The sequence below is a fragment of the Malania oleifera genome, chromosome 3 (assembly GCF_029873635.1).
Source record: "Malania oleifera isolate guangnan ecotype guangnan chromosome 3, ASM2987363v1, whole genome shotgun sequence".
Taxonomy (NCBI): Eukaryota; Viridiplantae; Streptophyta; class Magnoliopsida; order Santalales; family Ximeniaceae; genus Malania; species Malania oleifera.
In genome coordinates, this window is record NC_080419.1 from 92,730,792 (window position 1) to 92,869,138 (window position 138,347).

Sequence of the window (138,347 nt, forward strand, 5' to 3'; positions counted from 1 at the left end):
TTGCTTCATGCAAAGACAATACATGAGTTATCGCAGAGCGTATTCAACATGCATTTAAGCCTCATTAAGGCAACACTACCTGATAGCGAAACAAGTCTTTTTATAAGGCGAAGACATACATGCGTGAATTGGGTTTTGATTACACTCTAATACATGCGTGTATGTATGATTATGCACTCTTTTATGGTGAACATGAAAATGCGAACAAGTGCCCAAAATATGGTGAACCGAGGTATACAACTAATCAGAAGAAGGGTAAAATGATCCCTAAAAATTTTTTGTGATATTGTCCATTAATCCCATGACTGCAACGATTGTATATGTGCAAAAAGACTGCTACAGATATGAGATGGCATCAAGAGAAACATCTTCAAGATTACACCCTTAGCCATCTAGCGGACTCTAAAGCTTGGGCCGATTTTGATAAAATGCATATGTGGTTTGCTATTGATCCTCGCAACATCAGACATGGCCTTGCGTCAGATAGGTTCAATCTTTTCGGTAATATAAACAACTTGTATAGCATGTGGCCAGTTATGATGATGTCATACAATATGCCACCACGGTGATGTATGAAAGAACCATTCATTTATATGTCTCTGCTCATTCCCGGATTGAGGGCACCTAATAATGATATTGATGTTTACATGCATCCATTAATTGACGAGTTGAAAGAACTATGGGAAAAAGGAGTGGAGACATTTGATGTGAAAACCGGGACAACATTTCGAATGCATGTTGCAGTGTTGTGGACAATTAATGATTTCCCCACTTACAGCAACCTGTCAGGTTATAGCACAAAAGGTTACTTAGCATGCCTAGTATGTAATAAGGATGCTGGGTATTTATCCTTAAAGCATGGCTGCAAGTTATGCTTTATGTGTCATCGTTGTTTTCTATGAACTGGACATCCTTGGAGGACTCATGGCATCGGTAGTTTTAATAGAAAACCTAAACGAAGGTCGCAGCCAAAGCAACTAAGTGGGGAAGAGATATTAAACTAGCTAAGGTTGATCGGAGATGTGAAATTTGGGAAACCACCGACTAGTAGAAAAAGAAAACGCACTGAGTGGGAGTTGAATTGGACAAAGAGAAGCATCTTCTTCGAGTTGTCATACTGAAAAGATCTTCCACTAAGTCACAACTTGGATGTCATGCACATCGAAAAGTACATTTGTGAGAATGTCATTAGTACATTGTTGGATATAAATGGGAAGACAAAGGACAACGCAAATGCTCGCTGGGATATGGAAGATATGGGAATACAGCCTGAGTTGCACTTGTTTCGTGATGGGGACAAAATTCTCATGTCATCAGCTTGTTACACATTTTCGAAAGATGAGAAGAATAAATTCTTCGAATGGTTGAAATCAGTGAAGTTTCCTGATGGATATGCATCGAACATAGCTCGATGCATAAACACAAAGGAAGGGAATATGTTAGGAAGGAAAAGTCATGACTATCACGTCCTTCTATAATGGGTTCTACCTATTTTCCTTCATGGACACTTGACTAAAGATGTTTGCTCGGTGCTGATTGAACTGGGGATCTTTTTTCGACAATTGTGCTTCAAAAAATTGAGCATAAATGTACTTGAACGGTTAGAGGATGACATCATGATCATACTATGCAAGCTGGAGAAAATATTTCCATCGGCATTCTTCGATGTGATGGCCCACCTAGCCGTCCATTTACCAAGGGAGGCCATAATTGGAGGATTGAGTCAATATCGTCGGATGTATTCTATTCAGAGGTAAATTATAAAGTCCTTGTATAATGGCCACGTGATTTCCTTTTTTCTTTTTTCTTTTTTTGTGTCTACAAGTCTATAATGTTATGTCAAATGCATAGGTTCTTGTCCACTTTGAAGGTGTATGTGCACAATAAGGCGCGGCCGGAAGGTTCAATCATTGAGGCATACATTGATAGTGAATGTCTTGCATTTTGCTCAATGTATGTATATGATATTGACAAAGGTTCACTTGTGAGGAGCGAAATGCAGACGTTCATGCTATTAATGCCAAAGATGAAGAACTGAGGAGCTCTATATTTCGAGAAAATGTTCGGCCTTTTGGTGCATAAGTTTACGATTTCATTGATATGGACGACCTACAAAAGGCTCATTTTTATGTCCTCAATAATAGTGATGAAACTATTCCATATATCGAGTACGTGGTTCCAAACTCCTTACTTTGCATTGTATTTACATATGCATACTTATATACTTAGTTGAGATTAACATGTACTATTGTTGCATATAGCAAACATAAAGTTGAAGTTCTTACCCAAAATGAAACGAATGTTGACGAAAGACATAAGAAGGAATTTATCAATTGGTTTGAGAGTCGTGTAAGTAACAAATACTACCTGAGTACAAAGCAATGTACATTTTCACTATTGACGGTTTATTCTTTTAAACTCCTATTTATTAATAGATGAAAGTCATGTATTACAATAAGGAACTAACGGCAAGTAAAGATTTGTAAGCGTTGGCATGTGGCCCCGATCAACGAGTTAACCGCTACAGCGATTGCATTGTCAACAGGTTACGATTTCGTACAAAGTCCCTCGGACTACATAGAAGAACCCAAAATTGTGGGGTTGCGATGCTAGGCACAGAAGGAGATGAAGAAATTGACTACTTTGGTGTGTTGGATGACATTATAGAGCTTAGGTATGGAGCCAACAGACTTGTCTACCTGTTCAAGTGTACCAAGTGGGACATTGGCAATAAAAAGATTGGGATAAACATGGATGCCTACTTTACTAGCGTCAATTTTAGTAAGACATGGTATCAAAATGACCTTTTTGTGCTAGCGACGCTAGAAGAACAAGTGTTTTACCTTAAAGACACAAAATTGAAGGGTGAATAGCATGTGGCCTAAAAGATTCCTCCTCAAAGTTTGTACGCTATTACAGAATTTGCAGATGGGGAGATGAGTGCTAGTAAGGCCGCATCCCAAGAAGATGAGTCATCTGTTAGTGCAGCATCATAATATGCTTTTAATGTTGTCGAAGAAGGACCCGATCTTATACCATTGCATAGGGTTGGTGCCACTACAGAAGCCGTAGAGACTGCTGACATTACAATTGAACCTTTTGTAGACGTTCGCTTCATCGACGATGAGGAAACTAATGGGGAAGATGAAATAGGGGTCAAGTACTGTTGTGCAAAGGAAGACACTTTAGAAAGTGAGGATGATACCGATATTGAGGACGTATAGGGGGTAAGCAATTGAAGGTTGTCGTTATGTATCTGTCATGTGTAAATAACTAAAAATATATTTATTATGTGTCCATCTAATATTCATACTTTTTATATTTACTTGTCTAATATTTTGCAGACATGACACCAGGAGGTCGTCGTGGGCAACTTCCTTCCACACTATCAACTACGTCATCGCATGAGGTTGATTCGGCGACCTTGAGACCAGCAGAGCATGTCAGTGGTGTTGCAGCACCATCATTGTCTGATTCATTTTGACCTCGGCCAGACATGGATACCACAAATGTTGCTAATACGCAGGGTGAGTTGTCGACCATGATGAGCAGTGTTTGTAAGGCTACGATTAATTTATTTACATTTCAACCATTGATACTCACGTGTATAATTATAATGTTGTTTTTAATTTAACTCTACTTTCAGCATCTACATCCACGGTGAGGTCAGGTCGTCGTGCAGCGAAGAATATGTTGCTGAAGAAGCACCTAGAGAGGACTAAGCAGTGGATTCAGATCAACATTCCACCAGGCTACACGGCCCAGCTTAATGATTGGTGCACCTTGTGGACCTAGGAGCTCGACATTATATGTCGACAGTATGCTCTAGTCATGGCCTTCAACTGGCTGCTAGTGACTCGGGAGCAACACATGGTTCTTTACATGCACATGTTGGTAAGTAATCTCAAACCTATCATGTGATGTGTTTGTATTATAATCACTACTTTTTCACATTGATGTCACTAATAAACCGTCATTACATCTTTCATGTAGGCTATATGTGAAACAAATGCTACGAATAGCAGCAAACTCCCTACAACGCATTGCGGTGGGTCGAGGTTATTCGTAAATCATCAACGGGTAATTACTATATATAACACTATTTGACGATTACATGACTTAATATTAATGATGTCTTATATGATAATGTAGCATGATCCCGAGACTAACACAGAGGAGCCGTTGCCAGATCTTTATCAAAGAACACGCCAATGGCGATCGGGGGAGTGGTGCGAGGGTGCGCAGGGCAAACATGTAAGTCAAAGAAAATATTTAGTTTATTACTTGATTCAAAACATCGAAGTTGTATTCTTACTTCTTCCTTTTTATCATTTTTCATGATTGAAATTAGGCACGGATGGTCGAGCTAAGGGATGCACCTGTTTTAGAGGGGAGTCAACAAATGACAAATTTCCAAATAACTGCTCAGGTGCTTAGGGAACGAGCGGGGGGGGGGGGGGGCTGAGTGAAAGGTCTTGGAAGTGGATATATCACCCCAACATCATCATCATCTATGGGTGTGGCAGCTCGTGCAGACATGGAACGAGCGTGTCGAGACGCCGAGTCACATGCGGAAGAGATGGTTCGACGGATGTAGATAATGGAAATGGAGAACTAGGAATCGAAAGACACAGTATCCACCATTGTAGTGGAGAAACAAGAATTGAAATACACGATGTCCACCGTTGTAGTGGAGAACTAGCAATTGAAAGACATGGCATCCACCTTTCAAGCCCAACTGCAAGCCATGATGAATAGGCAAGCGCAGTTTGAACAAATGATGCTCCAATCTCAACTAGATGATGCGGGTGACTCCTTTCATTAGAAGGTATGTTCTACCCATAATTTGAACTACAAGCTGGCAGCTCTCTTGGTTGTTTAATTGTATTCATATGTCGAATTGTGAATTGTTGGGACATACTAGAACTTTATTGATTGTGTTGTCAATTTAATTATTCCCAAGAAACCCCAACTCAATCTATCACATCAACATCACATAATCTAAGTAACAACTTCATGCCCTTTTGTATGATCTTTTGGAATATTTTTTTTCAGTAGAATTTTTTTTAAGGAATATATACCCATTAATTATTTTCCACACAAACAACGTACATGTGCAAGACAATTTTTTTCATCATGTAAATTATTTATCCCGACCCTTTGGAAAACTAATATTGCGTTTGGGAGTATGGATTTCGGATCTTGAATTTAGATTTGAGTGGATTTAAACAAATTTCAATTAAATGAATGGTTGTCAGATAGAGACCTAATAATAATGAGATTATTATTATTTTTTATTTTTTTTGGATCACGCACCAGGTATCCACGTGTCTGTTTTATGGTCTACGTGATTAATCCTACACCCCTTGAAGATGACCCCACAACTCCAAAGGGAGGGTAAATTCAGGAGTCCAGGGGTGGAAACGAACCCGGGAGGGTTTGAACACCTAACCTCATGAGAGGCACTCTCGCAGCCCACACTACCACCTGAACCACATCCTAGGGGTAATAATGAGATCTTCAATGAGTTGCAATTATATTAAATTGGGTTTCCATCTGTTGCCTCTCTTATATGCTCAATGTCTCTACCTCCCATCTTCATGTAACTCATGTTGGTGTATACATAATAATCTCAAATATGTGAGATATGCAACATAGTATAGGTTAACTTCACCTAACGAGATTTTGCATGAATAATGTGCTTGAAGATGTTTTACATAGAGGATTTACATAAAGGATGCTCAGTACTTGAAAACATGCAAAGAGAAGATCATTAATAATCTTGAACATGTGAGATGTGCAATTTTCACCACCTCCCTAAACCTATTGACCATTAAATGACCTGGCAACTCTAAAAAACTAGCAATAGACACCTAGCACACAAATGTTAACATTGCAAGACCCCTGTTGCCACCAACTGCTACGGTCTTTCCATGTGTCCAGTTGTTGCCTTAACCTTTCCAGTCCTACAGAGCAGCCTAAAAACAGAAAAGAACACCACAACCTCTTGTTGAAAAACCTAGTTTTAGAGAGAGAGAGAGAGAGAGAGAGAGAGAGAGAGAGAGAGAGAGAGAGATAACTCTATAGAAAATTCAGTGACAATTAAGACAAAATACAAGAAATTTAGAGGGAGACTTAAACTGAGTTAGAAGAAGCTGAAAAATCAAGTAGGTGTTCTTAATTTTCATTTGTTCACCTAGGGATTTTGGTTATCTAAAGGAAACAATGGTAGAAACTTGCATAAGGTTGAATCCTAATTAGGAAGATTTAAGCTTGTTATCTCTAATTACTTGATATGGTTGCATAATGCATACATGTTTTTCTTTTATTGTTATCATAGTTGTATATCTTGTTTAGTTGGGAAATTTTCATATGATAGGTATTCATCTTGTAAGGATGATAGCTTTACTTACTATGTCAAACCTTGTGTATGTATATGTCAAATTGTTATAGTGTGAAATAGATAACACTAGTTGTCGTGGCTGTGAAATTGTGAAATTTAAGCAAGTATGGATTGTGTCTCCCTTGGGTGAAAGGCCCTAAATCTCCGTAGGGTATTTCTGCATTAAGTAATGGTTGGCCAAGCTAGAATTTGGCACTTGTTTGAGATAAAATGTGCACTTAGTTGGGATAACACCGCTATATTTAGAAAAAAAAAAGTGTAAATGTATGTTATTTGAATGTCATGTGATGGTCACTTTAGATGAATAAATTGCCTAGAATTAAGAGTGTGTTCATGCATATTGTTTTGAATAAAGAGTGTTTTCGTGCACCTTATGATCATGCATACATGTAAGACATCATGTGTTAAGCATTGAAATCCTTGTTTGAATGAGGATGTGTACTGAGCTTATGGTTGCTCACCCTATTCCATACGCCTAGATGAATAACAATACTACACTGAACTCAATACTATCCATTATTCTCTACTATTTATATTCTTTAATGGATAGATTATATATTGTGATTTGTTGATTACTACCTGATTACATGCTAGTCTAGATTGTCTTCTGCATGACGGATGCAGTTGATGTGTATTGCATGCTGGTAGTGGATATAGGTTCTCGTGTGCCTTGAACTGAATTATAAATGGCTTATTTGAACCTATCAGGTACAGGTTTTATGGGAAAATGTCCAATTTACAAACGACATGCTGCCGAAATTTCATTAAAATTTTCCCAAAAAAAAACCATGTAAAAAGATAATTATGATAAAATGAATGTTAAAATATTTTTGAAAGGATGAGTAAAGTTAAACGAAAAGTGATTTCATTAAGCCTTAAATTTGCATCTATTAACATACTTGACAAATCATTTGCTTTTAACTATGGATAAGCATTATCATTTGTCCACCACCAAGGATATTCTGTTTTGAGAAAGAGTTAAAGTGTTTACATGCGTGGTTTGATGCATGCAACTGTTTATACATTTATATGTACGACATTCACATTCATTTCAGTTATTCGTTTAGGATTGAAAATTTTTGTACGATGACTCTCTATATTTTTTTTTCCTGATTATACTAAGCGCTAGCTCTTTATTTGTATACTAATTTTTTTTTTATGATTCTTAACTTTTAGGGTTCGCGACTGTCATAACATCAGCACGATGTCATGCATGCATGCACTACAGTCATCAAATGCAACTTTTGATTATTTCTCAGTAATTTTTATTGTTATTTGAACAAATGGAATTTTTGTATTTTAATTTGAATTTGTACTAGTATTTGTATTTGAATTTTGAATATTTTGAATTTTTTTTATTATTTGAACATATGTTATTTTTTTATTTTAATTGAATTTGTATTTGAATTCGAAATTTTGAATGATTTACAAATTTTGTAGTAATTATAGTTTCAAGTTATGTATGCGAAAATGTGATTATAGATTTTTACAGGAATTGATGATTAAAAAAAATTGTATTAAAGATTTTTAAAATTTTTTAATTATTAGTGAATGATTCAAATTCGTTACTAATAGTAGGGTATTAGTGACGAATTACAAATTCGTCACTAATAATAAAGTATTAGTGAAATATTCAAATTTGTCACTAATAGTGGAGTATTAGTGACGGTTTTTGGATTCGTCACGAAGAGTATGCTACTAGTGAAGAATTCAAATCCTTCACTAATACTGTATTTTTAGTGACAAATCATAAATTCATCACTAATACTCTACTATTAGTGACGAATTTGAATCCTTCACAAATACCCTACTATTAGTGACAAATCTAAAAATCGTCACTAATACTCCACTATTAGTGACGAATTTGAGTAGAGCCAATGTAGAATTTATAATGACGATATTAGAGTTTTAGTGATGATTGTAATTTATCACTAATAGTTAGTAGTAACGGCAAATACAGCAACTAATTTAAAATCGACACTAATACTTATAAATTCGTCACTAATAAATTTGTCACTAATACTATTAGTGACAAATTTATAAGTATTAGTGACAGATTTGATCCTTCACTACTACCCTAATTTTTTGTAGTAGATTATGACAAATATTCAGGTATTTAATGTCTATCAAGTTTATGTGCAGGTTCATATTAGTAAGATCGTATGATAGCGCATGTTATCTTGAAGCAAAAGAAGACCTAGAAGATTCATTTTTATTGTACTTTATATTATGATTAATTCAGGTCTGTAATAGTTAAATAGGAAAGATATGTAATAATCTACATATCATGCATGTAGGAACTACATGCTCAAAAACTTTAGAAATACCTTAGGTCCTTACACTTATACATGCTCAAAAACTTTAGAAATACCTTAGGTCCTTACACTTACACGTAAGATTGTCCCCAATATCACATATATTATCAAGGGAATAAATTGAAGTAAAACAGGACGTAGAGGGATAAATCAGTGAGACTTCGGGCGACCGAACTGCCGTGTTCAAAACACTTTGGGAGACTAAACAATTGACTAATCAAAGTGTTGACTTGGTTTCGGGTGACCGAACCAAAAGGAACGTAGCATCCCCAATCAACTAAACCACAATTCTGACTTTTCCCACCAACTCAGCAGCCCGAACTTCTCGTTCAAAAATACCTCGAGCTACCGAATACATGAGTTCGGTAAACCAAACATAGGACCAGGCGACCAAACCTTAATGGAAATCGCCTTTGGTTAGTAAACTGAACCATGATTTAAGCACTCGAACTTCAAAAATCAACTTTTTCTATTGTGTTTGTTCGGGCGACCAAGCCATGGGTCAAGTGCGCGAAACTCTTAAGTTGTTCAATTTTTTACCGCAATTAAGAGGGGTAAAACATGGTTAATTTTCCTAAACATTTTTTTACAAATTTTATAATACCCTGTGTCCCCAACAGTTATAAAATTGGGCAAGTCTATGTATAGGGGCTCATTTGCCCTAATTAGTAAGTAATTAGCAAATTGATTAGCAACAAATTCTCTGAAAATTTCCAAAGCCCATTTTTTCATACAAAGTCTATATACTCACATACTTCCATTCTTTTGAAAAATCTAACCTTGTGAGAATATTCTTGAGTGGCTATTCATTGTTGGTTGTTGCTAAATACCCTCATTTGTTTATTGCATATTTGATTTTTGGATTGAGGGTTGAGCTTAGTTTTCCCTCTAGATTTAATTTGATAAATCTTTTGTGGGAAAACTTAGAGCTTGTGGGTCTTTGCACTCATATTGCAAGACATCTTAGCTCATATTTTTGTGTGTGCAAAAATCATTCTCACAAGCTCATATTTGAATATCTCTTTGTTCTTTGATATTGAGAAAATATTTTTGGGATATTCATATTACTCTTGGTACAAATCTTTGAAACCCTAAAACTGTGATTGAGATTTTTATCTAAACATAGTTTCAAAGATTAGCTTGTAGATACACTCTTGCGCTTAAATTTAAGATAATCTTTACTTTGAGTGTTGATTGAACATATACACCATTAAGCTTATAGTTCTTACATTATTGGTGTGCATTGATTAAACTGTGCTGAATTGTTGTACAAATCTGCTTGTGTTAGAAGCACTTTTCATTGTACGAAAAAGTATATCTGATTGTATTCCAGGCATGGGCCTGAAGAGGGAGACTTTCCCTGGTAAAAGTCCCAAATTAACTTAGACCCGGTTAGGAAAGTTAGGTGCACCATTCGGGTAAGGTGTAGTTGTAGGTTGAGGTCAACCATGTTAATTGACGTGGTTTAAATGGTGCCGCTCAACCCCTTAAGTGAATTGTAGTGGAATCCTTGTGCTTGTTAGCCAAGGCGAGGACGTAGGCAGTATTGGTCGAACCCTAATAATATATCGTGTGTGCACTTTACATTTCAGCACTTTATATTTACTGCACATGTATATTATTTTTAATTGTCTGTGAATGCTGCGCATGATTTAATTTCCGCACATTATATTTATCTGCACATTTAGAATTGCTTAGAAAGACCCTAGGTTGTGTATATACTGCTGCCAGATAGTTTAACTTAGGAGATAAATCTTTAAATTTCCAATTCATCCCCCCCCCCCCCTCTTGGGAATACACTAAAATCAACAATTGGTATCATAGCCTCGTAGCATTGACTTAAACATTTTTGCTAAAGATCGGGATGTCTCACATTGGTGTATCCCCATTCTGAGAGGGACGATCACCTTCTAGTCCTCCATTGTTTTGTGGTGTTAACTACACCCATTGGAAAATTAGAATGAGCATACTTATAAAATCTATGGATTGGAGGGTCTGGCTTGTGATTGCTAAGAGAAGATGTGCACAAATAAATGAAAATTATTTTAATATGATTAATTGTAATGACATGGATATATTGTACTGCGCTTTAGAGACTAATGTTTTCCATAAGATCATGGCTTGTACAAGTGCACAGGAGATCTGGGTTGAGCTGGATGGGAGATATGGAGAGACTTGGGTAAAAGAGACCGCCACTCTAGAAGCTCCCAGCTCAAATGATTAGGTAGTGGCAAATCATGGGCAAATAGATTTAGCAAATGAAGAGGTATATGATTCTCAAGCTATATTTATGGATGATTCGTATGTTTAAAATTGCTCTGCATCATATGTTGAATCAGCTATTGAATATTGTGATAATACTGCTAATGATGCATGCATTGATTCATATAACTATTATCATAATATATCTTGTGATGAATCATGCAATGAAAATGAAAGCATGCCTTCTTGCAAACAAATAGAAAAGACTTCATTGAAAATACATAAGTTTCCAATTAGGATATCTAAAACCAATTAGGATATCTAAAGGGAAAACAATCTTGGAGAATGTGAGTAAAAGGTGGGCAATGCAATTAGAAAACCTAAGAGAATATCATGCCACCTTAGAAAAGAAAAAGATTGTGAAAGTTTTAAAAATCAATTGCTTACAAAGAAAAACTGAAGACTATTCTAAAATGATTTTCGAACTCTCTTGTGAAAAGAATAATAATGATAAACCCTTGGAAGTTAAAAGGAAAAATATTTTCAAAAAGGGCTTATCTTATAAATCCCATAATCATGCCTCATTGTGGAAACATAAGATTAGTAAGCATAACCTTTTACGAAAATTCAAAACTTGCTTACAACATAAAAGAAAAGGGCACATCAAGTTTAATTGTTTAGCTAGAGGTGCCAAAGACATGGAAAAAGAAATGAAATGGATAATCAGTAAAGCAAATGTAACAACCTGGTTGATTTATCATATAATAAAACATATTTAATAATATGGTCAACCCGAATCCGTGGGTAGCGGGGACACCTGTCTTACACAGTGGAACCTAGGCAGCAATAAATGTAAATCATTATTCTCATAACCATAAAATATAAAATACTAGAATCAACTACAATCCACAGTGTTACTGTATTCATATACAACCTCAAAAATATCCAAAAATACCACAACAGAATCCTCCTAACCCTAGTACAAAACTTACCCTCCTAGCAGGATAACTCAACAGACTCAACGGCGGCCTCGACCTGCCAGTCCTTCTAGGTATCCTGAAAATTATTTAAGTTCAGGGGTGAGATACTTCTCAATAAGGGAAAATAAACTAAACACAGTTATGTGGCAACATGAATATTTAATGCAATTATACATATACAGTACATTTCATATACCTGAAAACATTCATCATATGTAAATAAACATAACTTTCATAATTTCTAATAGTTTATACTGATCATGAAATGTCTGTTATAACTGATAATACTGAAAACTCACCCAGGATGAATAGCTAGCTGATGTCATGTATTACCCCTCATTACGAGTTGTGCAGCCTGAAGGCGAGACCCGACAATGGCTAGCCGACCATTGCCGAGTCAAAAATGTCTATAAGTACGATGGACCCGCCACGCCCTGGTCCGGACTACCAGGTGGACGTCTACAACTCTACACTAAAAGACACATCGACTATCCATCTCCCACCTCCTTGTGGGGTGGTTAGCACAAGTCTGAACATAGATATCTGATTTATATAGCTACGGTACCGTGCTCCTAAAATTGAACTAAACTAACATCCGGGTTCTGATAACATATAATACATGATAATATAGCATTTAACATAAATGGATTGATAGCATTTTCTATAATTTCATAAATACGGCCTTGCGCCAAAATTATACGTAAAACACGATCTTGCGCCAAATATCACATACATATCATTCTGAATAAATAAATCAATTATCATGTATTTCAAAATCATAATGTACTATATTATTTCATAATTCCTAAAAACATGCTTTACTTGTAAAATTTGCCATAACATAATACTTATCATGTAAAATCATATTCATGCCATGCAATGCCGAGTAAAATCATATACTTATTCTAAAATCATATTTCCTGTATAACAGCAATATTTTCCCAAATATGTATTTTCTCAACAATATTCAAATATAATACATGCTTTTCTGAAAATTAATTTGCTAATAAATAATAATAGTTTGCATAGAAAATAACTGCTTTAGTTGATTCCCTTGCATGACACTGGAAAGAAACCCCCTAAAAATTCCACTTGTCCTGCACCTGTTGGGTCCCCCATTCAACACCCTAAATTCAACAATTCTAAGAATTAAACTTCAGTATTTTCACATGAATATCATTTTCAAAAACTATGAAAAGACCAAATTTGGCATAAAAAGTCTTACCTCAACTCATGGATGAATTTCAACTCGCTTCCACCAACGATTTGCTCCGGCAGATTTGAAGAGAACTTTCCCAAGAGCGTCGTGGTGGCCTCAAATCGTCACTCCGGTGAATAACGAAGCCAAAATCGAAGAGAGAGGAGAGAGAAACCATAGGGAGGAGAGAGAGTGAAAATTTTCTAATTTTTCTGCATTTAACTCTAAGTTTTAGGCTATTTATAGAGCCAGAATCGTCGACGAGATGTGTCTCATCGACGAGTCCCTGAAGAGTTTCGTCGACAAACCTTCATCCCTTGTCGACGAAATTCAAAATTGTCAAAACCCTCTTCGGTATTTTCTCGTTGACAAGACATACCCTTTTCGACGAGCCCAATTGGCGCATCGTCGACGAACACAAAGTGTTCGTCGACGAAGACCTGTTGCCCCCTTTTATTTCCTTTCCTCCCTTTTTTATCATTATTTAATTACCATTATTCTTCTGGTCATTACAGCAAACCCTGTAGGACCTAAGGTAAAAGGATCTAAATTAATATTGCATAATTTTTTAATTCATCCTTAGTTCCTAGATTTAGGGGTAGTGATGACCAAAAGGTTAGGAAGTGATCTTTGCTTAAAATGTCAAATCTTAGTATACACATTCATTATACACTAAGATCATAAGAAAATCTAGCCAATACGAAATTTCAAATAAAATGTCCAATCTAAAGTTAAACATACTCTATCCATTGCACAAGTTTGAGTTTTAGGAAATGAATCTTTCTAGTTAAACATCTTGTCCTAAACTCAACTTGAAAACCTAAAATGCTTAATAAATGTTTAGCCATCACTCTAGGCTTGAAGCACTATTGATCATAAATGACTAATATATATTGAGTGCTAATCATAAGACATCCTTTCTACTCACCAACTGTATCCTTGCTTCATATCATAATCATATCTAAAGGATACATCCCTATCTCCAAAGAGCTATAGTCAAAATTCATATACTTTATAATGCTTTTTGCCAAAATGGTGAGGACATAATCTTTAGCTTTAAATAATGTCCTACTTTTCAAAAATACTCTCCTGAACTTAATATAAATTTAATTTTTAAGAGTATTTATTCTTTTTTGCTTCATAAGCTCTAAAACATTAAATCAAATTCATTAGAACTTCATATCCTTTGTGATGAGTTGAATGGCTAAGTCGGTTACAGCAGGTCTCAATTTAGATGAGTGCATAAAATTCAAGTAGACCTATGCACATGTAGGTTAAATTGAAAGTCATTCCATCTTGTGCATCTCACATGTATTAAATTCATAGAAAAAAAAAAAAAAAGGCAAACATAGGCTTATTACCTAAATTGTGACTTTTTGGTCCAATAAGCCTAATGCATCGATCGCCAAGTTTAAACCATTAAAATTTTAAGATCTTTGGCTAAGATATTTAAAGATGAAAAAGGCATAGAATGAATAAGTACATAAATCAAGGGGAGCATTTATCCTTCATATCTATATAAATTAAAATGCTCTCATATTCTTACATCGTTTATGCTTTTATGCCCATATGTGTATAGCATTGCAGCACACTATCCATGATTTGATAAATGGCTAAAAAAAATTTTTTGGATAGTTTTTTTTTTTTTTTTAGCATGAACTACTATTGAGCTATATTGTATATCTTGAGTTTATTATACTATTGGATTGCATGCTTATATTGAATGTCTCCTGCATGGCGGATGCAGTTGATGTGTATTGCATGTTGATAGTAGTTTTAGGTTCTCGTATGCCTTGAATTAAATTATAAATTGGTTGATTGAACCTATTAGATGTAGATTTTATAGGAAAATGTCTGATTTAGAGATGGCATGGTGCCGATTTTTTGAAAAAAAAAATTCCAAAGTAAAACCTTGCCCAAAAATGATTATAATAAAATGAAAGTTAAAATATTTTTGAAAGGATGAGTGAAAGTCAATTAAATAATTAAATTTCATCCTTACATAATCATCAGGTATTTAGAGGAGCTCATCTCCATCCTTAGAGAAAGAGCATAAAAAACTCATATGCATCATGCTTTACTTTTTGAATATTGAGGCTCTTTTAAGAACCCTGAGTATCATATCCCATTTTTTAAAGCTATATTCTTTGATATGGATTGTTCTCGGTTATGTGCTTTATTTCATGCCTTAATATATATTTTCTTATGCATGTGTGACCTATAGGGATAGCTATACTGGTTGCATAAAAGAGTAAATTAATATTTACTAGTATATTTATTTTAAAAGGTTTAAAATGATGGCTTATACTACTAAGTATAATGAAATTAGTCTTTAACTGGTATAAGTAGTTTATTGCATCTAAGCTAGGATTCCAATCGAAAGGGGGAGCATCTAAACATAAAATCCTATTATGTTATGCTCTTCAATATGTTTAGCTTAGATCTTAAATGAATTATGTGTGGTATGTGCTAAAATGTATTGATTTCATTAAAAATCTATAGTTTATATGGTTGCTTTTTGTCTAGTTATATTAAGGATGTGCTTAAATGTTTAACCAAATGAATGCTTGCTTACTTGCATTAAATTAAAGTTTCTTTTTCAGGAAGCACCCCCTGTACTTTTTGCAAATATCAAAGGGGGATATATATTTATTATTATATACATATATTTTTAATTGTATAACTAGTTCGATAACTTCATATGTAAATGCATGCGAACTTGTTAGACTGTGTTTGTGCTTAAATCAACTATTTGTTATCATATGTCGTGTGCTTTAAATTCAAATCTTCCACAGGTCTTATGATATATTTTAATTGCAATGGTTTATGTATATTTATGGTCTAGCCGCGTTATCATAACATTTAAGTCATTTAAATGACCAGTTATATTATTTGTGTGCTTAATTGCTATATTTCATATTTCATGAGGTTATCTTTATCATTCATTTTGCATTGTATGACTATTCAATCTTTTGGATGATTGAAAGCTATACTTCTGTTTATTATTTTGATCCATACTGGAATGTTTGAGTTGATTGTTGTGGATAATTATATACTTGAACTCAATCAGGTCATTGAAATACATATTTTTTTGGGAAATGCTCTATTTTTAAACAACATGCTGCCGAAATTTCTAAAAACCCTTCCCAAACATATCTTATATTCAAATGATTCATACTCAATGCTTATGTCTATGTGCTTTATGTTAATCATAACCCTTTTTGCTATTTCCAAAAGGGGGAGAAGAGGCACAAAACTGGGTACTTTTGAGAAATAGTACTTTTGAAAAATATTTGATCTTGTAAATCTTTAAAAATTCTCATTGTGCATATTGTCAGGGGGAGCCTTTCAAGGCTGTACCCACTTTTGCATGGTGTATTTGTCATCATCAAAAAGGGAGAAAATGTTGACCTAATTGGTTATACCCAGTTTTGATTATGACAAATACTTAGGTATTTAATGTCTATCAAGTTTGTGTGCAGGTTCATATTAGTTAGATCGTATGATAGCACATGTTATCTTAAAGTAAAAGAAGACCCAGAAGATTCACTTTTGTTGTAATTTATATTATAATTAATTCAGGTCTGTAATAATTAAATAGGAAAGGTTTGTAATAATCTGCATATCAGGCATGTAGGAACTACAAGCTCAAAAACCTTAGAAAGACCTTAGGTCCTTGCACTTATACGTAAGATTGTCCCCAATATCACATATATTATCAAGGGAATTAATTGAAGTAAAACAGGACTTAGAGGGATAAATCAGTAAGACTTCGGGAACTGAATTGTCGTGTTCAAAACACTTCGGGCGATCAAAAAATTGACCAGTCAAAGTGTTAACTTGGTTTTGGGCAACCAAACCAAAAGGAAAGTAGCGTCCCCGGTCAACCGAACCACAATTCTAACTTTTCTCACTAACTCGGCAGCTTGAACTTCACGTTCAAAAATGCCTTGGGCTACCGAACTCAAGACTAGGCGACCGAACCTCATACAAAATGGAAATCGCCTTTGGTCAACAAAGTGAACCATGATTCAAGCACCCGAACTTCAAAAATTAACTTTTTTCTGTTGTGTCTGTTCGAGCGACCGAACCATAGGTCAGGCACCCGAAACTCTCGGGTTGTTCAATTTTTTACTGCAATTAAGAGGGGTAAATTAGGGTGAATTTTCCTAAACATTTTTTAACAAATTTAATAATACCCTATGTATCCCCAACAATTATAAAATTGGGCAAGTCTATATATAGGGGCTCATTTGCTCTAATTAAGAGGTAATTAGCAAATTGATTAGCAACGAATTCTCAGAAAATTTGCAAAGCCCATTTTTTCATACAAAGTCTATATACTCACATATTTCCATGCTTTTGAAAAATCTAGCCTTGTGAGAATATTCTTGAGTGGCTATTCATTGTTGGTTGTTGCTAAACACCCTCATTTGTTTATTGCATATTTGGTTTTCAAATTGAGGGTTGAGCTTAGTTGTTCCTCCAGATTTAATTTGATAAATCTTTTGTGTGGGAAAACTTAGAGCTTGTAGGTCTTTATGTAACAACCCAGAAAATTTTAACTATTTGAATTAATAAGGAAGATAATAAAAGGAAAAAGGAAAAAATAGATGAAAAGGGAAAAGAAATTTTAAAGGGTAAAAAGCAGGCGCTCGTCGATGAGTTAGATTTTCTCATCAACGAGCAATCTTCTGAGCCTCGTCATCGAGTATGCATGTCTTGTCGATGAGGATTTACCGAGAGAGGTTGTTACATTTCTAAATTTCATCGATGAGCTCCCAGTCTCATCCCCGAGTGGTGTTCTTGGGCTCGACAACGAGTCTAGATGCCTCGTCAACGAGGCTACGTGGCGAGTTGCTTATAAATAGGGAAAAATCATATTTTAGAGAAATTTTATTTTCTTTTGTTTCTCTCTCTAATCACAATCCTCTGCCTTCTCTCTTCGATTTTGGGTCAAATTCAGTTTGGTTTGACGATCGTAAGCTACCACGAGACTCCTAGAAAGATTCTCTGCAATATAGGCGAAGTGGATTTTTGATTTGAGAAGTTTGGGAAACATCCCAAAACCATAGGAAGTAAGATAATTTAAGGTTTATTATTATTTTGAGGTATTTGGAGCCTAGGAAGTATTTAATAGGTATTTTTTTCCTGAGATTTGAGGAAGTTGGGATTTTTGGAATACAGGGTCTCGTTTTTTTGTTCGGATTTGAGCAGGAATCCCAAGGAGCAGGTAAGGGAAAATAAGTTATAATAGAATTTTATTAATTTTAAACTGTCTAATTTTGGGTATAATTTCTACATATTCAGGTATAATTTTATAAACCATGCTGGTATTGAAAAATTGTGAAAAATATATACTGGTTGGTTGCTGATAATTTTAAATATATAATATATTGGGAAAAATTGTGTGGCATGAAAATAGCTTTGAAAATTGAACGGTTGCGAGTATTGTAGAGTGATAATTTATGGTGATTGTGAATATTGTTTGGCTGTGATTTCTGCTTGGTTGAGTATACTGGTTGGTTGCTGATACCGATGTTTTGTATACTGTGGTAGAACTGTGGATGTGTTGATGATTGGTTTTGTTATTGATTTGTATTGTGATTCATGTAAATTGCGATATAGCATTAGTAGTGGTATGAGGTGGTCATTATATCGTACCTAGTATATCCGTCATATAACGTTGCCAGTAGTATGAGGAGGTCATTATATGAGTGTTTATATTGGGAGGTAAACATTGACAGTGGTATGAGGAGGTTGTTTACCTATTTACCATAAACGGAGTGTTTACCTTGTAACCTGTGTGGTTTGAATAGTCCTATGTGGACCAGTCTTGTGTGGACATGTATGTTGTATGTATGACAGTCTTGTGCGGACCAATCTTGTGGAGACATGTATTTTCTGTATGGATGAGAGTCATGTGTGGACATTGTATTCTATGTGTTTATGGACCCCATGTGGGTATGATTGAAGACTATGTGGATTGATTATGGTATGCATATGCATGTGGAACAATGTGTGGGATGATTGGCATTGGTTGTGAGTAACTTTAATTAAGTATTTATGGTAAATTAGATTACTCCACCCGAGTGCTTACTGAGGAAGGCGAGTACTCTGGTAATTATTTGTGGATACCAGAGTAGAGGGAAGCCACTTGAATGGGTGGGTGACCTTCCCTATTCTTGGAGTCTTTATCTGAATACATAACCTAAGGGCTTACTAAGAAAGGTGAATGCCCTGATATTAGCACTAGAGCAGAGGGAATCTACTTGTATGGGCGGGTAGACTTCCCTATTCTCGGGAATTATCAATTAAAATAATCATGTATGTGGGCATGTGATTAGGTGACAGAGAAGTTGACCATGGTATGTTTTGAACGCGTTATTATGGCTGCTATTGGATTATGAATGCGTTTGTATGGATATTTTAATTATATATTAAACACTTCAGCCACACACTGTTGTAAATTATTTCTTCCTTACGGAGATGTGTCTCACCTCGTTGAATTATCGATCTTTTTAGGTTTTCCAAGTGATCGAGCTTAGATAACTTAAGGGTGGGGTAGTTTTTGTGAGTTGAATATATCTGAATGGATATGTATTTGGTTTTATGTTTAATATATATATAATACACTGGTATTGTAATATGAATAATGGGATTGAATAATATGGATCTTCATATGTAATATATAACTCTTTTTATATTTAGTTTGAGGTTATTTTATTAGTTCCGCTGCGTGAGTGGTATCAGAGACACGTGTTGGTCTCATAACACTCCAGGCCCCACGTGGCAAGTTTGGGGCATTACACTTTGCACTTATATTGCAAGACACCTTAGCAAAATCATTTTCACAAGCTTAGATTTGAATATCTCTTTATGTTTTGATATTGAGAAAATATTTTTGGGATATTCATATTACTCTTGGTACAAATCTTTGAAACCCTAAAACTGTGATTGAGATTTTTATCTAAACATATTTTCAAAGATTAGCTTGTAGATACACTATTGTACTTAAATTTTAGATAATCTTTACTTTGAGTGTTGATTGCACATATATACCATTGAGTTTATAGTTCTTACATTATTGCTGTGCATTGATTATACTATGCTAAATTGTTGTACAAATTTGCTTGTGTTAGAAGTACTTTTCATTGTACGAAAAAGTATATCTGATTGTATTCCAGGCATGGGCCTGAAGAGGGAGACTTGCCCTGGTAAAAGTCTCGGATTAACTTAGACCTGGTTAAAAAAGTTAGGTGCATCATCTTGGTAAGGTGTAGTTGTAAGTTGAGGTCAGCTCCGTTAATTGATCTGGTTGTAAACGGTGCCGCTCTACCCGTTAAGTGAGCCGTAGTGGAATCCTTGTGCTTGTAAGTCAAGGCAGGGACGTAGGCAGTATTAGCCAAACCCCGAAAACATATCGTGTGTGCACTTTACATTTACTGCACATGTATGTTATTCTCAATTGTTTGTGAATGTTGCGTAAGATTTAATTTCCGCACATTATATTTATCTGTGCATTTGGAATTGCATAGACAAACCCTAGGTTGTGTATATACTGCTGCTGGATAGTTTAACCTAGGAGATAAATCTTTAAATTTCCAATTCACCCCCCCCCTCTTGGGAATACACCAAAGTCAACAGTTGATATGACTTCGGGATCATCTTCTACAAGATTTGACTTTGTCAAATTTGATGGAACCGAGAATTTTGGTTTATGGCAGAGGAGAGTGAAGGATATACTTGTGCAAAAAGGAATGGCTAAGGCTCTACTTGGTGTTCAACCGGTTGGAATGGATGAGGCAACATAGGGAGAATTGGAAGCAACAGTCGTTTCTACAGTACGCTTGTGTTTGGCCGATGAAGTTCTCTATCATGTTATGGAGGAGGATTCTCCAGCGGCTGTGTGGCGAAAGCTAGAAAGTCGGTATATGTCTAAATCCTCATCGAATAAACTTTTTCTTAAGCAAAGGTTGTATTGGCTTAGGATGGTTGAGGGTTCAGATTTGAACCAACATATCAACACTTTTAATCAAATTGTGAATGATTTGGCATGTGTTGATGTAAATTTCTAGGAGGAAGACAAAGCATTGATGCTATTAAATTCCCTACCTACGTCTCAAACTTATGAGAATTTGGTTACAACTCTTATATGGGGCAAGGATAGCTTGAATTTGGAAGAAGTGACAAGTGCATTGCTTGGTTTTCATCAAATAAAAATGGTTAGCAATGAAACTTCACATGGTGAAGGACTAGTTGTGAAAAGTAATCAAGAACATGGGAGACATAAGTCCTAAAGCAAATCTCAGTAGTAGGCTGGGAAGAAGAAGAAGGACGTGAAATGTTTTAAGTGCAGTAAAATTGGGCACAAAAGACTAGAACGTCCGAAGTGGAAGGAAGGGAATTCTGAAAATCAGCAAGGTCCATCAGAATCTACAAATGTAGTGGAAAAAGATTCAGAGTGCAGTGATGGGGATGTGTTATATATTTCATTAGGTTCAAAGTGCCTCACAGATGATTCTTGGATCCTAGATACCGGATGCTCTTATCACGTGATAGCAAATAGAAAATGGTTTGACACCTACAGGTCTGTTAATACTAGTTGTATTTTGATGGGAAATAATATTTCATGCAAAATACTTGGTATTGGAAATGTCAAAATCAAAATGCATGATGGTGTTGTAAGAACCATATGTGATGTAAGGCATGTTGAGGGTCTAGGAAAGAATGTTATTTCATTGAGTATTTTAGACTATAATGGATTTTGTTATAATTCTGAAAGTGGAGAAATGAAAATGTGTGAAGGCAACTCGATTGTGATGAAAGGAGAAAAGATAGCGGGAAATGTCTATGTACTGCAGGGTGTTACCATTGTAGGTTGAGCTACAACTGTTGAATTTGAATTAGATACTTTGTGACATATGCAGTTGAAGCATATGGATGACTACATGTATTCAAATGTTTGGAGACCGATGATGATAGCATCAAAGGATAGACATATGTTTTTCGTGAATGTATCATGGAAGGTCTTGGTTTATCTCATATGGCACACGCCTGATGTTGAGGTGGAGTACCAAACTAGGAGAGAAATCCTCATGTCAACCATTGACACTGAGTACGCTGGTTTTGTTCAAGGAGTTTTGTGAGCAGGATAGATCATATGCAAGGCTTGCAGGGTACTTCTTGGTGAAGTCAGTGAGTATGATGCGTTTCTCGTGTGACCGATTGCCAAAGGAATCGCTAGATGGGAAAGTTGCAGGTGAATTATGGGCAAGTTTTGCGATAGACTATTCGGTTGTGATTGGATGTCTATTGGTACACTATTCTAGTGATGGAGGATCTAGGCTTGGTGTTATGTCCGGATAATACATTTTTCTGGGTTATATGAAGGTGGGTGCAAGCTGGGTGATCCTATGGCAAACAAAGGGGTGATCGAGGACATGACATTTGGTGATAGAGCCATGAGGCAGCGTACTCAGGTAAAGGGAGAGAAATAAATGCCAAAAAACTGCTGCAGCAGCAATCATGTTATTCAAGTGGAGTTAGGGACTCAAGGCAGAAATGCGGGGAGTTCTATCTCGGGTCAACAGTATCACAGTATGAATGGGCATGTGATGCAAGTGGAGCAACAGACTCAAGGCAGAGATGATATAGTTCATATTATAGGGAATTTTTAGCTCGGGAGACCAGTAGGATCACAGTGGGCTCATGTGTACTATCAAACCACTACTTAGGTATGTGAGTTGGTGAGACTTCCAGTTTGGAAGAAGGTGATAGGATGTCGTGGAGTGATGTATATGTTGTGTGTGAATAACATGTTATTGGTTGGAAGGGCTTTGACTGAGGCTGATCAGTTGGGAACTTTGTTGAAAGTTTTTGACATGTATGTGTTGGGTACGACCAAGATGGGTCTTGGTTCGCTAATTCACATGGACAGAGCTGCAGGAAGATTGGTGTTATCTCAAGGTGGCTTTGTGGACGGAACTGCAGGGAGACTTTGTTTGCCGTCTCAAGGAGGTACTGTGGAGAATCGTTATGAAATGTCTACCGTTCGGTACCCAAGGATGGGCTATGATGTCTGGGATATGTCAAAGGTCCTCCATGATTGTGTAATGGAGTGTTTCAGCAGGCAACAGAGTGGATTGTCAATTGTTAGTTTTGTTGAAGACTATGCAGGGTGCTTTGGTGATATAAGACTTGCAGTAGTTTTTGTGTTTACTGTTGTGGGAAGGTCTTATTGGAAGCCTAGGGCAAAATCTTCGGGTGTTGAATCTACAACTGTATTGGGGTTGATGGTAAAAGCTGAAGCTACCATTGGGAAGTTCAAGCAGCATTGCTTGGACTTGGTGCATGTCTCTAAGTACTAGAAGGGAGATGGTCCCAAGCGAGCGTTTCAAGTTCAAGATGGAAAAATCATTTATGTTTTCTGATTCTCCTAAGGGGGCGTATAATCATCAAGGTGGAGATTGTTATATTTATGTGTGGCTCTTATACTGATTGTTATATTTATGTGTGGCTCTTATACTTAGTAGGATCACAAACAAAGGAAAGAAAACATGTTAGAGAAGTTTTCTTATGCTGGAAGTAAAGGATTCGTCGATGAGTAAATACCAAGAGCCTAAAAAACTTAGAGTTAAAGACTCATCGATGAAAGGATAGAATCGTCGATGAGTGGGTTTCTTTTACTTATCGACGAATTCCCTGTTCTCGTCGACGAGTGCGTGTGGGCTATGAGAAGAAATTTAAATTTTGAATTTGAACGTTGGGGTGATTGGGTAATTTGGGGGGGGGGGACCTCCAAAGGAAGTCTATTTATCTTTGTCCGAGGGTATTGTGAGATATGAGAGAGTTCTTTGTGAAGTGTATTGTGTATTCTCAAAGTTCTTAGTGAAATTTTTGTGTCGATTGCTTCTGTGGATGTAGGCTTTGCCGAACCATGTAAATCTTATTGTTGTTCTTGTTGTTTATGACTTTCTAAATGTGTTTCATTTACTTGTTATATTTATTCCAATGTGCATCCTACTTATCCGATCATTTATTACAACACCTATCTTTTAGAATTTTTTATTTTTCTTACTATTTTTAGCTCTCATAAATTTTTTTTAAAAAAAATTTGGGTATTTTATTTTGGGCCTCATTTATTTTTTTTGCTTCATTTTGGTAAATAAACTTCTTAATAAATAAATAAAAATAAAAATAAAATATTGGCATGTGGTTGCATGTTGGAAATTGAGAGGTGCATACTCAGATGTGCTTCTAATTGGAGGAAAATGGAGAGGTGTCTACCAATGTGGGTTGCAGACTGTCACATACACAAAAGTGTCATCCACATAAGCATTTGTAATAGATAGGCATTCTATTGGATGGGAAGAGGTACATTGTGACGCTTTGGTAGGTAAGTGACCTTTATGTACCAACAAAGATTAGTGACCTCGATTAATTTTATTCAATAGTTTAGACCACCTGTGCATTTGACTCGAGATTATGCACTTGGAAGTATACTTGCCTAACCCAAACACAACAACATTTATTAATTGATTAAGCACATGCTTAAACGCAAAACAACGAAAACCAACCAAATGACAGGCATTTTACTTTAACAAAGCAAATAAGCACTACATATAATTTCATACAACAAAACCAGAGGATTGCACATTACAAACTTACATTTTACCTACTAAATAACACACGCAGATGCAAAATACACACTTTCTCCTCATATTCTACATCGAACACACCTTCCTTATGATTAGCCTCACCCAAAACCCAACACACTATAACAAGCAACAACATTGAGAACAATAGAATTTCATTGTCTTATTTTGTCTCTCTAATGTCTTAATCTTTGACTATACAATCATTGACAACTCACTTTGCACACGACTATAATGGTAAGTCATAGCATTGAAGTATCCCTATGCACCATGTCACTATTAATATACAAAAACAATAGGTATTTGTAGTAGAAAAGGTCTTTCAACCACTATCATTATTTCTACACCAAAAGAAAATTTCCTGTAGCCACCATAAGAAAAAAGAGTTCTCAGCCATCACTAATCATTATTGGCACAAAATAGAAAACAAAAGTTGTTTCTTAGGCTCTCAGTCATTACTAATCATTATTGGTACAAAATAGAAAACAAAAGTTGTTTCTTAGGCTCTCAACCATTACTAACCATTATTGGTACAAAATAGAAAACAAAAGTTGTTGCTAGTAAAATAAGGCAAAGATGAAAACTTCATCCTTCATATAATCATCTTATATTTCTTGTAGTGAAACTTTTTCTTTCTAGATTTGCCTTAGTCCACAAAGTCCTTGGGACAATAGTTTTCCCATCAAGCTTAGTTTCGCATACAAATATATAAAAATGGAATGGAGTTTTTCCCGATTTATCTTTTTTTTTAAAATACTAAATAATACCTTATTTGGGAAAATAATTCCCAGAATGACTCTGACGTAATCTCGTTACTTGGTCAAGTGAGATTTAAACAAATCTTACTAGACCAAGTAGCGAGATTTGCTTGAGACATGTGGCAAATCTCGCTAGACCATCTAACGAGATTTGCATGGGAATTGGATTTGGACATCAACCGGCGTTTGCATGGAGTTTTTTCCTTTCCCGGTGGAAGCAATGGTTGGGCGCTGACATTGAAATAATATGAGGCTGCATTAATTAGTTCCCGATGGGATTTGAAAAGGAAGAGAGAGAGGTGGTGTGTGATAAGATAGGCAGCAACTGTAGTAGTAGAAGAAGTACAGTTGCTACAATGATGGGCGAGCATAAATTAATAGTCATGTAATATATTGTTTCATTCTTTTCTTCTTAAATTTTTTAATATTTAATATTTTTTCCTATACATAAAATTAATTCAATAATGATGTCTAGTAACAAAAATAAATAAAATTTTAAATCAATTAGTTTCTTTAATAGTATCATAATTAAATGATATTTAATATTTAATATTTTTTCCTATACATAAAATTAAAATTTTTCTTCTCCTTGTTTTTTTTTTTAAATATATTAATTTCTGTACATTAAAATTTTATGGTTATTATTGTGTAATAAAATATAATTTTGGTTGAATACACAATAAAATAAATATTATTTATTACACAATAATAACCAAAATTATATTATATTTTATTTTTTTGTCTATTAATAAATTTAAAACTTTATAAATAAGATAAAATATAGGTAAAAGCAGCATGCGACTAAAAAAATAAAATAAAAATTAGAGAATAGGTTCATCTTCCGATATGCTTATAAGCATAGTCACATTGCAATCATTATTTGTAGGAACTAGATGCAACCTTCATTAAAAGCAAACAACCCATTTAAGCTTAATCTAGAAAAAAATAAAATGACTTGAGTCTGATGTGGTCGAGTTGTCAACCATAAAAAAATGACTCTAGTTTAAATTCTTTTCATAAGTATTAATTTTGTATTTGATGTGTTGAAGTGAAGTGAGTTGAAGAGTCGAATAGAATACAAAATTACACATGGAATGTGTAAAAATTGAATGGTTGATTTCTTTTTGGCTCACTCCACCTTTATGTACCCAACAGTTCAAAGTTCAAAAACTTGGTGCAAAATAGACGCATTAAGGAAAACATTGATAGTCACTCTGCTCTTGCCACGTTAGCTCAAGTATCAAACAATACCCAAATGTGCTTTATCCTATTCCCCATTCTCCAGTCATTGCACGTCCACACGTTTATTGAATAATATATATATATATATATATATATAAAATTTATTTTATCATGGTGGAATAAAGTTTTTATTTTATCATGTGAATAAAAAAATAAAATAAAAAAAAACTTTATAATTAAGATAAAATATTGGTAAAAGCAGCATGCGAATAAAAAAAATAAAAGAAAAACTTTGTCTATCAAGAAGATGAACCTATTCTCTATTTTTTATTTTATTTTTTTATTCACATGCTGCTTTTACCTATGTTTTATCTTATTTATAAAGTTTTAAATTTATTAATAGACAATAAAATAAAATAAAATATAATTTTGGTTATTATTGTGTAATAAATAATATTTATTTTATTGTGTATTTAACCAAAATTATATTTTATTACACAATAATAACCATAAAATTTAAATGTATAGAAATTAATATATATATATTTTTTAAAAAAACAACGAGAAGATAAATTTTAATTTTATGTATAGGAAAAAAATATTAAATATTAAATATCATTTAATTATGATACTGTTAAAGAAACTAACTGATTCAAAATTTTATTTATTTTTGTAACTAGACATCATTATTGAATTAATTTTATGTATAGGAAAAAATATTAAATATTAAAAAATTTAAGAAGAAAAGAATGAAACAACATATTACATGACTATTAATTTATGCTCGCCCATCATAGTAGCAACTGTACTTTTACTACTGCAGTTGCTGCCTATCTTATCACACACCACCTCTCTCTCTTCCTTTTTAGATCCCATGAGGAATTAATTAATGCAGTCTCATATCATTTCAATGTTAGCGCCCCACCATTGCTTTCATCGGGAAAGGAAAAAACTCCATGCAAACGCCGATTGATGTTCGAATCCAATTCCCATGCAAATCTTGCTAGATGGTCTAGCGAGATTTGCCACGTGTCTCAAGCAAATCTTGCTACTTGGTCCAGTGAGGTTTGTTTAAATCTCGTTGAACCAAGTAGCGAGATTACGTCAGAGTAATTTTTGAAATTATTTTCCTAAATAAGGTATTATTTAATACATATTTTTAAAAAAAAGATAAATCGAGAAAAAACTCAAATGGAAAGCCTTAATTGATTTATGTGGGGAGCTTCCAAGCCCACAAGGCAATGTGACAACCACTATGCCTAAATAAGACTAACGAGAATGGTGAACTGAAACAAATTTGAAAGTTTAAGACTGATGTTGTAATAGTTTAAAACTAGGGAATTGATATACAACAAGCACCATAGTTTGGGGACTAGTGGTTTACACATGTTTCCATCCTTATAATTTAGAAAAACACTATCATTTGTTTGTTTTGTTACATACGCAAAATAAGGAACAATTTCTTCACATAAGATTTAAAAACCATCAAACACAAAGTGCAATGACCCAACTCACTAAAATGATGTGGGATTCAAACTAATGGGACCCAACCAACCCATATTTCTTTCTTATACTAATTCAAATGCCAACAATACTTTGTAAGAAAATTTTATGTAATCTTGGAATACAAACTCAATATGCCACATGGCGGTCTTGTTTTACTCAAATGTTGACACATATAACTTTGACTTTTTATTTTTGAGAAGTTATTATTAGATCAGACAATCTAATCAAGTCATGTTTTAAATAATTAATTATATCTTTAAATTTAAAATAAAAAGTAATTTTTTAATTTAAACTTTTATAAAATCATTATTCTATATTTAGAAATATGTAGATAGGATTTAAATTTAAATTAATATAAATTTAAATAAAGTATAATACAAAGTTATATTGATTTCTTTTGAAATCTAAACGTCAAACTATACTTGTAATAATACAATTGTTAGTTACAAATTAAACTATATAATTTAATAAATTCTATGTTCTTGTGAAATCCACTACTCATTTTTTTTTTTTGGCACGTTGAGTTGGTATTATAAGCCTACCAAAAAATTGTTCTTCTTCCTCCGCATTCAGCAGATACTGCTGACGCCACTTTCGTCCATTTCAATTCCATAGTCCTCTCTCTCTCTCTCTCTCTCTCGTCAGTCACCCGTTCTCCATGGCAGCTCTTGCCACTCCCGTACCATGCTTCGTCTCTTGAACTCCTCTCAAATTCTCCATTTCTTCATAGCATGAATCCCTAACCTTCGCATGGATTCTCAGTCTACAATTCCCATTTAACCGATTCTTGCTGTATCGATTTTGTGAAGCCTAGGTTTTTCACGTTCTCGGATCTGGAGCTCACCATTGCTCTTGAGGCCTCTCGCATAAGTCTCCGGTTTCAATCTCCAGTTATTACGAGGTAGGTTACGGAACCTCTGTAAAATTGAGGCTCAAATTCTGCTTCACGACTTTCGACTTGATGTTTTCTGGTTTCAGTTTGTAGGAAGTACAGTTTCAGTTCTGATTGTTATGGGTAATGTTCTTAAAAATTTTGGGGGTGACCCTGTGATTGATTGGTGCATGTGTGTTAGATTTATTTTGTTGAATTTGAAATTATCGACGTCAATGGAACTCGCTTGTGGAACCCTTCCAATAATTAATTTAAATTGCACGAAACAGGGGAGAGTCTGAAGAGTCACATGCACAAGGTTTTGGTTTTGAGATTTCAGATTATGATGATTGGTCTAATCATCAGTTTCATTCTTTGTCATGCGTGATTCTGCCACTCTCTGTTCTGCAACTGGCGTGGGAGTTGCACTTCGTCTTGCAAGTTGGAGAGAGCAGTAGCAAGCGAAGGCGTTGGTAATTCTGTGCGGCAAAAAAAAATGCTTGCTACCAATATCAAGTAGGTAATAATGCATAGAACAAACGTTGAAGGTGTGAGTCACCCCACTGCCAGGAAACTAGGAAAGGAAACTCAGATTGGAGTTTGGCCATGTTCTAGTTGTTTTATAAGCTTCAGAATTCACAAAGCTAAATTAATGAATAATGATACCTTTCATGCAAGGAACTTCAGTTGTGAAGGAGTAGAATGGAGGCTGAAGTTTGAAGCAAATAGATGGCACGAGTTGGAAGCAAATTTTAGGAAAACCTTTATTCTATGTTTGGAGGGGTATTGAATTTGGAGTTATATTGGATTTGGATAAAATATAATATAAAATTGTATTGAAATTTGTCCAAATCTATCCAAATCCAAATCCGAAATTCGTGCTCCCAAATGCAGCATTAATCCCATTTTTGGAAGCTTGGATTTTAGATGTTGGATTTGGATAAAATAAAATAGTATACTAAATTTTTTCCAAATCTGTACAAGTCCAGATCCAAGGTATATAATCCATGCTCCTAAATACAAAATAAATTTACTTTAATTTAACGAGAAATGCTGGAAAGGATTTGAAAAGGGGTTCTTTGGCTAATATTGTTAGTTTTATTTTTTACTTTCTAGTTTTTTTCTCTTTTTCGTTATTTGGTGGACTTTTTGTCCTTGCACGTTGTACCTTCCCTTCTTTTGATGTAATATATCTTCTTTTGTTATAAAAACAAAGAGCATGGCCTATATTCTTGGGTCCAACACAATGGCTTTGATCTTGTATGGATTCATTTAAATAACTTTCCGCTTGGTTAATGAGAAAGTGAACGGAAAATTTTGGCTTCTTGTTTTGCAATTTTTGGTTGGTTAATGAGAAAATGAGAGAAGAAAAGGGCAAAAAATTGTTTAATTCCAGTTCCAATTGGTCATTGTGAAAAGTAAAGGTAAACAAAACTACTTAGTTTTCACTGATTCATAATTTATGTTGATATAAAAATAAATAAGATTTTTTTGGTGTTATAATTATCTATGACATTGATACTTTATTAAGGAGGGTTAAAATGAAGACACACACACATGCACACAAACATATACAATAATAACAAAACAACAACAAGAAAGCCTTAAGTCACACTAGGTGGGGTCGGCTACATGAATCCTTTTCTGCCAATTTACCCGATCGAGAGTGTTTTCCTCTATTAGATTAAGGGCTGTTAAATCCTTCCTCACTACTTCATTCCAAGTTATTTTAGGCCTACCTGTACCTTTTTCATGTTAGAAACAATAACTAACTCACTCCTCCTCACAGGTACTCTATTAGGCCTGTGTTTTCAAATGCCTAAACCATTTAAGCCACCCTCCTTTATCTTGTTTTCAACCGGTGCTATGCCTAAATTAGTGCGTATATGCTTGTTTCTTACTTTATCTTTTAATGTTGTACCACTCATCCACCTTAACATTCGCATTTCAGCAACTTTTACTTTTTGTATATGTTGTTTTTTAGTTGCCCAACATTTTGAATCATAAAACATAGCTGGTTTTATAGCTGTTTTATAAAACTTTTCTTTCAATGAAGGATATTCTACGATCACACAACACATATGACACACTCCTCCATTTTACCTGTTTTAATTGTATGTACTACATCTTCTTCAATTTCCCCTTCAACTTGCATAATAAACCCAAGATATCTAAATCTATTAGTGCTATTAATCTATTGATTATCAAGTTATCTTCTCTCCATTGCTACTCCTTACATTACTAAAATTACATTTCATATATTCTGTCTATTCCTAATCCTACTTATCCTAAATCCTTTAGATTCTAACGTGGCTCTCCAAAATTCTAGCTTAGATTCCACTCCGCTTCTACTATCATCAATCAAGATATCATCTGCAAACAATATACACCAAGAGATCTCATTTTGGGCATTCCTAGTAAGTTCATCAATTACTAAAGTAAAAAAATAAGGACTCAAAGTAGAACATTAATGTATACTTATTGTGATTGGAAAATCTCTAGATTCTCCTCCTACAGTCCTAACGCTAGTCACTACTCTATCTTACATGTCCTTAATGATCTTAGTATATCTACTGCAAACCCCCTCTTCTTTACTAAGACCCACCAAAGAACTTCCCTATGTACTTTATCATATGCTTTCTCCAGGTCAACAAAAACCATATGCAAGTCTCTTCTTTTCCCTAAACTTTTCCATTAAAATTCTTAAAAGATAAATAACTTTTGTTGTTGATCTCCTAGGCATAAACCAAATTGATTTTCAGAAATCTTCATTTCTAGTCTTATTTTATGTTTAATTACCCTTTCCCATAATTTCATCGTATGACTCATAATCTTAATTCCACAATAGCTATTACAGTTTTGATTATCACCTTTGTTTTTGTACAAAGGTACTAACGTACTTTTCCTCCATTTTTTTGATATTTTTTTGGTTTTTATAGTAGTATTAAATAGATTAGTTAACCAAATATTTCCTTTATCCCTTAAACATTTCCAAATTTCAATTGGTATTTTATTTGGTCCTATAGGTTGCCCACTTCTCATTTTTTTTAATGCCATCTTAACTTCAAGGACTCTAATTTTGCGAATAAATCTCATATTTTTACTTCTCCTCATTGTCATTTCCTTGTTCAATATTTCATTTTGGTTTTCATTAAACAACTTTTCAAAAGTATCTTCGCCACCTTTCTTTTATATCTTCTTCTTTAATTAAGACATTACCATTCTCCTCCTTTATACATTTTACATCACCTAAATCGTTGCATTTTCTTTATCTAGCTCTAGCAAGTTTAAAAATGTCTTTTTCTCCTTTTGTATCGATATTAGTTTATAAAGTATCATAAGTCTATGTTTAGCTTCACTAATAGTTCTCTTCTTGCATTTTTTCTTGTTTAAAAATTTTTTTTTTTTTAAGATTTTCTGTATTTTTACAAATTTGCCATATTTTGTACCTATTTCTTTTTGTCTTAAACAAAATTTTGGACTTCTTGATCCCACCACCACCTTTCTTTACTACCTGAGTATCTTCCTTTAGACTCCCCTAAAACCTCATTTGCTATCCTTAAGATATATATAGCCATTTTATTCCAAATAGTATTCACATCTATCTTATCTCCTACTGTCCAATCACACTCTTTGATCATTTTATCTTTGAATTTTACTATATTATCTCCCTTCAAGTTCCACCATCTAGTCTTTGTGTTGATTTATGTTACTCCTTCTCATCCATTTTTGATATGTATATCTAATACTAAGACTTTATGTTGTGTAGCCAAACTTTCACCTGGGATAACTTTACAATCATTACAAGATATAACAAAACAACAACAACAACAAAACCAAGCCTTAGTCCCACTAAGTGGGGTCGGCTATATGAATCATTTTCTGCCAATTTATGCGATCATAGACCATTTCTTTTGATAAATTCAAGGATATTAAATCCTACTCACTATCTCCTCCCAAGTTATTTTTGGTCTACTCCTACCCCTTCTACTGCCCCCCACAGTAACTAAGTCACTTTTCCTCACAGGTGCATTATAAGGCCTACGTTGCAAGTGTCCATACCATCTGAGTCGTCCCTCCCTTACTTGATCTTCTATAAGAGCTACACCTAACTTACCCCGAATATGTTCATTCCTTAATTTATCTTTTAATGTTATATCACTCATCCATCTAAGCATTCTCATCTCGGTAACTTTTACTTTCTGGATATTATGTTTCTTCGTCGTCTAACATTCTGATCCATATAACATAGCTGTCCTATAAAACTTCCCTTTCAATTTTAAGGGTATTCTACGATCACATAGCACACTTGAAGCACTTTCCATTTTACCCAACCTGCTTTAACTCTATGCATTACATCATCTTCAATTTCTCCTTCAGCTTGCATAATAGATCCAAGGTATCGGAAATCTACAAATGCTATTTATTTCTTTATCATCAAGTTTAACTTTGTCTCAAATATTCCTCTTATTATTACTAAAATTACATTTCATATATTCTGTTTTATTTCTACTTATCCTAAAGCCTCTATATTCCAAAGCTTCTCTCAATAATTCTAACTTAGCCTCTACTCGGTCCCTAATTTTGTCAATTAATACAATATTATCTGCAAACAACATACACCATGGAACCTCCTTTTGAATATTCTTAGTCAATTGGTCCATCACTAAAGCAAAAAGATAAGGACTCAAAGCAGATCCTTGATGTACACCTATGGTAATTGGAAATTCTCTAGTTTCTTCATCTATAGTCCTTACACTAGTCATTACTGCATCGTATATATCCTAAATGACATCGGTATACCTACAACATACACCCTTTTTTTCTAAAACCCACCATAGAACTTCTTTAGGTATCCTATCATATGCTTTCTCAAGGTCAATAAATATCATATGCAAGTCCCTCTTCTTTTCCCTAAACTTTTCCATGAATCTTCTTAAAAGATAAATACCTTCTGTTGTAGATCTCCCAGACATAAAACCAAATTGATTTTCTGAGATCTTCGTTTCTAACTTGAATCTTTGTTCAACTACTCTTTCCCATAGTTTCATCGTATGACTCATAAATTTAATTCCACGATAGTTATTACAATTTTGAATATCTCATTTATTTTTGTATATAGGTATTAAAGTGCTTTTCCTCCATTCATCTAACATTTTCTTAGTTTTTACAATTGTAGTAAATAAATTAGTTAACCATATAATTCCGTTATCACCCAAGCATTTTCAAACTTCAATTGGGATGTTATCTGGTCCCATAGCTTTCCCATTTTTCATCTTTTTTAGTGCAAACTTAACTTCGTTAGCTCTAATTTTGCGAATAAATCTTATATTTTTAGTCTTTTTTTCATTTGACAATTCTAAATTTAAGCATTCTATTTGGTTTTCATTAAACAACTTACTAAAGTAATTTCGCCATCTTTATTTAATATCTTCGTCCTTAACCAAGACAATATCATCCTCACGTTTTATACATTTTACATTTCCTAAGTCCTTGCTCTTCCTTTCTCTAGCTTTAGCAAGTTTAAATGTATTGCTTTTCCCTTCTTTTGTACCTAATCTATCATACAAACTATTAAATGATCTATATTTAGCTTCACTAATGACCCTTTTTTGCATCTTTTCTTGCCTCTTTATATTTTTCAAAATTATCTCTGTTTCTACATTTTTGCCACGTTTTATACCAAATTCTTTTTGCCTTTATGATTATTTGTACATCTTTATCCCACCACCAACTTTCTTTGCTATTCGAGAATCCCCTTGATTCACCTAAAATCTCTTTTGCTATCTTTTTAATAAAGCTAGCTAATCTATTCCAAAGAGTATTTGTATCTATCCCATCCTCTAAGGTCCAATCCCCATCTTTGATCATTTTATCTTTAAATTTTATTATATTTTCTCCTTTTAGGTTCCACAATCTAGTTCTCTACACTGGTTTATTTTATCCATTTTCTTCCATTTTTTAATACATATATCTAACACTAAGACTCTATGTTGTGTGGTTAGGCTTTCACCTGGAATAACTTTACAATCCTTGCATGATAAACAATCTACCCTTCTAGTTAAAAAAAAATCTATTTGACTTCTATTTTGTCACTTTTAAAGGTTATTAAGTGTTCTTCTCTCTTATTAAAGCAAGTATTTATTATACTAAAATCATATGACATAGCAAAGTCTAAGATCATCTCCCTAGACTAATTTTTGTCTCCATATCCATATCCTCTGTGTATCCTCTCATAATTTTTATTATCTCTTCCAATGTGTCCATTCAAATCTCCTCCTATAAATATTTTCTCAGTCCTTGGTATGTCGTGTATAATACTATCCATATCTTCCCAAAATTGTCTCTTAAAATTTTATGCTAAGCCAACTTGAGGAGCATAAACACTAATGATATTTATTATCTCTTGTCCTAATACCATCTTGATTTTTATAATTCTATCCCTTACTCTAGTTACATCCACAACGCTATCTTTTAAGTTTTTGTCTATAATAATACTTACTCTATTCTTATGTTTTTCTTTTCTAGTGTACCAAAGTTTAAATTCTGATTTATCGATTTCTCTAGCTTTCTCCCCGACCCACTTAGTTTCTTGAAGGCAAATTATATTAATTCTTTTAATCATTGTATCCACAATTTCCATGCCTTTACCCGTAAGTGTCCCTATATTCCAAGTTGTTAATCTAATCCTAGTTTCCTGAACTAACGTCTTTACCTGCCCACGTCCAGAATGATGCAAGAACCCTCGCATATTTGACATTGTACCCTGGTGCCGACACGGCGCGTTGCTTCGGGGTTACGACCTAGCCCACCCTCGCCCACTTTTCACTACACCCGGATAGTCCAAGTGCAACACGTCGCTCGTAGGGGACGCCCCAGCAAATATTCGGTAAGGATTCATATCATAGTGATCTGACAAATTTTACGCTGGCTATTAGCTACCTAACGCAACCCTTCTCCTTAACCCGGGCTTGAGACCGGCTGTGTGAGAAAAAATTAGGACATATATGGATGTTAAAATAATTCAAATACTAAACATAATGAAACAATTCAAATTCATGTTTAAATGTTGGTTTCTTAAACAGGGTTAAATCCAGTTTATTAATAAGAGTTCCAATCATTGTTTTATTCTTAACTCTTAGTTTTTTCAAAAGACACAAATTTCTTGGGACCTTGAAAGGTTTGGTGCCTGTGCTACCTATGCAGCTCCATGTATTAGGCTTATCTGTCTACTCTTTGGAGTGGAGCTAGTCGCGTGATAGTTACCATTGATTCAAACATATGCACAACATATTTCCCAACAAAATCCCTATCTTGTAGAATGAGAAACATTGTTCCCTTTGTAGAAGGCACAAATCTAAAGAACTTAGCAACTTGTTTCTAGTACTTGATCCTCCCACCAAGTAAAATTCTTTTGTGTATTTGTATCACTTGATATTTCATAAAATCTAGGGTTTCTCTATGCTGTTGCTTCAATCCCTTAAAATGTATGATTGATTGCGATTTCCCCTCTGTTTGGTTCTAAGAAAGCTAAGGAAAAGATAAGTAACTTTCAAAAATGCAGTTATTTTATTTTATATTATGTTTATATGCCCAGTATCACCTGAAAATAGATTTATTTTGTTAACTGTACATGTTTGGCTTCCATAATTATTTTGTATTCCTACCTCTTGTAGACCATAATGTTCAATTGGGGTATCGAAATGATTGTGGGAAAAAAAAACATAAAATAAGAAATCAAATTTTAGCAGTTTTTAGCATTTTCCTTATTTTTCATGTTCTATTCCGGCTTCACAGGGGGCCTTCAGAAGTATTTCAGATGACAAAAAATTTTGTATTGATTTCAGCTTAACTTATTATTATTATTATTTTTATTTATGTTTTGAATCTTTTCAGTTTCTTGTGCTTCAGTTTTGTTGTGCACTTAGCTTATGTTGTATTCTATTTTGGATTTCTTTTAAGGTGAATGATTTGGAGGGATTAATGGGCTTGTCATCCGTTAGCACTGTTAGTGAAGACATTCAACTCTGCATATTTGACCTGCAAAGGGGCCAGCATGAAGGGCAGGAGCTGGACAAGATTTTGTTCTTCTTTCCTGCTGATTTGCCCTTTCCAACGCAACTCTCTGTCATAGGTCTTAGTGAAGGTCTTATCACATTTACAAGGTTAGTGGCTACTTCAGTGACAATTTATAGAAGGCGGTCCTAGCAATAACAGAATTTGCCTTTGTGATAATGGTTTATGAGAATACTGTGTGATTTTCTAGTTTGTAAACTTATTAAAGTGAGTGTATATTTCTTTTGTTCTTTTTGTAATCTACAAGCTTTAAATTTCTGAAGGAAATAGGGTATTAAAATTTATGAGATCGAATTAGATGATCTTTGACTTTACCATTGTTTTGCGATAGAATTGGTTTCTCTGTATCTCTGTGGGCCTTTTCAGCTAGTTGTTTTAAAGGGACTCGCATTTCATATTTCCAGAGAGGCTGGCAGGCACTGTTGATTTTATTTTGTTTTTCACTTTATCTATTCTTTTTTTTCTCTCACTTGCATCCTTTACCATCTTTTGTCCTTTCCTCTCAATTGAAGATGTTGGTTCTACTGTGAGCTATAATTCAAGTAAAGCATACAATTTTGGGAAAGCAAGTAGTCCCAAACATTTTGAATTTGATTTGGTCTTAGGTATAATAAATGGGTGATGGCTAACCTTTAATTGAACTCTAAAGTTTCTATTTAAAAAAAATTGAACTCTGAAGTACTTTATCAGAAATTATTTACTGAACTCGAAGGTTTAAACTCTTGCCTTTGAAATATATGTGAATTGAGAACTTCCTAAGAATGTTATTTGTTGCCAAATATATGCGGCATAACAAGTTTAGTTTTGGCAAGTTTGTATCCTTGTTGCTGCGAAATCCTGATGTTAACCAATAGATTGGGGTTTCGTTACAGTTTGCTTGATGAACTCAAAGGTTAAACCACCCTTGCCTTTGAAATATATGTGAATTGAGAACTTCCTAAGAATGTTATTTAATGCCAAATATATGGTGCATAACAATTTTGGTTGTGGCAAGTGTGTTTTCTTGTTGCTGCGAAATCCTGATGTTAATCAATAGATTGGGGTTTCATTACAGTCTGCTTGATGCTTTGCGGAGTGCCTTTCATTTTTTTTTTTTGGGTGGGGTTTTAAAGGGATTTTATTGCTGCCTGCTAGAAGAGATTTGGGGGTCGTTGGTATTGGGAGGTGCTTGGGTGGTCTGCATGTGGGAAGCTCCTGGAGATGAGTTGGAGTTTTAGGGAAAATGATCATTCTGTCTTTGTGCCTGGGAGGATGGGAATTACCTATGGAGTGATGTTATAGTGGCATTGTAGTTGATTGTTGAACCATTGAAATGGTGTGTTTGTGCACAGATGTTTGGTGTTTCGTCAGAAGAGAATAAGAGATCTCGATGGGACAAGGCGGAAAAAAAGGTGTGTATTGTGGTAGCATGTTGTAGGCACTAGGAAAGAACATGTGGCAGGTGTGTTGGCGTATTGGGTAGGTGGGATTTCCAGGGCCAACGTTGCCTGGAGAAGATGGCCCGTATGGTCCTGGCTGGACACTAAGATATTTTTCGGAGTGCACTGTGTATTTTATTCCTTTTTATCAATTTGGTCCAAGTGCTAAAGCCTTTTATCTAAGCCCATATTTTTTGACAAAAATGCTTGGCAGTTTATTTTAAAAGCTATGCATGTTTCACACTCTGGTGTGACCATGAGTAGTGGGGTGACGAATTTAAGGAGGGGCGAATTATTTCTGGGTAGGCATAGAAATTAGGATTGGAATCAGAAGGGTCATTGCGTCTTGCCAATAGAGCTGCTGCGCTGGTGGAAAAGAGGATCTTTTGTGGCTCAATTTCTTCTTCTCAGTTGGCTGCCATTTCCCCAAAAGGACTTCTTAAAATTCTTTCAGAGGGTTCAAGTGGAGGGGGAGCCCCATTGTCCTTGGGAGGCCAGCAAACTTTCAAGGCCGTCATCTGGTTATTATTCTGCTTTGGGAAACAATTTTGAGTCACAATTTGTGGATGAAAGAGGTTTGCTGTGTGGGGTCCAGAAATCATCTTTCACTGGTTGGTGATTATGGGAATTACTGAAGAATTAGACAAGTTATAATCTTAATTATGAGTTGTGTACTTGAGATGTTGAGGGAACAAATGTAGATGTGGAGTGGCAGTGGAGGGATTTCTTTTGTGAGAAATATTGGTGGAGATAAGTCTCTGGATGCTGGAAAGAAATATGATAGGGCTGAGTCTACTAAAATTTACGTTCGTCGGGTGGTGATTCTGGTGTGGTTTGAAATGACGAATTCTCTTGATGATCATTGAAGTAATTCTGATGTGTGGGTAAATAATTTTTAAAAAGTAATACAAATGGCAGGTTTAGTATTGAGGAAACTTCGAATATTTTGAAGGCATAATCAGGTCAGAAGGTTAATGAGGAAGGTCATCGAAAGAGAAAAAAGAAATGGGGGCAATGAGAGCTTGCAAATGATAATTGAACCCGTCTGCCCATTTGCATGGCTGATAGTAGGCATCCAAATTGCTTCAAATTTGAAAAATGTGGGCTGTATTTTCCCAAGCCCAGAGTTTCAATTTCCTTAAGGACCTTGGGGAGAGTCTATCCTAAGTCTTTCCACTTCTTTGTTTAGTTTAAAACAAAGCTGCTTTGATCCTTTCTCTATAGCCAAAGGCCTGGTAGAACCTCATGACCCTTCCCATGATATAGAGCCCAACAAACTTCTGATTCACGTGAGGAGATTGGACGTGCATAGTACAGCACCCCTTGAGTCCTCTGCAACACAGAAGGTGCACACTTTAACCCTCGCAAGACTGAGATGGGAGTGGCTGGTTCTGATGTTTCATAAAAAAAGGTCTGTCTGACAATCTGGCAAGTTATAAGCTTTTTTTAGAACAACTTTAATCCTAGCTGCCTAGATTCCTACAGGCAGCCTTGGACTACAACGTAGTGGACATGATCACCAACCTTTAGGGAAGTCAGATGCCTTGACAGCAATAGCATCTTTAGGATCATGTTTTAATTGGGTTCTGTGGAATGTTATAATGGTAAGCAAAGCCATTGGAGTTCTGTTTGACAGTGCCATGGGCTGAGCTTGTTTAGGGCACTTGCCTACAAGCTAAAACTGCCTGCCTTGTGCTCATTTGGCTGCTAACAATCATAAATCATTCAAGTTGAGTAATGTATTAGAGAAAAGGGGGAGTGACTTGTTGAGCATAATGATGATTTCTTGTGCTAGAGCAGGACTTGCATTGTAAGTTCTTTAGGGGAGGATGAATGTTCAGCAATCATTGTAAAGCTTACTAACTGTTTTAAACATGTTTAGCCTACTTGCTTCCCTTGCTAACACACTTGGTCTATGGAGGTGTTATAAGATGAATTATGTCGCTTTGTAATTCACTATATGAATCTTGTGTTCGCTTCTGTGTGGTTAGGGCTGACTCTGACGGCTAGTATGTACTTGAGTAGGGACACAAAATTGTGGTGGCATACCAAGTAAAATGATGGAAGGCTTTGTTTCTTTGATTGGACTATCCTGTCTCATTGTATTTTATTCTCTAATCTCTTTTATCTTTGGTGGATATCCTTTCCTTCATTAGTTGTATTCTTCACTCTTTCCTCCATAAAAATCTCTTTTATAAAAAAATCATAGTTACCACAAAGTTATTCCCCTTTCAGATTGACTAAAGATTAAATTCAGTTTTAGCAGTCTATTCTTTCCAAAAAGTAGATTAAATTTTAGCCAACAATTTCACTGCACCCTTGGTTGAAAAAAGGACTGACATACATTCTTGCACATAAAACTGAAATGATTTGTGGCTTATATGATAAAACTAACTTATTGTCCACTTGAATGTGTCATGAATATTGAATGTTACCATTGTGTCTTACATTGGATAATAAATGACTTATGAGTTTGTGGTTTTTCATTAGAGCCTTTCTATTTTAGTTAACATGTGGGATTTTGGGATTTCATGGGATGAATTTGTTTTTGTTTTTTTATTTTTATTTTTAAAAACTTTGGTAAGAGCTGTTTTTGTTGAGATGGCACCTTTTCAATGTTGCTGTTTGCATCAGAGGCTGGGGAAAGAAAAGGAAATTGAGGGGTACAATTTTTACTTTGTGTCCAAGCTTGCCATAGTCAAATTGTTTGCATTTTTTTTTTTTTAACATTGCTTGTCATGTAGAAGCATAACGTTGGGTTTTGTTTTTTTCAGGATTTTCTCTCCAGAAGCTGCTTGTGAGGTCATTGAAGCAGAGAGGCACACTCATGCTTTTTATCAGGCAGAACCAGATATCTGGATGGTGATGGTGCTGTATTTGTTTCAATTTTACTTAAATATCCCACTGATGAGTTTTGGTGCTTAATAATTTGATTCGTTTGCTACTATCTAAATCAAGGTCACTGTTTGAATAGTTATATGTTCGCATAAAAAATGATGGTCACCAGTGTGCAGTTATATGTTCATTGATTTGTCGTTGCCTGCTTCACTTGATTTGAATCTTATGTATTTAGATGGAAGCCTCACCATTTCCTTTGGCATTGTTCCCTTGCACAGGAGCCACATTCATAGTCTTAAAGCTCCATGAAATTGTTGAAATTTCTATAAAAAATTTATGTTTTCCTCCACCCTCAAAATCAAAATGTCAGTCAATTTCTGTCTAACAAAATTTCCATCAAATTTCTGGGATCATCCTAAATTTATTGTAACATCAAAATTTTGGTGAAAATTTTGGAAATTTTGATCAAGAAACAAAATTTGGAACTGAAATTTGAGATTCAAAACCTAAAATGAAATTTCTGTCTTCTTAAATTTTTTACTTTATTGAAAATAATGATTGTTACAAGAAGGATATGAATGCTAGCTTTCAGATTTTTGAAATTTTCAAGAACTGCACCTGGATATTAACAACAGCATTTCTTGTGAAAACATCTATGTTTGTATAATAACTAATATTTAGCTGATTTATGAATTTTATTTGTACTAATTGAATATGTTTAATACAATCATTGTACTGTAGATATTGCACCGTAGACACCGCATAGTTGTCATTGATTTATTTTACAATATTTTAGTTCTAAATCTTGCATTGTTATGTCTATTAAATATCTCTGAAGTTTTGTGAAAAAAATTCCATGCTTTACTTCTAATTTCCATCATTTTCTAAATGGAGATTGAGATGGCATTGGCATCAAAATTTCCGTACTTTTCAAAATATGTATCTGACATCTGGATTCGATGTTCAACTAAATGTGTGTGGCTATTAAATCAAACAGAACCAGACTGTCAAGTGCTTAAATCATCACTTTCCACGCACAAGGGTGCTTTACTTTGTAAGCGTAACGTAAGAATATTCAGGTTGTTGTGTGCTACTAGGATTAAATTGAACCAGACTGTCAAGTGCTTATATCATCATTTTCCCTAAGGTTATTTCTTTATTTTGTAAGCATCTTTGAAATGCCAAATGAAAGATTCTGTTGTATTTCTCTACTGTCAAGGAATTGAGTCACATCATACAATGGGGATTTTTTAATAATTCACTTTGGTGGTTGTCGTAATATAGCTCTATTATACCATGTTAGTAATCTTTGATTCTTTACATTATATCACAGCATTACATAAATATTAATGTAGAAAAATATTTTGGCCAATCTGTGAACTATTGGGCTTTTGAAATTTGAATTTGTTGATGAAAACTGTTTTCTAGTGCCGTAGGTGCTTAGTTGTTATCAGTGCTCTACCTGGTGTAGGTAGTGGAGAAAAGTAAGGGGTCGGAAGCCATTTGGAGGATTGATGCATTACAAAGAGTTCTTAAGGAAGTACACTCTCTTTTTGTTATGTTTCATGGATCTATAAGAGGGTTGCTTGAGAAGGATCCTGGCGGAGGACTTGTTCGTTCCCATTTGTATTCCTTCGTCATGGATTATCTTAGTGGTAACACATTCTTCAGTCAGTCATAAACTAAGATTATGCTAAAATTTATATTTCTATTATATGTAGTTTAAATTATTTCATTTGAAGTCACTAATTGTCAGCATATCAAAAGCGGTCTCCATGGGATTTGTGCTGCTGGGGTAATGCTGAAGTTGCTGTATCAAATGGTCTCCATTGGATTTGTGCTACGGGAAATGCTGAAGTTGCTGTATCTCACACCTTACATATGATTTTTCTTTGAGGCAGATTTTTTTGTCGGGAAGAAACTGCAATTACCATCCTTCCGGGACAGTTTAAAGGAGCGTGGAACTGTACAGATGCTGACTGTGGGGCGTGAGGCTGCTATTGAAGTTCAGGTATGTCTTTAAAAAGCATCTAGAATACTCCAAAATATATGAATTACTTGAGATTCCTTAAATTTTCTCTCATTATACATGATTATTTTTATAAGAGGCTCTTGTAAAACTTCAGGAACATAACTTCTTGAACGTTGGTGAATTTTTATCTTTTTACTTACAGTGGTTTCTTAAAGACTTCTGCTAGGCTTCTTTAAAAGTGCTTCTTTAGCTTGGAATTCTGTGGAATATAGCCAAATTATTTGTTGTGTTCTTTCAAGTTCCCTTCTTTTTTATAAACCAGGAAAACATTGGCATTAGAAGTTGGGGTAGGCCTAAAACAAGCTGAGCTATTAAGAAAGATTTGAAAACAGTTGAACTTTCTGGGAGATATTGCTCTGGGATTTGATTTGGTTGTTGCTATTGTTGTGTAGCCAACCCTGCCAAGAAAGATTCGTCAACATGGGCATGAAACACGAGTACAACCTGATAAGAGCAGCTGTGACTCTAAAGATAATGTCAACAAAGTTAAAGAACACCACAGCATGTCAATTGTCAAGTTGACCATCAAGTGATGAAGATGTGTCTGTATATCACAATGAGTTGTGGCCTTGGTTACAAGTCGTACATTTGATTTAAGCTGCTTTGAGGTCTAGTAATTATTGGGTTTCCTGAGAATGTGGTCTGGGAATCCCAGATATGTTTGATTTTTCCTGGAACCATACTCTTTGGCCATTGATGGTTCCCTGGGAATCCTTATTCCCACCAAATGTAGGCATTCCATATTCCTAGGTCCTTGAGTGACGTTGGATTCATGGATTTGCATGGGAATATGATTGGTTGACAAAAATGTCCAAATTGTTTGAATGAATGAAATGAAATTATGAAATTACCCATACCTCTCATTGTAAAACCAATATTTTATATATTGAAAGGTTAAATATCAATGTCAATTGTAAATAATGAGAAGTGTGGAATACTTGCAGTTTTATGGGGGTTATGGTTGGAGTATAATTTGAGGATATTCAATGGGAAGAAATTAAATTGGGTGCTGACTTGGGATAAAATTCAGTGTTTAGCCTCACTGTGGTGCATTGGTTTGGGTTTTTTCAGAGCAATTGGGTCCCATGAGTTGCGTAGAGATTGGAGGAACCTATTGGCATGTTGATCTTTTATTTTTGGGTATTTATTTATTTTTTTCCCCCTGGATTGTTCCAGGCCTTTTTTGGGAGATGTCTCATTCTCCCTCGCGTGAATTCTATTCCTATTAGTGAAATCTTCTTTTACCATTGTTGAAATGTGGAAAAGAAAACTGAATATTCCACTAACTTATGAAAAAATTACATCCCCCTTAAATAGATGATAATTCTCATCTAATTACTAGGGATATTTACAACCTACTGAAAATAGAATATCCTATTTAAAATGGAAAGCAGTAAAATAGGAAAGAGTATCTACAAAATCGGGTAATATGCTACCCAATAGGATCATGGAACGAAAAATAGCTACCAAATCAACTGATTTGTTAGCTGTAAATCTCCTAAAGATCAGCCTCTAATAAAGGCTGACAGATATCTAATAATTCTACACTCCTCCTCAAGTTGGGCTGTAAATCTTGATTAGGTCCAGCTTGGAACTTAGATCATCAAATTTCTTTCTTGGCAGAGCCTTGGTAAGGATATCAACTGTTTGGAGACATGTAGGCACATACAACATCTTGATTATTCCTTCCTTTATTTTTTCTTTTATGAATTGTCAATCAATCTCCACATGTTTTGTTCTATCATGATGCACTGGGTTCTTTGCAATGCTGATGGTTGACTGATTGTCATAGAACATCTTCATGGGTTCTTCATGTGAAATCTTTAATTCCTTTAGAGGCCTTCTTAGCCATATTCCTTCACAGATGCCGTGTGCCATTGCCCTGAATTCAGCTTCTGCACTGCTTCTTGACACAACTGATTGCTTCTTACTTCGCCATGTAACTATGTTTCCCCACACATATGTGCAGTACCCAGAAGTTGACCTTCCTTGTATTGATCCTGCCCAATCTGCATCACTGAATACTTCAATATCTCTTCTTTGATTCTTCTAAAAAAAGAATCCTTTACTTGGTGTTAGCTTCAGATATAGTAGGATTTTATAAACTGTCTCCATATGTTTTTCATTGGGATTGTTCATGAATTGACTCACCATACTGACAGAGAAGCCAATATCAGGCCGGGTGTGAGACAAATATATAAGTTTTCCAACTAGTCTTTGATATCTGCCTTTATCCACTGGTGCACTGTCTTCCTTGGTTCCTAGTTTGGTTGTTGAATCCATAGGAGTATCTGTTAGCTTGCATTTGAGCATCCCAGTCTCTTTCAAAAGATCTAGAACATATTTCCTTTGGGAGACAAAGATTCCCTTCCTTGACCGTGCCACTTCCATGCCTAGGAAGTATTTGAGATTCCCAAGGTCCTTGATTTCGAATTCTTTAGCTAGAAGACTTTTGAGACTACTCATTTTCTCCTTTTAATCTCCCGTTAGAATGATGTCGTCCTCATATACAATGAGGATAGAAAATTTTCCTTCAGGGGAGTATTTAACAAATAGTGTATGATCTGATTGACATTGAGAATAGCCATACCTCCTGACTACCTTTGTGAATCTCTCGAACCAGGCTCTTGGGTATTGCTTGAGCCCATATAAAGATCTTCTGAGTTTGCAGACTTTGTTGTGTGTAGCTTGTGTCTCGAATCCAGGAGGAATTTCCATGTAGACTTCTTCAGCTAGGTCTCCATTGAGGAAGGAATTCTTGACATCTATTTGGTGAAGCGGCTAGTCTAAATTTGATGCCATTGATAAGAGGACCTGCACTGTATTTAACTTGGCTACAGGCGCAAATGTCTCTTCGTAGTCGATTCCATATGATTGAGTGAATCCCATTGCTACTAGCCAAGCTTTGAATCGGTTAACACTTCCATCTTCATTGTATTTCACAGTGAATATCCATTTGCAACTTACTGGACGTTTTCTAGTTGGTAATTCTGTGATCTCCTATGTTCCCTTTTTTTCTAGTGCACTGATTTCTTTCTAGACAACAGACTTCCATTTAGGTTTACTGAGAGCCTCTTGTATGTTATTAGGATCTGGATTTTGTCGAGGTTGGCAACAAAAGATCTAAAATTCGATGACAGCCCCTGATATGACACAAAAGTGTATATTGGGTGTTTTGTGCATGATCTCTCACCTTTTCTCACAGCAATAGGACAATCACTATCATCATTAGTTAACTCATTATGGGAAGTCTCGGGATTAGAGTTACCTGGTGGATTTTCACTTGATCTAGGGTTTGGATTAGACTCTTGGATTTGCTCAAGGGTTGCTTGTTGTTCTATCTCCTTTTAGTTCCTTCTCTTCTGTGAATAGGTAATCAACTCATCATTTTTTGTTGGTTGAATAGTGTCCAGATGCTGATATTTCACGGGAGATTCTAAGAAGGGATGTGAAGGAGAAATGAAGTCAATAGTTGGAATAGATTTAGAACTTTGTGATAGGTGAGAAGGGCCAAAATCAGAAGAAGGGTGAGATAACTCTTCAATATCCTAGAACTGGAATTCTTGTGTAATCTCCCCCTTAATTTCAGATGTGGGGTAGTATGGTTGTTGTTAAAAAAAGGTGACATCCATGGAGTGATAAGAGATGAGTCAAGTGTTGGGGAAGGATTGAAGTAGAGTTTGACAGGGAGTTTGGAATTTGAGAACATGAGAGGGCATCCTGTTTATGAGGTAGGCTGCAGTGAGAATGGCTTCACCCCAAAAGTGTTTTGGTACATGTGTAGAGAACATGAGGGAGGAGGCAACATCTAGTAGGTGCTGGTTTTTTCTTTCGGCAATTCCATTTTGCTGAGGAGTGTCGACACAGGAACTTTGGTGTATTATACCTTGACTCAAGAGAAAATCATCAAGAATGGATTTGAAATATTCTTTGGCATTATCAGTTTTCACAATCTGTATTTTTGCTTGGAATTGTGTTTGGATCATGGTGTTAAAATTTTTGAAAATCTGACCTGCCTTTGACTTTTCTTTCATGAGGAATATCCCGGTAAGTCTAGTGTGATCATCTATAAAAGATATAAGCCAGCAAGATTTAGTAATATTCTTGATCCTAGATGCCCCTTACATTACTATGAATCATTGAAAAGGGTTGGGATGCTTTGTAGGGTTGGTTGGGATAAGAGTTGCGAACATGTTTTGAAAATTGACACACCTCACGCTGAAAACCATTTGGATTTTTATTATTGAATAATGAAGGAAAGAGTTTCTCGAGATACAAGAAATTTGGATGTCCTAACCTATAGTGCCACAACATAATTGCACTATCATTATTAGAACGAATGACAGCAAAATAACTTTTGACTTCTAGACACTAAAACAATTGTATTTGTGAGTTGTTCCTTGAGGGTGATCATTAACCTCGAGAAGATAAGAGCCCCAAACACATCTTAGCACTGGCAATCGTCTTCCTAAATCCAAGACTTGAAATTCACACATAGTTGGGAAAAAATTTAGTAACACAATTGAGATCCTGAGTGAGTTTACTAATAGACAGTAAATTGCAATCCAAATTTACCAGTAATAGACCTGAGTTGAGTGGTTCGGTTTTTTGAAATTTTAACAAAACCTGTACCAGCCACCTTTGAGAGTGAACCATCTGCTATCTTGACTATTAAATTTTCATAACAAGGACTATATGTAGAAAATTTTTTTCTATCTCCAGTCATATGGTCCGATCCTCTTGAGTCTATAATCCATGGACCTAGCTTCTCCTTTTTGACATTAAGAGCACTTAAAAAATTACCTTTGTGTGCCAAAGGACCGGTACCAACCACAGTAGTAGGGGCTGCTAAAGATTGGCTGAACATTTTCTGCAATAGTTCTAGTTGCTCCTTGCTTGGTTGAGCTGCAACTCCTGAGAGATAATCATCCTTTCCCTTTCTGCATATAAACATCATCATGGAATGGGACCATTGGAGATAGTTATTCCCATTAAGTTTGTGTCCTGTAATGGGCATGAGGTTGCTATCTGAACTGCTGCTGTTGCCTGAGACCGTAGCTTCCTGATTGGCGGTGATGTCTGAGACTGAAGAGGTGGAGTCGCGTCTCCCGGTGGCCATACCATATTTGGTCATATGGGAAGATTAGGGTTCAGAGGATGCTCTGATACCATGTTGAAATGTGGAAAAGAAAATTGAATATTCCACTAACTTTTGAAAAAAATTACATCCCCTTTAAATAGATGATAATTCTCATCTAATTACTAGGGATATTTACAACCTACTGAAAATAGAATACCCTATTTAAAATGAAAAGCAGTAAAATAGGAAAGACTATCTACATAATCAGGTAACATGCTACCCAAATCCCCTAGGATTGTGGAACAAAAAATAACTAACAAATCAATTGATTTGTTAGCCGTAAATCTCCATCAGCCTCTAATAAAGGCTGACAGATATCTAATAATTCTACAACTATCAAAATAACAAATGTAAATTATGAGGAATTTATAAATAAATTTAATAATTTAGTGTATTTTGTTAAATACATAAAACTATATTAATATAGTGCACATGCATGTGTGTTTGTGTAGTTCATAATAATATTAGGTGAGGATGTGCGTGTGTAGTTCATACTACTATTAAGTGAGGAGGCTGCTTCTGTGTCCTCCCTAAAAAAGATCCCTTCCTTAAGCTACTTTCACAGAACTAATCACTGAGTAGGAGTTTAAAGTGGATCGAAACTTAAATTTTTAACTTCAATTGTCACAGCCACGTTTTAGCAGTTCTCATAACGAGAAGTGTGTTGTCATCACAACAAATGAAAATGCGAACATTAGTCATTCCATCAAGCATGGAGAAGAATAGGAATAGAAATTCCCTAGGGGAAAATTGGAGGAATAAGCATCCCTTATCTATTCCACGTTATAGGTAATGAAAACTTTTGCATTATCATTTGCCAGATGTCGAAAACTTTTTCTTTTGTCAGTTACAATTTCCCATACTATGGCCATTCTGTTCCTACTAATTGACATTCCACAAACCAAACATAACCTTAGAGTCTCAACCATCCACACAAGTTCATATCTACTAGGCCTTCTAGGACGATGCATTAGATTATTTTTATTTAGTTGTTCAATTTAAGCTAGTGATTCGTTTCACGTTTAATTCCTAGTTTTACTTGTTCTGTGTCCCAATTGGTTTAACTTGTTCTGTGTTCATTGCTGTTATCCACTCTGTTGTTTTATTCACATGTGCTAGTTCTGAAGCCATAAGAAGCAAATAATATAAATGTGAACTTGCATTCTGTCTTCTCCCTTTTGAGATGCGAATAAAATAAATTTGGACTTGCATTTTCTGCTGAAATGGTGTGGGATTTGTGGTAATTGAGCTTGAAGTTGTGCAAAAGTGTTAACTTGAAGGATAACGTCATGTAAGATGGGAAGCAGGTCATAAGATGGACTACTTTGACCCGATTTGGGTATCAATTTCAAATAATAGGGTCAAGGCATTGTTGGGTCCTAAACACAAATGTGTTTATTTTATTTGTAGTAGGTTCTTTTGTTATTAGTATTTTTTTTTTTTGGGTGGGGGAGGATGGGGGGTGTTTGTAGTAGATGTTTCTTTTTGGGGTTCATTTGTAATTGCATGTATCTTCAGAGGTTTATATGTAATTTCATGTAATTTAGAATTTCTTATAAATAGGGCATTAAAGCCATGCATTTTTTCTTTGGTAGCCATGCAGTAAAGCCATGTAAGAGTTGGTTTTTGTTGAATTGGAATTGAAGTGAATGTGTTCTCCCAACCCCTTCAAAAAAAATATTATCTCCCCCCAAAAAAAATGTCCTCTCTCCTGCCCCCTCCCCCCCTTTTTCTTCCTTCCTCCTTTCCCTCTCCTCTCCTTTATTTCTCTTCCAATTTCTCCAAGCATGAAAGCCACCCCCCCAGCCCCCCCACCCAAATAAAAAAAAATTATACCTCTTATTTCCTCCTTTTTTTCTTCCTTCCTTCTTTTTCTTCCCCTCCCTCCTCTATATTTCTCTTCAAATTTCTCTTTTGGCAGCAATTCTCATGGTGTTCTGTATCATTTGCTCAAATTTTTCTTTGCTGTTAAGCATCATTTGGTATCCGAGCAGGATAACTTCTATTCCACCCATTACACTGCTCTAGCTTCCTCATTTCATGTCATCCCTTGAATCCAACTCCATTTCTATCAAATTCCACAGTCTGTTGATCTGTTCTCTCTTTCTCTACAATCACTATTTCTCTATAATCATTGTTGCATATAAGAAATTACAGTATTACAGCAGATCTCTTCATTTGCAGAATAGTTTGAAATTACAGCCACTACCTGTGTCTTGAACACTGGTTTTCAGGGTATATTTTGCAATACCACTACCATCAGAGACAGAAAATGCTGAACAGTGGATCCCCTAAAATTTCATCTCTATCCAACCACCTGTGTGGCCCTGCCACTAGCAAAAGAAATTCAAGCTGTTGCCACTCTTAATCGCCCGTTTCCTGTACTTTTCTCATGACACCACCATCACAACTGCAATTGCCACACTCTGATCTACCCATGTCTTTAATTTCCGTGAAATTATTGAAATTTCCATCAAAATTTCTGCTTCCCATCACACACAAAATCGAAATGGCAGTCAATTCTGTCTCGCTTAATGTCTGTTGAAATTTCAACAAATCATCTAGAGTTATTCAAAATGTCAAAATTTTACGAAACTTGTTGAAAATTTTTAACTATGGAATGAAATTTCTTTGAAATTCAAATGTGAAATTTAGGTGCAAAGTGAAATTTCTCTCTTAATTATCTTATTTTTTTATTGAAGCAAAAGATTATTATACCAGCTTCTGAAATTATATGAAAAATTATACTTACTACATTTTATTTATGGTCATGTCTAAATTATTTTATTTTTATAATAAATAATAATTAATTGATTTATGAATTTCATTTATATTAACAAAATATGTTTAATACACATTTTTATTACAAATATATTTAATACACATTATATTATGATCATGTATTTTTGAATTTCAGTTATATTAACAAAATATGTTTAATACACATTTATATTACAAATATATTTAATACACATATTATATTATGATCATGTATTTTTGAATTTCATTTATATTAACAAAATATGTTTAATACACATTTATATTATGAATATACTTAATACACATATTATTATGATTATGTTTAATACACATTATATTACAACTATTGTACCTCATACACAACATAGATGAATTTAATTTGTAACATATTGGTCCTAAAACTTACATTATTATGTCTATTAATCATTTTTAAAGTTGCAAAAGAATTTCATGCTTTACTATTAATCTCCATCTTTTTTTTTTTTTTTTCAAATTGAAATCAAAATTGAAAGCAAAATCAGAATTTCCATACTTTTTGGAGCGTCGAAATTTTAGTTGAAATCAAAATTTAAGACTTTGGATCCACCTTTGCTCCAATTTTCATCGTTCGAGAGTTGCTGCTGTCAACACAAATTTTCATCTGTTCTGCAACTTCAAGAGCTGTAAGATATTTGCATCCTGCCACAATATTTGATTTTTCCTGCAAAACTTAAAAGTATTGGAAGTTGTTTGATTAAAAAATTGATTGTTTTCATTTGATACACATTCCGAGGGATCAATAGGTACTGCCAATATCAAAATTTCTTGCTCCAATTCGTTAGTTCTAGAAATTTCTTTTATTACCAAGAGATACTCAAAATAAAAGTGATACAGATTATAGTTCTTGAGGAATGGGAGTTAAGTTTATGGTTTTGCATTAGTAAATTGAGATTTGTGGGCAATTTATGTTTTGGTCCTTAGCGACATATAGTTGCTGTAGTTGTATATTAAAGAAAAAAAGTCAGTAGCATGGTGACTAATGTTGAGTTGTTCAGTACAAAACACGGAGAACTATCGCTAATGCTTTGAATAGGCTGACAAATGAAGTTGTGGCTTTGGGTGGAAGTCCCATTGATTTCCCTACCAAACTAGAAAGTGGCATAGTATAAGTTTCTGTTGCTCATACTTTTGAGTTGTGTGAAGGCTGAAATTGATCACTGTAATGAGAGAACTAGATTGGAAGTTTCAAATTTTAATGGTGATGGTTCTCTCAATGATTTGATGATAGGGTATGTCTTTGGAGTATTATTTCCAATGGTATGAAATAGGTTCTAATGTTGTATTTTGCTGCATTGAAATTGAAAGGACCTGCTTGAATTTGGTGGACTGAACAACATGAGATGTTTATAAGAAGGAAAATTTGGTGAGTAGAACATGAGATGAGCTGAGCTGAGCTGAAGTGAGCCATGTAGGAGCAATTTTTACCTTCTAATTACTAGCTGTGTGTTTGTATGTAACTCTTGATTTGAAGCAAGAAGAAATGACTGTGGCAGATTAAACTACTAGGTTCTTTTATTTGGCCACTTGTGCTGGTGGCATAGAATGGAAAGAAGATGTGATGGTAGCTTTCCACACTAAAGAGTTGAAGCCTTCTATTGCCTTCAAGCTTGCTGCATGTCATCTCATTACAATTGATTGTCAATCAGAATGAGGATATGCAGTGTAATCCTCCTAGAGCTACATATCCTTTGGTTTGAGAAGACTTAGTGGAGTTGTGCATGAGGAGTCAGCTGAGCAGCTACCCTTGGAAGAGACTTGAGCATTTTAGAACAACTTCTAAGGTGCAGCCAGCAATCAAGTACTTCAAATGTCGGGGTTTTGGGCATTGAGCCACACAATGTCTTAATCAGGGCATGGCTATGGCAAAAAAAGGAAGAAGATGATGATGCCGTCCAAGTGATTTGAAGTTGAGATGCAAGACCCAAATGAATCATATGACAATGGCAATGTGAAACGCTATTTAGTACTTTGACCTAATACCTATATTCTCTTCCCACTAAGTTGAAGAAATTGAAGATTGGAGACAAACCAGCATCTTTCAAAATCAGGTGATTTGTCACAAGTGACTTTGATCTTTGGTTGTTGATCTAGGTAATTGAAGTTGCGAAGAAGTTAAAATTGGAGTTTGAACCACATCCTGGTTCACAAAAGTAGCTTGGGTGAACAATACCAGCTTGAAGGTCTATGATTGTTGCTTGCTTACTGTTAGACTACACCTAAAAGCTTAAATTGTTAGTTTATGGGCCAACAATGTATATCATGCTTTAACAATCCCCCATATGTGCAGCCCAATAGCATGTGGAGAGATAAACAAAGGATAAGTAATACCCATTATAGGGAATAAAATAATTTTTAAACATCACACAAGTGACAAGACTAGGACCCATGACCTCTTGGTAATGAGCTTTGGTACCTTGTTAGATTACCTAAAAGCTTAAGCTAGGTTGTGGGCCACCAATGTATATCATGCTTTTAACACTTAGCTTCAAGATTGGTTCAATTGTGGATAGTGGAGCGAGGTATCCTTCCTCAAGATTTGTCATATCCTTTTGGGCCATCCATGGTTGTTTGATAGGAGGGTAAACATGATACTATGAATCGACATGAAGTACAAGTTGATGCCATATCAACTTCTTCCACTCATCAAATTGAAGCGCATTGGTTCCTTTCTTATGAAGCAAGATGATTCTTTTCATGGTGCTGGACTTTGGTCCTTTCCCAACTTGATGGGTCAAGTTTTTCAACGAGGTGGGAGTTGATTTAGCGTGTGGGCGGGTAGTTGGATGGGTTATTTTGACCCAATTTGGAGACCAAATAGGGTCAAGGGATATTTGGGACCTAAACCCAAATTTGTTTAGTTTGTTTTTTTATATATAAAGAAACTTTATTGAAAATAGAAGAAGATACAATTGAGAACAAGTTCTCAAATAAACCTTTTAAAAAGCTTGCACTATAAGTCCAAAGAGAAGCCAAGTATCATATCTTAAATAATTCTACTGACAATCTCTTCCTTGTAAGAATTCTAACATTTTTTTCCCGACCAAATGGCCCACAATCAAGGTCTTAAATTTTGATATTGACTAAAATTTTGAAGCTTCAAAAGTATAGGAATTTCAATTTCAATGTCAATTTCGATTTCAATTTTAAAAAATGATGGAAATTAGTAGTAAAGCATGGAATTCTTTTATGGAACTTTAGAAATGGTCAATAGACATAACAATGCAAGTATTTGAGCTAATACATTATTAATTAAATACCTCAATAATAGCTATGTTTTGTACAAGGTATAGTGGTTGTAATATAATGTTTGTATGAACCATATTTAGTTAATTTATTTAAATTTATAGACTCAATTAAATATTATTTCTTATACAAATAAAGATAATTTATAATTAAATATATAAATAAAATGTTTTTGCTAATATCTAAATTTAATTTTTCATATAATTTCGAAAACCCTTTTAATGACCTTTGGTGTCAATTAAAAGTAAGATAAATTAAGAGAGATTTTCACTCTGTGCTTAAACTTCACATTTGAATTCCAAGGAAATTTCATTATAGTTAAAATTTCGACAAGGTTCATCGAAGTTTGTAATTCTGGGCATTTTTACAAGGTAGCAAATGGGAGGAGGAAGAGCGTATCGAGGAGCTGTTTTTGGACCTAGTTGAGGTGGTGAGAGGTTAATCTCAGATTGAACTTACTAATTTCTACATAGTTCTGTTATTTGACGATATCCCAAACACATTGATGGTGGAAGGCCTTGGTTGGAGTCCCATAAATGAAAACTCTGCTCACTAGTCAAAAAGGCCTTTTGAGGTTGATGAAATTAGAAAAGTGGTCTTCAACATGAGTAAACACAAGGCTCCTGACCTAGATGGCTTTTCGATGGCTTTCTTTCAAGACAATTAGGGAGTGTTGGAAATTGATATCCTAAAAGTTTTTAATGAGTTGCATCATAAAGGCGTGGTGAATGCTAGTTTGAATTCCATATTTATTGCCTTTATTCCCAAAAAGGACAGAGCTAGAAGAGTCAAGGACTTTGATTGATCACCGTTGTTATCGGCCTATGTATAATCCTGCCAAAAGTCTTTGCGAATAGACAATTTTGGACAACGCTGTTACCTTTGTTCAATTTGCTCTTATCCTTGAGAAAAGAATCCTAGATGTGGAATTGGTGCTAATGAGGTGGTAGAGGATGTGTGGAGGAGGGCTAGAAAGGAGGTTCTCTTTTAATTGGATTTCAAGAAAGCCTATGATGGGGTCAACTGAGGTTTCTTAGACAAGGTGTTGGGCGGAAAATGCTTTGGGGATTGGTGGAGAATGTGGATCAAGGTTTGTTTTAGTTCGTTCCATCTATCTGTCCTTGTGAATGGTCAAGCTAGAGAGAGTTTCAGGGCTTCTGGAGCCCTTAGACAAATCCATTCTCCTTGTAAGTAGGTTGCTTCTCCACGCTTAGGTAATATAGGCGATTATAGGTTTGTTTGTGGGGAGGGAGGATGTGGAGATCTCACACCTCCAGTTTGCTGATGATGCCTTTTTTTCTTGGAGGAGAGTTCAGATGAGTTTAAGAAAGCCATTTTTTGCTCAATGTCTTTGAAATCCTAGGCTTAGAAACAAGTGCATCCAAGAGTGGCATAGCTAGTATCAACATGGGGAAGAGAGATCTTTAGAATTTTAAATTGATTGCATTTTGTGACTTTCTTCAATGGCCCTTAACCTATTTCGACCTCCTCTAGGAGGGAAACCAAACTTCAAAACCTTTTGGGATCTTGTTTGAGAAAAGGTGGCTAGGAGATTGGAAGGTTGAAACTTGGAAGAGGGTATATTTCTCTTTTGGGGGTTGAGCCACAATACCTCACTCTTTAACATAGTAGCATCCCTATTTATTACTTTTCCTTGTTTACAATTCCTTCGAAAATCGCCAATTCATTAGAGAGGTTGATTGAGATTTCCTTTTGTTGGGACTTAGGGAGGATAGAAGAGACTATCTAATTAGCTGGGAATTGGTTTGTAGACCTAAGTTTGAGGTGCCTGGGCATTGGGAATAGCAACAACAATATCAAGCCTTAGGTCCCAGTGTCCCACTAGGTGGGGTCCGCTATATGAATCCTCATTTTCCTTTGTCTAGTTTAAGAGCTATTACATCCTTCCTCATGATCTCATTCCATGTTATTTTAATTTTTAGGTCTATCCCTACCTTTTCTATTACTAGTTACAATAACTAGCCTACGCCTCCTCACTAGTGCACCATTTGGCCTGCGTTTCAAATGTCCAGACCATTTAAGCTGCCCATCCCTTACCTTATCTTCTATCGGAGCTATGCCTAACTAATTCTCTTAGTTTATCTTTTAATGTTATACCACTCAAATGACTCAACATTCGTATTTCGGCTACTTTTACTTTTTGGATATGTTGTTTTTTAGTTGTCCAACATTCTGATCCATAGAGCATGATTTGTCTTATTGCCATCTAGTAGAACTTTCGTTTTAATTTTAAGGATATTCTACGATCACACAGAATGCCTAGAGTACTCCTCCATTTTATCCAACTTGCTTTAACACTATGTATTACATCCTTTTCAATTTCTTCTTTTGCTTGCGTAATAGATCCAAAGTAATGAAAACTACTAGTGCTATTAATTTCTTGATTATCAAGTTCAGCTGTCTCCAATATTGCTCTTTACTTGGCTGAAATTACATTTCATATATTATGGGCATTGGTCATTTTTGTGGTATCCAAAAACATCTCCTTTAATGGCAAGTGGCTTTGGAAGTTCCCTCAGGAAGTGAATTCCCCATGGCATAAGGTGATTAAGAGCAAGTATGGGATGAAATGGGATGGGTGAGAGACGAGGTGTAGTAGCATCATCTCTCATCCATGCCCCAAGAAATTTGTGTCTCAGGTTGCTAGTGAGTTCTTTCCCTTAACCGGTTCAAAGTGGGACAGCAGGAAAGTTTGTTTGTGGAAGGATGTGTGGGTGGGGAGTCTTCGTTGGAGCTGAAATTTCATTACTTCATGATGAGCCCATAAGCTCTTTCATTTCTTTAAAGGGGGTTCTTCTTGGGATTTCCATTTCCTTAGGAATCTCATTGAAAGAGAGGTTGATGAGCTCACTATCCTTCTCTCTTTGTTGGACCAGCATAATCCTTTTATTAGTGAGGATGAAAAAGAGTTGAATGGTGATTCTTCGGGTATGTTCACTTTTAAATCTTTTCTCTCTTACTTTTTGAAACCCCTCGTCGTAAAATGTTTTCCTTGAGCTACATCTTTTGGAGGGCAAATTTGCCTTAGAAGCTTTGGGCTTTTGTTTGGACCATGATCTTAGAAAGGATAAATAATGCATGATTTGTTTCTAAGGAGAAGGCCTTATAAGGCTCTCAGCCTGACATGTATGTGCTGTAAAAGCAACAAAGCGAATATCCATCTCGTTGTACATTGCAGAGTGGCATTGATGCTATTGAATGCCCTTTTTTCAGTAGCAGGGAAGGAATGAGTGGCTCTGAGAAAGGTGGGAGAGCTGCTTTTGGTTAACTTCAGGGGTTTTATAAAGAACATATGGTAGAACTCTTTGGTGTGCGGTTTTTTCCCCCATTCTTTGGACCTTGTGGATGGAGAGGAATGCTAGGATCATTGAAGGTTGTCAACCTGTTCACGGCTTTTATGGGATAAAGCATAATGCCTCGTGTCTTTTTGAGTGCGCTTCTTAGGATTCTTTTGGAGTCTATCGCTGTTGGACCTCATAATGAAGGGAAGCATTTTTTGTAATGGCTGCTGTCGCATCTTTTCTATTTTTTTGGTTTTCTTTGCTGTATCATAGTTTCATCCCGCTTTTCTACTTTTCTAGGAAGAGCTTCTTTTCCTCTAAATTCATGTACATTGGTTCTTGGTTTTATATTTAATAGTAGTCTTCTTTTATTAAATTACAAGAATATTCCCCCAAAGAGTCAAAGGACCAAACTCTACAATTGCTCCTATTGGACATATGGCAACCCTTTGTCAAAATGAGTAAAAAAGATAGCTCCTTCACCTCCCTCTAATTTAAATCCCTTTTAAAGGTGAAAATCCTGAGAAAATGGAACCCTCTCAAGAATAAGAAACAAGGAAGTCACATCATTATGATGAGACGAGAGAAGATATAACTAAGCAAAGGAGAAGATAATGCTTTCACCCCTCTGCCGAAACATCTTCCCAAAACCTAATACAACTACTTTTCTCCAAGTGAAATTTTGTCAGAGGAAGAAAAGAAGGATAAGTTGAGAAATAAATCTCCAAGGACTCTCAACAAAGTTTATAACACCCTAATTAACATCTAAGCCACTATTTTGTAGTCCATATTTACTTTTTATTAGTTTTTTGAAATGCATTTTGGAGGCATGCCTCAAGGCGTGCGTTGGTGCATTTTTAGCCTTAAATGCCTTGAGGCATACTCCAAAATGTGAAATTCCCAAGAGGCAAACGCATTTTGGTTGTGTGTTGAGAATGCTCAACTTTCAAGCTTCAAGACCTAAGGCATACACCTTTTAATACTCATATTTTAACTTAATTTAAAAATGTAGAAATATTTTTAAAATATTAGAGAATAAGAATTAGGGCATAGATGTCCCTCTCCATTTGTGGGAGACTGCTCTTTATGTTTGACGAAGTAGCCACTCCTCGGCTAAGCGGTTTCTTTGATTGGGTCATTGATCTTCTCTAGCAATACTTCACAGGTGACATTGCTCCTCTGACTAGACCATCATCTCTCCCTCCCTTTCCCTCTTGTGGGTCTTTGAGAATCACTCTCTTTCTTCTCAAGGCTCACGAAATCTCTTATTGAGGCTCATGACAATCTCTGACTGAACTTTGAAACTTGAAGCAAAACTTTGAAACTTGAAGCAAGGTGAGTCTTGGTCAAATAGGTGATTCTCTTTGAATTTCACTGGAAATGAGATGTGCTCTCTCAGTCCAGCTGCTGCCCCTCTTTGACTTGGATTTTGTAATGTTTATTTGAATGTTTAAACCATGGTTTTTAAAATCGAACCAATGACCAACCCAATAAAGCCATTGGGTTGGTCAGACGGTTGGTCAAACTGGTGATAATATGTGTATAATAATAATCATCATCGTCATTATTATAACAATAAATGAAAATTATAATGATAATGATAATAATAATGATAATTGAGGACACTAGTAGATTTTAGAATACACTAGTAGATTCTATAATTTGGCTACTTGTGCCGATATAGAATGGAAAGAGGATGTGATAATAGCATTATATAGAAAAGGGTCAAAGCCAGCTATTGCCTCCCGACTTCCTGCATGTCGTCTCATTACAGTTGGGGATGCAATACAGGTTGCCACTCAGATTGAAAAGGATATGCAACGTAATCCTCCTAGAGCTACATTAGGCCTTTGATATGAGAAGAATACTAGTGGAGCTGGTACGAGAGAAGATAGTTGAGCAATTGGGTAAAGGAATTCGGACTAATACCCCTTGGAGGACTCCTGAGCTTTTTGAAACAACGTCTAAGAGTCAACAATCACTTAAATGCTTTAAATGTCAAGGTTTTGGGCATCGGGCTGCACAATGCCCAAACCAAGACATGGCTGCTGCGAAAAAGAAGAAGATGATGATAATGATGGCATTCAAATAGTTGAAGCTGAAATAGAAATCCCAAGTGACTTAGATGACGGTGGGAATATGAAAACCTGTTAAGTTCTTCGATATATGCTCTCTTCCCACAAGGTTGATGAAAAAGAAGATTGGAGGCGGACCAACAGCTTTCAAACTCAGGTGATATGCCAAAAGCAGCTTTGTACTTTGGTCATTGATCTTGGCAGTTGCACAAATGTAGTCTTTGAAGAAGCTGTTAAGAATTTAAATTTGGGAGTTGAGCCTCATGTTGAACTATAGAAAATTGCTTGGGTGAATAATACCAACTTGAACGTCCATGTTCATTGCTTACTTGACTTCAAGATTGGTTCCATTGTAGAGATGTGGTATCCTTCCTCTCAAAATCTGTCATATCCTTTTGGGCCGACCATGGTTATTTGATAGGAAGGTGAAGCTTGATGGATATGAGAATTCTTATTCCCTTTCCATTGACAACAAGAAGTATGAGTTGATGCCATCACAAATTCTCTTACTCACCAAGTTGAAGTGTACCATTGGTTCCTTTCTTATAAAACGAGATGATTCTATTCATGGTGATGGGCACCTTAGTACTTTCCCCAACTTGATGGGGATTGAGTTCTTTTTTGGAGGATGGAATGAGAATTCTTATTCCCTCTCCATTGACAACAAGTATAAGTTGATGCCATCATGAATTTTACCACTCACCAAGTTGAATTCTTATGAAATGAGATGATTCTATTCATGGTGATGGACTCCTTGGTAAGTTCCCCAACTTGATGGAGATTGAGTTCGTTTCAGAAGGAGGGAATTGATGTAGGATGAGAAGCAGGTATTTGGATGGATCATTTCGATCCAATTTGGAGGCCTATGTCGAAGAATAGGGTCAATTTTTTATTGTGTCATAAACCCAAATGTTTTTTAATTTGTTTGTTGTTTAAGCATGTGTGTGTAGTTTGCTTCTATTAGGATTATGTATGTTGGGGGATTGTTAATAATATTTGTGTATTCTTGGGGTATGCTTATAATGTAATGTAGTTTTAGGGGTATGTATGTAATTTCTTTGGTTAGAGGCTTTCTTATAAATAGTGTGAAAGCCATGTTATATGCAGTTGATGTTGAATTTGGATTGAAGTGAATGTGAGTTTACCCCTTGTATCTACTCTGTCGTCTCTTCCCCTTACTTCGTCTCTTCAATTTCTTCTAAATTCTCCTATAGCTGCAGATCCTTGATGCTGCCCCTGCATCACATAGGATTTAAGAATTATGTTTTATCTTTTTTCTTTATTGCTCTAATTTTTCTACTATATATAAATTCATTTTATTTAGTAATTAATTAAAAAGTACAGTCCCAAAAAGCTTGCACCTCAAAGCCTTGAGGCTTACGCCTCACCTAGCTTGGGGTAAAACGCCTCGCCTTGCACCTTTGCCTTTTAAAACACTGTTTTTAATTACTATGTGCCAAAGAGAAGTCACCTACAAGGGAAGCCTCCACAACCATTTAGGTAATTGGGAAGCGTTTTCAACACCAAATTACCAAGAATTAACCCCCTTTTTTCTTTAGTGCTACTGACCACCTCTGACCTAACAAATGCTCTCTGCCCTCCCCTACACCTGACCAAAGAAAATCTCTTGTAATCTTCTCTGTTGTATGAGCTACCCTCCCGGAATTCTAAAAAGAGAAAAAATACAGTGGGATAGTAGAATAAGTTGTTCTTAATAATTGAAATTCTACCGCCTAAAGAAAACAAAGCTCTTTTCCATCGATCCAGCCACTCAGCTGCTTTAGACACCACCAGATCCCAAAAGGCTAATGAACGGGGCTTGGCATCAAAAGGAACTCCTAAGTACACCAAAGGCCACTAAAACACCACACCCAGTGAGGGGAGTCAGCTCCAAAACCCTCTCAGGACTAACATTAATCAGGTCAATGCCACTCTTCCCCAAATTAAAATTCTAAGACTGAAGGCTCTTCCAGAAATCTGCAGAATGAGAATGTGCACAGTCAACATGATCATTTGAAAAAATAAAGTTATCTTCAAACTGCAAATTAGACACAACAACCTCCTTGTTGCCCACCTTAATACCTTTGAGAACCCCCCTATCAACAGCCCTATCAATCATTCTGCTCAACACATCCACAACAAGGACAAAAAGAAAAGTGGATAATGCATCCCTCTGCCTAACTCCCCTAGAAGAAGAAAACCAGTATATAGGCTGGTCATTAATAATTACAGAAAAATAAGCTATGGACTGAATGTGTTTTGTTTACCTGTAGCAGGCTTATATGTATTTGGGGGTTTGTCTCTAATATGTGTCTTTTTAGGATTTCATTTTGTAATTTCATGCATCTTTGGAGATTTATGTGTAATTTTTTGTAATTTAGGTTTTCTTATGAATAGGGTGCGAAAGCCATGTAAGAGTTAGTTTTTGTTGAATTTGAACTGAAGTGATGAATGTTTCTTGCCCCACCCCCCTCAACACACACACATACACTCACCAAGAACTGTATCTCCCTTCCCTACTTTCTTCCTCCCTTCTTCTTCCCCTCTACCCCCATCAATTTCTCTTCCAATTTCTCTATGGGCAGTAATTCTTATTGCTGTTCTGCATCATTTTCTCAATTCCGCTTTGCTGTACTAAATGTGCTGAAGAAATATCATTTGTTTGGGTTCAATATTGTTGTTGTGTTGCAGTGTTCGTGTATTTGGACTGACTAGATCTGATTTTTGCAGTCACTTGTCAGAGTATTGGAATCATGTGCTGGGAATACACTATGTCACTCTCTAGTTTTGTTTCAAGACCTGCTCGTGTCAACATCACTTTCTCCTGTATGGCTTGATCTTAAATGCCTAATCATCTTCATTTGTGTTGCAATTTTTAAATTATGCCGTAGTTGATTTTCAGTTTGGTTGAGCACAGGCTCAGGAACCAACTATAATCAGTACTACTATAAAGAGAGATTCCCCTTTTGACACTCTGGTCTCATATTTCAAGTTCCTAAAATACTTTTCACTAACTCAAGTTTTCTATGATTTAAGAGGTATAATACTAAAAATAAAAATTCAATTGTTTTCTAAAAATGAAAAATAGAAAATTTTGGAGCTGTGGAGCGCTCATGTAGTGTTTTCCTGGGGCTAGTTTGTGTTGATATTGTTCTGGTCTGTGATTGCTGCATTAATGAATGATCTTTTGTCAGGTTGACACCATAAACTTATTTACATATGCTGTTTTGAGGTTGTCTCCACACGCTTTATCCCCCGGAGTGAGCTCCTGGTCCTATTTACGTAGAGGAAATTCAGCTTCTCATGTTGCTGCGATATCTGTCTCGGCAAACCCTGGTTCTGTTGCAGAGCAATTTTATGGTTCACGTGATACGTCTCCTGATGGAGGTCAGAATTATTGTATTGCAAGGCCCCTGGTGCATAACAAGTGGTCCAAAGGGAAGGATGGTTTTCTTGTCACTGATATTTGGGGTGCTGAGGTTGGTAGCTCGATTAATGCCACCCCAACAGTTTGGCTTCAGCAGATGGAGGAAAGAATGTATCTCTGTGCTTATCAGCATAAAAACCTTACCTTAATCCTTCTCATTCCTGTAACCTCTGTTCTAAATGGGGAGCAAGGAGTCTCTATGGTGAAGCAGCAAATCCTTGAAAATGTTCGTCTCCTATCTATGTTAGCATTTATAGTGATGTTTGCCATTGAAAAATTTCTACTAAAACTTGTTCTTGTCCATGATATCTTTGGTTTTTTATGCATATCAATGGCCTGTTGGCAGTCTGTTTTGCAATTGTTTTGCCACTATTCTTTGAATTGGTCCACATCTTTGCTGAAGGGTGTTTAATTAATTTTATAAAAGAATATATTGAGTATTTTTCTGTCACTGTATATTCATTAATGCTTCACTGTACTTTCACAGCTATTCACTCTCTACCATTACATCGTTCATTTTCTTGGATAAGACATTTCTTGATACAGTTCTTTTACATGCCACTTGCTAGGAACAATTCGATAATCTCTATTAAACTTGCTTTTCTAATTGGCTAGTGCTATGCTTTTACTCTCTTGACGGTTTTGAGTTTCTTTTCTCAAACAAATAAGTGGATATATAATGTCAACTGCTGTCATTTTGCTTTATTGTTTATATCTCCGGTTTAATGAATAAATAGTAAGAGAGAAAGATGAGAAAATTTCTTTTCCGCATAGAGGACATGACGCTGTATCTGCATCTCTTTGGGCTTTAGTGTAGGCTGTTTAGGGAACTTATAATGACAATGTTAAGCGGGATTGGAAGGCTTTGTTGAGTTTATCGCTTTTTATTTTTGTTTTTCCTTTTTATTGAGAATTTCTTGTCTTGTCTGTTGCGCATTCTTTTTCTTCTTCTAATATATATATATATAATTTTTTTTTTCTATATTAAAAAATTGTTGGTAGAGAATATATTATTTTAGTAATCAGGCAGTTTGACTGGGGTACTCTTGCCCTTCATGTCCTATAATTAATATTTAAGAGGGCAAAACTGGAGCTTCATGGAAGCTCAAACCTCCAGGTACCTGCCAACTGGTCTTCTCCCTCTGATCTCTTCTTCCCTTGTTCTCTTCTCCCTATCTAACCCAATCATGTGCTGTATTTTCTTCATTGAAGCTTCAATTTCGTCAAATTTGCAGCATGCTATTGGAGCACTAAACTTCTCTAAACCTGATTGACTTGGTAGTTTTAGCCACTTATCTCCCTTTCTTTGTTTCTCTCCCTTATTGACTATTAAAATAGAGATCTCTTCTCTGGTTTGAGAGTCATTTAGGGTTGTCTTCACTTCTTAGCCATGACTCATGAGCAACACTTGTGGGTGTTGTGTGGCTGGTGGTAGTTTGCTGATGTAAAGAGAACCACGTGCTGTATATGTGGACATCTGTTTGCTGTTTTGATGCTTCCTGTAATTGGTTGCCTAGTGATGGTGTTGTTTATGTTGTGTGTATGTGATCTCCTGGTCATGGCTGCTTATGCAGCAGCTTTTTTATTGAGTGTCTGCACTGCTGTGTAAGTGTTTGTGGTTCTTAGTTGTGATATGCTCTGTGCTTTGTGATATAAGCCAACTTTGACTGGATTAATTAAACTATATGATTCCTCTTAGGATACCGTAACTTGAGTTTTGTGGTTGTAACTGCCTTGTGAAGTTCTAGATCTTCAAAGTTCTGGAGTGCTGTTTTGTGCTGCTGTGTACTGCTCGATTCAGCATTGTCTCTTTGTTTCTCATTCATGGCATTGATGTGTTTGGATTGTGTTGTATTGAGTGTAGATCTTATAGCTTCTATAGAGAAAGCTTTTGCTGATAGTGTTAATGTGCAAATCATAGCCATCAAAATCAAACTCGTTGGATCCTCCAACTACTTGTTGAGCTCATAGGCTATGCAAGTGTATATTAATGTAAAAGGGAAGTCCAAGTATTTGCCAAGGATTATGAAGATTGGATGAAAGGGAATGATAGCTTGTGTAGTTGTGGAACAGCATGGAGCCATGAATTGATATGAATGAGATGTTTCTTAGAAGAGTTAAGCCTTATGGGATGATCTTTGTGAAAGCTTCTTACAAGATAAAAATCAAACAAGTGTTTTTGATGTAAACAAGTAGTCCTTTCCTCATGCTGATAAATGTGTCTTTTTAGGTACTCAAGAACTCAGAAAGGATATTGATGTTATGATCCACTGATTGATAGGGACTACGTTAGTGCAGATGCCACCTTTTTTCAGGGGACACCTTATTTATCATGTCCTTAGATGAATCTATTTTGAGTCAACAAATTTTAGTCCCCCTCCCCTTCGTCTGTTGATACTCTTGTACTTACCTTATTCCTATGGAGAAAACTTCGACTCCTCTTCCCAGTCCTTTAGTTATGGATCCATAGAAATGGTTGAGGTTTGTGAATGACGGGAAGCACTAAGCAGCTACCTTTTCTGCCTCTCATTGTCTTGACGTTTGGCTCTGGAGATCCATCCCAATGTGACTTTCAGCAGTACTTAGTTTCATATCCTATTATTATGTTTTAATTCTTTGTTGCCGTGTGTTTCTCTTGCCTTATATGTATTCTCTGCTTCTATCCTTTCCTGACGTATTGAAGCGCTTGCTGACCTTCAGCAGAAGGATACAATGGATGAAGAGATGGATGCCTTGATCACTTGAGGGAGGTGTTCCTCCTGGTAAGGAGTTGGTTAGTGTCGTCGGGTTTACCCTATCAACTGTCTTCCTGACAACTCTATTAATTGGCTTGAAGCTTGATTGGACTCCAAGGGGTATACACAACACACGGTATTGATTATTTTGAGGCCTTCTCTCCTTTTTTCTTTGTTTTTGTTTTTTTTTTTTTCCCATCGTAAAAGGAAAAGCTTTACTAAAAAAAGGCAAGGAGAAGAAAATACAAAAAGGAGAACAAGAAGACCTTGAATCATAAGGGGGAAAAGAAAAACCTGTATCATCTTAGCAAAGCCACTGACTCTCAAAACAGCCTGCACCATAAGCCCAAAGAGAAGCCAAATATTGCACTCTCTCTCAAAGAAGATCCTTTGACATTTTTTTTTTTTTGAGAAAAAATTCTGGTATTCCTCTTCAGCCAGATTCCCCATAAAGTAGCATGAAGAGCACATCTTCACAGCCTTTTCTCACCCTTACCTTAACGAACACAAGAAACACCAAAACATTCTTCTGTTGACTTCAATTAAACCCTTTTTTCACCCAAGAACTCCAAAGCGTGGTCCACAATCCCCATCCAAACGAACTGTGTAAAACAAATGTGAGGCTTTCTCAGAACTACTCCCACACATGAGACATATCTGTAGACAAAGCTTTAGAAGGGCTCCTACTCTGCAGCAGATTGTTGGTGTTAACTCTATTAAGGGCCACAAACCAAAATAATGCATTTACCTTATGAGGAACTTTAGTCATATGCCCAAAAAACAGTAAAAAGACACATCAACCTTAATTAGACAAGAAATAAAAGGTTTGCATGAATAATCCCCTGAAGAATCCAAAATCCGAATTCTAGCATCACTCCTATTGGAGATAATGTTGCTCTCCAAGACAATGAACCAATAAGTAAGCTCCTCCTACTCTCTACTGTTCAAATTCCTCCTAAAATGAAATTCCCAAGAAAAAAAATCCCTCTTGAAAATAAGAAAGGAGGAATTCTCATCATTATGGAGAGAAGGAAGATGATACAAACAAGGAATTGAGCAATACAAAGTAACCTTCCTCACCCAAAACTCATTGTAAAAACCGAACACAATTGCCTTTACCCCAGTAAAACTTTATAGTCAAGCAAATAAAGAAAGGTCCCTTTCAAAAAATGGAGGAATATTTGCAAGAGAAAGAGAAGGAAGGCATGTATAAGAGTAATTCTACTCCCTAAAAAGAATAATGCGACTTCCCAGCCATCGACCGCTTAATTGGACACCACTGGATCACAAAAAGCTAAAGAGTGGGGTTTTCCTCCCAAAGGGACTCCTAATTAATTTCTTTTTTTTTAAATAGACAAAGAAGTTTATTGATAGATTAAGAATATACAGCCAGGAGAGTAAGGCTTCTCCTTACCAAAATCTGGGAAAACCAGATAAAAAACAAAGAAGAAAATCCAAATGCAATAAGAACAAAACCAAAAAACCAGTGCACGCTAAGTCACTAACAATCCAGCGTATTACCAATTGTGCTGAATATCCGAAAAGCTCACCCCCTTTGAAGATCCGCCCAACAGAGAAAAGCCATATAAAGAACCTTCTCCCAAACAGCGAAGACAACAAATTCTTCCCTTAAAACATGCCCATTGTGTTCCACCCACAGGCACTAAAATACTACAAAAAAAGCACATTTCCAGAGCATTGCCCTTTTTCTTGCCAAAACCCACAAAAGAAATTGCCTTTGGAGGAATCCAAGATTCTTCAAAAGAACCAAATACCTGCACCTAGCTAGGGAGGTTAATTCTAAAACCCTCTTAGAGGTAAGATTGATTGCCTCAATACAACTCTAAGCCAAGTTAATTCTAAGATCGGAAACCCTTTCAAAATATGCAATAATTGAAGAACTTGCTAGGAATATCCAAAATGAGATCCCTTGGTGTATGTTGTTTGCAGATAATAGTGTGTTGATCGATGATAGTAGGAGCGGAGTGGGATCTAAGTTAGAAATTGGAGAGCCACATTAGAGTCTAAAGGGTTTAGGATAAGTAGGAATGAATCAAAATCTATGAATTGTAATTTTAGTAATGTAAGGAGTAGCAACGGAGAGAAGATTAAACTTGGTAACCAAGAGATTAATAGCACTAATAGATTTACATATCTTGGATATATTATGCAAGTTGAAGGGGAAATTGAAAAGATGTAGTACATAGAATTAAAATAGGTTGGGTAAAATGGAGGAGTGCGTCAGGTTTGTTGTGTGATCATAGAATACCCTTAAAATTAAAAGGAAAGTTCTATAAGACGGCTATAAGGCCAGCTATGCTTTATGGTTCAGAATGTTTGGCAACTAAGAAAAAACCTGTACAAAAGGTAAAAGTTGTTGAAATGCGAATGTTAAGGTGGATGAGTGGTTTAACATTAAAGAATAAAGTAAGAAACGAGCATATACGCAATACTTTAGGCATAGCACCGGTTGAAAACAAGGTAAGGGAGTGGTGGCTTAGATGGTTTGGGCATTTGAAATACAAGTCTAGTAGAGTACTTGTGAGGAGGAGTGAGTTAATTATTATTTTTGGCATGAATATAGGTAGGGATAGGCCTAAAATAAATTGGAATAAGGTAGTGAGGAAGAATTTAATAGCCCTTAATCTAATTGAGGAAAACGCCCTCAATCAGGTGATGGCGGAAAAGGATCCAAGTGGCCCACCCCACCTAGTGGGACTTAAGGCTTGTTGTTGTTGTGGTTGTGTTTATCATTAAATTGCAAATAAGAAACTACCATGTCCTCCTTGCCCACCTTAATGCTCCTCACAACTCCCCTATCTATCATTCTACTCAAAGCATCCACCACAAGGACAAAGATGCCCCCCCCCCCCCCCCCCCAAAAAAAAAAAAGAGGAAGAAAAAGCTCTAAACCACTCTTTGAGCAGCCCATAATAATAAATGAAAAAGAAGCAGTAGTGTTGCTTAGCTAAATTCTGTTCATGCATTGTGCTTGTTGGCAGAAAATTTTGGCTGCCATTAATACTGGTTGGATGTGACGAATGCCTTCTTGTAATGGGGTTTTAGGAAGAGTTGTACATGGAACCATGGTCTTAAGTTTCCATCAAAATTTCCACTTTCCCTCATCGTAAAAATCGAGATGGCAATCGATTTCCATATTACAAAATTTCAATGAATCGTCTGAAATTTATCAAATCCTCAAAATTTTAGTGAAACTTGCGAAAATTTTAACTATAGAATGAAATTTCCTTAGAATTCACATGTAAGATTTAAAAGCAAAATGAAATTTCTCTCTTAATTTATCATATTTTTTTTATTGAAACAAAAGATTATTAGAGGGCTTTTGAAATAATGTGAAAAATGAAACTTCGATTTTTAGTGATAATATTTTATTTAACCATTAATGTCTAAATTATATTTATTTATATAATAAATTTTTTATTTATGAATTTCATTATATTTTAACCAAAATATGTTATATTACAACTATTGCACCTTATACACAACATAAATGTATTTTATTTATAATATATTAGTCCTAAAACTTATATTCTTAACCATTTCTAAAGTTTCATGAAGAATTTTATGCTTTATTGCGAATTTTCGTTGTTTTCTTAAATTGAAATCGAAATTGAAAATTTCCCCCAAATTTATGTACTTTTGGACTTGCAAAACTTGTATCAAAATCGAAATTAAAGACCTTGCATGGAACAACCTCCGGGTATATTGCTCAAGGGAGAGTGGTTACATATAGAGGCTGCATAAGGCCATTTGTGGTCTTAAGAAATTTTCTAAAGCCTGGTTTGACAAATTTAGTATGGTGGTCTCACCATTTGATTTTATTGAGTGCTACAATGATCATTCGATCTTTGTCTGCAAAAAGGAGATGTGTGTGGTACTTCTAGTAGTTTATGTTCATTAATGGCAATGGCTAGTGCAAAGTAGTGGATTTTAGAAAATTTGAATCAAGGTTTTGGGATCTTTGTGGTACTTTCTTGGCATTGAGTTAGTTTGCTCTAAGATGGGGTTAAACCTATCTTACCGAAAACTTACCTTGGAATTGCCAAGTAAGATTATATGTTGGGAGCTAAACCAATTGATACTACTATGGATCTCAATGTGAAATTGCCTTGGGATGTTGGTTCAGACTTTGAAGACAAATGTTTATATGGGTAGTTGTGTTGGCCAGTTGATGTACTTAACTTTCACTAGACATGGCATATCATTTGCTGTAGGGTTGGTGGGTTAGTTTATGAAAGATCCCGAGCAAGCCATATTGCGACGTTATCTATACGATTTATTTGTATCCTAAGAGCTTCCTTTGCTGGCCTTTGATATATAAATGTAATAGAAATTGGGATACTTTAATGCAGATTAGGTTGGCTCTGTTCAAGATTGAAGGATCAAAATTCTAATAATGGATACCATGCGTTTGTTGCTATTAATCTTGTTACATGGCATGACAACAAACAAACTCCTGTACCAAGATCTAGTGCTGAAGCAGAATATTGAGCTATGGCTATTGGCTCACCCTAGTGAGCTTGTGTTGCAAAGTCTTTTATGTTAGAGATGGGATTCTTGGCAATGAAACCCATAGAAATATTATGTGATAATCAAGCTGCTGTCATATTCCTAACAGCCCAGTGTTTCCTGAGAGGACAAAGCACATGGAGATTGACCCTCATTTTGCAAGGGATTCTGTATTGAAAAAGGTTGTGAGGACACTATTTCTGACATTTTCAGTTTTGAGATGTTTTCAAGAAGGCTTTTTTATAGCCACCTTGTCTAATTGTTGTAACAAGCTGGAGTTGTGTGACATCTATGCACCTGTAGCTTGAGGAGGAGTTTTTTAGAAGAGAATATGTTATTTTAATGATTAGTCAGTGTGAATGGGGACACTTTTGTCCTCACATCCTATTATTATTATTATTATTATATAAAGAATGCAGAGCTGGCGCGGTATATAAGGATTGCCAATTAGGTCTTCTCTCCCTAGTATTATGTTCTCTTCTCCTTCTCTCACCCTAAATGGTGTATTTTCTTCATTGAAACTTCAATTTATTTCAACTTTGCAACAAAAAATGACAAGAGAAAAAAGTGAAAGCAATGGAATAGTTGGTATGGAAATTTCTCTCCCTAAGACCAGTTATTTATTGGTTAATAAGTCAAAATTACAAGAATGCCACATAGGGAAGAGATGATAATTGGTAAGTACTAACTAGAAGGAGAACATATGATCGGAAATTGAAAATGGTGCGGGCTTATCTAATAGTGTGCCTTAAGTTGGGCAAAAATTCCAGAAATGTTAGCGATTGCACCGTGATCTCTCATAATTGCGCTCAACTTAATTAGTGTTGGTGAACTAGGTAGTTGTTGCATGTCGGTTCTGAATATTATCCATCTTTAGCTCTCCTCTACTAAGATAACAGCCCACTTTTATATGCTTTGTGCTGTTATGTTGGGAGGGATATGTTGATAGGGTTATGGATTTGCCTTGTCAGCTTTATTCCCATGATATAAGTGGTTTGAATCTTAATTCCTTTAATATTCAATTGTACCTTTAGTCATTTTATTTGTGCGGCATGAAGCAACGCCTGACTGGACTCTAGTTGGCGGCTATGCCATTTTTTTGTCCTCTTTTATGTGATGAGCTAATGGCTTTACTAACAATTCCAAGTACTTATGTTGGAGACAAAGTTCTCATATTGAGTGTGACCCTGAAATACTTTAAATTGTTTAAGTGTTTTAAGTGAATGTATGGACTGATTGGTTAGTTGTAGCATTAGCATGGTGTGGGAAAAAGCATCAATAAATATACAGATTTTTTTTTTCCCTATAGAAAAAGAAGAGATTTTAGTAATAAGAGAAGAATCTACAAAGAGGAGAATAAGACATCTTCTATCCAAATTCTTGAAGAATCCAGAAAAAAAACAACTAAAGAAACAAACAAATACTATTAAATATCAAAGAAAAACATTCCTCCATTCTTGCTGAATTTTCCGAAAATCTTGCTCCCTTAAAGCATCCAAAGCCAACACACCATAAAGAGGCCAAGTTATGAATATTTTCCCAAACCAGCTGCTGATTCAAATTTTCTCCTGAAAAATCCATACATTAGGCTTCAACCATAAACCCCAGAGCGCTGCAAATATACCACATTCCCAAGGAACAGTCTTATCCTTCCTCCTTCCAAAACCTTCAAAAGAAATAGCCAACATTCCTTCCACTGACGTTGGGCAAACTCAAGCTTCTCCCAACATGCCAAATAATTTATTCTAGATGCTCCAAGCAAAATACAATGTAAGAACAAATGAGATGCCGATTCAGAATTCAAATAACAAATTGAACAAACATTTGGAGATAATGCCTTCGAAGGCCTCCTGATTTGCACAACTTATTAGTATTGATTCTATTAAGCACAGCCATCCAAATGAAAGCCTTAATTTTTGTGGGAGCTTTGGTCTTCTGAATACATGAGTATAGAGGAAAACAAGAGTTGGAACTGGTAAAAAAACTCAAAAAAAGATCTACAAGAGTATACCCTCGAATGATCCATAGAAATTTTACTGAGTATCCCTCGTTGAAGAGAGATGAAAATTGTTCGATAATGACAAGAAGGGGGAGAGTTCCAACAACCCTTTATCATGTAAAGGTCCTCTAAAATGAAAGTTCCAAGTAACTAGAGGGCTAACTGATCAACCACAAAGAAAGAAATCATACTATCTTGCCTAGAACTAATCAAAAGAGGCGAGGATGAGATATGGATAGAACATCATTCCCCAACCACAGATCTTTCCAAAATGATACTATCTAGGAAATAGATCTCCATGGACTCTATGAAGAATATCACAAACTAATAATGGTATCCCACTCATTTATACTCTACCATACTTACTTCTAATCACTTTATGCCATATAAAATGATCTTCTAGGGGAAAATGACATAGCTATTTAGCTAGGAGAGCAATGCTTTTAGACACCAAATTTCCAAGACCCCAACTTTCCCTACATTTTAGGCGTGTAGACCTCATCTCACCTAAATCAATATACTAGTTATTGATGGTGATTGCCATTAGTAAGGGTGTATTCAAGTTGAGTCAAGTCGACATTGTGAGATGCTCAAACTTGACTTCACCTGAATATTAAAAAATGTTGACCTCAAGCTTTGAACGCAAACTCAACTTTGCTTCAAGTTCTTAAAAATCATGCTCGACTTGGTTAAGCTTGACTTGATTATAAAATAATGTTAAGTAAATGGATAAAATATATAAATTGTATATAATGTTAAATATATGTACAAAAAATATATATTACAAAATATAAAGGTAATAAAATTACAAAATAAGAACAAAAGCTTGATTAGACTTGCAAGTAGTGTTAGAACGCTCAAATGCAACTTATCAAGCTACTCGAGGAGCTCAAGCATGACTCAAATTTGAGTAAAATGATTCGAATGAAGTTGAGTTGAGTTATAGAGTGAGTTGAGTCTAAATAGCTATGATCTAGCTTGACTCGCTTACACCCTTATGCATTAGTAAGTAGCTATCCTGCATTTTCTAATTGATTTGTTATAGAAGGATTTAGCTAAGTAATTTTATTCTCCCATATGCTAAGCTTAAAGAAAAAAAAATGAAGATTTAAGGTATATTCCTATAGGATTTTATGGTTTGGTTTACATATATATATATATATATATATATATTTTCAACTACCATGAATGTGCGCAAAAGGATTGTGTTACCCTAGTGCGTAAAAAAGATTGTGCAATTAAAGTCAAAATTCTATACCAATTAGCTTACTCACAGATGTCTATAAGATTTTGACTAAAGTGTTATCTAAGAGATTGGCTACAATTCTAGAGGATACTCTCTCTTAGCCAGAGCGCCTTTACATGTGATAGACAAATCCTTGATGTTGCATTGATAGCTATAATGAGGTGGTTGAAAATGCTACCTGTAAGAAAAAGTGGGGTCTTGTGCTGAAATGGGATTTTGAAAAAGCCTAATAGGGTGAATTGGAGTTTCTTGCATAAGTTTATGGATAGAAAAGGTTTTGGTCTGAGGTGGAGGAAATGGATTAGAAAAAGCCTAGGTCTTGGTTTCATGCATCCAGAAGTCTTAGAAAGGGGCAATCCCCTCTTCCCTTTTTTCTATAGTATTGTAGTTTATAGTTTGAGTAGGATCATTGAGAGAGGAGTTGAGAAAAAGCTGGTGGAGGGGATTAAGGTAGGAAATGAGGAGTGTGTCGTTTCGCATCTCCAATTCGCAGATGATGCAGTTCTCTTCCTCACTAATAACGTGGGTTGCTTTTCTAAATTGCTTACTATCCTTTGGGTTTTTGAGAAATCCTTTGGTTTGAAGATTAACTTCTCCAAGAGTGGTCTGGTGGGCCTTGACATTAATGTTGATCCTTTTGTTAGGTTTATAGGTTGTGCAGTTTTGAATTGGCCATTTATCTATTTAGGTGTTCCCTTAGGTGGTCATCCTAATGCCAATTCTTTGTGGGATCCTATTTTTGAGAGAGTTGTTAGGAGACTAGACGGGTGGAAAGGAGCGTTCTTCACCTTAGGGGGTTGGATTACTCTTATCCATGCATGTCTATCGTCCATTCCGTTGTATTCTCTCTGTCTTTTTAAAGTTCTTGTGAGAGTGGTGCGTAGCTTGAGAAATTAATGAGGAATTTCTTGTGGTCAAGTGGGGGAGAGAGTGAAAAAGATCATCTTGTAGGTTGGAAGACTGTGTGTAGGTTTAAAAGGGAGGGAGGTCTAGATCTTGGTAATTTGGTGCCCAAAAGCATTTCTTTGGTGGGGAAATGGTTATGGCGCTTTCCTTTGGAATCTAATTCTCTTTGGAATAAGTTAATTCGCAGTAAATTTGTTCTCTACTAAAGTTGGGGTTAGTATTACTCATGCAAGTCCTTGGAAGTTCATATCTCAGATTTATGATTATTTATTTCCTAAAATCTAGTACATGGTAGGTAGTGGGGAGCAAATTCTTTTCTGAGAGGACCTTTGGACTGGGGAGATGCTGCTGGATTTTGCTTTTCCTTGTCTTTGCCGAGTCTATTCTTCATGATACCCCTATGTGTGATTTTTTTTTTTTTTCTTTTGCTAAAGGATAGTCTTTCTTGAAATTTCCATTTTGGGAGAAATGTCAATGATAGAGAGATTGATGAGTTGGCTCTTTTAACCAATTTGCTTGATTCTTTTCACGTTCATTTTGGGAATGATAAAAGGGCTTGGAGTTTAGATCCTTCTGGGGATTTCTCTTGTAAATCTTTTTTCTCTTATTTGACTCACAACCCTTATGGGGATCCTTTTGGTGTATCTTGCATCTTTGTAGGTATCGGCTAACAACTGTTTTGGTCATGTTTCTCTAGGAGACCAGCAGCGGGACTGGTTGGCCTATACTTCGTTGACTTGGCTTTTAGATTATGATGTTCTCTTGATGTAATTTTTTGTTATTGTTGTAAAGGGAGGATTTCTTATGCTCTCAGTTTTCCTTTATTTTATTTTATTTTATTTTTTTTATACTCGTCTCTTCGAATAAATTTCTTTGTTTATCAAAAAAATATATGCACAAACAAGCCTAGGTCCTTAGACTTAATGCCGTAGTTAACAAGTGTTTTGTAAAGTAGAAAGCCTAGTTATAGCAGTAAGTCTCCTTCTCTGTTTAGAATGTGTGTCATGTACATTACAATGACCGTCATATCCTTATTCCTGACCAACCCATGCTTACTAATACGAAACAATTATGCTAAATAAATGAGACTAAATGACTAACTAGTAACTCCCCCTCAAGTAGTTGCATATATATATAATATGCTCCTAGCTTGTTGCAAATGAATTTAATCAGGCGGTGGGCATAGCTTTAGGGAACAATCAGAAAGCTGGAATCCGAGCTTCACATGAATGGTTGTAAAGAGCTTTTGCACAATTCTTTCTTCCAAACAAATCGACAATCAATTGCGAGTGATCGTAAGGTAGTTTAACTTCCCAATAAGTCTCTGACATTGTCTAGGATTAGCCAACAATTCACACAACATTTGGTAGTAATGTGCTCTTAGTATCCATGGGTGCATCATCATGTTTGGAACCCAACAACCCGATCTTATCTAAGATCTAGAACTTATTTCCTCTGTGACAAGATGATCCCATGCAAGATTTAGACATTGCTATATGGAAGGAGCACGTTGTATTTTAAAAGGAACCAAATTTGAGTATGAAACATTGTTTGGAGGAGCTGCTTTAGATACCAAAATCTTTATTACCAATAATCACATTGTCATCTACATACACAATTGGAAAAATCCAATTGGCATATGGTGATTAACATATAGTGATCTATCACATCATTGAAGGCCAAACTTAAGCACAACTACACTGAATTAACCAAACCATGCCTTGGGAGATTGCTTCGGGCCATGTAAGGATATTTTTGGATGACACACCAGTGATGACTCTCTTTGATCAACGGACATATATGTTAGATCCATGTAGACCTCCTCTTGAAGATCACCGTGTAGGAAGGCATTCTTCACATCTGACTAATGCGAAGGCCTATGATAGGTGCTAGCCAAAAGCCTAAGTTTAGTTGTTAGGTTCTTGACCAACAATATATATCAAGCCTTAAAACTCCCTACACATGCAACCCAATTGCATGTGGAGAGATAACCAAACAATGAATAACCCATTAGTTAAGAGTTTTTCAGAAGTTATAGACAATGTTTTGAAATTTGTAGATAGAAATATGTAAAAAAATTGTTTACATTCACGATGCCTCCCCAAGCCAACACCTTCCTCCAAGCACGAGATAGAGGAGTTGACATAAAGGTCGCAACACCTCTTCAAGCTGTCAGTTTCCTCCAAGATCGCAACCATGGAGGTTTCTCTTTAGGTGTTTCCCTCTCTTTAGAACTTCTCTCTACCTTTCCTCTTCACCTTCTTCTCCTTTCGTCCTCTCCTCTTCTTCACGACGAAAACCCTAATCCTCCTTTTCTTTCATTCTCTCTCTTTGCTTTCCCCTCGTACACCCTTTGTCGCTTCTGAATTTTGCTCTCTATAACTAAAGGGGACGCCTTTCACTTTTCAACCCTCGATTATGGCCAATCTAGTTATTAAAGGTGAGAGAGGCGTTAGGTTATGCTAAAACGATCTGTTCAGACTGAAGGAAAAACCTTTGATCTACATTTAGACAAGGTTGGGAAGGTCTTGTATTTGATTGTGGTTGAGAATAATGCCTCTTGTAACAAGTGTTTTAGGTTTTCAAAACAAGCACTGGTCTGGTTTGCTGTTGTTTTGTCTTCTTTCGGTCAAATGCAAAGAGGATTTCAAACTTTTCAAATGGGATTCACAATGTATTGGATGTTGATTAGGTGGAAGAAGATGGGAAAGTATTTGGAGTTAGGGCTGGTGTGGAAAGAGATTTTTAGTGTTTATTTTTGGAGGCACTAAAGGGGATGATTGACAAAGCTTCATAAGTGATTTTTTTGAGATGGCAAAGGTTTCCCGTGCGAATTTTGTTGATGCTGATAGTTCTACACACCAAAGATCATGAAGTCAAGTGCTGCTGTAAGGAAAACAAAGGGATGGAGAAGGTCGTAGACTCGTAGTAGCCAAGTTAGTTCTGGAAATCAGGGTGTGTTGGCAAGGAAAGATGTGGAGGTATGATGCACTTGAATGAACCTGGGGCCATTGCAAATTGATGAGAGTCAATCAATCACAACGTGAAGGAATCTAGGGTTCTGATGGTGTTACAATCACCTCAAAGGCACTACAGTTGCTTTTAGGTAGGAGGCTACGAAAAGAATTGGACAAATTGTATGTTACTTGTTTTGGACCTGGCCCAAGTTATTGAAAAAGGAGGTATTTATTTTTTGACTAAATTTGACAATCATTTGAACAATCCCAATGTATAGAAAGGTTGATTCTTAGGATCCAAGGGAAGGCTCTCTTCAAATGGGTTTCCAGCAGAAGGGTCAAGGTGGCGTTTAGGCCCATGTGTGAAGTAATGATGACAAGAGTACCTCATTATTGGTTCCAAACAAAGTGCAGGTTCAAAATTTTGCTCCTGGATCTCAGGAAATGAGTATTGGGAAGGAGGACTGTAAACATTCTGCAAATTGAATCCAAATCTAGCATACAGTGTTCTGATATTTGAGTTGGAATGACCAACAAATTCAGAATTCTAGCAGCATATTAGATTCGGGACAAGATCATGGGGTGAAAATCGTGTCAAGTATTGAAGAGGTAGTAGAAGGCGATACGGAGAAAAGTAAAAAAGAAGAAGCTGGCTTTTAGGGGAATCTAACAATCGGATTCTTAGTGTTGATAGATTTGAGGGTAAAAAGGTTTATGCTCGTATTAAGGTAGCTTGTATGGGTGCTGAAATGAAGAATCTTTTTGAAGAAGAGAGGGAAAATTCTGGTGAGTCAATGCCAAAGTTACTAAGGAGAAATTCTGAAGGAGACTTTAGTATCGTGGAAGACCCTAGTTAAAAAAAGAAGGTTGGATGTAGTAACGAGGTTAGTAAAGGAAAGATGGGCAAGAAGTTGGGCAAGTTTTCAGATTCAAAGGCTGATGATATTAGTGACTTTGATTGTGGAGGGTTGTTATTGGACAGGATTTGAGAACAATATGGGTACATTTATGATTCTTGGGATGAAATAGGGGATTTATCATATGTCCATCCACCGGTCCACCCCCATTTGAAGGCTTGGAAGGAGTTTCTATTTTTGATAGCGATGGGTTGGTGAACAAATTACAAAGTAGGGAAGGAATTTTGCCTATGCCCATGTTAGATGTTCCTAAGAAGGATTTAGAAGCTCAAAGTCTTTTGGATAAAATGGATTTAAAGTTGAGTGACATTGGAGTAATGAAGCATGTATGGAGGGTGGTAAAATTCGAAAGATGATTGGACAAAGGGAATTAGTGAATTTGAATAGCTTAGTAAACTATGGTGGAAAGGGTTTGAAAAGGGGATTCCTTGGCCAATTTTTTTAGTTTTATTTTTTTTTATTTTATTTTTTTCTTAGTTTTATTTTTTACTTTATTTGGAGGACTTTTTGTCCCATATGTTGTGCTTTATTTTCTTTTCATCTAATATATATTATTTTGTTATAAGAAAATAACCCATTACTCAGGACATGATAATTTTTTAAGAGATTTACAATAAAAAAGGCAATAAGAATAAAACCCAGGACTTCCTAGTCACGATCTCTAATACCATCTTAAGAGGTGTTTGCACCCGAAAACCTAATCACAGCTATAGGTCTCCATCTGTATTTATAATGTGTCATGTGTGTCTTGTACATTGCAATGAGCATCATACCCTCAAATTTGTGCTTACTAACACAGCAGTAATACATAGCAAAAACTCCATCCATATTGTAAGTTGAGCTGCTGATTTCTTAGGCGCCATCCTTGTAATTCTGTCATTGAAATGCACAATTAGGCCCATTGTACTTCCATGAATATTTTAGAAATGAATGATTTATGTGACCTTACTCGTGACTGGTTCATGAGTAATGTCAGGTGGTTGGATGGGTGGAAAGGAGTTCTTGGGGGTCACATTACCCTTATGAGCTTGTCTGTCTTCTATCCCCCTGTATTACCTTTCCTTCCTCAAAATTCTTGTGAGAGTGCCTGCTAGATTAAAGAAACTGATGAGGGATTTCTAGTGGTTGAGAGTGGGCGAGTGCGATAGAATTATCTTGTTACTTGGATGACTTTGAGTAGGTCCAAAATGGAGGGAGATTTGGGTTTCCATAACTTGCTCTCCAAAAATATTTCCTTGGTGGGAAAGTGGTTGCGTGCTGCCTTTAGGACCTAACTCTCTTTGGCATAGGGTAATCTATGTTAATTTTGGATTTATTCAAGAAGGGTGGGATGCTAAAGTTGGGGTTAATTGTCGATTCAAATTCTTGGAATTTGTGTCCCAGATTCATGGTTTTTTTCCCTTTTTTGTCATGCTTAGTGCAATGTTGGAAATGATAAGAGAATTTGCTTCCGGTAGGATTAGTGTACTAGAGATGCTCCTTTTATTATGACATATCCTCATCTTGATCGATTATCTTTTTTCAATGATTATGCTATCTCTGCTTCTTCCCTTTGCGAGGGAGTGGACATTCTTGGTATTTTCACGTTGGGAGGAACTCTAATGGGAGAGAACAATGAGCTTGCCCTTTTGATCAATGTGCTTCATTTTTAGCTCGGAAGTGAGAAAGAGTTTGGGATTTAGATTCTTTGTTTTTTCTGGTAAATCCTGTTTATTCTTACATTGATTCATGTTCCTAAACTTCTTTTGACCCTTACTCTTTTCGGAAACCTAAGTTCCTTTTAAGGTTAGGCCTTTATGCAGACAGCGATCGTGGAAAAATTTAAAAACAAGACTGGCTTAAGAAACTTTGACCTAACAAGTCTATACCACCTCATGTGTGTGTCGTTGTTTACACTTGTTCTTACATTTCATTTCTATGGATCTTTGGAGTAAGTTGTTTGGTATTTTTGGAGAAAATTGGGTGTTCCCTTCCTCCTTGGGAGGCATTTTGCACTTTGATGTGTAAGGGATTGGGAAAGGGGAAAGAGGGAAAAGATTTTGGCAGTGTTCGATTATGGCTATTTTTTGGTGTTTTTGGTTTGAAAGAAATGCAAAAATTTTTAAGAACTTGAATACTCCTCTTAACTTGCTTTGGAATAGAGTGGTGTTTCTTGCGTCGCTGTAGGTTTTGGCAAATGGTTTTTGTTAGATTACCACTTTACCTAAAAGCTTAAGCTATTAGGTTGTGGGCCAACAATGTATATCAAGCTTTAACACACTCCCGCATGTGTAGCCCGACAACACGTGGATAGATAAACACACGATATATAACACCCATGATAGGGAACACAATAATTTTTTTTTAAACGCCACACAATAAACATGGGCAACAAGGCTAAAACACAGGACCTCCTGATAACCAGCTCTGATACCATGTTAGATTATCACTTTACCTAAAAGCTTAAGCTATTAGGTTGTGAGCTAGTAATGTATATGAAGCCTTAACAGTTTCTTTCAGCATCTACCTCTGGCAGATTTACAGCAGGACTGAATGCCTTTGCTGGATAGAGCTAATTTGTAATCTTTGTTTTTTGGGTTTTTATTTTGCTCTTTTTTGTTTCAGAGGACACCTTATCGTCCCTGTTTCCCTTCTTGTTTTCTTCTTGTACTATTCCTCTCTGTTAAATTTCTTTATTTATTAAAAAATAGTTAATATTGAATAAATTTTTTTTAAATAAAAAATAAATCATGTAGGGAAAATGCTGAGATGGAAAATTTAAATTCCAAATTTGGGAATTGGCATTGTAGATGATTAACGAAAAAGGATCTACTGAGTATGATAAAGGCTTTAAGCTACTTGCCAGAGAAGATACCCAGCTTTTTCTCATGTAGCACATTTTCATGCTTATTCAAGTTCGTCTTCCTTGTTGTCCTTACTGAATAATTGCAATCTATCTTTGTGAAGGGATGTTCGTTCTTGGTCTCTGGATCAATCAGAGGTGTTGATTAGCAAATCATTCTATGGATTCTTGACCTATTCCAACTCCTCTTTTCCTCTCTATCCCATTATTTGGAAGGTTAAAGTTCCTCCAAAAATAAAAGATTTTACTTGGTTGGTTGTGCTTAACAGAATTAATACCAATAACTTGCTGCAAATTAGGTGACCTTTGAAGGCTCTCTCTCTGGATGTTTGCATGCTTTGCTTTTGGAATTCCGAGACAGCATTGCTACTCTTTTTGCATTTTCTTGGAGGATGTGGAGTAAACTGTTTGGTATTATGGAAGAGAGTTGGGTTTGCCCCTATTCAGTAGATTACTTGTCAGTCATCTCATTTACTGTCTTTGGAAGAAGGAAGGATAGGGCAGCTCTGTGGAGGAGGGGTTTATTTTCAGTTGTATGGGGTGTATATAGTTGGAGCATAATGCATGGATATTGTCTGGGAAGAAACTAAATTGGTCTTGATGTGGGAAAAGATTCAGGATGTGGCTTCTTTGTGGTCTGTCGGGTTTGGAATTTTTTGGGGAAGCTAGTTTTCAAGATTTACAAAAGGATTGGAGGACCTGGCTGCTTTGAAGTTTTCTCTTTTTGGTTGTTTTAGTTTATTTTTTTCTGGTTTGAACCAGATTTTCTTTGGGAGATATCTCTTTTTCCCTTGTAAATTCTTTCCCTATTAATGAAACTTCATTTGCTATTCATAAAAAAAAAAAATCATATTAAGAATATTTTTGGAAAGCTACAATGATTTACATTTATTTTAAACTCCATGAAATGAATCCAACTACAATAATTGTTAAATGTAGTATTGAGAGATTTTGAGTCCATAAAATGAACTCAAATAAGAGTTTTTGTTTTTTTTGGGGGCAGGGACGGGTCGTATTGACTTACATAATTTAGCTTAAACTTACACTTCTCATTGAATTCTTGTCTTTGATGCAAAGACTTGTGTATGACTTGGATGTTGATGCTGCAAATCTTGCAAGCGTAAGGGATGAACACAGTTGAATCAGAACTTATTTCGTGCGCTTGTTTATGCATTCAAATGTGCAAACTTATACATGAAAATTGAAAAATTTTAAAATTTGATTACCGCTAAAATCCATGGCTGCAGCTTGTGAGTTTCAATAATTAGTAGTGATACATGTAACACCTATCTGCTCAATAAATATACTGCGATGTGTCCTTGGTTATCCAAAAGAATTCCCAGAATGTGGCCTCTAGAATGTTGGATGTTTATGTTTGGAACCCATGTGAATCTTATGTGACAAGGTATCTTGAATTCTCTAACGAAGTAAAATACCCCAAAACATGGGTGTTCAAAACCCACCTCTCTAAGATAATCTTGGATTCCCATTGGAATCCATGGGACAAAAACATCGTTACCATTCATTGCTTCTGGATGAAATTGCCCCTTCGTATTAACTATTATTATTGTTGTTATTGTTGTTAATTTTTAGTATTATGATTGATTATTTAATATTTATAATTATTTTTGTGATTGCCATCATAAACATATTATTAATTTATTAGATTTATTATCATGATTATTATCATAAAAATATTATGGTTACTTTCTTTTTATTATAAATTTTATTTTCTTTCATTATTACAATTAAATAATTAATTGTAATTACAATTTAATAATTACAATTAAAAAACATTATATTGTTGTATACATATGTACATTATAAGAATATAGGTAATATTATTATCATTAAAGTGTTAGAGATGTTCTAGTATTCTTATTGAAATAACATTAGTATAGACCTGTTATGCCAATAATATAATCTTATTTTCCCAGGCCGTAATGAGCTAATCAAACTAAAATATCCATGTGAGATAGTAATTTTATTTCTAGGAATAAGATGACCTTTAATTATGTAAGGTCATTTAGGATTACCCAAGCAGCCGAGCCATTGCACCCTTAAATATTTACGTGGTTGACATGGTGATGTTCAAAATTGATTGAGGTTAAATTTGGTTTGTAGAATAGTCAAAATATAGTCATTTGATAGCTTACGAAAGAAAAGCGGTCTTCATCATAAAACAAATGGTAATGCAAAATTTTTTACTAGTCCATAACATGGAATAGACAAGGAATAATTATTCTGAATTTCACCATGGGAATGTCTATTCTATGGAAGATTACTCGCGGATATCTTCTTTCTCTTCTTTCCCTTCGCTCTCTCTCTATTTCTGATCTTTTGTACTTGTCCCATATTACTATCCTATCCCATGTTTGATGGTATGACACAAACTTATTTGCTTTCATTTGTTTTATGATGATAACATGTTTTCTTTTGTAAGCTATCAAATCCCCATATATGGACCATCTATTCCTAGGAATGGACATTTCACGAGCCAAATATGACCCAAGGGTTTGGTTAAAAAAAAAAAAAAATTCTGTGCAACTAATAAAAATATCTTGTATGTCTTGATGGGCTACCTCTTAGTTAGTTTAAGGAAGAGAGAACCTCATTGGAATTCCAAAACTGCCTTGAGGGCACACAGACTAAGAAGTCGTTTTGGTATGGAATGAAATGTCAATGGTGGTTGTGTTTCTCAATGGTTTTATAAGTAGTTTCAATTTATGTTTTTAATGTACAAGCTTTATTGAGAATCCTTTACTAGAAGAATCGAGAATGTTGGATTTTCTGGCATCCAGTTTAGTATTCACATGGGTGGATTGGGTGTGGAATTTGTTTCTGGTAGTGTTTTATTGAAAATTGAAATAGATTAAAATTACAGAACTCTCTTTTTGGTTGAATTTGCTTATTTTGAGTAGCTTTATTTCTGTTAAGAGTAAAATCTATTGCCTTTTCAGTTTAATTAGGTGTGTTCTCTTGCTGAAAATCAGCTTACTGGAGTTTTTAGGAGAGCATTTTTCTTTTAACAATTTGAATTCTATTTTGTTTCCATATTGACTAGTCTTTATTTTTATTTTTATTTTTATTTTTTTGCATGCCTAAAACATTTTTAGGTCTTTAAATTGGATATTTTGAGTTAGTGTTTGGAATTTGATTGTTCTTCTTCTTCATTCTTTTTTTAATTCACTGTAGTACCATTCAATTTCCAGTGAGTCCCTTTTTTAACTAGAACTTTACTCTCCAGGCATCTCCTCGCCACCTTCACAGGGTTAGCCCTGAGAGTTATATGATCATTTTCACATCCCTATTTCTGATGTGTTTGCTGACATGATGGTCCTGAAATGTTGCTCCAAACTATATTATTTATATTTATTTCTAGAACAGAAGCATCAATACTTCACCTATTGTATTCAGCAACATTCAGTGCCATATGATACAAGATGCTTCTTTTGAATTGTTTACTTCCTTCTGTATACCACTTTCTAATATTTCTCTTTGCTTCTTGTGCTATAAATTTCCATTATAGAAGCCTTTTTTGGATTTGGATTGATACCTGTTTCCCCACATTCTCATTCATTTGCATCATTGTAGAAGCTGTTTGGTATCTATTCTATTTTCTATTTTTGTTTTCATAGCTGTACAATGAAAAAAGCATGTCACAATAACGTGCTTGCTTATGTTGTCGGAAAAAACTGAAAATTAGATTTTATGGTTTTCTTGTGGGCCTGTAGCAACCTGTTTCTTGAGTTTAATATTCATAAATGAATTTTCTGGATTAAACCATCCATTCAAAATTTTATATTCTTTCAGAGTTTTTATTATTTTAATCATGTTTATAAGTTTTATTTGATTCAAGGACAAAATTTAACATGAGTTCAAGTAGGTTGATAATTTGTTTTAGTTTTGGAAATATTAACCAGGTTGCTAATTTTCAATTTTTATTTTCTGTTTTTGGGTTTCAGTTTTGGTATAATTTTTGGCAGTGATACCAAATGGCCCCTTAGCTATGTTAATGTGAAAAATTTGTTGCATTTCTTTCTTCTTACCTGCTGAATCTTTCAGGCATTCCTCAAGATATTAAAAGTGGAAGAGAAACTATCGAAAGGATGGGGTGGTGAGAATGCTTATCATGTTAGTGGGTATCGTTATTTACTAGTGGATAGGGACAGAAATGTATCTAGGGCTTCTCCATCAGCAAAGGTTACAACCCTAACAAAGGTCAGCATTTTACCATTCTTTCAGCTAATTTGTAAAATTTGGTTTGCTACTTCTGTACATAGCAGGAAGTATCAAGCAGTTATACCTGCAGCTTGCATTTTATTTATCTATTTTCTTAACAAAGACATGGATTCAATATCAAATATGGTGATTATTTGGGCTAGACTATAAAATTAGCACTTTTCTATAGATGCCATTGCCAGGTCATGTTCATTAAATATTTTAAATTATGTGCCCTTCTGTTCCAAATTAAAACAATTCTTTCTTTGTTGCACACCAACAAGGGAATACTGAGCTCTAGTTTCATTGGCATTGAAAATGTGTTTGTCACATGTGATTAGGGCATTCTTTGCTTTTCAAATGATTATTTATATTGTTATAGTAGCTGCAATTTGGAATAATTTATTTGGTGTGATGGGAGAATCTGGAGTCTGTCTGGCTTCGGTTGAGGAATTGTTGTCTATCTCTTTTGAGGGGTTTGGTAGAAGGAAAGAGAGGATGACACTATGGAAATGTGGTATTTTTGCAGTGATATGAGGATTATGGTTGGAGCGTAATGCTCAGATTTTTTCAGGGAGAAAATTGAATTGGCTGCTGGTTTGGGAGAAGATACATTACCTGGCTTCTTTATGGTGTGTTCGTTTCAGTTGCTTTAAGGGAGTTACTAATCAAATATTCAGCAAGATTGGAGGAATCTTCTGCTCTGAATTTTTTTTTTTTCCAGTTTTTGATTTATTAGTTTGTTTTTTTATGAATTTTTCCATATTTTTGACTGGATAAGTCTTTTTCTCCTTTTCATAAATTCTCCTCATGTCAATATTTCTCTTCTTTTGTTATAAAAAAAAAGAGATTATTTTACTAGATGCAGGCAAGAGCGTGCACTTGCTCCCTGTGGTTTTCAGTACTCATGGGCAGCAGCTTTTTGGTAGTCACTGGTAAGAGGGCAAAATGAAAAGGAAAAAATAACATGCACATTTATCTATAAATTTGTCAATTTTAGTAACTTATCTGTCATTTTTAAGTGTCATACTTATGAAGGAAGGACTTTTTTTGGATAATATGGAGAAAAAACACAGGCACTGATTGGAAATTGCTCTAGCACTCTGGCAGGTGCCACTTGGTGTTGTTTCTTGTGTGCACAATCGTATATAGATTTTGATGTGGAAATGTCCATCTTTGGTCAACTTGGTAATTTGATCAAAATTAAAACTTTTTTCATGTTTTAGACCAGAAAACATCCTGTGAGATGAATTTATTTACCGACAAGCACTATTTGATGATTTGGGGTTTTAATTTTTTGAATTAATATCACTGCAGACACTCAACTTTGGGGGATTTTCTATAATGGCCGAGCTTCTGTTCCCAAAAATGATTATTAAATTACGAGGGTCAAAATCGTATTCACTTTTGGAGGATGTTTTGGTGGGGGATTCTGTGCTGTCTTGTTCATTTGCTCATTTGTATCATATTTCTTCTCTTTATAATTATGTGATTTCCACCTTTTTAATTCTGGATAATGACTCCTTTTCTTGGTATTTTCATGTTAAAATGGATTTGAAGTATTTTCATGTTAAAATGGATTTGAAGGATAAGGAGTCAGAGGAGCTTTCTTCTTTGCTTCTTTTGCTATAGAGTAGTCATATCCCTACTTGAATGATGGTAGGAAGTGAGTTTTGGGTTCTTTGGGGGATTATTTGCGCGAGCACTTTCTTCTCACCTTGTTAAGGCTGAGTTTCGTTTCTTCTTCATTGGTGCAAATGGGAGGCTGAAGTCGCTTCTGAGATGAAGGTGCTTGTTTGGCTGGTGGCCCTTAGTAGAATTAACATGAACAATCTACTATAGAGTAGGACAATTAAAGGTGTTATCTCCTAGTGTGCTTTTAGAAATGAGAGTAGCTCGGAGAATGTTCCCCCATTTGTTTTCACATTTTTCATTTTCTTCATGTTTGTGGAATATATTATTTGGAGTTCTCAGTGAAGTTTGTGTGTGCCAGAAGTTGGTGGAGGAGCTTTTGAGTATTTCTTTTAGTTTTGGGAAGGACACGGATGTCGGGAGACTCTGGAAGTGTGCTCTTTTTCTATTTTATGGGGAATTTGGTTGGATCGTAATGCTCAAATATTTTATGGTAAGTGGTTGTCACTAGATTTACTTTTGGGACAGGGTGCGTGTATTTGGCATCTCTTTGGGCTTTTAATGCAGGTTGTTTTAGAGATGTTGCTTTGAGGATTTCAACCATGATTGGGTGGCATTATTGAGCTGATTTTGTTTATTCCTTTTCCTCATTGGCTCCTTGTCCTCATTTTTGTAATATTCTCTCCTTGCTGTTCTAAAGAAGTTTATTTTGTATAAAAAGAAAAAAGGTTTGAGAAACATCTACAACTTGTAAATGAGAAACATCCACCATCTAATACTCTCTATTAACTCTGCAACCCTGAGCATGCATCACCATCCTACGTAGCACATCAACTATCACGAAACCTCCTCCATTTGCTTGTTTCAAACTTGCCACTTTGTGGGTTGCTTTTTTTTTTTTGTTTTTGTTTGAAATCATCACAGTACCGGCATAGGTTAAAAGATTAGTGTATAATAATGGTTGAATTAGCCATTACGTGATGGTATTTGCAATCCTGAAGTTGCAATATGTCAAAGACATCCCAGTTAGCAGGGTACTTACTTTAATGGCTGTTATAGACTGCTATGGAGCACTATAGATCTCCAGTTGCAGCTCTGCTGCTAGATTGTCTGTGCGGTCCTAAAATTAAACTCCATTTTAAATTTATCTGTTTTTTAATTCTTAACTTTTTTTAAAATTTTCAGTTTTAGGTTAATTCACACTATGTTTGATTTGTATATTTTTTTATAACTAGCATCTAAATAATACATTTTATTCTCTCATTGAAATGACATAAATATTTGTATATTGTAAATTCCTTAAAAAAAATTTTAAAATATTTTTCTTACAGTTGATCTTGAGATAAAAATACAGTCTATAGCCATTCATTTACATGGTTGTACGAACCGTGATCATTTTATGTATTGTGTTTCATTATATTCTGATTTCTTAGTTTAAATCAATGTTCTAAAAGGTCTAGGCATAAGGCAATGCGTAAACCTCAGGCCCTCAAGGCATTGACGCATAAGCCTCGTGGGAATGTATTCCCGACCATATTCTTTGTCTAGAATATAAACTAAGGGTGAAATTTTAGTTGAAGTGGAGGATATTAAAAGGGGCCTCAGCAGTTGGGATCTTTATACTGAACTAGTGCCATGGAGACCAGCAGTAGAAGGTCACTTTCAGTATCCCCTTCTACCGTGCAGTGGCTGGAAAGACTCTTTGATGAGGAGAATATCTTCCAGGCCAGCAAGGGGAGTGATGGAGATAAAGCCCTAGGCCCTGATGGTTTTACTTAGGCTTTCTTTGAAGCTGATTAGGGTCTCCTCAAGCAGGATATTATCCACATTTTTAACGACTTTAATGTCACAGGCAGATTTATGAGCAGTCTGCACTCCACTTTTGTTCCCTTGATCCTCAAGAAAATTGGGTTGTACAACATCAAGGATTCCTGCCCTCTTAGTCTGGTGGTAGTATCTATAAGATCCTATCCAAAGTTGTTGCTACGAGGTGTGGAAAAGTAAGTTCAGAGGTCATTGGCCAACAACAACATGCTTTGTAGCAGGAAGGCAGATCATGGATGTTGCCCTTATAGCTAATGAGGTCATGGATGCCTTTGAAAGGACAAGGAAGAATGGGATGGTTTGTAAACTTGACTTGGAAAATTTCTTAGATTACGTGAACCGGGATTTCCTCCATATTCTCACTAAAATGGCTTTTGGGGATTTGTGGTGTGGGTGGATTCATCAATGCATCTCAACTCGACCCTTCTCAGTGCCTGTAATGGCTACCTGTTAGATATTTTTTGTTCTACCAGAGGCTTGAAGCAATGGGATCCCCTCTCCTTCTTATTATTTCTCTTGGATATATAAATTTTAAGCCAAATGTTGAGAGAAGTCTTATAAAGGAGTTCTCCTCAAGGATCTTAGCATTGGAATGAACAGGAGGAAAATGGAAGTCTCCCATCTCTTGTTCGTGGGTGAAACTGTTTTTTTTTTTCTCTTTTGTGTGGAAAAGACCCTCATTAGATCCTCAATCTTATGTGCATCCGCGGTTTTGAAGCAGTCTCCAATTTGAAGCTGAATTTGGGAAAAAATGAGCTTATTATTCACGGGGACATGATAGAGGGGCCAATCCTTGTGGGCTTTTTGGGATGCAAATTGGGGCTCTTCCAATTACATACCTTGGCCTTCTGCTTAGTGCTAAATTCAAAGCCAAAGGTGTTTGTGACGAATCATTGAAAGACTTGAAGGAAAGCTGGCTAGTAGAAGAGGAATTATCTCTCCCAAGGTGGGAGATTTACACTTGTAAAGAGCACTCTATCTGATCTCCTGGTCGTCCATATTTCCTATCCCTTGCTCAATTGTCAAAACTTTGGAGGGAATTTAAAGGATATTTCTTTGGGGGAGCTAGGGGGAGGATTCTAAATACCACCTAGTAGAATGGGAGGTTAAACAACCTCTAAGATATGGAGGTTTAAGGACAAATCCCTATTTAGTTTCAACAAGGATTTGCTTGGAAAATGGCTTTGTAGATTTATGAAGAAGAAAAATAATCGTTGGAGGGAGCTAATTGCTTCAAAGTATGGTTTCAGCATAATGGTTGGACTACTGAAGCCAGGAGAGGCCCTTATGGGGTAGGAGTATGGAAATTCGTAAGGAAAGGTTGGGAGGATTTCTACCCTTATATAAGCATCCGAGTGGCGAACAAGGACAATATTTTCTTTTATGTTTAGTGCGGCTAATCTCCCCTTAGCACCAAATTTCCTTTCATCTTGGGTCTAGCTTATGACAAGGATGACGCCATCAGTAATCTCTCCAAATTTTTTACCAAAGGAATTTTTGGAACACTCCTCTAATTAGGATTGCTTTAGGTTGAGAAATGAAGCAACTTACTAATTTCTTTGATTGTTTATACAAAAGCCACTATGGTAACACCACAAACGATCTCATGTGGACCTTGGACATTAGTAGCATGTTCACGATAAGACCCTTCTATAAGAAATTCACTCCCTCGAGACTTGAGAGATATTTTTTTGACAATTTTCCATTGGAAGCATGTTTGGATGAGGTCTATTTCTTCTTTTGTTGCTTATTCAAGTGGTCCACTTTCGTAGATTGTTAAACAATTGGGAGTTGGTAGAGCTATCCTCTTTGCTAATCTTGTTGAATAACTGTCATTTTTCTTTAGAGGAGGATAAATGGTCTTGGTCTCTAGATCCTTTGGGGGTTTACTCATGCAAATCCTTTTGTGATTTTTTGAATAGGTCTAATTCATCTTTTCCTCTCAATAGTCCCATTTGGAATGCCAAAGTCCCATTTAAAATTAAGGCTTTTATTTGGTTGGTTGCGCTTAATAGAATTAAATAATTAATACCAAATACTTGCTGCAGGTTAGGAGACTTTGAAGGCTATATCTACAGATATTTGTGTTCTCTTCTTTGATTGTGTTCATTCATTGTGGCTATGCTTGGAGGGTTTGGAATAAGTTATTTGGTATTTTAGGCGAATGTTGGGTGAGTTCCAAGACAATAGAGCATTTTCTTGGCTGTCTTTTGCTGGCTTTGGCAGAAAAAGGAAAGGGCAGTGCTCTGGAAATGTGTTTCTTTTTTGCAATTTTTTGGGGGTTGTGAGTGGAGCCTAATGCACACATTTTTCTGGGGAAGAAGTCATCTCAGTGGCTGGTTTGGGAAGAGCTTCGTTATTTGGCTTCTCTTTGGTGCGTGTGACAAGGGAATTTTAAGGGGGTGAGCTTTTCTGATATTCGGTGTGATTGGCGTTATTTGTTGGAGTGTTGGTTTGTGCTGGTTTTTCTCACTCTTATTTTTAAGTCTTTAGGTTGTTTCTTTGTGTTTCTTATCTGGATTTTCCAGACTTTGTTAAGGAGATGTCTTATCCTCCTAGCTGTATATTCTTATTCTATTAATGGAATTCTTCTTTTCTTGTCAAAAAAAAAAAAACAATGGATCATTATTGGATGGCATAATGGTTTGTTCTTAGTTGATTCACGTGCAGTTCTTGTGTTTTGTTTTTAACACCCTGCAGAGTATGTAACAACATGGGTAGCATCCCCTTGATGCCCTTTAATGGAATTTTCCTTTGCTGATCAAATAAATAAATAATAAAATATATATATATAAAGTTTAAAACATAAGAAAAAATTTAGAATAATATTTAAAAAAAAAAAAACATAATTCTTATATAACATGTGGATGTAGGCCATCTTTTTAGCTCACAAACTAGGGCTGTGCCAAGTTTGTTTCAAATGACTTCCGTCTGACCCAACCAAAATTGAAACAGTTTGGTTCAGTTTAAGTTTTTGGAATGAATTTGGCTCAGTTTGGTTCAGTTTTGGTTTTGGTGGTCCAAAAACTGAACCAAATGAATTGCCTTTTTTTTTTTTCACAAAAAACCAATGAAAAATCAATCTAGAAAATATATTAAATTTTAGCACTGATTTGTAACATGTATAGTTTTATTAGTTTTCAAGTTAATATAGGATTCTTGTAGTTGTTACTATTTATAATTGGAAATTTTTAAAAGAAAAAAGGAGAAAAGAAAAAAGCAACATGAATTTTGGTTGATTTGATTTTCGTCATTATCAAACCAACTAGTTTGGTTGGTTTGGTAACCGATTTCTAATGAATTTTGGTTTGGTTCGATTTAGTTCGATTTTACATTGAAAATTTTCTGCTCTCAATAATTTGCCCTCTGAACAACCAAACTGACTGATTGCACACCCCTGTCACAAACTCAAATAAAGCATGTCAAAAGATAAGCATATGCCATAATATTACCAAGTTCGCGCTATTTTTGTGGTTCAAGGTTCAAACTCTTGAAAACAAACAATACACTCTTAATAAACATTAGGGAGAGAGAGAGAGAGAGAGAGAGAGAAGAAACGAGAGCAACACAACATCTTCTTTATCAAAGATTCTACAAATCTAAATTATTAGAATTTTTCAACAACCTTTCACTTGAAATTTTCTCTCTCCCACTTCTTTTTTCTCCCTCAACTTTGGGGCATTTCGATCTCTTGCCTTTTTCTTGAGTGCTTGCATATTCAATCAAGTTATAATTTAGAATCATAAAATGACAGTTCAGCATATTCCAAAACTATTATTGATCTTTTACTTAACTTTTCACTAGAATGATTACTCTTCCTTTTGCAAGAAATTAAGGTACAACTAAACAAGAGCTACTACAAGCTTGAGTTGCTTGACCATTATCTGCTTCATTAGTAATTAAGCTTGATTGCCAAAATATAGAATATTAAGTAGTAATTAACTGATTGTTGTTATCTTTATCTTGGCTTTTCAACATTCTTGAAGTGATGGCAATTCAACTCACAAAGTCCCCCCCTTTCCATTATCTACCAAATCCAATTGGATCTCTGTATCTAGTCTGTCCCCATATTCCAACATTCTATCCATGCAATCAAATAGAATTAGAGACCCAAAGCATGGAAAGGATGGTGAATTTGTGGAGTCCAACCATCATCTACTTTCCTTCAAATGGGTCTATACTTCTTGGTATTTTTAGTAAAATTGGCAGCACTGTTTTCCTTTTCTGAATCGATCAACTCTAGATAAACTGCATAGCGGGTCTTTTCTCAGAATCAACTTGCCATTGTACACAAACAGGAGGGACAACACTCTTGATAGCATAAGTAATATGAGACCAAAAATGTTGATCAATGAAACATTTTAGCGAGCCCTTATACATTTATGCATTTTTTTGCATTAGTCTTGCACCATATCTCTGAAGAGAACATGGCCTAAGGGCCTTGCTTTTGTAGAGGCTTTGGAGTGTCAAAAAAGCAGTTGCAAAGTGTGTTGCTATGGATGAGTTTTTTGTTGGCTTGGAACTTGCTTTGCCTTTAGGATCGTGGTTGTATTGATGTTCAATTTTGCAATGTCTTCCAACGAAAGACGTAAACAATAAGCAGCACATGGATTCAAATGCAGCTTCTCCCTTTTTTCATAAGCTTCTTTCCACTGCTTATGTTCTTCGCGTTATGCGTATCATTCTTCTCACCAACTTCAACCATCTCATCCAGATATGAAAACATTGAAACCATTTTCTATAGAATTAGAATTGTGAATGAGTTTCAAAATCCACGTAGTGGCAGGACTATTTACAAAAATTAACGAGGATCATTGAACATTCATCTTTCTAACCATCAGTCATAATAGAGCTTCTATGGAAGGAGGCTTGAAACCCAGCCCATAATTGGCAATCCCATCCACCATAAAATGCCAATAGACATTATCCATCAAATGAAAAGGAAGAGCATTGTTGAATACACATCCCTGAACTCTCTTAAGCACCTCATTCCTCTCTTTCTTCCAATTTGATTTTAGAGTAGCTTGTTTAGTTTGCCAAGATGCGAAGTTATCTGTTAGGTCTTTAGACTTAGGAAAAGGATTAAAGCTACCTCACTCTTTTGTTGCCCCACATCTGATGGAGAAGATACACTCTCAACCCCTCCTCCTGGACCCAATCCAATCTCTTCAACGAGATTTTTTTTTTTCTCTTTTAGCTTTCTCTTGGAATTTTGCAAGTGCAAGATCCATCTTGCTCTCACATCTTCAGGAATCTTTGGACAAGGTCTCATTCCCTGGTACCAGCCAAATGATGCTTAAATATTGATTCTTGTGACAGTCCCACTACAAGATTGATCAACAAATTTGCATCTAAAATTATTTTTCTCCATCAACTTCTTTTATGCACTTCCAAGCAAAATATTTTTTTCAGTCCCTTCAGTTCACTACCAGACTTGTTTTTTGAATGTTGAGCAGGGTGCATTGGCAGCTGCGGCAGAAAATTTTAAAAATAGTGAGACTTGAGAATTGAAAGTAGTTTCAAATGGCAGGGAAACAGTATTTGTGGCTCCAAAAGCTTCAGTCACTTTAGGAATGAAAATCGGAAAATTAAAACTATGAAACAGCAGCTCAGTGTTCAGAAATTCATCATAGGAAATTGGGGGAAAAAAATGAGAAATAGCAGAGCTCATTACAGTGAAACAGTGTCAAGTTTCAGATTTTCATTATGGAAAATTGGAGGGGGGGAGGGGGGGAACTTAGAGACAGCAGCTCGAAGTTCAGCCTTTCATGAAAACTTGGCACTTGGGGGAGGGGAGGGGAGGGGAGGGGGTGGGATTACTAACCAATGACCACTCATTGCAGGGAAACAGCTGCTTAAAGTTTAATCTTTTATAACTGAAAATTTTGGGGAAAAAAGGGTGGGGACAGCGATTCACCTGTTGGACTGAAAACTGCTCTAGGAGCAAATGTGCAGGGAGTGTTCCTGACTTCCAGTTCGGCCCTGTTGTCCTGTGGAGGACCATTCTTGGTGAAGAAGATCAACTGAGGATGATTGTTGAAGGAAGTAGAGTATTCATTGATAGAGGGTGGGCTGCTTCATTGTAGCTTGCATGAACAAAAAGAACATTTGTCCCCTAATTGGTTATTTTCAAGTTTCTTTAATATTTTTTTTTTATTATAACAATATGTTTTTTATTTTTAAAGTTTTTTTTGGGGATGGGGGTGAGGGAGGTCCAAATCCATATGCCTGTTTTTTGAAGCATGAAATATGAGTTGTTTAGGCTGAGGCATGCGCGGAGCTCCAAAATGCATTTGGCTTTTAGGATTTGGCCCTTTTAAATTACACTACGAGATATTTTAATCTTAAAACACATCAGGGCGTGCCTCAATGTCATAAATGCCTTTTAAATTACAGGTTTTTAAATTGTATTTGTTTAAGCTTGATACACATTGTTGGCCCACAACCTAACAGGTGAAGGTTTTAGGTAAAGTGGTATTCTAACATGGTATCAGAGCCAAGTTGCCAAGAGGTCCTAGGTTCTAGTCTCGTTGCCTGCGTTTATTTTGTGGTGTCAAAAAAATTATTGTATTTCCTAGGATGGGTGTTATTTATCATGTGTTTATCTCTCTGTGTGCTATTAGGCTACACATGCGGGGGAGTGTTAAAGCTTGATACACATTGTTTGCAGAAAACAATGCCTAAGTCAATATATTATTAAAATAGATAATTTACTTCATGTAATTATATTGTTGATAAAAGTATATAAGAACAAAATGAACCTTTTGGTTTGTGCTTTCAAAAATGCTAATTCTAAAAGAGTAGAATATGACAGAGCAAGGGTATTAGAATCACGAGCATTCATTGGTGCTCGTGATGCTAAGGAGCTACAGAAATTTTTTTGACAAACAATACTTTCGTGTGGTTAGAGCTGATTCGAAGGAAGCGAAGTATCCAAGGCCCAAGGGTATGATGTACTTGAGTGGACTGCTCAACTGTGGTGGAGTAATGAGTATATGATGCAATCCAAAACAGCAGGTGTATGGTTGATACTTGGGAAGAATTAAAAAATAGCCCATGGCATTGTTCTTTTTTGAGAATGTTGAGTACATTGCTAAACGCAACCTACAAGATCTTAAGCATACTTGAGCAGTAAGAGAATATATGAAGCGGGTGTTTGCTTCAATGCCTGATATCCATGACGTGTTATTAAAAGACAAATTTTTCTACTTGTTGAAGGTTTGAAATCATGGGCAAGGGACTTCATGCACTAAGAATTCAAGACTTGCATCATGCACAAGCAGCCGCATAATGCTTGAGTGACTCAAATTGAAGCTTGATCAAGATTCAATACGAATGAAGTGGTAAACTCCACAATAGGTGACGCATCCTCTTGTGATGACGGTAGTTTTTTCTTCCCCAGAATGTTGCTACATCTTCTCAAGGTGGATGTCTCTCCTCTGACGAACCAGAAACTGCTTGCAACAATTGGCTGAAGCCATTCTTGCACTGTTTGCCCTTTTTCTACTCTCCCTCTTGTCGCACCCTCTCCTTTCTTCTCTATACTTTCAATTGTTTTTCCAGTTATTGTCTTTAGGGTTTAACATGCGTAATAATACCTAATACCCTTTTAAAGGCTTAGAGCTTGGGGAAAAGCCATTAATTTCTTAGGATTTCTCCAAATATCTCATAGCTCCTCTTTTTGTGAGAATGCCTATGCACTATTCCCTAAATATCTTATTATGAATGCCTGATTTGCTCCTTTCTCCTAATTACAGTCTGTGTCTTAATAAGTCTTTTAAAAAATATTTTTTTTGGAGGGCAAATTTAGGATAATGTGAGTGCTCGGTCCTAGAGCCACACTAACAATGATGAGGATTGTTGTACATGATTTTTTTTTTTTTCCCAATTTTCAATTTCAACACAAATTTGTGAATTTTTGCACAAATCACTATCAGTCAATTGTGTCTATTCAGTTGGTTCAGCCCAAAATTTAATATAATAAAAAATTTTAGTGCACAACAAGGGGATTAGAATAGTATGTGCCAAGTAAGCCTTAATCAACCTGATTGGCTGGTTCCAAAGCTCTCAAAACTAAACCAACCAAACTGTTATCGATCTATTATAAAATTGCTTTTTTTTTTTTTTGGTGTGTTCCAATTTCCAAACCCCTCCCATGTTCCACTGACTACCAAAAATACTAATACTAAATATAAGCAATTGGGTATGAGAAATTCAGAGCACACCAAATTCTAATTGTTCAATTAATACAAAGTGAAACAGAGGGTAGTGAATATTTTTTTGGTTACGACCAATTAAAGACAGCTCTAGGGTTTTGATTTTGCTGTAGCCAACAAACATCATTCATTAGAGGTCGGTAATGCATGACCAATGTTTGAGAACTCAATTTTCAATTTCAATCTCCCTAAAAGCTAATAGACAAGGGCCCTTAGGCTTACAGTGTTGGGAGATAGGGAATATATAATTATAAACCTAAATATGCTAAAATGTTAATTTTCTAAGTTTGTGAACCCCTAGAATCTTAAAGATATTATCGTACTAATAATGCCCTAAATAAAAACAAAAATGCAATAAAAATTAGAAAAATGCTTGCTCGAATGCTGCATCATTCCCCCTCAGAAAGCATCCATGAATTTTAAACCTCCCAAGGATGTAGAATTTGGATCATGACAAGGATTGAAGGCGTGACTAATGTCAGGTAATGATGATGCCAACTTCAAAACAAAGTAGAACTATATGATGGAAGAGTCTGTGGAGGTGTACATGACAAGTTTACTTCGAATGATGAATTCAATCAATTGCGTTTGAGGCTCCCAACCCAAGGGTTCTTCAATCTCAATAGTAGCTTCCTCAACTACCTTTATGTGCTTGGGCTCCCTATGTGGTGGTTGTAAAATCTCAATGGCAGCTTCCTGAACTACCTCTCCTTTAATAGGCAGAAAGGAAGGTCTTTCTTTTAATATGTCACAATTAGGATCGAGGATTGACAATAGGGTCCAAAGCATATAATCAAGCTGCCCATCCTAATAATACCCTAGAAATCTTATATCATCCAGGGTTTTGAAGTCATCAATTGGATTGATGGCTCACAAGGCACAAGTGCTTACCAAAATCTTTGAGGTAGCAGCATAGAAGGAGAAGACCAACAGATCAATGGCAATATGATGGAGCATTGAATTCAGCAACGTGTGTGAGATGAACTAGTTGTCAAATGGAGAGCCTCTGAGTGCCAAGGCTAAGTGATGCAAATTGGTGTAGGAACAGTGGAGAAATTCACAAATAAAAATGAGATTTCAGAATAGTGCTTTAACGACCTTCTTTGAGTAAAATGACAGCTAAAGAAGGAAAGGAAAAGGCGTCCCCAGGCCATAAGGCTCCCCGCTTTGCAAGGGCAAGGGGAGGGCTGCCACGGTGTATGCAGCCTTACTCCTACTTTTATGTAGAAAGCCTGTTTCCTTGCACCCGAACCCATGACCAATCGGTCACAAAGGAGCAACCCTACCGTTGATCCAAGGCCCGCCCTTTGACTCAAATGCAACTGAATTCTCAAAATAATAGAAAGATTCTTTCAGAAAATAGGGAAATTTCCAGGCACAACAGCAACTTTGTCCTTAGATGAATACAAAAATGATAATTTGCAGAGAATTATGAAAACATATCAACAAACATCAAGCCCAAGGCTAAATCAACCTCTATTTGAAGTTATTGGCTCAAACACCTCAAATCCACACTAAATCTGAACAACTACCTAATTTTGGCACTGTAACAGACTGGAAATTGAATAAGAAAGTCAGCTTCTGCTAGCCTTTCACGCCTTTAGCAGCAATGGAGGGACTCCTACGTACTGCAAGGTCGAACCCTCAGAACCCAAGCCTCCAAATCTTCACAAACCTAGCTGGTTTGTGCTTTGTAGAGAAATCTTTTCAAAGACAAAAGCCAAAACTTCTTGAGAAAGTAGCTGAAGGCTCCTACTTACACCAACCCCAAGGCTTCCGAGAGAAGCCAACTCCCATTTTGCACATACCCCCTTCTAAAAGCCACTTTTCTTCTAAAGCCCCACCAAAAATAACTCCCATCACAAAACTACCGTTGAATATTATTAAAAATGTCCCCAAAAGCTAATATTGATCAAAATAAACCCCAAAGTCAGAAATTACAGAAATACCCAGAAACCATAAATTATTATACTTGAAATAAACTTAAAAATACAAAAATCACCAAGGCTTCATTTTGAGTTGAGAAAGGGAGCAGGAGAGTGAAAGAGGGTGTGGTTACTCGGGGTTTCCTATTGAAACTTGGAGGAAATTGGAAAAGAAGTTAAATAATGTTTATATTATTATATGATAGATTTTTTTTAATAAAAAAAATTGTCAATTTTCCAAAAAGAAACACCTATCTCAGAGTGCCAAACTGAAAAAGTAAGAAAATCTAAACTGAACCTAACTGTTTCTTTTGTATAATTGAACTACGTCGACAGTTTAATTCAGTGTAATTAGTTTGACCCAAATTTTGGACATGCCTCATAGAAATCGGCAGTTTCACTTTAATGCGATATCTCAAGATATGCCCTGGCTATACTTGAACTAACGGACAACATACATGTTATGGTAAGTGTAACTAAATAAATCTCTCAGTCTTGGTTGGTGCTAGACAAGGTCTTAAATTTCGATTTGAATCAAATTTTGAAGCTCCAAAAGTACGGAAATTTTGATGGAAGTTTCGATTTCAATTTGAAAAAAAAAAAATAACGGAAATCAGTATTGAAACATTGAATTCTTTGTGAAACTTTAGAAACGGTTAACAAACATAATAATGTAAGTTTTAGGACTAATATATTTCAAGTTAAGTACATCTATGTTGTGCATGAGGTGAAAAAGTTGTAATATAGTATGTGTATCAAACATATTTGTAAGATAATGTACGTTAAACCTATTCAGCTAATATAAATGAAATTCATAATCATTTAAATATTATTTATTATTCAAATAATGATAATTTAGACATGAATGGTTAAATAAAATGCTGTTGTAAGTTTATTTTTTCATATAATTTCAAAAGCATTTGTAATATTCTTTTTGTTTCTATAAAAATGAATGAAATAAATTAAGAGAGAAATTTCACTTCACTCCTAAATCTCTTATTTGAATTCCGAGGAAATTTCTTTGTATAGTTAAAATTTCGACAAGTTTCGCTAACATTTTGAGATTTCCATAAATTTCGAGATGATTCGTTGAGATTGCGACGGAAATTATACAAGATGGAAATCGACTGCCATTTTGATTTCGAGGGTTGCGGTAATCGGAAATTTCGACAATTTCGTGGAAATTTAAGACCATGGTGCTAGTAGTAGACATTCCTATCACGATAGGCGGTAGGGCCACATTCTAGGTAACTCTAGTTGAAGAAGTCCTAAGTCTCAATCCTCCAAATCTTTTAACCGTATGATCTCAAGTGGTAGAATGATCAATATTGGTGCCAAGAGTTGAAGCCAGAGAGGTCATCTATATATGCACAGAATGTAAAATCCTTCTTGCAATCAATGGGGTCTAGCTGAGTCTTCTTGGAAGAAATATTAGACTATGACCAAAATTTGAAGAGAACCCTCCTTGAACTGAAAGCAAGAAGAAATTGTGCTTGGGAGCGCGCCTTCTGAACTGCTCCTCAAAGAACATTTGCAAGAATGTAAAAATTGATATAGGTCACCTCTACAGATCGACCTATAAACTGCTAAACCGTGTCACGGTACAAATGTAACCAATGTTACATGAAACTTAAGTAGAAGTCTCCCAGTGCAAAATGCTTGGCCATTTTCATAGCTATAAGAAAAACCCTTGGGTTGACTTCTTCATTTGGGTACCTTGGGAAGACATAGGGGGAGAGCTAACTGGCTAATCTGACTATAAATTTCAAGCTCACCCCTTGGTCTTAGATTACATGTCCACTTACTTATCTTGCTGTCACATATTGACTGAAATAAAAGAGATCCACTAGACAAATGTTGCCTTAGCAGTAGTAGTTTCAATCCCTGGATTCCTTGATGCATTCCCATACAAGGGCGACAATAAATTTATTCTTCGCATAAAAAACATTATTACTGCCCCAAATTTTTTCAAAGCAGTTCACCCTTACGAGAATGTAGAAAGTGCGAGCCCAAGCTCACCTTATGCTTTGATCAGCATATGTGTGAAAATGCTTCAAGGGATCAGGATATTTTGCCACATGCTTGTATCTTTATCTGCTTGATCTCTAGTCAAGCACCCAAAAAGTACTGCATCCAACATCCTTATCCATATAGATTTCTCATCACAATTGCGACTCTGTGTAATCCAGTGCACCCAATCTCTCTAACTGGTATATGTGATCCCCGACACACTGAAGCATTGCAGTGAACTCTTGTAGAATATTGGAGCACTAGTTAAACCTTTGCTTTAATAGAATCAAGTGTAGTGTTGCCTTGTTGTATCCTCTGTTCTTTTTCACTTTTTCCTGGAAAAATACCTTGGATCATGTGAATTGGAGGAAAAAAAATACCTTGCTTTGTTATTTTATTATTTTAATCATATTTTGTAATTTTTATTTGGTTCAAGGACAAAAATGAGCATTTGTTTAATCAAAATTTTAATTTTAGTTCTAAAAATATTAATAAAACAGCTTGCCGGTTTTCAGCTTTTAGTTTCTGTTTCTGGTTTTCTGTTTTCGTTTTTCATAATTTTTTATAGCGATACCAAACAGCCATTTATGGTTTGATTGTTTCTGAATATGAAAGCAAAAACTGAGAACAATTTTTTTTTTTTTTTTAAAATACTGCGAAATTAAATTAAAAACTTTATATTTGTATTTACCACTATTATCATACAACCTTGAGTAGGCAGAGCCAGACTGCTAGACCCTAATCCCCTTATTTTGGACTGTTCTTTCTCCACATTCAGACCTAATGCACCCGCTCGACTCCACCTTCATGATTGGATTTGATTGGATGAGGTGATGCCTTAATTAAGCTATACCTATCTGTGTGTACTGCTTATTTGCCTTTTCATATAATCTTCTACAACCTAAACAGATCATATTTTAATCAAATTGTTAAGTAATATATAGATCTGCTGTATGTTTTATTTGACTTTCTTTTGGTCAAACCTTTAGCGTAGCTCCAAATGTTTTTACCAATGCCAGGTGCTTGGCAGTCTTCTAATTGGAAGACTAACGAGCCTGGTAGAGCCATGTTAGTACTTTGAAGTGACCTGCGATAACAACTAATGATTTTAACTTTTATAATGGGGTGATATGCTCATTTTTATGCCCATGTAGCAGGAATCTTTGATTGCCCTAAACAACCTTAGAGAAGGGGTTGATTTGGAAAAGAGCAGAGCAATGTGGGATGACCCTGGTCATGAGAAAGATTTGGAAGTGTGTGTTAGAGCAAGAAACAATGCTTGGATTATTGCTCAGATTACAAGAGGGAAAGAGCTCTATATGGTTCTTGAGAAAGCCAATGAAACACTTCTTTATGCATCTGATGCCATTAAGAAGTTCAGCAATAGGTGATTCATTTTACTTGCTGCAGTTATTTTTATGTTGTCTTTACTTTTTTTCCCTTTTGTTTTGAAACTTTTTGTACTTTTATCAGAAGATAGAAAATAATTGAAAAATTGTCTGATTATGATGACCTGTTGGAGTCGGTAAACATCCATCATATTGGTAGATTTCAGTAAATTTTTATTTGACATGACTGCTTACCAGAAATAAGAAATATTAGGGCCCTTTTCACTTGTCAAAAACTGATCTATTTTTCATTTCCAGTTTTTCAAATAATTACAAAAATGCCACCTTATTTTCCAATTTTTCAAATTTGCATAGGAAAGTTGGAAAACATGTTTTATCATTTTCTAGATTTCCTAGATATATCTTGGAAAATTGGAAAACAAGGTGGTTTTCTTTAATTATTTGGAAATTCAAAAATGAAAAATAAAAACTGCTTTTCACAACTAAACAGGCCCCTAGGTGTTTGTTAAAATAGGAGTTTAGAAATAGATCCATATATAGCCCTCTGCTTTATTTAGTTAGAGTTTCAAATCCCTAGATAGGACTATCTTACCAGTTTATAGCCTTGTGAAACATATTTTTACTCTTAAGATTGAAACAGAAGCCTTTTTCTTTCAACTCAAAATTGCAAAAAAAATGAACCACTGGCTATTTCAAAAGATTGAAATGCGTTTTCATCTTATAGAAACATTTTTCTAATTTTAGTGTGCATAACTGAATAATTCACAATTTTTTATGAATACCTTGAATGTTATGCAAGTTATGAAGTATATTTGAAGAACAATGATGATTCCAAATGGTTTTGGGTGAGAACATATGCTTCTCTCATTTTTCAGTTGATATGACTGTTTTTTTCCATTGGTCAAACTTTAATCTGCTACTTCTTCCAGACTTATTTAGGTTATTTTCTCAAATATAATTTCTTCCCATCAGCAAATTATTCCCATAGTTATTATTTTGCCTCTGTGCCTTCTCTTTTTGGAAATTGAATTGCAATGAGAAATTTCCGAGGAAAACTTTATCAGCATGTTCTTGAACCGTGCAGGTATTGCGGTGGAGCTTTTTCTTTGGATTAGGAAAGATGTTCTGGTACATTTTCACAGAATTGAATAGTTATAATTGTAGTTAATGAAGGATTAGCAAACATCGTCCCGGTATTCATTAAAGATGGGGTCATTTTTCACTGTAAATTTTTGCAACAGTAAAGCAAAGAGATAAGAGGAATAAAAGAATCAGCTGTATGTAATGGCTGGTCTGTATTGTAAAAAATAATTATTTGGCTTATGTATAGCTGCTATTTGAGCTTTGCTGTGTAATTCTATGCAAGAACTTCTGCTTCTGCGGTGTAGGACTTTGTCCTAGTGGTTCATATGTTAAAGGCAAAGCCTATAAAGGATGGAAAATTGCATGGTAGAGACATGTCGGTTAAAAATATATATTATTTGCAAGAAATATTAAGTTTTTAACATGATGTCACTACATAGAGAAATCCAATGTTAGTGCATCTGCATCCATTATTTTTTACGCTGCCCATATATATAGAATCTCTTAATATATTAGTCAGTTTCACTTTAAATGTTGACAAATTTATTATGATTTTAGAAAAATTGGGGGTTCTTTCTGAAAGCAAAATTATATTATAGTATTATTATTTTTTCCTAGACCATGGGGGGAAAAAATGCTGAAGGAATGTCAAGAGTGTTTTGGGTGTTGGAAGCATTAGAAATTCTACACGAATTATGGTTTTGCGAATGCATGTCTGGTGGATGATATAAACGACTGCACGAGGGAGGTTCTGCTGCTGTTTACCATTGAGCTGTAGGCTTGTAGCTGGCTCAAGCATGATTCGTAATTAAAGATTAGCATTCAAGGTATGTCATATCACCATAAGCATTAACTACCCAAAATTTGTGAGAATATAATTATGTTAAAATGAAATGAGGTAAGAAAGGAGTGGAGAGCATGAAAAGAAAGTGATGAATTCTATTTCATTTTCTAGGTTCTATTCTGTTCCTATCTACTAAATGTATGACCAGTAGTTTTGTAACAATGTATGGATGGATAATGTTCTAGTTGGATAGAATTATGAAATAATCTTACTAGTAATTGGGAGTTTGAACTTCGAATCTTAAATTCATATTAAAAAAAAATTAGTATAAAATTATATTGAATTTCTTCTAATTCACAGGCATTTTTAAATTTTTTAGACCTGAAATCTACGAGACAAACTTAATAATTTTAAAATTTTGAACCCAAAAAACACATTTCCAAGGCATAAAATGTTTTGCAAGTTTTGGATTGGTAAAAAAAATAAAGTTTTGACTTTTTTATACATATGTATTTCGTGTGTGGAGGGCTTAGATATGCATGTTCAACTCTGTTAAACATATGAGATCAACTCAACTAAAATATATAATAAAGTTTATTTAAGTCTAAGCCCAACAACACTTTACATATATCCATATATACATAAGGCACGTGCATAACTAAGACCAATCAAGCAACTATTAGTGCTAAAGACTTATTGTCACTCCATCTTTGTTGGAGATGTGACTCATATTTGAGTGAAACACATGCATCAAGGAAAGCATAGTGATGCAAAGAACAAGGAGACTAGTTGCAGGATCAAACAGTCAATGGTATGAGAGATAGTTTGCTCTCAGTATCAAACTGTCAAGGGTTTCAGTCTGTAGCAAGAACAACTCTTGACATCAAATTATGGACGTTTCAGTGAAACCGTCCACAGTTTCGTTCGGCGCAAATCATAGATTTTGAATTGGTGATTAGGATATTAGGAGATTTCGGAAGATTTTATTTCGGAGATTGCTACAGAATTGTTTTAGTTTTAGTATAAGTCTTCTATATGCATAGGGTTAGTATTTAATCAATATTTTGTAACACTTGTTTGATAAGCTTGATGTAAGCTTCACATAATATAGTGAAAAACATCTGCTTGCTCCCGTGGATGTGGGTAAATTGTCGAACCACATAAATTCTTGTGTCCTGTATCCTTTTTGCTTTCCATTATTCTCATTGTGATTTGTTTCGTATATTCATTATTGAGTACTTGCATTACTTGTTTTGGATTGTTTTGAGTTTGCAAGGTTTTCCGCTACGCATTCACATCAACAATTGGTATCAGAGCTATTAGTTGCAATGTCTAGGATCGCTTCAATGAAGTTCGATGTTGGTAAGTTCAATGGAATGGGAAAATTTCAGATTTTGGTAGAGGGTTAAAGACTTATTGGTGCAGCAAGGTATGGTGAAGGCACTATACAGAATGAAGCTACAAGGCATAGACAACACAAGTTGGAAGTGAAAGTTGTGTCTACTATTAGGCATTGTCTGACCGATGATGTGATTTATCACGTCATGGATGAGGAATCACTGGCAGTGTTTTGGCTGAAACTGGAGAGCCACTACATGTCCAAATCATTGACGAACAAGTTGTATCTTAAGCAAAAACTATATTGGCTTAATATGTTAAAGGATTCATACCTGACTTAGTACATCAATGTTTTCAATCAGATCATTAGTGATATGAAGCGAGTTGATGTGAAGTTCGAGAAAGAAGACAAAGCGTTGATGCTGCTTAATTCCCTACCTACATTTCCTACGTACGAGAATCTGGTTAGGACTCTAATATGGAGGAAATAAATCTTGGAGTTGGAGGATATCACGAGTGCATTGTTGGGAATCCAGCAAAGGAGGAAGGCCAGGGATAAAAGTTCATAAGGTGAAGGGTTTGTGGCAAAGGGTAATCAAGAGAGTGGGAAAGACAAGTCTTGGAGCAGATTGAGTGGTTATAAAACTTAGTTGCAGTTCAGGAGGAGGAAAGGCATTTGCTATTTTAAGTGCGAGAAAATAGGGCACATAAAACTGGAGTGTTCGGAGTGGAAGAACGAGAATGCAGAAACTCAAGAAGAACGAGAATGCAGAAACTCAAGAGGGTTCGTCAAAATTTGCGAATGTAATGAAAGAAGGAGACTCATAGAGCAGTGATTGTGATATGCTTTCTGTTTCATTGAGTTCATAATGCCTCACGGATTCTTGCATCCTAGACTTGGGATGTAACACCCTAAAAATTCTGCTATATATTTTTTCCACATAATAATAATAATAATAATAATAATAATAATAATAATAATAATAATAATAACTCTGATACCATAAAATATAAACTAAATCAACCTGAACCCCAAAGGAAATCGGGGATATACCTATCCATACATACATGACAACTATGCAGCGGAAACCATGATGTACTTAACCTTATATACAATACCAAAGTTTTACTGTAACCAAAATGCACACATACATCCCAAAAAGAACCATAAATACCCTAAGGCCATATCCCCAAAAATCCATCCAGATTTCAACCTAACTTCTTACCCTTCAGCTAGGGTAGCATTAACAGTCTCCTTTATCTAGGAGCTCACTCCGCTCGTTTGTCTGGGTCAGCCATAATTAAGTCTAACCCTAGACTTAACTAGGTTAAGTCAAACATGACATAACTACGCACGATTGCCCACCCAACTTGGTCTGCTCATCTTACTATCCGCAACACTTCTCGGGTCGGCACACAATGGGTATCCTACTCTCCATAACACTTCGGGGTTAATCGGCCTCTGACCTAACACTTTCTAAATAGTGTGGTTGCATTATTGGCTAACATCAACTTGGTTCGCCTATCGTACTCTCTGCAACATTTCTCAGGTCGACATATAGCGGTTACACTGTCTGATCTGACTAGCTAGTTATGATACCATGCTCATAACATACTCAGTCCATCAGGGTTCTGCTATCATATAGTATATTTCATTAATAAATGTAATAATATTGTTTCATGATTCTTTGTAAAATGTGTCATAATAATAATATTTCTGAATATCAGTTATAAATATATCTAGTCACGACTTCTGTGCCGACTAAGTATCACGACATTTGCGCCAGTTAAATATCACGGCGTTTGTGCTAGCGAAATATCACGGCATTCGCACTGGTTGAATATCATAATATACTGAAAATATAATTTATGTACTGTTTATAGTTTTTCTAAAAATTGTCGTCAAGTCATGCTTGTACTGTGAATTCATAAAATATTCCGACATACCATTATTTACAATAAAATTTTTACTCATGCCATACACAAGTGAGTACTACTCTGTAATAAATTATTTGGTCTGGGAAAACATATTTTGCTGACAAAATAATATTAAAACTGTTTTCAAAGTTTCCTCAGTTCAACATCAGTATTCTCAAAAACTATACTAAATCGTATATAAATTTCTGAATCAAATATTGTATATTCAATAATTAATTCTTTGAAAATAAATGACTTAATCTATCCCCTTGTTTCTTGAGAAGCCTGCTAAAAACCTTAAACCACACTCGCGGCATTCCGAACTCCAAACCCCGAAATCGCATTATCCCCAATTAAATCAACTTAACCCCAATATATTATCTAACACATTTCCTGGGTCCGTATATTCTAAATAATCATTTAAACCCTAAAATAATTTACTTACCCTGATTTTGGAGTGGTGCCCAAGGACACCCCAAATCAACAATCTGCTCCGATCAACTTGAAGAGAATCACCCCTAGATCATCGTGGTGGTTCTTGATATCAATTTGGGCTATAATTGGAGCGAAATCGTAGAGAGAAGGGAGAGGGTGTCGTAGGGTTCAAAGAGAGAGAGAGAGAGAGAGAGAAAGAGATTTGTTTGTTTAAAAAAAATGAAGCTCGCAGCCCCCCTTTAAAATTAGCACTGCAAACAAAACCGTCGACGGTTTTCAGCACCCATCACAAAACCATCGATGATTTGAGTCTTTAACCCTCGTTATTTTACCTTTTTACTTGTAACCAACCCGTAGTAAATACAAAACCTCGACGATTTTTATGGTCTCCCACCAAACCGTCGACGGTTTGGTCTACACCAAACCAAAAACCTTCTTTTCTTTTACTTTCTCATTAATTCAATTTTTGGGGTCTCTACATTCTCCTCTCCTTATAAAAATTTCATCTTCGAAATTTTCTATTTAACTCATATATCAATCTCTAAGGACAAACTCACTGTAATTTTATTAATTACACTTACTTATGGCAGAGGAATACCGTGGTTACATATACAGTTATGGGAGATTAAAATAACTAAACCAAAAGTCTCGCAAAACCAACCAAAATATAAAACTATTACACACAACTGATTAACCTACACAAAAATCTCCTACATACATGATATCTTACCTGAACCATTACCTTTCTTTTCTAACTACTACCGAACCCCCATTGAATAGGTGTGGATACTTCTGACGCATCTCCTCCTCCAATTCCCATGGAGCCTCCTCAACTGTATGATTCCTCTAGAGTACTTTCACTAGTGGGATTTTCTTGGTACATAATTCCTGCTCTTTATAATCTAAGACCTGAACTAGTATTTCTTCGTATGACAAAGTCTCACCAATCTCCAATGCTTTATAACTTATTACGTGAGATGGATCTGGGATGTATTTCCTCAACACGAACACATGAAACACATCGTGAATTCTGTATAGCACTGGGGGTAATGCTAACTTGTAGGCAACTGGGTTAACTCTTTCCAATTTCTCAAACGACCCAATGTACATAGGGTTAAGCTTACCTTTCTTTCCAAATCTCATCACTCCTTTCATCGGAGCATTTATCAAAAACACATGATCTCTTACACCAAATTCTAGCACTCGTCGACGAGGATCTGTATAGCTTTTCTATCGGTTCTGAGCTGTTCTAATTCTTTCCTAAATAAGTTTGACTTTCTCAGAAGCCCAATGTACCATCTCTAACCCCCAATATATGCTTTTCTCCAATTTCATCACAATATAACAGAGATCGACATCTCTAACCATATAATGCCTCATACGGGGCCAGCCCAATACTGGCCTAGTAGTTGTTGTTGTAAGCAAACTCCACTAGTGGCAGATATTGAATCCAACTGCCTCCAAAATCAAGCACACATGCACGCAATATATCCTCCAATATTTGTATAGTCCTCTCTGTCTATCCATTGGTTTGAGGATGAAAGGCCATGCTAAAGGTCAACTGGGATCCCAAAGCTCTCTGTAAGCTTTTCTAAAACTAAAATGTGAAATGTGGATCCTGATCAGAAACGATGGACACAGGCACTCCATGCAATCTGACTATTTCTTGTACATACAGTTCTACCAATCTACCCATGGAGTAGTTAACTCTGATGGGAAGGAAATGGGCAGTCTTCATCAGTCTATCAACGACCACCAAGATGGCGTCCTATCCATACTATGCTAGCGGTAACCCCGATACAAAGTTCATAGAAATATGCTCTCACTTCCATTCAGGAATGTGAAGTGGTTGCAATGGCCCTGCCGGTCTCTGATGCTCAGCCTTCACCTGCTAGCATGTCAAACACTACTCTACATATTCAATAATTTCTCTCTTCATATTGCTCGACCAGAAGGATGACCTCAAATCCCTATACATTTTCAAACTCTCTGGATATCTGTATACAGGGAATGGTGCACCTCTTCCAAAATGGTTTCTTTAATCTCAGGATCTACAAGCACACAAAGTCTGGTACGGAACCTCAAAGCTTCATCATCCGAAATACTAAACTCTGCCTCCTGACCACTTTACACCTTATCCATAATCTTCATCAACTCCACATCTTTCACTTGAGCAGTTTTAATTCTTTCCTGTAATGTGGGATGTACAACCAAATTAGTGATAAACTCCTGATTATTAATCTCTACAAGCTCCACCCCAAGTCTTTCCAAATACATTCTAATATGATGTGCAATTACTATCACTGATATAGATGCACTCCTTAATTTACAACTCAATGCATCAGCTACCACATTTGCTTTTCCTGGGTGGTAACTAATGGTGCAATCATAGTCTTTAATTAACTCCAACCATCTCTTCTGCCTCATATTCAACTATTTCTATGTGAAGAAATATTTCAAACTCTTATGACCTGTAAGGATCTCACATTTCCCACCATACAGATAATGCCTTCAGATCTTTAAGGCGTACACCACTACAATCAACTCTAAATCTTGCGTTGGATAGTTCTTTTCATATTCCTTGAGTTTTCGAGAAGTGTATGCCACCACTTTTCCTTACTACATCAATACACACTGAAATCCTTTCAGGGACGCATCACTTTAGATCACAAAATCTCCATCCCTTGATGGAATGGTCAAAGCTGGTGCGGTGAGTAGTCGTTGTTTCAACTCCTGAAAGCTCTTCTCACAATCATCATTCCATCAAACTTATCATTCTTCTTAATTAGGCGTATCAGAGGCCCTGATAGTCTAGAAAATCCCTTTACAAACCGACGATAATATCCCGCCAGTCCCAAGAAACTTCTGATCTCCTGAACATTCTTTGGTCTCACTCAATTCACCACTGCCTCTATCTTGCTTGGATCTACAGAGATTCCATTCCTGGATATCACATGCCCAGGGAATGCAACTTTCTATAACAAGAATTCACACTTCTTAAATTTGGTATACAATCGCCTTTCTCTCTGAGCATCTAAAGTACCAGCCTTAAGTGCGTCTCACGCTTCTCGAAACTCCTTGAATAGACCAATATATCATAAACCACTACAAATTGGTCCAAGTACTAATGGAAGACTCTGTTCATTAAATCCATAAATATAGTAGGAGCATTTGTCATTCCGAATGGCATGACCAAAAACTCATAGTGGCCATACCAAGCTCGGAACGCTGTCTTGGAGATATCCTCTGCCTTGACCTTCACTTGATGGTACCCAGAGCATAGATCAATCTTTTAATAAACCTGTGTACCCTGGGGCTAATCGAACAAGTCATCTATATGGGGAATGCACGTGCGACCTCACAAATTTGAACTCATGCTCTCCAAGAGGTATGAATATCACCTCTTTCAGATGATAATCGATGCTAGCATAATTTGCATTTAACCAGTCCATTCCCAAAATCATATCAAACCCATGCATATCTAACACTACTAAATCAGCTGGTAATACTCTCCTTTGCAACTAGATAGCCTCCGAGAACCCTCTAACACCCCATTACTGACCCTGTAGTAACCCGAACCTGAAAAATAAAAAGAAATAAATATAAAAAAGAGAAATAAAGGAAAATTAAATGAAAGGAAGGAGTTTGGTTTGGCAGGGCCCAAACCATTGATGGTTTCATAGAGGGTGAGAAAAATAGTCAACGATTTCAGTCAACTGGGCGAGTCAACGGCCAAACCATTGACGATTTTGTCAAGCTTAGAAAAATTGTCAACGATTTTCTTGTAGGAAAACTAAAGAGAGTGATTTAAGAAGGTTTTTGTTTCGAAAATGGCCAAACGGTCAACGATTTCAAGAAACCGTCAACGACTTTCTCCCGAGTCTACTTGCCTATGAATAAAGGAAGGCTCATTTTTTTTTTTTTAGAAAATTCAAACTCCCTCTCTTCTCTCTGCTAGGGTTTTGAATTTTAAGGGTTCTCTCAGGTTTCTCTCTCTCTCCTAAGGCTACGCGGAGTACGTGCATATGCTCCGAGCACAGTTCTTTCATTTCGACTCATAGGAGCTCGTTTTTGGCCGATTCGGGAAAAGCTAGGGTTTCAGTTTTCAAGCCTCTCAGGTTGTTTTTCGGGAAACAAGGGGATTATATTAAGTCAGCTAATCTTATGAGTTCTACCGGATTGAAAATTTAGGATATGTTATATGTATATAGTTACAGCTTTTCTAGGGTTTCTAAGCCCAGGGTTCGGTTAACTGATGTTATTTTCAAAACCAACTGATGAAATTCGATTATGATATTTTTGGATTAAAGTACTGGGTTTGAATGTTTTCACTAGTTGGAATTCGTGATTTCAAACCATAGGCGTGGTTTAATACGAACCAAAGGCAGTAGGGTTGATTGTCTCTGTTTTTCCTTTACTTACCTACGTATCTATATTTTTAGTAAAATAACAACTTGGAGATACTCATGCTCCCGTTTTCAGCACAGTGTCTATTTACTCAAACAGTTATTTTATTTATGATTTACCAAGTGAAAATTGTGTGGCATGAGTACAGCTTTAGTAGGCATGAATAAACAAGCTTTGTGTAATACTAAATTATGATGGCTAAATGCCAAGTTATGATATACCGGTTTTTACCGAGACAGTATACAACAGATATTTTACAGAACTACAAACAGCAATTGTTTTATGTAGTTTCATGAAAATGAATTATGATTTCAGTTTTATATGATGTAAATTGTCATATATGACTGTAGAACCCAATTGATATGATGTTACGTTACGAGCATGGTACCATAGCTATATATATTGTAGGGGGTGCAACAACACGTCTAAGATAGAGTGTGGATATGGGAAAGGTGATTGGTGGCCTAGATAAAGTACTCCCCGATGCAGAAATTTCAGGGCTCCATCTGATGCAGTAATTCTAGATAACTCTAACTTTGGGCATAGGGTAGGCACCATCATAGTACTTTATGTTTGACTTAGCTATAATCGACCGGCTATATGCTAGGTCCAGCCTTCGAGCTGCACAACCCGTTATAAGGGGAAGCATGTCGTATGTTATTATTAGCATGATGATGCTAAGTCAACAGTACAAGTTGTATCTTCTAGGCATATATGGGCATATTTACTATAGAATGGGCTATATTGAGCCAGCAGTATTTTACTCAGAAAGTATGTATTTTCAGATATACAATTTAGTACAGTTTTAAAATGCTTGTTAAATGTATTTAAATTTTATCAATAATATGTTTACACGAAATCTCATGCTAGTCACACACTGATAATAATATGATCCATCTTACTAAGAAATGTCTCACCCTATCATACAAATCATGTTTCAAGTCCTTCGAGGGATCGAATCTAGTGTATCGTCAGGTTGGTGATAGACAGTTGTTAGATATTGTCAGAGCTGGTAAGACATAGGTAGCAATTGTTATGTTTTTTGGGGTTTGTATTATTATGATATGGATTTGGTATGTAGTTGGGAATAGTTAGAAACTCTGGTATGTGTTTGATGTATTAGAAATTTTTTCGCTGTGTATGTATATGATGTTCATGATGGAACACTTGTTTTCCTTTGTTAAGGCGGGTTGTATTGATTTATGGTATCAGAGAAATGTGTTTGTTATGTTTTTGGTAGCACTTTGAACCCAAGTAGAGGGTCGGGGCATTATAGTTGGTATCAAAGAAATGTGTATGTTATGTTTTAGTAGCACTTCGGGCCCGAGTAGAGAGTCGAGGTGTTACAGACCTTGTCGGTGTGGATATTGATAACTCGGTGTCTAATGACTGAGTTTCTACTTTACATAATTTAACGTACCCCATAGACACGAACGAATGCGTGGCCCTTGAGTCAAATAAAACAATAGCTCTAATTGAAAGCATATTAATAGTACTTGTCACCACATCGCCAGCTGCCTCAGCATCTCCTGGTGTCGATGCATAAATCCGCGCCTACGCGGTATTCCTATACTGACCTCCTCGGGGCGCCTGGATATTTCCTTGGAATGGTTTGGGAGTGGAAGCATTACTCTGTTGTGCACGACAGTCTAGTGCCAAGTGACCCGGTCTACCACACTCGTAGCAGACATTCCTTCCAACTTGGCATTCTCCCAAATGTCTTCGATAACATCTTGGACAAGGAGGGCGTGATGGATTACCCTGTTCACCCTGATCTCCCATTCCTTGTCTCTGGCCTCCATGACCCCTATGCCTTCTCCAAGGCCCCTGATTGGTACCTGCTTGAAATCCAGGAGGCGTAGGCCTCTTCCTCTAGTTTAAGTTCATAAACTCCTCCGCCTAGGCATCTCTCATGGAAGAGTGAATGTATCAATCATAGAAAATTTCCTTAAAATGGTTCCATGTTAGGGTTATTGAATCTGGCCTTTGTTCTTCGAGTAGCTTCACTAACATCCACCAACGCTCCCAGTCATTTTAAAAACAACATACAAAACCTTCTGCTCATTTGCACAGAGGAGACTTGCCAACATACCCTCCATCTCTTAGATCCATTCCTTCACAATGATTGCATTGACTCCTCCCATAAAATTCGGGGGATTCTTACACAATTCTAACGCCCCAAAAAATTTGCTATATTTTTATAATAATAATAATAATAATAATAATAATAATAATAATAATAATAATAATAATAATAATAATAATAATAACTCTGATACCATAAAACATAAACTAAATCAACTCGGACCCTAAAGGAAACTGAGGATATACTTGTCCATACATACATGACAACTACACAACGAAAATCATGATGTACTTAACCTTATATACAATACCAGAGTTTTACTGTAACCAAAATACACACATACATCCCAAAAAGAACCATAAATACCCTAAGGTCATATCCCTAAAAATCGATCCTAATTTCAACCCAACTACTTACCCTTTAGCCAGGGTAGCACTAACAGCCTCCTCTATCTCGGAGCTCGCTCTGCTCGTCTATCTAGGTTTCCTAAAATGTTTATATTGTTAGGGTGAGACACATCTTAGTAAGGGAGATAGACTAATATCATTGTGTGGCAACAGGAATATTATTGTGTTATAAACATATACTATTTGTGATAAACTGTATCTGTAAAGAAAATATGTACATAGTTTAACTTCATTTGACAAGTCAGGTAAAACTATTCTGTATAAATCTGAACAAATCATAAACCAACATAACATATTGTATCATACTAAATTTCTGTATACATATAAATCATCTGCTACATCTTTATATTACTGAAATTATACCTTGGATGGAAGGCTAAATCGTGAATTAACCCGCATGATCGGGTTGTGCGGCCTGAGGGCTGGACTTAACCATAACTAGCCTACCAGGTTAAGTCAAAAATGACATAACTACGCACGATTGTCCACCCAACCTTGTCCGCCCATCCTACTCTCCGAAACACTTCGGGGCTAATCGGCCTCCAACCCAACATTTTCTGAATAGTGTGGTTGCACTACTGGCTAACACCAACCTGGTCCGCCCATCCTACTCTCCGCAACACTTCGTGAGTCGGCACACAGGGGTTACACTGTCTAATTTGATTAGCTAGCTATGGTACCATGCTCATAACATACTCAGTCCATCAGAGTTCTGCTATCATATAGTATATTTCATTAATAACTGTAATAATACTGTTTCATAATCCTATGTAAAATCTATCATAATAATAATATTTCTGAATATCTATTATAAATATATCTAGTCACAACATTTGCGCCGGCTGAATATCACGGCATCTACACCGGCTAAATATCATAATATACTAAAAATATAATTTCTGTACTATTTATAGTTTTTCTAAAAACTGTTGTCAAATCATGCTTATACAGTGAATTCATAGAATATTCTGACATACCATTATTTACAATAAAATTTTTACTTATGCTGCACACAAGTGAGTACTACTCTGTAATTAGTTATCTGGCCTGGGAAAACATATTTTACTGACAAAATAATATTAAATCTATTTTCAAAGTTTCCTCAGTTCAACATCAGTATTCTCAAAAATTATACTAAATCATATATAAATTTATGAATCAAATACTTTATATTCAATAATTAATTTTCTAAAAATACCCGACTTAATCTATCCCATTACCTGTTTCATAAGAAGCTTGCTAAAAACCCTAAACCACGCCCGTGGCATTTAGAACTCCAAACCCTGAAATCGTATTATCCTCAGTTCAATCAACTCAACCCCAGTATATTTATCATCTAACACATTTCCTAGGACCTCATATTCCAAATAATCATTTAAACCCTAAAATAATTCACTTACCCTGATTTTGGAGTGGTGCCCAAGGACCCCATATCAATAATACGCTCCGATCAACTTGTAGAGAATCACCCTTAGATCATCGTGGTGGAATCTGATCATCAATTTGGACAATAATCGGAGTGAAATTGTAGAGAGAAGGGAGAGGGTGCTGTAGGGATCAAAGAGAGAGAGAGAGAGAGAGAGAGAGAGAGAGAGAGAGAGAGAGAGAGATATTTGTTTGTTTAAAGCAAATGAAGCTCGCTCTAACGACCTCAAAATTCATACAATTTTTTTTCCAATTATATATATATAAACCGATAATCCTTTTACTCTCATACCCTAATAAAAACCTACTGGAATACACTTATGCAGCGGAAAAACATAAAAATGTACAACCATTATTACAATACCATAATTTTGTATTTTTCCCCAAAATATATGTACATAGATACACAACCTTCAACAACAACAACCAAGACTCCTGAAATCTACCCAAAAATACATCTCCCTGAAAACACTTACCCTACAGATAGGGCAGTGTAAATGACTTCTTTATATCCAAGCCTAATCTGCTCATCTAGTTGGATCACCTGAAAAATGTTAAGTTACTGGGATAAGACAACTCTCAGTAAGAAGAAATATGCTATTACCAGTGTGTGGCATCTAATTTTTCATGAATAATATACTGATAAATAATTGAAATTGAGATAGCATGTAAAATAATATATTGTATAACTCACACCTATGTGACTTAAAATACAACTGTAATATCTAAACTTTCTATTTATTCATAATTCTAGTATTATAATATATATCTGCTCTTTTTCTATAAATTTGTATGCATATAAATAACTATGAAACTTCCTTGGAAAATTGTATGTCATGATTTAACCCCTCATAACAGGGTTGTGTGACCCGTAGGCGAAATTTAACATTGGTTGGCCTACCAGGATAAGTCAACTGAAACTTTATCAATCATCTGATTGGCCACTCTGCAATCCCTCCAAAGGCTCGACAACCGATTTTTCCCTCGTCAAATCGGCCTCCTCAACCTAGATTTCTGGGGAGCTTGCAATCCCTCCAAGGCACGATTCACAGAAATCCATACACTATCTGAGATATGTGGTTGAACTGTGACATGAAATAGCTACGGTACTGTGCTCTACTGACTGAATCTGAACTGAACTGATTCATCAAGGATCTGATACTGTATAATAATATTATATATATATATATATATATATATATATATATATCTTACTATTTTACCATGATTATGATATAACTGAAATAACCATAACATTGTAATATCTGATCTGAATATGTTGTATAATCTAAATAATCTGTAATATCTGAATGTACTGTATAATCTAAATGTTATGGTTTTGAAACTTGTATATCATGGTATTCTGAAAATGCGATTAAATATATGTTTCTGTAGGTATACTATAAATCATGATAATTTGAAAGTTGTATAACTGCTGTATTGGTCTGATATTAACTCATGCCACACAATTAGAATAAATAAATATCCTATATTCTGAAATCTATATTTTCTAATACTAAATATAATTTATGGTCTAAATAATAATCTTGAAAATCATATAATTTAATATTTGTAACCATCTAAAATACATATATCATAATACATATGCTTCACTGATAAAAATTCATAATTTAACTAGCATAGCATATATCCCTTACTTGGCAAACTAAGTTCGTCTGCTAATTCCTAACTCACGCCCATGGCATTTATAATTCCAGAATCCTAAAATTGTACACACACACACACACACACACACACACACACACACATATATATATATATATATATATATATTTCTGTCAACCAACTGACATCCAGTATAATCATCATACTTACATTTTCTAAACTACAAATTACTTATCTTTTTACCTGGTTTCCTGAGATTACACCTGTTGGGATCCTTAACCCATGCCTGTAGCATATGCGCCGAACCTTGAATTCACAATACCCTAGTTTAATCACTCGAAACACCAATATGTCAACATTTAATACAAAATTTGGGTTCAGAGAAGCCTACTAACCAAATAAACGTTAAATAACCTACTTACCCTGATTTTGGGATGGTGCCCATCCTTCTCAAATCAAGATTTTGCTCCGGCTAAATTGTAGAGCATCTGCTCAGGATCATCGTGGTAGCTTATGATTGTCGAACCGAGGAGAGACAGAGTTGAAAATCTAGAGAGAAGGCAAAGAATTCCGAAATATAAAGAGAAAAAAAAAAGGAAAAACTAATTTGCTCGCTGAAATCCTAATTTTGCAGGTTTATAGGTGACTTAACATGTGGCTTCGTAGATGAAACACGTGGCCTCATCGACAAGGTGAAGAAGGCAGTTTGTTGACAAAGGTCAAGAACTCGTCGATGAACCAATGGGTCTGAAATACATCCTCTCGGTATCTCTTCATCGACAAGACACTAAAACTCATCCACGAATCCTACAGGAAGTTTGTTGACGAAACCAGGGCTTTCGTCAACAAATCCTGTTTGGATCCTTTTTCAATTTTCCTTACTTTCTATTATTTAATTATTATAATTTTTGGGTCTCTACATTCTCCCCTCCTTATAAAATTTCATCCTTGAAATTTACTATCTATGTTATGCACCATCCTTTAAGGAAAATTTACTACTTATTTTTTTAATTAGCCTCACTTATGGTGGAGGAATACCATGGTTACAATCAGGGTTTTGGGAGATTACAAACACATACATACAAGAAAATTCTCCCAAAACTAAAAACACTATGTACCCTGTAATCTAATATATAATTCATATTTTAATTACTCTGCACTGAAATAACAATACTGATTTTATCTGGATTGTTACCCCTAACTACTACTAATCCCCACCAAACAGATGTGGGTACTTCTATCGTATCTCTTCCTCTAGCTCCTAGAGGCCTCCTCTACTGTGTGATTCCTCCACAGGACTTTCACTAATGGTATTTTCTTGGTGTGCAACTCCTGATCTTTCCTATCTAAGATCTGCACTGCTGTCTCCTCATATGCTAGTGTGTCTCTGAGTTCTATCCCCTTGTAACTGATCACGTGGGAGGAATTTGGGATGTATTTCCTTAGCATGGAAACATGAAATATGTTATGTATTCTAGATTAAGCTGGTGGTAAAGCTAGCCTGTAATCCACTGGACCCACTCTTTCTAGTATCTCATGACCCACTCATAGTGTGTGGCAACTAAGTTAGGAATATTGTTTAAATAACAACTGAACTACAATACATTAGCAAATCTGTAAAGCATATCTTTCTTTTCACAATTTAAAATATAACTGTATCAACTGTATTTTTTACTTTTCATACTGCTAATATCATACTATACTCATCATATACTGTAAAACTGTATACATATACATAACTATTCTTTATCCCTAGAACTATGTATGTCATGATTTGACCCCTCATGACAGGGTTGTGCGGCCCGTAGTCGGGACTTAATCTGGTCGGCCCTCCAAATAAGTCAATATACTCTACACTACCTCAGTCCGGCCAAACTGCATACTCTCCTAGGTGCGGGACTGGATACTACCTCGTCAAACTAACCCCCTCTACCCAGCGAATTAGGGAGCTGCATACTCTCTGAGCACGGTCGACGGTATGCACACACTATTTGAGATATGTGGTTACACTCTATCTATATCTAGCAACAGTACCGTGCTCTATATTCTTTATGCGTATCTGTCTGTAATCTTTCTTCAGGGATCTGATACTATATATATATATACACATATACTCTTTTACTGTTTTCATCATGTTTCCAAAATTACCATAACACTATCTTTCTATACTGTAAATATTGTAATCTCTGTATACTGTATCTGTAGCATCTTGATATTATCACTGTATATCTATTTGTATACTCTGTCTAAATATTTTGTTTGTATACTCTGTATGTTATGGTAATAGGAAATATGACATACTATAAACACTATGTGTATATATATATATATATATATATATATATATATATATATATATATATATATATATATTGTTTTGTATAAAACTGTAATATATACTGATCTGAGTAAAACTGTAATATACTATTCTAGATGAATATCTGTGATATACTGATCTATATAAAACTATAACATAATGATCTGAGTAAAACTGTAATATACTATTCTAGATAAATATATGTGATATATCGATCTGTATAAAACTATAACATACTGATCTGAGTAAAACTGTAATATACTATCTATATCTGTGTAATTAGTATAATATGATATACTGTAAAACTATAAGTCTTCATCACATAAAAATCTATTCAGGCCACACAAGCATTTAAAACTCATATTTTGTAAAACTGAGTAATACGCTGGTATATACACATGTGTAAAATCTCTGTTAACATTATAAAAATTCCTAGCATAGCATATTTCCCTTACCTTAGCTTTGAAAAGCCCCTACTAAATTTTGGCCCTATACTTGCCGGGTTCTCCACTCAACACCCTGAAAACCACATCCCCCAGACAAAACATCAGTATTTCTTTGTGTATAGTATTTATTATAACTGAAGGAAAGACAAATATCGAATAAAATGTCTTACCCAAAGATTGGGACGAAATCCAAACCAACTCCACCAATGATCAGCTCTAGCAAACTTGTAAAGAACTTCGCCAAGAGCGTCGTGGTGGCTTCGGATCGTCGATTGAGCATGAAACGGGACTAGAATCGAAGAGAGAAGGAGGGTGTGACGTTTTTAGAGAGAGAGAAAGACCCTTTTGCACTGAAAATTCATCTAAAGTCCAGGTTTTCACTATTTATAAAGCCGGATTCATTGACGAGACACGTCACCTCATCGACAAGTCCTTTAATAATTTCGTCAACGAACTTCCTCCCTTGTCGACAAATTTTCAAACTGTCCCTAAAACCCTTCTCGGTATCTTCTCATCGATGAGGCGTGGCTTCGTCGACGAGGTCCCCTTATATCCTCATCGACGAATCCCTTGTGTTCATCGACGAGATGCTAAAAATTCTTCAGGTTATTACATTCTCCCCTCCTTATAAAATTTCGTCCTTGAAATTTACTATTTGTATCTCCATCTATCATCCCATAAAGGCAAAAAGTCTACTTATTTTATTACCTGCCCTCACTTACGGCGGAGGAATACCGTGGTTACATTATAAGTTCTAAGAGATTACACATATAAAACTGAAACTATCTACTCACTAAATCCATACATGTACCTGCAAAAGAAACTTATCTAACTATTATACTTTACCTAAGTACCTTTATACCTCTTGGAACAACTGCAGGTATCTCTATCTGATCTACTCCTTGAGCTCCCAAGAAGCTTCCTCTATGGCATGATTCCTCCACAAAACTTTAACTAATTGTATTTCTTTAGTGCGTAGAGTATGAATCTTTTTGTCCAAAATATGCACTGGTACTTCTTTATATGCCAATGAATCCTTAAGCTCTATCTCTGCATAGCTAATGATGTGGGATGGGTATGGGACGTATTTCCTTAACATAGCAACATGAAACACGTCATGAATTCGAGGCAAAGTTGGCGGCAAAGTTAGCCTATAGGCAATTGGCCCTATTCTCTTTAGTATCTCAAAAGGGTCAATATACCTAGGGCTCAACTTTCCCTTCTTTCCAAACCTCATAACTCCTTTTAGAGGAGCTATCTTTAGAAATACTCGATCTCCCACATCAAACTCTAATTCTTGGCAACGAGTATCTGTGTAGCTTTTCTACCGACTCTATGTTGTACTGATTCTTTCTCTAATTAATCAGCCCTTGTCAAACGTTTGTCGTATTATCTCTAGACTCGAAACTCGCCTTTCACCTACTTCATCTCAGAAAAAAGAAGAACGACATCTCTTGCCATATAATGTCTTATAAGGTGCTATGCCGATGCTAGCCTGATAGTTATTATTGTAAGCAAACTCAACTAACAGCATAAACTGAATCCAACTACTTCCAAAATCAAACACACAAGCACGAAGCATATCTTCTAGTTTCTGAATCGTTTTCTCAGTCTGACCATCTGTCTAGGGATTGAAAGCAGTGCTAAAAGCTAATTGTGTACCCATAGCCTTCTGAAAACTTTTCTAGAATCGTGAAATAAACCAAGGATCTCGATCTGAGACTATGGATATCGACACACCATGGACGCGAACTATCTCCTCGACATAAATTTCTACCAGCCTGTCCATGGAATAACCGACTTTAATAGGGATGAAATGGGCGGTCTTCGTCAATCGATCAACAATCACCCAAATCGCATTTAACCCTTGTCACACTGGTGGCAACCTTTAACAAAATCTATCGAAACGTGGTCCCATTTCCACTTTGGAATGAACAATGGCTGCAACTGCTCTGCTGGTCTCTGGTGCTCAGCCTTAACCTGCTGACACGTCAAGCACTACTATACAAATTTGGCTATTTCTCACTTCATCCCACTCCACCAGAAGTACTCTCGTAGTTCCCGATACATTTTAGTGCTACCTGGATGTACGGTGTATAGGGATTTATGAGCCTCCTCTAATATAGTTCTCCTGATCTCGGTGTCTGCAGTAACACAGAGCCTAGCATGAAATCATAGGGCTCCATCATCTGATATGCTGAACTCCTCTGCCTGACCATTCCGCACTCTAGCCATCACCTCTTCCAACTCCGCATCATCCCCCTGAGCTGCTTTAATCCTCTTGTATGGTGTAGGCTCAACCACTAGACTGGCAACAAACACTTGAGGACTGTCTTCCACCAATTCTATACTAAGTCTCTCTAAATCCATTAGAATTGAGTGTTGAATCTCCATAGCTACTAGTATGGGTCCCCTGATTTCCTACTTAGAGCATCTGCCACTACATTCACTTTTCTTGGGTGATAACTAATCATGCAATCATAGCCTTTAATAAGCTCTAGTCACCTTCTTTGCCTCATATTCAACTCTTTCTAGGTAAAGAAATATTTCAGGCTCTTCTGATCCATGAAAATCTCGCACTTTCCACCATATAAATAATGCCTTTAGATCTTGAGAGCATACACCACTACAGCAAGCTCTAAATCATGGACAGGATAATTCTTCTCATATTCTTTAAGTTGTCTAGACACATACGCAATAACCCTGTTGTGCTGCATCAACACGCATCCAAGACCCTTCAAAGAGGCATCATTGTATATTACAAACCCGTCTTCCCCTGATGGAATAGCTAGGACTGGAGCTGAAACTAACCGCCGCTTTAACTCCTGAAAACTCTGCTCACAGTCGTTGGTCTAGTCAAACTTTACATTTTTCCTCGTAAGTTGTGTTAATGGACCTGGTAGCCTAGAGAAACCATCCACAAAGTGCCGGTAATAACCCACTAATCCCAGAAAACTCCTGACTTCCTGAATATTTCCTGGCCTTTCCCAACTCACCACTACCTCAATTTTACTCGAATCAACTAATACTCCTACCTCTAAGATCACATGGCCGAGAAAAGTAACCTGTTTTAACCAAAACTCACACTTCTTGAATTTTGCATAAAATTTTCTTTCCCTTAATATCTATAACACCAGCCTCAAATGATGCTCGTGCTCCTCAAAACTCTTCAAGTATACCACTATATCATCAATAAATATAACCACAAATTGGTCCAAATACTGATAGAACACCCGATTCATTAGATCCATAAATACTGCTGGTGCATTAGTGATGTAGGACAATCCTAGGAACCCTAGTCCTACCAAAGACCCTCTCACAAATGCACACACCAGATACACTTTAAGATGGGAATTTAATTAACCGCAATGACCAATATAAATTATATGCGAGAACTTCAGGTCGTGGAAAATTCAAAAAGTTATAGGATTCATGTAGACTAGTCCTTAAGGACCTAATCAAGTAGGATAAGATAATTACTTGAAAGATGGTAAATTCAAACCTTAGAATTAAGCCTAAACATGCAAATTATATATCCTTAGAATAAGACACAATCAAGCATTCAAGTATGAAAATCTTTTGAACTTTGAAGAGTTTGTCTGCAGATATTACTCAAAGACATGCAATGGATATTTTGAAAGACTAATGGAAGGTAAATATCATATTGGCTATCTAGGAGTTATTTTGGAAGTAATTGAAATGAGCTTACTGAAATTATTCGGAATGATGATCACAACACACTCAAACCGTGCTCGATATCTCGAATGGTGATTCTCGACTTTCTTGGGGTTGTGATTGATCTGCTTGACTGTTGAAGTACTAATCTCACAAAATAGCTATTGGAATGGTAATATGTAAAATGTATAATGATAATCTCGTGGCCTCTCACCTCTCAATCTCCAAAGGAGAAGGGATGTGGTCTCTCACCACTCACTCACAAAGAGGGAACAAGCTTAAAGCTTAAACACAAGCAATAAATCTTGATTCAATTCAAATACTTGATGTCCTCATAAATTACATGCCCAGCTATATATAGAGGTGTTGGAACAACCCTCCAACCATAAGTAAATAAAATATAACAACCTTTGAATGGAAAATGATAAAATGACACCAAAAAGTCAAAAATGTAAAATTTTCAAAACAAGTAGTCTCATTCTTCGGCCTTCTAAACATTCCATACTTTGAATTAGTTTACCTAACATATACCAAATTAAATATATGGAAGTATTCTTTGCAACACACTTTGAACCACTCCATTTGGACTTTTCTTGGGAAAGTTATGGCATATTTGGTGAGAGGTGTGCAGCTGTCCATGTGATGCAGAATTTCTGGAAGAATGCCTACTGTTATTGGGATTCCAATCCGTGCACAATTTGAATTACATGGTTTTCCCTATACCCAAAGAAAGGTATGGGAGTCTTCTTTCCAGTCCAATTGGAATCGGGTTATTTGGGCCTCTGTAGATGAAGTTATGCATTTTCTTATACAGGTGCGCAGTTGCCTTCATCCCAGCGAATGCATCCACGTGACACCATCTTTGCAAATGTTATGTTTGGGGAATGTTGATCCCCATCAATTAGTCAACCCAAATGGCATCACTAAGAATTCGTAATGCCCATACCTAGTACGAAACACAGTCTTCGAAATATCCTCTGCTTAAACTTTCACCTGATGGTAACCCGACCGCAGGTCAATTTTAGAGTAAACCTGGGTCCCCTGAAGCTGATCAAATAAATCATGGATCCTAGAGAGAGGATATTTATTCTTGATCTCCAGTTTATTGATCTCCCTATAATCAATACACAGTCTCATGGTCCCATCTTTCTTTTTCATGAATAGAACTGGCACACCCTAAGGTGACACATTGGGGCTGATGAAACCTTTATCCAACAATTCTTGTATTTGTTCTTTCAATTCTTTTAACTCTACTGGGTTCATACAGTATGGTGCTTTTGATATTGGTGCAGATTTCCGCAATAAATCGACGATAAACTCAATCTCTCGGTCAGGCGGCAAACCAGACAATTCTTCTGGAAAAATATATGGGAATTCCCTCACTACTAGTATATCAGCTTGTCTCAATTCTTCTTTTGGCAATTCTTTTATGTATGCAACATACCCCTGGCAACCATCTTGTAGTAGTCTCCTCACATGAATAGCCGCCACTAGCTATGGTGAGGCACGTACACGTGAACCCACAAATTTGTATTCTTGCTCGCCTGGGGGTCTGAAAATAACTTCTCTCTTATGGCAATTTATACAGGCATGATGAGTAGCTAGCCAGTCCATACCCAATATTACATCAAACCCCTGCATATCTAGAACTACTAGATCAGCTGATAACACCCTCTCCTGAATACTTATTGGAAAATTTCGAAGCATCCTCCTACATCTCACCACAGACCCCATCGGCGTACCCATAGACAGTTCTATATATAATGGTTGTGTCTCTATTCTAACTATTTTCACATATCCCACCGATATAAAGGAATGGGTGGCACCTATAAAAAAAATAATAATTATATATGGTAAATCAGTAAGGATACTTGTAACCACATCTCCAGTCTCGGCGTCTCCTGGCGTCAACGTATAAACTCTCGCCAACGTAGTATTTCTATACTGACCTCCGCGGGGCGCTTGGGATCCTACCCGAAACGGCCTAGGAGCCAGTACATAACCTGGAGTCATCTAATAGGATCGAGCCATAAGACCCGGTCTCGCACAGCGGTAGTAAACATTCTCCCCCAGTTGACATTCACCTGGATGTCTACATCCACATCTAGTACAAATGGTGGGAGGCTGATCACCCTGAAATCGACTCTACTCTACCATTTGTCTCTGACCTCCGCCAGATCTACCTCCTCTCCAAGAGCCTTGGTTGGGACCCACCTAAAAGCTCGAGGGTGCGGTCCTCTTCTTCTGACTCTGTGTCTCAGTCTCTTTCGGCAGACTCTCCTCTGCTATAATGACCTTGTCAACCAACTCTGCAAAATACTGGATCCTCAGTACCGCCACCTACCTGTAAATATCTCGCCTCAAATTCCTCTCGAACATTCTAGCCTTCTTTACTTCATCGGGGACAATATATGGGCAGAAACGCGAGAGCTTGATAAATCCCGCCACATAATGTTGGACTGACATCAACCCTAGGGACAGACTCAAGAACTCATGTACTCGGGCCTCTCTGAATGAGGTAGGATAGTATCTATCGAAGAATATATCCCTAAAACAGGCCTAGGTCATCGGCACTAGAGTCGTCCTCTGCTCCTCTAATAGTCTAGTGGTCGTCCACCATCTCTCAGCCTCCACTACCAGTCTATACGTAGTGTACAGAACTTTCTACTCGTCGGTGTAGTGAAGTACTGTCAAGATCTTCTCTACCTCCTACACCCAGTTCTCAGCAACTGTAGCGTCATTCGCTCCATAGAAAGCTGGCGGATTCATCTCTATGAATTTTTTTATGGTGCATCCCTGAACTGGAGATGGACCTCCTTGCTCTCTAGAACTTCGCGCTATCTCAACCATAACTTGCTTAGCCACATCACGTAGCATAGCATCTGAATCCGCACCTCCTACATTAGAAGGCCCAGCACCATCATTCCCACTGGCGTGAGCGCTACTACCTCCTGGGTCCATCCTGCAATTATAGAGAACACCGTTTTAGAATCCTATTTCACATGCAGACCTAATTTATTCCATTTAACTAAAACTGCAAATTCTCTATTAACCATCCCTCTTGATCCTAACCCCAAAATCCAATCCTGCAACCTAAATACATAACTCGTTGATAGTTTACTATGGCTTTCCTGAAGTCATCACCTCAGGAAAAACACAGAAACCACCATAAAAGTCCTGTATCCAGATCATAGAACAAAACCTCAAATATTTTTCCTATATTCTAATGTTATTTTTCGCTGCACTCTGGAGTCTACAGAACCTAGCAACTTAGGCTCTGATAACAAATTGTAACGACCTCAAAATTTACATCATTTATATATATATATATATATATATATATATATATATATATCAATTGTTCTGATACCCCCTACTATGGAACTCGAACCTCGAAAGGCACCGGGGTAAATCTGAATATAAAATCATACCTATGCAGCGGAAACGTAATACATACATCTATACACATTATACAATACCAGGTATCTGTGTTTCTTAACCATAGCTATATCGAATACATCTCTCTCCACAATATCTATCCCAAAATGCAAAACTCTACACAAACTTACCCTTTAAACCAGAGTAACCAATATACTCTCTATCCAAGAGCCTGATCTGCTCGCTTAGTTGGCTCACCTGAAAAATGTTAAATTCATGGGGAGAGTCGACGCTCAATAAATGGAAATATGTTATTACTAGTATGTGGCAACTAAGTTAGGAATACTTTTTAAATAACAACTGAACTACAATACATTAGCAAATATGTAAAACGTATCTTTCTTTTCACAATTTAAAATATAACTGTATCATCTATATTTTTTACTTTTAATACTGCTAATATCATATTATACTCATATATACTGTAAAACTGTATACATATACATAACTGTGTTTTATCCCTAAAACTCTGTATGTCATGATTTGACCCCTCATGAGAGGGTTGTGCGGCCCATAGGCAGGACTTAATCTGGTCGGCCCTCCAGATAAGTCAATATATTCCACACTACCTCAGCCTAGCCAAACTGCATACTCTTCTAGGCGCAGGACTGGCTGCTACCTTGTCAAACCGACCCTCTCCACCCAGCGAACTGGGGAGCTGCATACTCTCCGAGAACGGTCGACGGTATCCATACACTATCTGAGATATGTGGTTGCACTCTATCTATATCTAGCAACGGTACCGTGCTCTGTATTCTTTATCTTTATTTGTTTATATTTTTTCCTCAGGGATCTGATACTATATATATACTCTTTTACTGTTTTCATCATGTTTCCAAAATTACCATAACGCTATCTTTCTATATTGTAAATAGTGTAATCTCTGTATACTGTATATGTAGCATCTTGATGCTATCTCTGTATATCTATCTGTATACTCTGTCTATATACTCTGCATGTTATGATAATAAGAAACATAGCATACTATAAACACTGTATATATTGTTCTGTATAAAGCTGTAATATATACTAATCTAAGTAAAACTGTAATATACTATTCTGGATAAATATTTGTGATATACTGATTTGTATAAAACTATAACATACTGATTTGAGTAAAACTATAATATACTATTCTGGATAAATATTTGTGATATGCTGATCTGTATAAAACTATAACATACTGATCTAAGTAAAACTGTAATATACTATCTATATCTGTGTAATTAGTATAGTATGATATACTGTAAAACTATATAAGTTCTTCATCATATAAAAATCTTCTCAGACCACACAAGCATTTAAAACTCATATTCTGTAAAATTGGATAATACACTGGTATATACATATGTGTAAAATCTCTATTAACATTATAAAAATTCCTAGCATAGCATATTTCGCTTACCATAGCTTTGAAAAGCCCTTACTAAATTCTGGCCCTATACCCGCAGGGTTCTCCACTCAAAACCCTGAAAACTACATCCCCCAGAACAAAACATCAGTATTTCTTCGTGTATAGTATTTCTTATAACAGAGGGAAATACAAATACCGAATAAAATGTTTTATCCTGAGATTGGGACAAAATCCAAACCAACTCCACCAACGATCAGTTCCAACAGACTTGCAGAGAACTTCACCAAGAGCGTCGTGGTGGCTTCAAATCGTTGATTCGGTGTGAAATGGGGCCGGAATTGAAAAGAGAAGGAGGGAGTGAGTTTTTAGAGAGAGAAAGACCCTTCTGCGCTGAAAATTCGTCTAAAATTCGGGTTTTCACTATTTGTATAGCTGAATTCGTCGACGAGACACATCACCTCATCAACGAGTCCTTTAATAATTTCGTCAACGAATTTCCTCCCTCGTCAAAGAATTTCAGACTATCCCTAAAACCCTTCTCGGTATCTTCTCGTCGACGAGTTTCCCTTATATCCTCGTCGACGAATGCCCTGTGTTCGTCGATAAGATGCTGAAAATTCTTCTAGTTATTACAGTTAACATAGTCATTGAAAACTAATCATGTCAACTACTACTCTCATGCGTCTAGGTTTGTCCTACCACACCAACACGAATCCATCAGTGGTTTGCTGTGATTTTACTGAAATCGTCATTCTAGGAAAAACACATAACACCACCAATGAGTCCCCATCTCGCAATAAAACAACCCTCGACCTACTCTACCTATTTCTTACATCTTATACTTTGGTATGTACACATAACTATGCCTAACCAAGTCTACAAGACCTAACAACTTGGTTTAGCTCTGATACCAAGCTGTCACGCCCCGAACTCACACATGGGTCCCAAGTGTGAATATAGTAACCTAACCTGTCTCTGTATCAATTAAACATACATGATACAATACTTAATGAGGGTCCGACCCCATGGGTACACGTAAACCCTATATGCATTCACATACATATCCATACTCATCAAACACGCAACGAAAAATGTTTTTCTATATATACATCATATCATACCAGAGCCTATACATAACTAGGATAAACATTCCCAAAATACAATACATACTCTGGGTGTCTACAAAACCCAACAATGACAACTCGGTTACAAAACTCGTACTTACACAGGTACTAAACACAACTAACCGACACTCCCACTTCCAGACGCTAGGATGCTAGTTTCGGCTACCCAAAGGACCTGAAAACATTTGTATATTCAGGGTGAAACACCTCTTAGTAAGGAAGAAAGCAGGTTATATCAGTGTATAACATATGAGTGTTATTTCAACGTAAAACATAACACAATACAATACAGTACAATATAGTTCCAGTATTTTCCACAATCCAATTCCAGTACATACTATCAGTGTCATCACACTAAACACCCAATTACCTTGCGCTAACCAAAGCCTCACGGTGATAACATTGCAAATACGAGCACCCGATAACCAACAATAATCTAAGCCTCACAATGATATCGTTGCCACTATGGTGTAGCGCACACCCATTGGTGACCAACTGAAAAGAACAGGCGATATTTCACATCCTCGGATATAGAGTTAGACACTCTTGCCCTCGATAATTAGTCGAGACATGGTGTCAGCGTACGATAGTTCGCTGCCCCTAGCTGATTCAGTGTATGGTAATTAGCCGCCCCTAACTGATTTACAAAACCTAGAATAATTTTGGAACTCATGTCCCTATACTCATCAGCATACAGTAATTAGCCGCCTTTAGCTGTTTTTACAAAACCTGAAACATTTTACATACAACATTTCATTCCACACTTATTTAAGTATACAACAAATCATATCTTTTTTCATTTCAAGAATACAGTTTAATACAAATATGGGTACAGTCATCTCAATACTACAATTTTAATACAATATACAATTTCTCCAACAAAATAGAGATGATACCTGAAACCCCCAAATTTTCTCGAAAATTGTAACTCAAAAATCTTGCATTTTCACCTAATAGATTTTCCCAAATAAGTAACCAAAATATACATACGATTGTAAACTACAGGTTTACTGATCCCGATTTCAAAAATAAACTGATATAAACAGAATCCTCTTACCTTTTCCTGAATACTAAACTACGAACTCTAAGGCTCCAAAACTATGAATCAAGTCACCAAAACCTAAACAATGAAGAACTATACTTCACTATAATTCTTACCACTACTCATATTTCGAAACGAAATTGAAATCAGACCCTTACCTCGATTTTGCATCAAAACCCGAAAATCCCCGAAACGACTTTTCGATCCACTAAAAACGTAGAGATTCCTCTCTTGGCCCATGTAATAACTTCGAATCATTGAATCAAGCAACGAATAGCAAAGAATCGAAGAGAGAAGGAGAGGTTTCGCTAGTTCTAGATAGAGAGAAAGAGAGAGTTTGAGGTTTCTTAGCAACTAAGCAAGAGAAATGAATATTTATAAACCCTTTGACTTGGCCAACCTCGTCGATGAGATGGCGCCTTTGTCAATGAATCATCCATACATTTTGTTGACGAACCGACTCCTTCGGTGATGAACCTTATTCAAATATTTTACAACACGTTCAGTATCTCTTCGTCGACGAGGCTTTAAATTTTGGCGACGAAGAGTATAAGGGCCTCCGTCGACAAGAATAATGGCTTCGTTGACAAAGCCTGCAAAATTTACCTTTTTACCCTTTTTCATTTATTCAATCTACATACCTCAGGTCGGGTTCTTACATCCTGAGTGGTGGTCTCATTCTCCTGGGATTCTCCATATATCCTTTCGAGTTCATCCCAAATTTCCTTTGCACTTGTACATGCCATAATCTCAAGAAAAATATTAGAGTTTAAAGCGCAATATAGTAAATATATGGCATGTGAATTTGCATGCATCAAAGTAATATCATTTTCGTTTATAGGCATACAAATTCCTTTGACAATCACCTTCCAGGCCCTCCAATTCATTGATTTTATAAATATGCTCATTCTAATTTTCCAAATGATGTAATCAACATCACAAAATAATGGAGGACTGAAAGGTGATCGTCTCTCTCCGAATGAGGATACACTAATGTGAGTCATTGCGATCTTTTGTAAAAATATCAATGCAACAAGGCTTTGATACCAATTATTGGAATTTGTATATTCCCAAGAGGAGGGTGAATTGAATATTTAAAAATTTATGCCTAGGTTAAATTAGATATTAGTAATACACAACCTAGGGTCTTTCTAAGCATATACCAAATGCGTAGATAAAAATAATATGTGGAAATTAAATCATGCGCAGCATTCTCAGTCAATCGAATATAACATGCAATGCAGAAATATAATGTGTTGGAAATTAATAGTAGACACACGATATGTTATCAGGGTTCCGCCAATACTACCTACATCCCTACCTCAACTTGCAAGCCTAAGGATTCCACTAATGCGCACTTAGCTGGTGGAGTGGCATCGAATATAATACCAGGTCAAATTACTAGGGCTGACCTCAACCTTTACAATCTCTCCTTAACGAGGTGGAGAAGACCCACTTCAGGCCACACTTGAATTACAACAATGAATATAAAATTGTGTACAATTAAAATGCTTCTCAACTAAGCAAATATGTACCAATACGCGCAAACAATAATTGATGCACTCACAGATGATAGTATTTATGCTCAAGTGAGATCTTGAAATTTAATTCAAGATAATATATTCAATGAGTGAATATTCAAGGTTACCTCAAAACCCTAATCAAGTATCATACAAATATTCTATCAAATATAATCACAACAGATACTTAGACTTTAAGCTTGCAAAATATTTATCAAATAAAGTATGCAAGCTCTCAAGTCTTGCAATTTGAATGCAAAGACTAGAAATCTAAAAATAAGTTATTCCCAATCAAATATTTATATACGAAATATTATGAGAATAAACAATCAAGAAAAACTCACAAAATATTTTTTCAAATATGTATGAATATGAGAGAGTAATGCTAAGGAAATGATTTGAAATATGCACACAATAAAACAATCAAATCTTCCTACACCTTACAATTCATTTGCAAGTGAAGAGAACTAGAAAAACAAACTCTCTATTTCAAAATGATATTTGCTAATAAGTATGTAAGAGAGTATGAAAAATATGCTTGGAATATTGAGTATAAAGCAAAAGAGGCATAAAAGATTTGAGAGAATTTTTCCTAATTACTTTAACTACTCTAGTTGCTAATCAAGGTAAATGAGGGGGTATATATACATATCCCTCAAATTTTGACTTTTTGGGACCTATTGGGTATTTTGAAATTGTTTAAGTAAAAATTAACTCCAATTACCCTTAATAAACCACGATAAAAATAAGGCAACCTAAGAGTTTCAATTGCCTGGACCTTAAGGACGTCGCCCGAATAGACATATTGAGAAAAGTAACTTTTTCACATTCGAGTACCCATGGGAAGGTTTGGGTTGCTAGGCCAAGGTGATTTCCATATCATTCAAGGTTTGGTTGCCCGGTGGTAGGTTCGGTCTGCCAAACTTCATACTTCAGTCACCCGATGTATATTTGAACTTGGAGTCCGGGCACCCGGGGAAGGTAAAAAGTGACACCCCTTATGTTTGGTCAACCGCAAACAGTATGTTCATTTGAGTATAGGTGCCCAAGCCACATTCAACTTTGTTGACTCTTACCTATTCAATCGATCGAGACGTTTTCAACGTTTTGAGTTTGGTCGCTCGAAGACCTTTCAAGATTAAAGGAAGGTCCAAATTTTTACTTATATTTCACCCCTACTTGCATAGATATGACTTGTGAGTTAAAGGGGATTTTTCATGTGGTGCTTGAGGACCTAAGGTCAGTCTACGGCCTAGACTTTTAAATTGAGCTCAAAAATCCGTCATCGGTCGATCGAAGTCAGGTTTGGTTACCTACGGTTAGTCTATGGCCTTTTGAGCATTTAAACTCTATCATGCATGCAGATGCATTATTACAAACCATATTAAATATTACAGACCTAAAAGAATAAATGCAAATACAACAAGCAAATGGTCTTCATTCATTTTGTTCCTCAATCTGCTTGCTCTTCAAAAGCCATATGTGATGTGATCTTTGCATTCCTTATGACTTCCTTGAGTTCCTACCCTTAATGCATGCAAAGGATGATCCTGTTTCAAGAGCTTGGTGCACAGGTGAGAATCATTGGATTTGTCATAATCAAAAACGGGAAGGACTCATAGAGTCAACATGGGTTTACAAAGTTTGTTTCATAGTTTAGGAAAGTTTGTAGCATATCTCGCATAGAAGATTGTCATTGTCGACCAAGTCGCTCCCATACTCCTCTTGTGCATGCCCTAGTCTAGACTCGTGTGAAATCAGGAATTCAAATCTTTAGTGTCTTAGACTAAGTCGCACTTCAAGGTCTTGTTGGTCAAGTTGATGATCAAGACTTACAGGATCTTGATCTTCTGGAATTCTCTGGAACTCAACATAGTCGCCCCTCAAGGTCTCTTGGTCAACCGCTTGGTCAATGCTCTCGGTATTTCTAGGCTCAGGAGACTTCAGTATCTTACCTTAGTCGCCCTTGAGAGTCACATGTGGTCGACCCTTGCAGCATTTCGATCTCAGCCTAAACTTCGGAGTCTATAGTGGAAGACTAGGTCACCCCTAGTGTTATTGGTCGCACCACTTGGTCAAGGAAAACCTTCTTTTCCTTTGATGATCTGGAGCTTCAGGAGTTTGGCTAAGCATCTTATCTGAGCTTTGCATGTCCCCAACTTCTCCTTTAGCTTCTTGTATGCTTAACTCCTCCATTTTAACCTATTTTTCTTGAAAAGACCAACAAACCTTGCACAGCTCCGAACGATGATAACACTGGGTAAATACATAATAAAACAAGGATAAACAAGGGTAAAACGAGGGTCTAAAATCATGCATTTTTGGGACTCATCAATGAGCACCAACTTGACCCAATAAGCTTAAAGTGGTATCAGAGCCGATGATTGGTAATTCTGGGTGAGCAACATCATAAAAAAGTTGAGGCGTAAAGCTAATTCTCCTGACATGCTAATAGTTAGAGGACCAAGTGTGTGACTGAGGCTAATAAGGATCATCTAGGCTTTGAAGATGGATCTAAATAGGGTTAAGACGTGGGAGGTAGGATTAATTCGGAGGCACATGAAATGCAATTTGAGGCACGTAAGGTGCGGTGGTAAGGTCCACTTGAGCAACTGTTGGAGAATTAGGCTTACTCTTAGGAAGGAGACGAAGAATGGCGATGGCAAGAATGATGATCAAGTTGCGACCACTACTTCCAGAGATTTCTTCACTGTTTATGATGATGATGTCATTAATTTTGCATGCCATGAGACTAGCTAGGTGATTGATAGTGGTGCCTTAACTCTTATTACATCTTGACGTGATTTCTTCACATCCTATACAACTGGTGACTTTGGGACAATGAAGATGGGCAATGGTGGCTTGGCCAAAATCATTGGTATCGGGAAAACCTTTTTCAATGTGAGAAAGGAAAAACCATGGGACCGTAGTCCACTCAAATAATTCCCCTATCAACAATTACAGGAATACATGAGTTTTTTCTAGTCTAAACTAGAGGCATACAATCAACAACTATCTTCATGAAATATAATTCTTCGGTTTAAATCAATTTCTATAAGAATTAAAGAAAGATCTCACCAAAACAGAGACTACTCCTGACCGTTGTGTTTTTGTGCAGATATTTTTTGATAGTGATTTTATTATTCTATTGCTTTATGTTGATTATCAACATGAATTCTTTTAGAATTGATAGGTTGAAAAAGCAATTAAGTTAGTCATTTGCAATGAAGGACTTGGGGCCAGCAAAGCAAATTCTTGGAGTTCATATTCATAAATGCAAAAAAGACAAGAAGTTGTTTATATCACATAAGCAATACATTAAGAAAGTGCTTGAGAGGTTCAACATGAACAAGGCTAAAGTGGTAGCTCTCCTATTGCTACACACTTTAAGTTGAGCATAAAGCAAAGCCCAAGGAAGATATGGAAATAATTTCAAATGTCTCAATAGTAGGAAGCTTGATGTATGCAATGGTTTGTACAAGATTAGACATAGCCCATGCAATTAGTGATGTTAGCTGGTTTCTCCCAGATCCAGGAACAAAACATTGGAATGCGGTAAAGTGGATTATGAGATATCTGCGAGGCACTTCCAAGTTGAGTCTTAGCTTTGGGAGTGGCAAACCAAAGTTAGTTGGCTATATAGATCTCGATATGGCTAGAGATGTGGATACCCGTAAGTCTACTTTGGGTTATTTGATTACTTTCTCAGGAGGAATTGTTTCTTCGCAGTTAAGGTTACAAAAATGTATTGTACTTTCTACAATTGAAGTAGAATTGATTGCAGCAAAGGAAGCTTGTAAAGAGTTGTTATGGATGAAAAAGTTTTGACGAGAGCTTTGTTTCAAGCAACAACAATGTGTTGTTTTGTGATAATCAGAGTACTATTCACCTTGTTAAGAATTCTTAATTTCATTCGAGATCAAAACACATTGATGTAAAGTACCATTGGATAAGAGATACTCGTAATGATAAGTTGATAACACTTGAGAAAATTCACACCGATAATAATGTGTAAAGACCCCAAAAATAATATCCATGTAAGTGTAAAAAAAAAAATTAATTAATTAATTATTAATAATTATTTTTAATTAAATAATATAATATAATTTAATAATATAATAATAATAATATAATATAATATAATATTTTATATATACACCTTCAAGAAGCATCCTGAAGCTTCCTATAATCTCAATTGAGATTTCAAATGTCACCCCCCTTGCAAGCTCTTTCTCTCTCATCTATCTCTCTCCCTCTCCCTCCCTCTCTCTCTCTCTCAATTTCTCTTCCATTTTTTGCCCAAATTAAAGAACGAACATCATTCTCGAGTCCCTACTTCGCTCTTCAAAGATTTGACCAGAGAGATTTCGTCTTTTGCACGTTGTAGGCACCACTTCAGAGTTAGTGTAAGTAGGCTAGATTATGTCAGAATTTATTTTAAAATATATCTGATTTAAATTGAGTACGAGAATTTAATTATTTCCATGTTCATAATTTATTTTAAAAATATGCCTGTTTTAAATTAATTACGTGAATTTAATCATATTTATATGCCTTATTTAAATTAAGTTTGTTAAATTAATTATATTGGTTTTATTCAAAATATACCTGAGTTAAATTAAATTACACGGATTTGGTTTTATTTAAATACATGCCTGAGTTCAATTAAACTGCGGGGATTCGATCATATTTGGGTTTCTAAATAGGTTGGGGATTAAATTTAAATATGGGGAGTTGATCATACCCGAGTTTTTATTTAAATTTACTGAGTATATATTTATGAGAATTTCTCAGGTAATTTATGAAATTATAATTATTATATAAATCGTGTGACATGAGTTTAATTTATTTTAATGCATAATTAAGCATGTTTGGAATTTTACGGTGTTATATTTGTTACGTGTTTGATTAAGAATAATGACGAAATTTATCACAAATTTTACATTAGGAAAATGATGAGAGTATTATATTGTGTTATTGCATAAATTGCAATTTTATGTTTTAAGAACCTTGATGGGTCGGATGTGGTGGATGCTCGGTACCGTAGCTACAAATGAGTATTAATGCAGTCACACTGTTGTGAAATTGTTGGCAGTGGATAGTGGATTTGGCCTGAGTAGGGGAGTATACACTTGTTTCTAGACCAGGATGTGAGGAAAATCGCACTTACAAACATAATGTTTTGATTTAGC

At 35.9% G+C, this 138,347-nt stretch overlaps 1 protein-coding gene across 13 annotated transcripts; it reads left to right on the forward strand.

The window, feature by feature from the left end:
* Positions 1-28,687: 28,687 nt before the first annotated feature.
* Positions 28,688-104,236, forward strand: LOC131151725 (vacuolar fusion protein CCZ1 homolog B-like). 13 transcript variants are annotated; one of them, XM_058103105.1, is made up of 12 exons: positions 28,703-29,102; positions 35,802-35,961; positions 37,035-37,237; positions 41,341-41,434; positions 42,876-43,059; positions 43,161-43,199; positions 43,306-43,415; positions 62,726-62,821; positions 63,190-63,648; positions 85,620-85,775; positions 102,537-102,769; positions 103,816-104,236. In XM_058103105.1, the coding sequence occupies exons 3-12, from the start codon at positions 37,056-37,058 to the stop codon at positions 103,844-103,846; spliced, it is 1,584 nt and encodes a 527-aa protein (XP_057959088.1). In that variant the 5' UTR covers positions 28,703-29,102; positions 35,802-35,961; positions 37,035-37,055; the 3' UTR covers positions 103,847-104,236. The 13 variants fall into 13 exon arrangements, with proteins under 13 accessions (XP_057959089.1, XP_057959091.1, XP_057959095.1 ...); XM_058103107.1 differs by having other exon boundaries at positions 102,540-102,769; XM_058103106.1 differs by lacking the exon at positions 35,802-35,961 and having other exon boundaries at positions 28,688-29,102.
* The last annotated feature ends 34,111 nt before the right edge of the window (positions 104,237-138,347 follow it).

Excerpts from the sequence above, each read along its gene's own strand:
- LOC131151725 (XM_058103106.1), top strand. The coding sequence starts at position 37,056 with ATGGGCTTGTCATCCGTTAGCACTGTTAGTGAAGACATTCAACTCTGC. Across the intron at positions 37,238-41,340 it reads GGTCTTATCACATTTACAAG|GATTTTCTCTCCAGAAGCTG; the intron begins GTTAGTGGCTAC and ends TGTTTTTTTCAG. Across the intron at positions 85,776-102,536 it reads AGGTTACAACCCTAACAAAG|CAGGAATCTTTGATTGCCCT; the intron begins GTCAGCATTTTA and ends ATGCCCATGTAG.